Source organism: Cryptomeria japonica, chromosome 7 (genome assembly GCF_030272615.1).
Source record: "Cryptomeria japonica chromosome 7, Sugi_1.0, whole genome shotgun sequence".
Taxonomy (NCBI): domain Eukaryota; kingdom Viridiplantae; phylum Streptophyta; class Pinopsida; order Cupressales; family Cupressaceae; genus Cryptomeria; species Cryptomeria japonica.
Window position 1 is genome coordinate 844,580,268 of NC_081411.1, and position 144,179 is coordinate 844,724,446.

The following is a 144,179-nucleotide window of genomic DNA, read 5'->3' on the forward strand; positions in this document are numbered from 1 at the left end:
AATAGAGTATGCATTATTATGACTATGTATGCATGATATGTAGCTATTATGAATGTATGGATGGGTGGAATGCAACGAAATGCAATATATACAGATGAGATGAGATGACGATCCATAGTGCTCTATTTTCATCATTGAGCTTTAAAATGTTGGAAGAGAATACAAGCATATTGACATAATGATTCAAGATGACCTGAGTATTCCTTTCATGGATTTTATATAGCAAGTTAATACAAGCAACTTGATATAATGGATCAAGTTGACCTGAGTATTGCTTGCGGAATAGACAAGGATTATCACCGTTATGCATGACTTGGATCGTCCTCCTTGATCTTAGGCTAATCATATCCTGAGACAAGTGCATACCGTACTAAGAGATAAAAACCTTTATCCAGTTTGGATGAGGTAGGAGGAACCAAAGGAAGAGCATTGCACCTGCAAACAAACAATATATACATAAAGAATAAAGAATAAGGATCCTTGGTAATGGTTCATGCCCATATGGTCGAGGTATACGCTGTAGTCAGCAAGCCGTAGTGATCTAGGATTGCATTTGGCATAAGATCACGTAGCTTGGTGAACTTCCCACGTAGACACCATTAGTACATGCCCCAAAACTTCATCGGAACTAATGTGCAAACGATACAAAACAATGCTGAAAGGATCCCGATACAGATTAACAAATGATTGTACTCACAAATCAACCAAGTATTTGATAGCTTAACATAATTTTCTTGTCAAAGAAAATGTCATCTTGTCTTTGTTTTGGTAAGGAAGGATGCATCCTTGTTGAAGACAGTTTGATTGTTGATGTGGATTGTGTGGTCGTTTGGTAAGTGGTCATTTTGTGAGTATTTTATCAATGCTTGTTTTGGTATCTGCATGGATGAGTATGTACAATGTGTTGCCATGTTTTTGTGTGATTTTCGATGGGTTTTTCGATGTTTTTGGATTTTGTGTAATAGTTTTTGAATGTTTTTGGATTTTGTGAGTCATCTTTGAATGTTTTTGGTATTTTGTGAGTCATTTTTGAATGTTTTTGGATTTTTTCTGATGATTACCTGAATGAAGAGCGTAATGACATATAAGACAATGTAGAATCCACTTCCATCACTAGGGTAAGGGTATTGCCCCCAGTTTGTAGACCTGACTATGAAAAGGTGGGATGCTAGATGCATGGAGTACTTTCTTAATTATAGATCAAATAACAAGCCATGGTTGGGATGGATGGATGTATGTGTGCATGAATGTGATCACAACGAGCCTGAAAGATACTGGAGCCATTGCCTTTATGAGTAGCGCCTGTTTGCCAGGTTTTCACCATCGTACTTACCCAAGGTGCCACTGGAGTGTTTGTTCACCGTTTGGATGCATGATTTTTCTTTACTTTTTTGAATGTTTTTGTATTTTCTTCAGGACATTTTCTGAATGTTTTGGGTATTTTTCTGATATGTAGGGGAGCCTGATGCTCTGTATACCTTAGGTATAAAACCGTTTGAGGTGCATGCTATTGATTGGATCTACGAGCGGTTCTCCTTCTGATGTAGCCAACTCATATGCCCTGGACCCGAACACAGCAGTGACAACACATGGGCCGAGCCAATTTGATTCAAACTTGCCTTGATGTTCTCTGTTTGGTTGGTTGCGAGGATTCTCTCGTAGAACAAGATCACCTACCTCAAATGTACGAGATCTAACTTGGTGATTGTAGCTTCTACTCATGCGCTGCTGATAGGCTTTGAGATGATTGTATGCAGCTCGCCGCTTCTCATCAAGTAACTCCAAGTCCTGAAGACGGGATACTCTGTATGCATCATCATCGATGAGATTGTGCAATGAAACTCGTAATGATGGTATCTCAACCTCAATAGGCAAGATAGCTTCAGCACCATAGACCAATGAATAAGGAGTTGCACCTATAGGGGTTCGAATGCTAGTTCGATATGCCCATAATGATGGATTCAATTGAACATGCCAATCACGACCGACATCATTAACTATCTTCTTTAGGATTCTCAATATGTTTTTATTGGATGCTTCAGCCTGACCATTGCCTTGTGGGTAATAGGGGGTGGAAAAGCGATGTTGGATATGAAATTTCTCACAAAGCTCACGGACATCCTGATTTTTGAAAGGAAGACCGTTATCTGTGATGATGGACATAGGTACACCATACCGGCAGATGATGTAGTTGAGGATGAATGAGGCGATCTGCTTGCCAGTGACTTGGGTAAGTGGAACAGCTTCGATCCACTTGGTGAAATATTCAGTGGCGGTAATAATGAATTTGTGGCTATTGGATGAAGATGGGTGAATCTTACCCACAAGGTCAAGGCCCCATTGACAAAAAGGCCATGGTGTTGTGATTGGTTGCAGTTCCTGTGCTGGTGCATGTATCAGGTCGCCATGAACTTGACATTTCTTGCATTTCCTGACAAAGTAGTAGGAGTCCTTTTCCATAGATGGCCAATAGTATCCAGCTCGCATGATCTTCTTGGCTAGTGATGGACCACTTGAGCGAGTCCCGCAAATTCCTTCATGTACCTCTCCCAAAACCTTTGTTATCTCATCTTGTTCCAAACATCGAAGGAGAGTACCATCAAGACTGCGTCGGTATAGGGTTTCGGCAATAATGGTATATCGAGCAGTTTGGTGAATGAAGGTTTTTCGTTGGTTATTTGATTGGTTGGGAGGAAGGGTGTGATCGTGGAGATAGGTGTAGAACTCACCGTACCATGGGGATTCAGGACCGACAAGGTGACATATCATCTCAGATTCAGGGATATCATAAGCGGGGATCCAAAGCTGTTCGACCAAGAACTCATAACGTGTTGAATTCTGTGGAAGATCTAGGAGAGATGCGATGGTAGCCATAGCGTCAGTAGCTCGATTCTGATCTCTTGGTATCTGCTCAAAGGTGATAGTAGTAAATGATGTCTTTAGAGTGTCCACCATTTGCTTGTATGGCATGAGTTTATCATCTTTGGTCTGATATTCATTAGTTGCTTGTCGAATGACCAGTTGTGAGTCGCCATATACTTGTAGTTCTTGTAATTTCCACTGTACGGCTAACCTGAGTCCTGTGATCAAGGCTTCATACTCTGCTATGTTGTTTGTGCATGGAAATGTGAGCCTGTAAGACTTCGGGATGCTGTCACCTTGAGGTGTGATAAACAAAATGCCTGCCCCCGAGCCGTGCCTAGTGTATGAACCATCAAAATATAGTTTCCATGGCTGTGCTTCTGTGATCATGAATATCTCTTCATCTGGAAAATTGGAAATAAGAGGATGATCGCCTGTGAGGGGTGCATCGGCCAACTGATCTGCAATAACTTGACCTTTGATAGCTTTACGATCTACATACTCAATGTCAAATTCACTTAGAATCATCACCCATTTTGCCAAACGACCTGTCAATGCTGCTTTGCTAAGTAAGTACTTGAGTGGATCAATCTTTGCAATGAGTTGTACCTTGTGTGTTAATAGATAGTGCCACAATTTAGTGGCTGCCAGGATTACTGCTAGGCAAGCTCGCTCAATAGGTGTGTAATTGAGTTCATAGCCAACCAGTGTGCGAGAGATGTAGTATACAGCACACTTTTTACCTTCTGCATTATGTTGTGCCAGTAATACACCTAATGTTGTACTTGTTGCTGAGATATAAAGTAACAACGGTCTACTTGGATCTGGTGGCATCAACAATGGTGGATTCATGAGATAGTCTTTAAGCTCCTGAAATGCTTGTTGGCATCTGGCATCCCACTGAAAGTGGATGTTCTTGTGTAGCAAGTGTGTGAATGGGTGACACTTATCAGCCAATTGTGCAATGAATCTTCGGATGGATTGAAGTTGTCCTTGTAATGTCCTTAGCTGATTGATATTCTTTGGAGGTGGCATGTCCATGATTGCCTTAACCTTTGCTGGATCGACCTCAATGCCTTTGCTTGAGACAATGTATCCTAGAAGTTTCCCGGAGGTTACTCCAAAGACACATTTCTTTGGGTTGAGTCGAACATGATATTGTTCCAGTCTATCAAAGATTCTATCTAAGATGTGGAGATGTCCTTCTCTGGTTAGTGATTTTGCTAGTAAGTCATCCACATAATCTTCCATCATAGTATGCATCATGTCATGGAAGATGGTGGTCATTGCTCTTTGATAGGTCGCTCCTGCATTCTTTAGACCAAAAGGCATTACATTCCAGCAGTATGTGCCCCATGGACATGTGAAGGCTGTCTTATGTTGGTCCTCTGGTGCGATCTTTATTTGATTGTATCCTGAAAAGCCATCCATGAGTGAAAGCATGGCATGTCCTGCTGTCAAATCCACTATGATGTCGATATTTGGTAAGGGGAAGTCATCCTTAGGACATGCTTTATTCAGATCTCTGAAGTCTGTACAAATGCGGATGCCCCCTTTTGGTTTGCCGACTGGCACAATGTTGGAGATCCATTCTGCATAATCAATTGGTCTAATGAAACCAACATCCAGGAGTTTCTTGAGTTCTGTTTTGACTAGCACGACAATCTGAGGATGCATTTTACGAAGCTTCTGCTTGACAGGTTTGGCTCCTTCTGCTACGGTGAGATGATGCATGACTAAATCAGGATCAAGCCCAGGCATGTCTACATATGACCATGCAAAGTTGATATGACGCTTCTGGAAGAACTCTATGAATTGAGGTTGTTCCTCTGGAGTGAGAAGAGATGCCAGATGTATGATATGAGGGTTTTCAGGAGTCCCCACATTGTATTCTTTGGTTTCCTCGATGAGAATCGTTGATCGTTCCTGTTGTGTGCTTGCAGGGAGAATGTCAAACCCTTCATCCTCAGGCGCCTCAGAGAGGTTTTCACCGTTGGATACGCTCTTTCTTTTTACTGTTGTCGGATCAAATAGTGCCACAGTGTGGTTTTCACTAGAAGATCCATGTTTTATTCTTATATTTTTGCAGCTGAAAGGTTTGGCATCCGCCCCGAAGTATGCTGCGCTATTAAGTTCAATGGCGAATCCAGCTTTGTGATCCCCGCTTGGTAGATTATCCCTTAATTCCAAAAAGTCAATGATAGCCTCATCGTTCTGGAAGAGGTCAAGACATGGGGGATTTGATTGGTTCCATTCGATGAGTTCAGGGTGGATAATGGGCATTACTTCATCGATTAGATTAAGTTCGTTAGAGGTATCAGTGAGGGTTAAGATAGTGTGGTGAAGGTCGTTGATGGTACTCTCCCTGTCAGAATCAGGCGTAGGATGAGACGTAGGGTCTGTGGAAGATGTTTCTAGCTCAGGTACCCAAGTGGTCTTTATCTATGCTTCTCCGTAAACAGGGATGTCTTTGTGGGGCGGAGGTGGTGATGTGTCTTCCTCGTCTGAAGTGTTAAGCTGTACAAAATCAAATTCCCACTCATGTGAGTCGGTCTCTGAATCACTCTCCAGCATCCGATTGCTATACCATACTGGGATGTCTTTGGAGTTAAATACGGCAGGTGTGATTGGTTTATGTATCTTTGTAGTGATCGGTGCTGCAGGAATCATGATGGGGTTTAAAAGATCTGTCACTGGAAGTATCGGCAGTGTTGATTTAGTGACTTCTGTTGGAACTACTGGTGCCATAGATATAGTTGCTGCTGCTGCTAATGGTGCCGCTGATGGAATTACGAGTTCGTTTGATGGGATGAGTGACATTGGTGATGGTTGCGGTGGAGTTGTGAGCCTCGATGGGGCAGTGGGGATAGTGCTTGATGGTGCTTTGATTATGAAAGGTGTCCTCTTTGCAGTAGGTGGGCAAAATGGTTTGCTAGGTTTTCCTTTGAATCTGAGTTTAGGAAGGATCTCTTTTTCAAAGCCTAGGCCAGTATTACCTTTGGGCTTGAACTCTGGCAACAGCGGTTCATGTCGTCCTTGTTTGCAGGATCCGAAAGCACTCTGACCATCATACCCCATTCTTTGCATAATGAGGAGGCCTTTACCATACTGTTTCGTAGGAAGTGTAACTTGCGGTTTATCGGTGGTGATGGGATCTTTATAGATCCATTCCGCTAGGTCCTCATCTTGTGTTTCTTCCTCTTGACTCTTTCCAAGAACGAAAGGTGTCAAAGCACATGCTGGTATGTTTAGTGGTTGCTGGAGTAACTGCTATGGTTTACCATGTGTTCTAGGAGAAGTGGGCATTTGTCCCACACAAAAGAGCTGATTCAAGTTATATTCTCCAGGACCTTCCTCTGCTACTTTCATCTTAAGCTTTTCTTGCTTGGGTATAGGAGTGTTTGAACTGGCAAGAGAGGTGGGATTTACATATGATGTGGAGGAAATGGCTTCCCTATTATTAGGAACAGTAATTTCTGGTTGATGGCTGATATTATGGCAAAAAGCAAAGGGATTTGCATCGCCCAGGATTGTGATCTCCGTACCGTTATATGGGAACTTGATACATTGATGGTAGGTAGATGGAACAACTTGCATGGCATGTATCCAAGGTCTCCCTAATAATAGATTATATGGCAGAGGAAGGTCCAGAACCTGACAGATGATGTGCTTTACCACAGGGCCCACTCAGATTGGTAGTACCACAGCTCCTTTGGATGAACGCTCTGCATCATCATAGGCCTTGATGGTGATCTTCTTGCGAGGATCCACTGATTCTATTGCATATCCCAATGCTGTGACCAACTATAGTGTACAAATGCTTAGGCCTGCTCCATTATCGATCAAGACTCGCTTGATCCTGTGTTGGTTGACAAAGCCTTCAAAGTGTAGCGAAGCATTATGAGGTTGTTCGAAAGAAGAGTTGTCACTTTCGGAAAAAGTGAGACAAGGTGATGACTTTAGATTTCCAACCATGGCTTGAAATTGGTCCGTATTCAAGTTTGCAGGGACTGACGCCTCTTGGAGTGCTTGATCCAAGATAGTTTTATGAGATGGTGACAGGCGCAATAGCTCTAAAATGGATATAAGTGCAGGGGTTTTGTCTAATTGTTCCACAAGATTGTACTGCTTTGGGACGGAGGTGGTGCCTTGTGGAGCTGCCTTGATGGTAACTTTGTCGCGACGCGTAACAACATTGCAATTTGAGGTGGGATTTTTGAAGGTGATAGTTGCAATTTGTTCAGTGGCATCATACAGGTGATTGACAGTGTAATTATATGCAGCTTGCGTATAATCAGTGATATCAGGACCTCGTCTGGAAGTGGAAGGACCCCTTTGATCTTGCAATGGAAGTGGATTTTTGAACATCTGATGATCATTATTGGTTGTTTTTGGGTCATGCCCTTCAATTTCAATTTCTCCTCAATCAATAAGATCTTGAATGAGATCTTTCAATCGGTGACAATTACTTGTCTTGTGTCCTCTTCCTTGATGGAACTCACAATGTTCAGTATCTCTCCACCATGCCGGTTTGACTTGAGGCTCATAATTCAATAACTTAGGTAGAGTGACCAAATTTTGAGAGAGGAGTTGTCGCAACACTGTTTCAATGGGTTCCCCTAAGGGAGTGTATGTGCGTTTTTGTTTTTGCTGACGAGGTCTTGGTTCATCATGAGATGTGATGCGACCTTGATTAGGAGGAACATTTGTGTTATTTTGAGGTGGAGGATTTTGTCCTGCAAATCGAACCACAGGTTGTGCATTTTGGATAGTTCGAGCATCCACAACCCCATCGTTGACGATATTCTTATTCTTGTTCCAGAAGTTTGGTTTATCACTATTGAAGCGCGGGCGAGGACCATCTTTGGGTTCATTAAAGATTTCGATGAGTCCTTTTTTGATGAGTGCCCTTTCACATTTTATACCTTTGGTGATCATATCATTAAAAGAATCTGTGTCTTTGACATCCAAGTGAAATTCCATTTCTTCGTTTAAGTTGGAAATGAAAATTTCCACTAGTTCTCGTTTAGGTAACTGAAGAGAACGTCTGCTAGACATTTGGCGCCATCGTTGCAGGAATACTGAGAATAATTCACCTGGTTTTTGTTTGGTGTTGCATAGATCAGCCATGGTGATGTCGCATTCAATGTTATAAGAGTAATGAGATAGGAACTTCTGGATGAGTTCCTCAAATGTTCTAATGCCACCTGGTAGTCGGGAAAACCATGATGTGGTTGTTCCTCCCAAGCTTTGGGGAAAAAGGCGCATTAGGTATGTGTCCTCATAAGCCACTTCAAGACAAGCGGAATGAAATTCTCGGCCATGATCACAGGGATCTCCCTTTCCTCTATATTTTTCGAATTTTGGTGTTTCGAACCCGCGTGGAAAGGGTGGCATATAAAGATTCCTATCAAACGGATAGGGACAAATGTCGTTAAGTGAGAATTGATTGGTCTTAACACCACTATGAAGTTGTTGGGCGAGATTCTCGACTTGTTGCCGCAACATCTCCATTTCATTTGGAGGAGGAGGTGGTGGGTTACCTCGAGGAATGTTATATCTGATGTGATTTCTACCTCTTTCCTCCTCATGGCGACTTTGTCTTTCTGATGCTTGTCTTAATTGGGCAAGATCAAAGTCTGAGGGGAGTTTGGCTCCTTCTTGAGCGAGTTTTAAGAAGTGAGCATCCGCATTGCTCTTTAGTATTTCATCAAATAATCTGTTAAAATGAGGGTTATGCTGAACCCTTTCGATTGTTGAAGGAGTGGGAGTACTTGGGTTTTCGTCATTCACATTTCCTCCAAGTGCTTCTTGAAATTCATTGAGGTTGTCCTCTTCTTCCTCAATTTCTATTTCTCGTTGCCTTGATCGTGATCGGGTTTGAGCCATTTTGTTTGCAAGTTTGTTTTTGAAGTTGATTGAAGACGATGATGAGTTGTTTGATGAAGGATGGATGATTTAGTGGATTGGTGGTATGTAGGTCCCTAGCACTCTAAGGTAGATGTAACCAAAATTCCTTCTTTAAATTGCTTGCTGGTTTTGATAAGATTAGATGTGATAAGGTGCAGAGAAATCTGAGATGTGTTACAGATTTAACTACCTAGTAATGAGAGGGTTCACTCGTGAACTAGTTTTAACCTGCGTAGATGTGTTTCTTAGGATGAACTTATCCTAGATGTAGAAACAATCTAAAAAGTGATGTGATGCGTTTGATTTCAAGCAATATCTAAAAGAGAATTTGGGACAAGAACCTCTTAATGTTTTGAGAAATTTGGGATGGATTGATGATGAAGTGATGATGTATGAATAAGATGCTGGATTTTTTTCAACTTTCAATAAAAACTTTGTGTCACAAATGGAACAAACTCTTCTTCTTCCCTTTCAGGTGTTGGTGGCACTTCTCGAGCTATGTTGTAGGTGATACAAATGTTTGGGAAGAAATTGGGATTAATCTTTCCTCCTTGATTTTTGTGATAACTCAGAGCTCTATATTGCATAAAAGCTCTGCGGTTTAATGATTCAGAATCAAATTCATTTGTTTTACCTTGAAGGTATAGACGCATGCGATGTAGAAAGACTCTATGTGAGACAAAGATTTGTCTATTGAGATAGAGGAATTTCCTCCTTTTGATCAAAGCCTTTGAGCTTAACGGTCTTCTTTTCAAGGTAATATTCTCATGACACTTCTTCTTTTGCAAGATGTGAAGAATGGTCATAAAAGTTGTAACTCTGTGTTGTTTGCACTTTGTTTTTGGTATTTCTGGTTGTGTTGACAAATGTTGGATGAGTACTTTGTTTTTGAAAGTGATTTTCTGATTTTTTCCTTGACAAGAAAACAAAGCAAGCACACAAACACAAGATTGTAGCCTCAAAGGCACAAATGAGTATGGGTTTAGATCAACCCAATCCTTGGACTTGTTTTTGACCCTTCCTTTAGATGTATTTTAAGGTGTATTTCCAAAGCCTGAAGTCGGCTCAATTCGCACTAGGTCTGTAAAACGAACACACTTCAAACACTTTTCATCCCTATGGTCAAATGGCCAGTTGTGATAAATTTAGCCCACATCTTGATATTTCTTCGACTTTGGTACTACATACCTTATGAATCCCGCCGTGGCAGGTAAGGATGTGATATACTAAGTCTTGCACGAGCATAACAAATAGATGATCCCTATGATGGGGGAGTCACCACTTTTATCAAGCCACGAGTGACCTTTCAAAAAGCTATGTTTCTACTCAAGGAAATATGTATGGTGAGTATCTTGGGAGCAAAACCATCTATGCTCTTGCACTAAATTATACCTCAAATATCCTCAATCAATAGAATAGGTGGGCTACTACTTAAAGGTGTTTAGTCATGTTCGATGTTTTTGGACATAAGTTCATTCTGCAGTGACTCACTTAAGAGCCTTGTAACTGGTGGTGGGGCCCATTTGTCCTTTCGGCCAGTTACACTGTAGGAACAGCTATACCCAAGGCTATAGCTTTCGCTCTCACCTGATTTCTATAGCGGCTCGAAGGATTTACCGCTCGAGGTCGTTCCCAAGAGTATCGATCCCTTGGCAGGCCTCTCTTAAAAATATAAAATGTGAGTGTTACTAACACTTTTCTCTTGCACCTAGGACCACGAAAGCCAAGGGAGAGGATAGTGTGTGTTAGAGGTAGGACCACTCGACTGACTTTTGTGCATAAGCGTGCCAAACACCAAATTCACTTGTTCTTTTTAATCCAGCATTTTGCAAATGTGATCTAACTATTTTGGAGATGTTGCTCCAACAGCCATGGTGTTCTTTTTAACTTCAAAGGAAATGTGTTTTGTAATCTAGAATTCGAAAATCCTGGTCAACTTAACAAAAAACACGTTTTGCTTGAAGTAAAATTGCTTGCAAAATTGAGACAAGTTGATTGTGAATTTTATTTGCACCAAAATTTTGAAGTGTGGATTGTAAATTTTTAAGTTTGATGCAAGAAAGAAAATTTATTTTGTTGATTTTAAGCACCAAAACAAAATGTATCCCTAACTTGCAATGAAAGCAAAATTTGAATTTGTTGTTCTTTTTACTTTGCAATAAAAGAAAGATGAATGTTCTTTTTAAGCACCACAAACAAGTTTTAGGTTCATTTGATGCACCCCAAAGTAAGATGTGAGGTTGATTTTAACTTGTGCAAGAAGGGAAAATGAATTCTTTTTAACCAACTTTTTAAAGAAAGTAAAAAAAAAGATTTTATGGCATCTACTAACTCCTTCTCCTGCACACAAAAAAGATTAGAACTTGCATCTGGTCAATGGTCAAATGTTAGTGTGGGCTTACACAAGCCTAAATGCTGATTTTGGGGTTACAAAGCGAATTGGACAACCCTCTGTCACAATAGCGCTATTCTGCTTTTTATACAAAAGCGCTAATTGATACAATAGCGCTAGTCTGCGGTCGCAGAAACACTATTTTACACAGTAGCGCTAAAAAAAAAGGAAAATCCGAAAGGTCAAAAGCGCTATAACGGTTTCAATAGCGCTAGAACTGTGACAAAAGTGCTAGAAAGGAATCAGTAGCGCTAAAACTTTTTCATTAGCGCTATTATATTGACAATAGCGCTAAAAGAAAATATTGCAATAGCGCTAGAACGTGTTCAAAAGTGCCGAAGCGCGACCTGTGTGGCAGTTTCAACAAGCAAAATTGTTAATTTTCAAAAACAAGTATCAGAAGGTTGCGTGTTCGATTCACGTCGGGTTCACCAAATGATGCCCTCCTAAATGGCACAAGGTTAGTCTAAGATCAAATAACACAAAACACACAAAGCATTAGCGTTAGTCAATCGAAAACTAATCTAAAAAGGCATACCAAAAGGGAGACTAAAAGCATGCAAGCATATTTAACTATCAAAGCAAACATGATGAGGCATCTCCAAATACCTCCTAACATACTCCTAGTTCCTTCTCCCTTTTTCCTCTCCTCTCCAAGTTCCAAAATAGTGTAGCTCTCAGCAGCTTTTTGCACTATGGATGCTTATGGAGGATTGAGATTTGTAGTATAGCTCCAAATATGTGAAAAAAAGCTAATGCTATGCTAGAATGATATATTTTAACCAAAAAGACAAGATTTAGTTATGCTATGCTAAATGCTCTCTAAAATGTCTATAGTCTAAATACTTACAAGTTTTCAGGATCTAGATTATGAAGGAATGGGCTCTATTTATAGGAAAAATGGAGCAATGGATGGCCAGGATCGAAAGGTTTAATCAAGGGTCAAGCTTGAAAGTTGGGGATCCATGTGCACAATTTGCACCAATGAAATGGTGACAAGTGTCAACATAAGATTGGGTTGAGAGAAGAGGTTGGAGGCATTAAATGCCTGAGGAGACCTCATGGTTATCTAGAAGGTAAGGGTCAAGCCTAAATTAGGATTACCCACTGGATTAGGAGTTAATGCAAGGATAAACCTTTGTGCAAATGATTAAGAGATAATCATGGTCAAAGCATTAAAGGCTTGATGAGACCCTTGGGTTGGATAGAGGTTGAGTCAAAACAAATGTTTTAACCATGTGGGAGGGTTTGGGTTAACCATTAATGGTTATTGGAGACTTTGTGGATTAAGTGGTTGAAGGTTGGAAGCTTTCAAAGGTTATCCAAGACTTTGAGACATTTAGTGGTTGAAGGTTGAAAGCCTTTAATGGTTATCCAAGACTTTGAGGATTTTGAGAAGTGACTTCCCTTTGCTTAGGAATGTGACAATATTTAGGGGATGGATTAGGCTAATTAGGAAGGGGTTAGAAGAATCTAGAAGGGGATTAGATTTTGCAAGTGGATTTGGTGGGTGAGGGAAAATAGGATTTTATTTAAAATAAAAATTCATTTATTTCAAAATGTGTGCAAGTTGCATTTGTAGGAAAATGCAAGTGGGGTGGGGATAATGATTTAAATAAATATTTTATTTAATTTATTTAAAAGAGGAATAGGGGGATTTAATTAAATAAATTGATTTTATTTATTTAATTGAATGGAATTTGATTTAATGAATGAATTAAAATAAATTGAATAATTTATTTAATTAATAGAAGAATGTTTGGAGATGAATTAATTAAATATTAATTTAATTAACTGATGGCTAGTGGATTTTTAATCAAATAAATACCAAATATTCATTTAATTAAAATGGACAGATTTATGTGACTACAAATGGTTTCTCAGGATATAATCAAATCTTCATGTATCCTCGAGATCAATTCAAAACTACTTTCACTACTCCATGAGATATGTTTTGTTGGATTATGATGCCTTTTGGGTTGAAAAATGTTGGTGCTACTTATCAACGTGCTATGACTCTCATCTTTCATTATTATATGAATAAAATCTTATAAGATTGCATTGATGACATATTAGCTAAGTCTATATCTTGTCAAGATCATGTTAAGATCCTTCAAAATAATTCACAAATACAAGAACCCAATATAATTCAAAATAATTCACAAATACAAGAACCCCCAAAAATGTGTTTTTGGTGTGGATAGTGGAAAATTATTAATATTCATAGTCTCACGTCGTGGAATTGAGGTGGATACTGTTCAACCCAACAATAAGAATAATAAATCTAGTTGAAGTCTCAACCCAGAGTTTGGACATTCATTTGGTAAAGTCACTATTTCCATAGCTAGTGTTCATTTGATTGTCAGCCCAGGGACGTAATACTTGAAATGGGTATGCACTATATATGCACTAAGTTCATGTGACAACTATTATGCATTATTGCAACAACTAACATATGTGGAAAAGATAAGCAAGAATTGAAACTATAGAAAGGCTACAGGAAAACTTCTGCATAAATTCATAAAAGCAATACTGGGTAAATTCAATGGTGATAAACAAAAATTACTTTGTTTTGCTTTGGCTGCAGGAACAGTCAGTGGATCTGTTTCCAGTGGTTGCAAGAACAGTCAATGCAAGAACGTCTACTACAACTAAGGAAAGAAAACTAATCTTAACAAATGCACAGGAACACTCACCAAGTGGCCCCCCTTGGATGAGTGATACCAAGCTTCCCAAAAACAACTCTAAAAGCTCAAAATGACATATTTTTATTTATCGTTCTTTGGAAGTCATTACATGATTCAATATGAAAAGAAACTAAAAAATTACCTATGAAAAATCCTCTGCTCTGTTTTTCCTTCTCTTTCTATCTAACCTCTAAGAAGATAAAGAGCTTATTATTAAAAAGAAATCATCTACAACAAACAACACAAATCACGTCGAAAAGAAGAGGCGGATAATTGACCAAGAAAGGAGATAGCTGGAGTTATGCTACAGGAAATGCGGATCTAAACTGAACCACAATCATAACATACTGTGGTGACATTTTCAACTTCAATGTGGACCTAAGTTAGAGATCAGTAGTATCGCTTGATTGCTCCTCTTATGTCGTTCCTTACGCTTCTCAACTTTTTTGTTGTTTGATCTTTAGTCATCTTCTCGAGTATCATTTCCTTCAACTGGTGTGATAGACGAACATCCACCGCAACATTATTTATTCCCTGCACTACAAGAGAAATAACATACAATAACATACATACGCATTTTATTTAATCAAGACATCTATTAATTTCACATATGATATTGCCCTAAACAATCTGCATGGCAACATGAATAAATCACATGGCTGCAGGAATAAATGGCATGGTTGCAGGAATAAACTGGCAAAGATAAAACATGATTTAATAGGTTCAGGCTAACATATGTAATACATATAGTAAACTTCCAATACATTACTACTACTTATGCAAATCAAAAGATGACAAATGATCAAGAGTTTTGAGCATAGAAATACGACAACGTCTCAACTCATCAGATACGAAGAAAATAGATGAGATAGTTAATATGCCACCTCCTCGGAATATCTCATAACTATGAAGTTTACAAGGAAAGATTCAAGTTATTCCTAGGTTTGTCTTGCAACTTACGGATCGTACTCTCCCCTTTACTCAATTACTTAAGAAAAGCACTACCTTTCAATGGGATGCAGAGTGTCAGCAAGCCTTTAAGGATTTAAAAACTTATCTGGCTAATCCTCCTATCTTGCAACTTGCTATCATGACTAAACCCTTTCTTCTATACATTGTTGCTTCTCACGCTCTCACAACTTTATTGGCACAACATAATAGTGATGGTAAAGAATGTTCAGTTTATTATATAAGTCACACTTTACTCGATTATGAGTCCGATATACTGCGATAGAAAGACAATGTCTGGCTCTTGTTTTTGTGACACAAAAGTTGAGGCACTACCTATTGAATACTGAGATTCATGTTATCATTAAATTTGATCCTTTAAAACATCTTTTCTCCAAGACTAACCTTTTGGGACGTTTAACAAAAAGGGTTATGATGTTGATTGAGTTTGACCTTAAATTTATCGCTCAAAAAGCAATTAAAGGGCAAGATCTAACCGACCATTTAGCGGATGCACCTTCACCTCTTTTTCTACCTAATCAAGAATCCTTCCTTGATGAATTTGTCCTTCCTATTAAAGCTGACAAAACTTGGGAGTTATATTTTGATGGATCTAAGTTTCAGACAGGTTTGGGGGCAGGTGCTATTTTAATATCCCCCATTGGAAAACTTCTCCCCTTGTCTTATTTCTTATGTATAGAACACATTGTTGAGTATGAAGCGCTTATAGCTGGTCTAGAAGTGGCTTTGGCTTTTAATGTTAAACATATACACATTTATGGATATTCTCAATTGGTTATTAAACAAATTATTAGGGAGTATCAAGCTAAGCAAGATAAATTATCTCAATACCATAACTTGGCTATATCCTTGCTATAAAAAAATTATTCTTATTTTATGGAACCAATTCCTCAAAAGGGTAATCAACATGTTGATGTGATGGCATGTGTCGCTTTCCTTGTATCTTTAGAGGACCCTTCAATAGATCTCACCTTCATTATTTACAACATTTCTTCACCAACTATTTCTAGTAAATCTAGTGACATAGCTTGTTGTTAAGCTTTAGAATCTGATGAATGGTATTCTCATATCTTTCGATATTTGATTGATGCTACCTTTCTAAATTCTACTAGCAAGAATACTAGGGATAGGACTCGCAAGATGGCTACTAGATACATTATCCTTTCTAATGTCCTTTATAGAAGAGGTTATAATGATCTTCTTCTACATTGCCTTAACAAAACTGAAATCCCTATTGCCTTGGTGGAGGCACACTTTGGTGCTTAAGAGGGGCATTTTGGTGGAAAATCCTTGGTTCAAAGTTTACTTCAAATGGGGTACTATTGGCAAACCATGGAAAAAGACTCCTTTGAGTTTTTAAAAAAGTGTCATCAATGTCAACAACACAATAATTTGATTCATACCCCTGCGCAAGAACTTAGATCCCAAGTTGCCTCTTGGCCCTTCTCCTTATGGGGTTTATATCTCATTGGTAAAATTTCTACTCCTTCATCCCAAGGACATACTTTCATCGTCACAAATACAAATTATTTTACGAAGTGGGTAGAGGCAGTTCCTCTTTGATTTACTATTGCTGAAGTAATTTGTCAGTTCCTCTTGGAGAACAATATTTCTCAATTTGGTATACCGTCCACTTTGGTCTCTGACAACAGAACTTCATTCAAAAAAAAAAGATGTGAAGAGATTCCTCGAGTCATATCACATTCAACATTGCTTTTCAACACCCTATTATCCTCAGTCTAATGGTTAGGTTGAATCTTCTAATAGGATTATCGAGCAGATTCTTCGTAAGACTATGAACAAGCATGGTAAATATTGGCATACTTAGTTAACTTATGCCCTTTGGGCCTATTTAGCTAGTGTTCACATAGCCATGGGTACTACTCCTTATAATCTTGTCTATGGTGCTAACGTTATTATGCCTTTAGAGTTAGAAATTTGCTCGTTGAGAAATTCTCTTAAGGGGATAGTCGACGATGATTCTTATCGAGAACAACGTCTTCAACAACTTGAAATGCTTGATGAATAATGTATAAATACTCTTGATCATATTCAAGCATATCATAAGTCCTTGCAACAAAGCTACAATGACAAGGTTATTCAACGTTTTTCTCTGTGGGTGATTTAGTGCTCTATGAGAATCAATGTAACGTGAATGCCTTACCTAAAGAAAAATGAAAATCTAGTCCAAATTGACTTGGACCATATATCATCACTAAGATCTATGGGTCAAGTGCTTACAAAATAGCAGATATGGAAGGTGCGCCTCTCAAGGAACTCATAAATGTTATGCATCTCCATAGATACTATGCTTAAATTCCTTTCTTTTTTCTCTTTCTTAAAATTGTATGACATGTTAGCATGTCTTCATTAAAGCATGTAGTATTAAATAATTATTATTTGATCTATATTTCTTCATTCTTGCCAAACATTTTTTTAAAGTTTTGATTGTCTTGAATTTATTGTGTAAATTTTTAGGAATTTACATTTTCTTATGCTAGTTTATCATGCAATTTTCTTTATGTGTTTGAGTTAGGATGCATCATGTTGTGTTTAATTAAATCCTTAATCACATTAGTTATGTAGTTCTAACTTAAACACGTTCTTTTACATAATCAAATATTGTATTTAATTAAATACTTAGTTATTTAATTAGATCACACATGTTGCATTGAGAAATCAATCACATAAGAATTAAATTTGACATACATGTACATTTCCAAATTTGTTACTTTTAATCAAAGTAATATACATACATTGTTTTGCAATTGAAAGAACACATTTGAGACTAAAAGATCATCTCTCTCTCTCTCTCTCTCTCTCTCTCTCTCTCTCTCTCTCTCTCTCTCTCTCTCTCTCTCTCTCTCTCTCTCTCTCTCTCTCTCACACACACACACACACACACACACACACACACACACACACACACACACACACACACACACACACACACACACACACCACACACACACACACACATATATATTCAAAAAGAGTTTTAAGTACATCGTATATACATGACAGGCCACTAGATACAAAATGTGGCCTTTACTACATATATCTCCTCATTATCTGAGTCAGTCAACTCTTCCTCATATGTGGTAGGCCTAGGAACTGCTCCCTGTCTCACAACAGATCCAGAATGTCATATGAAGATTGACACGACTGATGGAATGCCCTGCTCTAAACCAAACTGTCACCTCACTCGATCAAAGTAGAATGGGATGACAATATAATTGTGGTGACCCTCTAGGTAGCAATTCCTCTACATAAGGTGAAGTTGTCTATCCAAGCCTGCCCATATGGCCATCCACCGGTATGGCCTCCATGTAATGTCATATGATCTCAACCTATCTATAGCGATCCTCCAATGCAATAGATCACCCACCTGCCATGGTCTGGTAAGTGGATAGGCATAAGACCTAGGCATGTGAATATCCAAATCTATTGGACATATGGGTGGCCTTGTACATGTGATATGCTCAAACATCCACATCTGAAGAAGTGTACATGTCATCAGGCTGTGACTCTCACCATAAGCATAGTCGCCCAGATCATGGTAGAGATGAGCTAACATGCTTCGTCCCCATGAGAACACTGTGCACTTCTCCTCCATTGCATGTATCACATATGTGAGACCACCGTGCATGTGCTTGCCTCGCCCATCAGGGCATATGGCTAGCCCCACAGTGGCTATCATCCATCTCCTAGTAAGAGGAATGCTGCCAGTAGGGTGAAGTAGCCAACAGATAAGAATTTGTCCCCTCGTATCTGACAACATGACTCTTACGATGTAGTATATATGCTCCCTCCTATGTGTATCTGTTGTCCAATCTGTCAGATATCTAACTCTCTATCCTCTAATCAAGAGTCTAAGTATGAGGTATACATCCTCCAATGTAACCATCATCTCTCCCACTGGCAGGACAAAGGTGGAGGTATTTGGGTCCCATCTTTCCATCAGTGTCATCAACATCACTAGATGGAACTTGACAGATGACATATTACATATCCACCATAAACCTACTGCCTATAACGTGTCTCTATCCTCCTGTGATAGACATGAGATTTGGCTCTGTAGATTCTGATAGGTCATCCTGGTAGTATGCTCTTGCATGTAGGGTAATCTTTGCATAAATCAACAAACAAGAATCAGTAATCTATTCACAAATCCAATCTGATCCTATGTTTGCCCTTGGTCACCCTATCTAGTGAACAAGGCGTCATGGAAAGACCATGGCGTCCTAGTGGGACCATGGCGCCCTAGGAGGATCAGGGCGCCCCAGTGGGACCATGGTGCCTGTTGGGGGCACATGTGCCATTAGGATGCAACATCATCCTAAATAGTCAACTCAGTCAAAACAAAAGTCAACTAAAAGTACAAGCCATGTTGAGTAGACTTACCTCGTCAAGCGTGCAATCCTGGATGACAGATTATCATAGGATCTCCATCTGTGTGGGCTTCTTCGGTCGTCTTCAAGGCATATCGGGTACTATGTGGTCTCCTCTCCTATGCTACAAGACAAAAAGGTGAAAATGACAAAATGAAATGTCATTGTCACTATTTAAGGTTTGACTTTTTCTAAACCCTAATTTTGCTTTTTCCACTTAATCCTTCATATCTCAAGATAGAGAACTCTGATTTCTGCACCGTTGATTGTGTTGAAATAGTGTTTTAGTTCTCTTTCTTTCCAAATATTCCATGATGCGCTTTGACATTAAATTGAGCCCCATTGTGAGTATTTGTCATCACTTTTTCTCATTGTTCGATGTGGTAAACATGATACCCTATTTCAACTCACTAATTAGCAAGCTGAAACAAGGGGGCATATAGCTACCCTTGAATTTCATTGTTTCCTTATTAAGCATTTAGGTGATTTTGTGATTTTATCTAACAATATGGTTTTGTATGATGTGGTTCCTAACAATGTACCATAGATACCATTGGGGGCTTCGTTCAACACCTTATGGATATATCCTTTTTCATTAAATGTTTACGTTTATGTACTTTAGCTTGCATATGCACATAGTGTCATATGACCACTAAAGTGGGGGCTAAATGTAGCGTCATAAATTGTACACCCTTAATTGAGTGGTACAATTCCACGGTTAGGTTTAACACCCGCCTTAGTGTGTTTTCATGTTGCAATTTAAATTCACTTTATGCATTTAATTAATTAATTAAATTAAATCTAAAGTCTTCTTTTACCCCTTCACACATCATAAAATTGGTCCCTTAATCCTATGTGTGCCCCTTTTTATTCTATTCTTTCAATTAAATTAATTCATCAAAAGCCCTAATTATGTCCTATTTTGATTTTCAAGGCTCGATTCCGCATATCAAAACATCTCATATTGTCGCATCCTCATGGGAAGCACTTTATAATCACAATATCTTGCATCCCTAAAAATTTAGGAAAAAGTTGGTAGGACTAATTCTAATCACATTGGTCCCTACTTTTTCTCCCCGAATTTCGGGATCATGTTTTGGTGGTATTATAATATTTAAAACTGACTTAGTGCGGAAAAATATCATTTATAGGTCAGCCTATGATTAAAAATAAATTCTAGGGTTTCATACATATAGCCTTTCCTTTCCTCATTTGAAGGATCCAACAACTAGCAATTGAAGGAGCCTTTTATGAAGTGAGAGTGCAGGTTTATGTGAAGTCTTCAATCAACAAATCAAGCATTTTATCAAGTATACATCAATCATTTTCATCATCAAGTGGAGCTTTGAGGATATTGAAGAGTAACAGGAGATCACTGACTGTTGATTGGCTTGTACCTTTCCCTTAGGTTTTGGTATGGTTTCATGCTATTCTCATATGTTTGTATGAGATTCATGACACTTATTTTTAGATTTAGATTTATGCTTTAGATCCATAATTGCATTTGAGATTTGAAGCATTTACATTTACACTTACATTCATTTTGAGTTTACTCTCTAAGCGTAGCATATAACTCTAGATTTACATTTAGGATCTTGCATACACACTTTTTCAACATTACATTGGCAATTTGTGGAGGTGGAATTCACCAAAGCAAGGGGTTTGACTAAGGCAAAAACCCTATATAGGCACCCTAGACACCATTTTCCCAGTTGAAGGCGTAGGTACAGGAATGTGACGAAGGCACGATCGTTGGAATCGGAAGAGCACACAGGTACAGACCTCGGACCAGAAGCAGGTCTTAGTTTTCCGAGACCAGGGCATGGCGCCCTAGTCCAGGACCAAGGCACGGTGCCCTGGTCCTCTACCTTTTTCAAAGTATTTTGGAAGTTCAACAGTGCAGAGTTTCAACTCTCGGATTCTAGAGTTACAACTCAATGTAGAAAATCATGGACCAAGGCGTGGTGCCCTGGTCCATCTCAATTAGGCCTAATTTCTGGTGACAGGTGCAAATCTAAGTTTTATTTCCTACCCTTTGTTTTGTGTTTCAGCTTCAGATCTATATCTTTCCACATTTTCAGTTTACATTTGCATATTTAGTTGTCTCCTTAGCTTAATTAGTCATATCATTACAAATTTGCATATTTCCTCTCATTGCAGCAAAGGAATAGAAACCCTAAAGATATTGCTCGACTCTCTTGCCCAAGAGGTAGTCAAAGTGAATCATCTCCTTAGGCTCTCTTGTATTCCAATGTGTGGATGAGAGTGGAATTAGGTCTTTTTCTACCCGATTCCATTTTTACCCTACACAATTGTGGATTGAGATAGCATTTGAAGGCTTTAGAATACTTTTGTTAGGACATTGGGATGCAAGTGAACATCTCTATGACTGATTTTCTCATTCAATGGAAAATATAAGAAGATTACCTTTCTTTTTAAGGTAACCCACTTAAAATAGTAGTTGAACACTATTGAATTTTGCAATAAAATCTTGCAAGATCAAACGATAAACCAAAAAACCTTCCACAAACAAGAGTTGTACAAATGAATGCTATATTACTCAAAATAAAAGAATATAGAATGAATTACAATTGTACAATGAGGTGCTTTTAAAGAAAGCAAAGAGCTAAATTTGGGAGAACCAAAGTGCAAGCATGAGGAGCTAAAAAAGCTCAACTAGAGATAAGCTAGATGCACAAAGGCTAAATTAGAAGAAAGTACTCCTAAGTGAACTTAAGCCAAAAAGCATAACTATTGGTAAAAAACAACTAATAGCTAAATATGCTCTAACACCCCACTCAAGTGAAACTTAGGGTGAGTAAAATAATACTCCATATGCATGAATGCAAAAATGGGTCCCAGAAACAAAAGGCTTGATTAGGAACCCATGTACAAAGCAATGAAGTCTCTCTAAGTGGAGAAAAAGGAGAAAAACCACATGGGAAGAAACCCGTCTCTAAAAACGAGAAATGCAATGCATGAAAACACATGAATTGCAAAAGGAATGAAGGACTAAGAAGCCTCCAAGAAAATGTCTAAAAAGAATAAGTTCATGAAGAACATCTTTGAAGCACAAGAAGCTACAAACAATTGTCGAACGATAACTGCTATAGTGTTGAATGAATAACCTCCTTTGAAACCAACTTGATGATCAGGATCAAGAAGACAATAATTTGCATGAGTGCACCCAACAACACTACTCAAACAATCAAATGGAAAACAAAGGCAAAACATCTATCAACCGAAGACACATATGGCACATAAATTTGCATGGGTGACCCCAACAACACTACACAACCATGCAAGAATAAACTACTATTCCAAAATACAGATGCCAATAGTTTGAAGAACACTAACCAACAAAAGATGGAAGGTCGCCTCCACAAAATTGGAAAGTGAAACCAAGGAAGCATTAGCACCAATAGAAGAAACCCCCCAATGATCCTAACAAGGGAAATACATGACAAATCCACTGAAACTATGTGTCACCATGAAGTGCATGAAGGAGAATCTGAATGTGCTCAAGAAGGTACCTGTAACTGAAAAGGGTATGCAACCAATGCACATACACATAGGACAAGAATCTTCGGGATTCAATGTTGTCGTGGAGGGACACTCATCAGAAAAAGGTGTGATGGCAAAATAAAAGGCACTACACAACCTCCCATGGCACTTTATAATACAATGCATGCACGAAATGTGAAAAATCTCCCAAAAACCACACACAAGAGTGGCACTTTATTTTAGTGTGTTTGCAAGCAAATAAGTGCTCAAAAATTATTCTCAAAATGCCCAAATAGGGAAAAGTGTTACAAATACATGCAGGAAAACCCAAGATAAGCCATCCAATGCAAACAAAAAGATTATAGGAGCCAAAATGACCAAGTAATCAACAATGAAATGAAAAACACAAAAGATTGAATAAAAGTTACCTAGGGAAAAATATGGAAAAGCTATTTGCATATCCAAATAGGTGACTCTGGGATCTTTTCAATGATATGAGGAAGTCAAAAAGTGGAGTTTGTTTGCCCAAGCTATAAGCAAAAAAATAACTATTGCTTTTTATAGTTTAAAAGACTTGAAGGGTTCCCAAAAATGGATTTTTTTTCAAAATAACAACTTTTTGAAAATAGAAAGTTTCCAAATATAGTAAGTTTCTAAAACCAAAACTTTTCAAAATAGAATTTGAAAATAGAAAATTTCCAAAAATAGAAACTTTTTGAAAACAAAAATTTGCCGAAAATGGAAACTTGTTGAAAAGGTGTTAGCTCAATTTTAAAACTTGAGAAATTTTTAAGTTTTGTGTTGAATCTTCTATTAAGAACCTCCTAGTCACCCTCTAATGTTGATCTTCTCACCATTACAAGTTCAACAAACAAAGTTTTATAGTCTTTGTGAGGTTATGGCTTTTGCACAAGCTATAATTTGAAGTTATGAATGTTGAAGGAAAAATAAATGATTCACCTTATGGATGATTTGTCCATGTACCCAAAGTTGTTGGTTATCCACAATCTCCAATATGAGTTCGGAAAAATATTAGTGAAAATTGATGATATAAATTTAGCATGCTTTCTCTATTGGTCATTTAACCATCAAGTTAAAGTTTTCATTATTCTAAATTCCTCCAACGAAGGAATGCAATATTTCTTCAAAGCAATATTCATAAGTAGAATAATATTATCGATGATTTTTGAAACTAGCTTAAAACACTAATGTCGAGTTAGTAAACTTGTTCAAAATGCCGACAAAAAGAATAATGAGTGAAAGAGTTTTCAAGTCAATACAAATCGGTGTTTTGCCCAAGATTCATAACTTACCTAAAGGGGCTCTTACAAAAGAGATATTCCAAAGAAATTTCAATGAGATTGTATCGATATTTTTGGCTTCACACTTTGTGTCTAAGGTTTTTTTAACTTGTATATTTTCAAGAGAATAATAAAGAATGCATTTGATTCATATGTCTTGAATGTTTCTTAGTTATTTTATCAATTCCTTGTATGTTACATTGGTAATCCCTTTGTGCGTTTGTGTAATCCATTTATCTTCAACTCAAACGATATATGTAAACGATGAAATACAATAATACACTGGTATCTTGGTTTGAATGTGATAAGATAACTCGTTTCCTCGTATGTTGAGATTCATTATCCTTCTTTTGTCATTGCATATCAAACATATTTTGTGCTAAAAACCCCTTTGTAATCTGTCGTTGCTTGTGAAATCTCAATTTGTATTCATATGTCTGTTATTGAGGTTTTTGTTATTCACCTTTCTTTAGTTTTTTTTCTCTCTCATTTTTGTACTTTAGGTAAAAAACCCCCATCATATGAGGGAGTTTCCCCTCTCAAATGCAAAGGAATATTGTGGTTTTGTTGCAATCTCTCAAACTATTGGTATGGTTATCATTGCTCATCAGGCAAACAGGGCCAGTTTCAAAGAAAAATTGCAGTGACAAATCTGTTTACTAACAAATTTTTTACGACTCTGCTAGGGATTCAAAATGTCAATGTGTTTTGTTCCGCAAAAAATTTAAGCTACCTTCTTTGGAATGAAGGTCAGTGACTCTGCTTAAAGCATTGAATTCAAAACAATGGTTTAGTATAAAGGAAATAAATTGGAAAGTGATAGTGAAAGTGATGATGAAGACCATTCATATCAAAAGAAACAAGTTCCCAAGGAGCCCATACAAGTTGAATTTTTGAAGAGATTTATGGTGGCATGCAATTTAATTATGATAGGATTCACCCTTACTTCTATCAATATTTGTAAAGCATTGAAGAAGAAGATGGAAAGAAAGTCATCTTCTTGATCGTGATTAGGAACCTTCATCAAGGAGAGGTCGTACATGCAAAGATAAAGAAAGTTTTGTTGAAATGCATCATTCTCCTGAATTGGTAACACATATCAATAGTGATGAGGAAAATGATCCTTTTATCATATTTGCTGCTCAAGAGAACCAGATGCTTGATGATCCTAAACAAGTCAACTTCTTGAAGAGTTTCTACGATGTAAATCAACTTGATCCTAATAAAATTCATCCTTATCTACTCTAAGCTTTGCAAATAATTGAAGAGAAGGATGGAAGAGAGAACTAGTTTCTTGCCTGTGATAATGAACCATTATAAAAAAACAGTCATGCATTTAAATATAAAGAAGGTTTTTTCAAGAAAATTTATAGTTCTAAATTGGTGACGGACAACAACATTGATGGATAAAAAGATCATTCTCTTGCACTTGTTGCTCAAATAAATCAGGTGCTTGATGATCCCAAACAAATTCAATTTTTGAAAAGCTTCTATGGCAATAGGCAAGTTGATCTTGGAAAAAGCACATCCTTCATTGATTCAAAAATTAAAAAAGGTTGAACAAAAAGATGAGAATGAGAATCATTTTCTTATTGACGAGATGCCTTGTGAGAGAAGTAATGAAATAAATCCATTAGGACATGCATGTGTTGAGGAAGATGAAGCTTTATCTACTCATAAAGATGCATGCCAATAAAAAGATGAAAAAGAAGTGAGAGAAATAGAAAAAGAAGATTGCATCAGAGCACAACATGAGCATTACAAATATTTCCATAGCAAAAAAGAAGTCTTCTAGCAACCTAAAAACAAGGAGGTTAAATAAGGAATATCAAATGTTTTCAAGACTTGTATGCAACCCGAAATTGAAAGTGATGGTGAAGAGAGAATGTTAGAAGATAAATTTCATGTAAATTTTATTCTCAGTTGGCATCTCAATGCTTATGATGATGACTTTTAATGTGGGGAAGATGTTCATACTTGTCCATCACTAATCAATGAAGAGGCGACCATAATTGAACCATTGGAGATATATTATTTTCATTTAGAAATGGAGACCTTTACTTTTGAAGACATCGATTAACTTCCAGTGAGTTATACAATTAATGAAAGATTTAAAGATCAACTCTGAGTGAAAGAAGGTGAATCATCAAGCAATTCTCTCCAACCTTTCATGCAACCAGAATATGAAGCTTTCACATTTCATGAAGAATATCATGGAGAAGAATATCGAACCAAGAGAATACAAATGACCATATGGATATTGATGAACATATTCAAGATGAAACTTATGAAGATATATCAACAAATTTTCATCTTGATGGAAGTGCTATATGTGCCTTCTAGTGCATTCAAAGTTTGGAGCAATCCTCTTTTTGATTCTTTAGATCGAGAAGACACCCCTATATCAGAGGATAGTTTTGGGAATTGTGCTAGCAATGAAACAAGTCCAATAAAGTAATATGTGATCTAATGGAGGAGTCCAATGAAGTTTAATCTCGTGATTCTTGTAGCTCAAACACGTGCTTGAAAGCTTTGAATGTTGATTTCCTTTATTAGAAAGTGTTTACTTAAATCCTTTGTTTTCAGATGAATGCATTTCTACAGTTGATATTTGAAAACTAGATTCAACATTTGCATTGGCACGAGTTTCTTCACATCACAAATTATATGAAGGTTATCCAATTCGTGGCTCGATTTCTTCCAATTTGAACTATTAGAAGGATCTTCATATAGAGAATATTGGTATACACAACATGATGTTAGAACAATAAAGTGGTACCAAGGCTTTTCAAGAGAACTCACAAATTTATGTTGAGAAATGGTTGTTTGACCCATTGTTCGAAAAATCTTTCTCATCTCATGTATATCAGTTTGGTTGACCTATTGAGCTTATAGTTGTTACATGGATACACATCACTTTTCTGCATAGGTGCCTATTTCTCTCAACCTATAAATGGCTATGTATGACTATCTCCAAGCAACCTGAGGTAGGGGTCTACCATGTACATATTTTAGGTAGGAGTTTATTTGTGTCAATCCCATTTTTGGCTTGTCTCCAGTTTATCTAGTTAGTACCTATCTTGTCTCCTATTTTTGTGACTCTATTTACCAATGCTTAGGGCAAAAATCCTTTGCAAACTTTTTGGGTTCATCCTATGTCCCTCACGATCCTTGTCCCGAATCAGAGCCAATTGTTAAGCCAATTTTTAAACTTGAGAAAATTTAAATTTTTGTGTTGAATCTTGTACTAAGAACCTCCTAGACATCCTCAAATGTTGAGCTTCTTGTCATTACAAGTTCAACAAACAAAGTTTTATAGAGTCTTTGTGAGACCTCCTAGGCATCCTCAAATGTTGAGCTTCTTGTCATTACAAGTTCAAAAAACAAAGTTTTACAGAGTCTTTGTGAGTTTCACCTTATGAATGATTTGTTCATGTACCCAAAGTTGTTGGTTCTCCACAATCTCCAATATGAGTTTGGAAAAAGTTTAGTAAAAGCCAATGATATAAAGTTAGCATGGTTTCTCTATTGGTCGTTTAACCATCAAGTTAAAGTTGTCATTCTTCTAAATTCCTCCAATGAATGAATGTGTTATTTACTCAAAGCAATATTCATAAGTAGAAGAATATTATCAGTGAATTTTGAAAATAGCTTAAAACAACGATGCTGAGTTGGTAGAGTTGTTCAAAATACTAACAAAAAGAATAATGAGTGACAAACTTTTCAAATCAATACAGATTGGTGTTTTGCCCAAGATTCATAACTTACCAAAAGGGACTCTTAATATAAATTTTTTTTTGGAGAAATTCTTCAATGAGATTATATAAAAAAAAATTGCTTCACACTTTCTATCTAAGGGTTTTTAAACATGTATATTTTCAAAAGGACAATAAAGAATGTATTTGATTCATATGTCTTAAATGTTTCTTAGTTATCATTATAGATTTCCTGTATGTTAAATTGGTAATCCCTTTGTGCATTTGTGTAATCCATTTGTCTTCAATTCAAATGATATATATATATATATATATATATATATATATATATATATATATATATATATATATATATATATATATATATATATATATATATATATATATATATATATATATCTCTGTGTGTGTGTGTGTGTGTGTGTGTGTGTGTGTGTGTGTGTGTGTGTGTGTGATGAAACACAATCATACCTTGATATCTTGGTTTGAATCTGACAAGATAACTTGTTTCCTCGCATGTTGAGATTCATTATCCTTCTTTTGTCATTGCACATCAGACATATTTTGTGCTAAATCCCCCTTTATAATCTGTCATCACTTAGGAAATCTTAGTTTGTATTCATATGTCTGCTATTGGGGTTTCTATTATTCACCTTTCTTTAGTTTATTTTTATCTCCTTTTTGTACTTTTAGGTAAAAAGTACACAAAAATCCTAAAAACCCCCATCATACGAGGGAGTTACCCCTCTCAAATGAAGATAAAGATTGTGGTTTTGCTGCAATCTCTCCAACTGGTGGTTTTTTTTTCACTTCTCTTTGAGTAAATAGGGTCAATTTCAAAGAAACAATTGCAGTGACAAATCTGTTTACCAACAAAACAAAAACTTTCTAATTTTTTTTGCAAATAATTCCTTGATCTTTTATGTTGCAAAATTGATAGGCGAATTTAGGGTTCTCAGGCCTTCAAAGCACAACAGAGACATCCATTTTGCCCTAAACTGATTAGATCTTTTTACCGACCTCCATAACTCACCTCGAAAAATGTGCCCTCATGACTCAGTTTTTCAATTGCTCCAATTTTCATGAAATGAAAGTCGATCTTAGGGTTATTTGACACTACATATGCAATGGTGATGCTCATTTTCCTCCAAAGTTGAAAAAAATTACCACCACCAAATCCACAATTTTTTTTATCACCCTACAACACTTTTGAGCAAGGAAAACCCTCGAAACTTGAGAATGGGCTTACTGAATCCATGCTCTAAAACCATGTCAAATTTTCAAAGCTCTGATACCATGTTGAATTTTGCAACACAAGCCTGCAAGATCAAATGACAAACAAAAACACCTTCCACAAATAAGATTTGCACAAATGAATGTTATGTTACTAAAAAGCAAACAATATAGAATTTAATTATAATTGTACAATGATGTGTTTACAAATAAATCGTAGAGCTAAATTAGGAGAACTAAAGTGAAAGCATGAGGAGATTTATAAAGCTCAACTAGAGCTAAGCTAGATGTGCAAAGGCTAAATTAGAAGCATGGACTCTAACTGAACTTAAGCAAAAAGTCATAATTAGTTTTAAAAAAACAATTAATACCTAAATATACTCTAACAAACACTACTAGATACTGAGTGTGGGGGTGAATTAGTCTAGACCTTAAATTTTTTTATTTATAATCCTTCAATCTTCAAACCACAATTAACATCTCTTTATTTATGAAACATGAAAGTGCAAAACACAACACAAACAAGAACACTAGATTTACGTGGAAAATCCAAGAGGGGAAAAAACCACAATCAGAATCACACTCACAATATGAAAAATGATTATATTGTTTTAGGCTTGAGACCAAGGAGAACACTACAACTGAATTGAATTGCAAAACTAAGGCACAAAGCCTTGGGGCAAGATATAAAGGACTTGCAATAATAAGATGCACAATCTTAGGACATGATATAAAGAGTTGCTTAGGCTTCCAAAGGAAACACTATCTTTTGAAAGATAGAGGGAATGATGAATTTTAATTAAAAAGATCTCTTGATCATGAACTATCCTTGAACCACTGTGTCAAGCAAACAATATCATGGCATACATCACTGGCTTCATTCAGCGTCTCGACACATTATTGCACTAAAGATATGATCATTGAGGTTCATCACAAACTAGAATTCACACTTTTGCTACTTGTGTATCATTCACATCTAATTCACAATAATCTACACACATTCTATACCTCACCTCATACATCCGCACATCTATTTATACAAGGTTATACACTGAAACCCTCAAATAGGTCAGCCACAAACATGGTATACATGAATTAGATAAAGTCAACCTATCAAACCAAAATACACATTGTGGTCCACTCTAGGAGATAAAGAGGACCCAAACACATCACAACACATTTTCTTAAGCTAGTTCCAACAAACCACACACACTAGAACATCCACCAAAGTCATTATCAACTATAACATGTAGAGCAACAATGAAACATGTTAAGTAGTCGACCCCAATGCATCACCCAATGCAAGATACATAATGTAGATCTATACACGCCATGTTGAGACCCATATCAACAATCTAACTCGATCTCCAAAGCATATCCAGACCAAAAATAAGATCTAAATAAGATACACCACCTAAATCAACCAAAGACCAACACAACTAACAACATAGAACACACAACAACATAACTTCACCGATCAAACGAACGCTAGAAAACTAAATTTGAACACTGCACGAACCATATAAATATGTTCTCCAAGTTGCATCACTCGAATCACCACATTGAAGCAATGTAGAAGATTCTTCGGACCTGTCCTTGTTGGTGTAAATTATGTCTCATAATTACACTTTACCTAAGTTGACTTAGGATAATGCATCTCATAGTAATTTTCATATTAGACACTTAGGGAAGTGTGCATCTAGGGGAGAAATTTCATCTTTCGTGGTCTTATCTCGTTGTTTGTATCTCATTGGGCCACATGTCATGATTGCGTGCTCACACACACACACACAGATATATATATATATATATATATATATATATATATATATATATATATATATATATATATATATATATATATATATATATATATATATATATATATATATATATATATATAGCCTTGCCTATATAAGTAGGCTCATCTTCATTGTATGGTTTATCCAATTGATCCTTTTGTTGTGTCTTGATGAGAATACAGTTTGTTCTTATCAATTATTGTCTCTCTTGTGTTGTGCTATCCATTTGGTTCTAAATCTTGGTTATTATTGGCAAATTCATACAGTCCTGGTAGATAACCTCATCGTCAACAAACTGCCATGATCAACTATGTCATCTGAGCAATTGAGAACCTGAAAACATGATAAGTGCAACATCCACAAAACATATACATTACATCTATAACCATAAGCCATGATCACCAGTAACCAGAGGAATGTAGGTCATTCTTCCAGAAAGACATTTAAATACTATTTCCTACATATTAAAATTTCCACTACACTAACCTTTCAAAAAACACCTCATACTTACTCAACATCACCACCAAACAACATAGCAACATATAAACACTCATTTAATCATATTCAAACCATCTACAACATCCACACCACACATAGTAACATCAATGAAAACACCAAACAAGATGACACTAATGACAACATAAGCAATACAACTCAAGTTTCCAACAATCTCCCCCTTTGTCATTGATGGCAAAACTTGTACCACCAATCAACAATAAACTCTTTCATAAAAATATCTCTCTCCCACACTTACTTATCTCTGTCACCCCCTTTGACATCAAGGACAAAGGGTGCTTGTAAACAATAACCATCTCTCTAACTATAAAAAAATTGTCTCTCCCTGTAATGTTCCCACTTTAGCAGTTGAACAAGTGTGTGTGCGTTAGCCTTTTTCTACATGGTCCCGAGGGCTAACGAAGGGTTTAAGGGGATCCTGGAGTGTTTTGGCCTAGTCATTTCTAGTTTGGGCCAAAACGAAGTTGATTTACTCAGTTTCAGGCATACTTACTATTTTTAGTAAGTCAGCAGGGCATAGTGGAGGCCAGTTTTGGTGTTTGGATTTGATACTCCTTGGTGAGAGCTTTCCGACGAGCTATCACTCGCATTATTCGGAGTCCGATTGCTAATACATTTTAATGCCTGAAGTTTTATTAAAGTAACATTTAATTTAATTGTGAAATATTAAAGTGTTACTCTAATATTTATTTTATGGGATCTATACCCAAGGGAGACATAAGTGAATATTTTAATATATGTTTTATATTGCTCATCTTTTATCCCACATTGCAGATGAGAGTTGAGTCGACCCTTGGAAAGAGAATAAAAGAAAGCGTTTGTGGCTTCATTAGATATGTTGGATATGAGAAGAAATTGATGCAATGAGTTGCAGACCCGTTCTTGGCATCAGAGGACGTCTATCCTCTCTTGTGACATTCTAGACGTCATTCCCCTAGGGTTTGGCCTTTGGAATCCATTGCTACCAGCTTCATTATCAGGCAGTTTGGGCATGTTTCTAGCTACAGGCAGATTGGATGTTTTGCTCATAACTTCTTCTCCATTTGTCCGATGCTTATGCCACTTTGAGGGGATGATATATGAAGACTTTGGACTGACTGAAGATAAAATATTACTGTAGCAGCCGCGTCACTGTAGCAGCTGTGCACTGTAGCAGCCGCATCACTGTAGCAACCGCGTACTGTAGCAACATACTGTAGCAACGTCACTGTAGCAGCTGCGTACTGTAGCATTTTGTTAGCAGCAGCCTAATGCTATGGCCCAGGCCATCACTCTCTGAAAACAATATGCATGCTATTCTATTGCTGGAGTATTTAGTGAGTTGTTTCATTGCCAATATCGCACTTAATCTGAAAATCATTATAAATACAGTGTGTTGGTTATTTCAGTTGTGTGTTTATGCTTTCATTTTCATATTCATGTTACATGCATAGATCCTTGTTAAAAGGGCACCAAAAAAACAATACAACAAACCATTCCAGAGTCATAAGGGTTGTAACACAAAACAGAGAAATTAGGGACTGCAAGCAAAGTGTTTGACGGAATTACTTTATAGCTGTGATTTCATTTAGAAGTGGATTTTGGGGTAACCATTACACTCCCCCTTTCAGGTAAATCTCGATGACTGCAAGACTCGCTACTCCCCTTGAGAGCAGCCACCACATCAATCTAGATCAATCTAGAGGACAAAAGATAATTTGTAATTCTCCCCTTGGAAAGATGCATCACTTCTACACATCTAGTTTGAAGGAGGGACAATAACTCCTAACTTATACCTAAGATACTCAAAGGTACCCTTTGCCAATGCCTTGGTAAAGATGCATGCAATCTTATCCTTCGTAGGCACATATTCCAATTTGACTTCCTTCTCTACAACCTTCTCTCTTAAAAAAATGATACCAATTTTTGAACACACAACAAGACTAAGAGTGGGCAGTGAATTAGCTCGGACCTCAAATCAACTTATTTATAATCCTTCAAACTTCAAACCACAATTAACATATCTCTGTAATTATGAAACATGAAAGCACAAGGCACAACACACACAAGAACACCTAGTTTGCATGAAAATCCAAGAAGGAAAAAAATGACAATGAGAATCACACTCATAGTATGAATAATTGATTATAGTGTTTCAAGCTCAAGGCTAAGGACCACACTACATTTGAATGGACTTTAAAAAACAAGGCATACAACCTTAGGGCAAGATACAAAGGACTCACGATATCGAGACTCGCAATCTCGGGGAAAGATACAAAGGATTGCACAAGCTTCGAAAGGAAACACTCCCTTTCGATAGGTATAGGGAATAATGAATTGTAATGAACAAGATCTCTTAATCATGAAACTATCCTTGAACCATTGTGTCAAGTGAACAATATCATGACAAACATCACCGACTTCATTCATTTTCTCAACACACTATCCCACTGAAGATGTGATCATAAAACTCATCCTGAATTGAATTTCGCACTTCTTCTGCTTGCATATCATTCAAATCTAATTCACAACAGTCCACACACATTCCATACACAATCTCACACATCCACACATCTATTTATACAAGGTTATACATTGAAACCTTCAACTAGGTTGACCACAAACAAAATATATGTGAATTACATAAAGTCAGCCACTAAAACCAAAAATACACATTGCGGTCCACTCCAGAAGACAAAGAGGACCCAAACACATTACAACACATCTTCCTAAGTTGATTCCAACAAACCAGACTTGCTAGAACATCAACCAAAGTGCATCAACCATAGCATGTAGAACAATAATAGAACACATCAAACAATCGACCCAAATGCATCACCCAATGCAAGATACACAATGCGGATCTAAACATGCCACAATGAGACTCATATCAACAATCTAACTTGCTTCCAAAGCATATAAAAACCCAATATATGATCCAAATAAGATACACCACCTAAATCAATCAGATACCAACACATCTGACAACATAGAACACATAACAATATAACTTCACTTGCTGATCAAATCAACACCAAAAAACTGAATTGGAACACTACATGAATCATATAAATATGCCCTTCAAGCCACAACACTCGAACCACTATAGCGAAGAAATGTAAAACATTCTCTAGACCAATCTTGATAGACAACCTCATTATAAACAAACAACCACAATCAACTGATCATTTGAGCAACTAAGAACCTAGAAATAAGATGATGCAACATCCATGTAACATAGATATTATATGTAGAACCATAGGACATGGCTGTCAAGAATTGGAGAAATGTAGAGCATTCTTCCAAAAAGACATTTAAATACTGTTTCCCACATATTGAAACTTCCACTACACTAGCCTTTCAGAAACACCTCATACTTACTCAACATCATCACCAAACAACATAGCAACATTTGAATACCCATTTACTCATTTACTCATTTTCAAACCATCTACAACATCCAAGCCACACATGGTGACATTAATGACAACACCAAACATGTTGATATCAATGGCAACATAAGCAACACAGCTCAAATTTCCAACAATAGTGAAGGAATACAAAAATCTCGTGATTGACTTCCAATATCAGCTCAGTTAGGAGATTGCAGAACAAAAAGGATACAAGGAGGTTGGAAAGCCTCTTTCTTACTCCAAAATAGGTGTAGAAAAGTCAAACTTAAGGATTGGAAAACTAAACAAACCCTTTTTGGTTTGCTAGTCACTACGATTGTCCTTTATGGCTATGAAGTGTGGGGAGGCAAAATGTCAACCGTAGTTGGATATAACTAGAAAGAATCCAGAAACATCTAATTACAAGCAATCTCAAAGTTAAAACCATAGTACTGTATGAATTTCTCTTGGTTGAAGTAGGAACTTTTCCATTAAAGGCGTCAATGACAACCCGATTGGTAAGTTATTTAAAGAAGGCTGAAAAAATGGATAACCATCATTGACCCAATATGGTTGTGGAGGGGGTTTTAGGTTGTAGAAATAAAATTTGGATGAAGTAGAACAACAAATGGATGAACAATTGGGGCATCAATTTGCAAGAAGTCCTAACACTAATGAAGGAATAAAAAGATATTTGATTGGAATATTTAGAACAACCATGTGACCAAATCAGATTGGGTAAAAAAAGGCATATTACATCAAATATTTTAACCCAAGTAAAGACCACGATGAAAAAACATATTTAGGGACAATTATTAAAGAGGAAGTGAGGCTGTTAGTTTCACACTTGAGGATGGGATCACACCATCTCAGGTGTGAGACCCATATGTGGAAGATACCCAAGTAAACTTGGGAAGAGAGAGCTTGCATATTATGCAATAAGGGGGTAGTGAAAATCAAATGAAACTTCATCATAAAATGCACAACTTATGAGGATATTCATAATACAAAAATAGCTCAAAGGTTGAAAACATGCGCCAATTATTTGAAGATGACAAGATTAACCAGCCGACCAACTTCCTAGTCAAAGTTAATAGCAAGAGATCTAACATTGAAAAGAGTTTGAAGATAAACTAAGGGGGTTCTCTTGGTTCCATAGGATGTTTAGTCTTGTTGATGTCATTAAAATCTATCATTCATTCAACAACCCAAATCACCATATAAGAAACTATTCCTATGTATGCTACCCCAAGTTTTTGTGACAGGGATGATAGGGGACAAGGGGATGCATTTCCAAGACAAGTTTAGACTATTTGGTCACATTGTGAAAGTGTCATTCATCCATGTTAAAAACTTTGCTTCAAAACATTCTTCATTGCAAAATACTTTTCAAGAAATTATTTTATTGGATTTTGCTCAATGCAATCATACCCTTGCCTTCATTATCCCAATCTACATAAGAAAACTATACCACAGTAGTGGATGTTATAAAAGCTCACTATAAAATATATTTTTTCCAAAACAAAGTCCCATTCTTCACAAATTCTTCTTAAACAAGTCTTCAGGGAAAATAAGTAATGCTTTCCTTTAAACAATAGTGAATTTCTTAAATGTGTTTCTCAGTTAGATTAGTATTGAGGTAAAGCTATTTGCATAGGTTATTTGACTATAAACTAAAAGTTTGGAGATATAGAGAGCTTGTTGATACTAAACAAAATTCCATTCGAGAGATGGTTGATTTCTATTCACACTCTTTGCAGATGTGAGAACCTTTAAATGCAATAAATGCTATTTGGATTTGTGTGGGAGAAAAAGTGACACTAAGCAAACATGCCCTAATCTCACTTTCAACCACACACTTGTGGAATACGAAAGAGCCTAGAGGTATCACACAATTGGCTACTTCTTCTTGTGGAAGAGAGAGCCACGGGCTACCTATTAGGATTTCTATTCCTTTGTTGTAATTGAAAGATGAAATGATGCAAGTTCAATCCCTAACCCCAAAGTGCAAGTATGAACTAATAACAAGATTACAGAATTGAACTTAAATGATGGAAAGCTGTAAACACAAGGACAAGAAAAGAATGCAAATGCGTACCCGGAGTTAAAATCTGACTGAAAATGTTAGGGATGGGGGCGCGGGTGCCACTGTCCTGATTCTGCCCTTGAAACTGCTCCGAAAACTGCTGTTTTGCACTCTGGAAAAGCTGTCAAAAATGCTGAAAATGCTGTCTATCAGGAGGACCAGGGCGCCCAGCGCCCCTGTCCCAGGGACCAGGGCGCCCCACGCCCTTGTCCTGGTCTTTTGCTCTGAAATTTGGTGGGAAGGTCGGTCTCAGTCTGCTTCTCCCGGATCTGCAACCGGTGGCGTCGTCCGAGTCTCGAAACCTGCACTTATATATGAAAAGGGTATGGGCGGCTATATAGGGTTTTGCCTTAGTCAAACCCCCGCTTCGGTGATTTCCACCTCCACGAATAGCCAAGTTGTATTGTAAAATGTATTGTGTGTGCAGACCTAGTGTGTGTGCAAGGTCCTTAAATGCAAGAAAGCAAACTAGAGCAACCTAGAAAGTAAACCCTAATTGCTTGTAAATGATAATGTAAATGCTCTAAATCAAGATGCAAAGTGATCTAAAGCATGAATAAAGGATATATTGAAGCTTATGCAAAGACATGAAAACAACATGAAATCATACCCAACCCCAAGGGAGGGGTACAAGCCAATCTTCAGTCGGTAATCTCCTATTGTTCTTCAATGTCTTCCAAGCCCTAAATGGATGAATTAAATTGATAAATTCTTGATGGATGGATGTTGATTGTTATTGAAGTCTTCAAAGATCTGCTCTTTCGCTGCATAGAAGGTCCTTGAAAACCAAAATCGGATCCCTTCAAATGAAGAAAGAGAGCTCTTATGTATGAAACCCTAGGTCTTAATTTCAACTTTAGGCCGACTTAGAGATTGAATATCCCACCAATTTCTTGGGGTTAAGCTTTATTTTATGATTGGATCGTGCTCCCAAAATTTCGGGAAAAATGTCCGAGACCATGTGCATCGGGCGCCACGGTCCCGACAACTTTTCACCAAATTTTCAAGGCCGTCGGATATGATGATTTTAGAGAGAATCCCGAAGTTACAGGTGATTTCGAGATGTTTTGACCCCTGAAATCAAGCCCCCAAGTTCAAAATAGGACCTAATTAGGGTTTTTGATTAAATGATGTATAGGAGGAATAAAATGAAAAGGGCACACTTTAATGAAAGGGCCCAACTTTATGATGTAGGAAATGATAAAATAGGACCTTAGACCTAATTAATTTAATTAATTAAGTGCTAAAGGGGAAATGCAATGCAAAATACAAAATGCGCCAAGGCGGGTGCTAAACTAGGTGTGAAATTGTACCACCCTAGCAAGTGCGTACAATTTACGACGCTACAGGATTATTGCAACTACCTTAATAGCCAAGGATGTTAATATCCTGCAAGTTTCAGAACAACGACAAACTCAATTCTAGAACTAGTGAGAATATATTGCCAATCCTCCAACAAGATTTTATCTCATAGATCTTGTTTTTTAAATTTTTATTTTTTTTGCTTTTTAAAAAGTTTCAAATGTCTAGCTATTCATGTACCTGACCGCTTCCTATAACAAATATGTAGTACTCAAAACATTTCCTAAAATGCTGAAAATCTAGGGAAGGTGTGGAGAGGTTTTCCCATAGTTGAAGAACTTGGGCTCGACAAAAACTCGACAAGGCCCAAAAATTCAACTCGACAAAAATTCAACAAAACACTCAACAACTTAAAAAATTGTTTAAATTTCATTAAAACCACATTGTTTTTACAAAATTCAATGAGGAGATGCATCCAACGAGTCCAGAAATGAGTACATAAAATAAACAATTTGAGTCTAGTTATCTTTGATTGATTTAAATGCAAATGACTACAAAATGGCATCTTCATGTGGAATGTTTATGGTTGATAGTTTGAAACGAAATGAAAATAGTAAATTGTATTTGTAAAACTAAAAGTAAATGCTACATCAAAACATTTTACATTTTCCTCTTCCCAGCTCTAGTGAAAACTAGGGGAGAGGTAGAACTAGAGAGCTTAGTCCTAGGAATTCGTTGTGGCTCCTCCACCTTGCTCAACATGAAAGGTTGTGGTTCGACCTCCATTTAAGACATGTTCATCACTTGTTCGAAAAAGGGTTTAGACAATTTAAAGATATCTAGGATTTTGATAAACTTGATTGGGTATCACAAGCTAACATCAACGATCATTATGGGCTGAAAAATAATTACAAACAGATCCTAATTTTCATTAAGTCATTAGTTCTTATTGATCTTGCTACGAAATTATGTACACCCAAGGAATGTTATCTCTTCAAGGATTGTAAATGGTCGTCCTTTAGCCATTTCAACTATTTTCCTTAAAGAAAGTTTACACCTAGATTCTTCCTAATTGGCCTCTTACTCCTTGTTTAAATCAGAAATGGAAATGTAGATTTAGCTAGTTTTGGTCCAAAATGAGTTTGGAAATATGGAAATCCAACGTTTATTTTGATACTCAAGTGCTATGTTGGAAGATATTACATTGCAAGCTACCTGTTGGGATAGATTGAAATGTATTATTGTCCAACCAACTTGTTGTCCTCTTTGCCACAACAGGGAAACTTTGAAACATATATTTTGGGATTGCTTTCTTGTTAAAAAGCAATGAGTTTGTTGTTCTTAGAGACTTCCCTACTATTTTTAACCATGAATTTAATTGGAAAGAAGCTATTTTTAGTTTTGGTTTGCAAAATGATGTGATTTCTAATTCAATTCGGCAAGTTATTTTAAAGAATATTTGGAAAAATAGATGTGCTGCTATGTTTTCTAACAACTTTCATTAGGTAACTAGTAGTCTAAGGCTTTACTTTGACATATTCCTTTAGGTGTTTTTTCTTTTTTCATAGAGTCAAGCTTTATGCAAGAAGAACGTGAGGTTATGCTCCAACTGTAGCAAATCAAATAACAAATTGTGAAGTTTCAGTTCGATAACAAGTTAACTCATGGTAAGAGTTTTATTTAGCCTATGTAATTTCTAGTTTTATCTTGTAGCCTTGTGACTGAAATTTGTTTGGTCAGATTGTTCCAGTCATTATAAAGGTTTAAACTTATGTAACTTTTGGTTCTATCTTGTAGCCTTGTGATTGATGTTTGGATAGATATTTTTAGCTATCTTGATAGGTTTCCTTATTGTATTATTAAATTAATTACTTTACTCAATATTAAAAAAAAAAAATTCTATCATAATTCTAATTGATAGAACTTCAAATATTTTTAACATAAATTTTTTAATCTCATTCTCTCTCACACTCATATATATATATATATAACATAAATTTTAATCTTATTATCTCTCACTCTTATATATATTCTTATCTCACTTTCTCTCACACTTATATATATATATATATATAAAATTAAGGACATGAACACAACATTTTTATATATCCATAATATATAGAAACTTAATTTTAATTTTATATTTTAATTATATCTAAATTTGTCCCATCAACATTAACTAAAGGGGTCCACATTACCAAGCAATTTAAGTCGCATAGTCATTCCAAGGAGCTTGGATTGCATCTCCACCGTCCTATACACCGATTGCTTTAAAGTCTATCCCATTCCATATGAGACAAAACAGCATCATCACTTAAAGCAATTGGTACATAAGTAGTTGCTTGATTAAATGCACATAAACAAACCACATGTTTTCACATATAGATTACGTATGCTAGGTAATTGAGTTTAAGTTTTGATTTAATTCGTTCTATATATCCATAGGTTTCCTCCATCTTATAAAGGACAAAGGCATCTTCAAAATGAAATTTTTTAGTCTTTCCCTAAGATTTAAGATTCGACAGAAAAAGTCCAATTAACACAGTCATACATATATTAACAAAATAAAAAGAAATTCTATTTCTTACAGAACTGAGGTCGTCAAATTTAGAAATGAGAAAGGTATTTTCCTTAAGGAGGAGGAGAATTTTTCAATTTTATGTTGAAGTTGTGAAATGAGGATGAGAGTATGATTTTTGACAAAATTTGAAATTTAGAAACCAAAATGAACAACTTTTTAATTTTTCAGAACTGAGGTCGACAAATTTAGAAACTAAAGAGGGTATTTTCCTTTCAAGAAAGGGAGATTTTTTATTTATTTTAAGTTGGACAAGAAAATCTGAGTAGATGGTCTCTGGAGAACACAAGACAAGCCCAACAGATGTACTTTATCAACCTCGCTACCTAATTACATTGGAAATTCCAGATGTTGAAAGGATTACCAAAAAAGGCTTATATAAATAGTAAAGTCTAATGAGTTCTTGACCAAAGCTCAGTTATGTGAGAGCTACCACGTAACTGGATTCTCGAATTTTATATTAGTAGTATACTTATCATGTCTCCTCAACTGGGAATTGCAGTTCTCACTTCCAACTCTTCAGCTTACAGTACGTACAATATAATCTACCCCTATGCGAGCACACGGCAGAAGATCTCTCCTGCCAAAAATTGCAATGCATATAGCTCTTTAGTCAGGAGATTTAGTGGGAATTCCACAAATTTTAGTGGGTCACAACTAAAGAGTAGACATAGACTATTCAGTCTTGTTATGGGGGCCTCTCAAGTGGGTTGCTCTCAAAGCGGAGGAGGGGAAATATGCTCTGCAAAACCTGAGGATTTCATTAATTTTGCTGGATTGTCCATTTCCATGTTCTCCACACAGGACCAGAATGTTCATGATATAATAGTTTCAGTTCTTACAGCTTTTGTAGCTCTGGGTTGCCTCAGGTTCTGGGATGAAATGGCCAAACGAAATGTTTTTGAACAGGTATTGATGCGGATCCCTCTGAAATAATTGTAGTTTTGGCTGTCTCTGTTTTTGTTTTTGTTTTTGTGGGTTCATGGGAATCACATCTGTCACTTTCTATTAGAGAAGTCCATCCTGTGAGCTCTACACCGGTCAGATCTGAATACCGTTTAAAACAGAATGGCAATGGGGATTGTCTTTTTACCATTTTACTGAGCAAAAGAAGGAATACCAATTTGGATGTCTACAGGGGATATCGTGTAAAAGTCTAATTTCATTTTTCTATGGGCGAGCACTGTTATTAAGTTTTTAATTTATTCTTCACATCGTACAATGAAAGACATAAAACGAACTGTCCTTCAAATACGAGCCCTTCTTTACTTATGTTGAAAGGAAGCATAGGCTGTCATGCTATGCTTGAAGGTACTCTTAAACTCAAGTCTTTTGTTGGTAGTAGAACTCGGGGTATGTCATAAAGCCCATTTGTTTCAACCACTTAAGCCACCATGGTTACAACTTCTCCATTAGGTGAAATTTGGTCCCATTTTGTTGAAGGACCTTACCCAAAATCTACATGAAAGAGAAGATGAAGTGAACTATGAATTTACACCAGGTTCTCTGCTTTCTTTAACCCTAATCGATTCCTCTTTAGTGAATGAATAAAATCGTAAGTACTCGATTTCTCTTACAAGATGAAGAGCTCGCTACTTGTGAGAGCGATCTTATTACAAATGATTGCAATTCAAGACTTTCACCTCCATGGTTCCACCACTACTCTATAGGGTCTTTCTTTGCTTGAATATCATATAAAACTTCCATGGAAGAAAAATCACCATGGCCACCTGAAAACTTATTCCATCGACTCCTCATAATTAAAGCATCCTCACCTTGGCCATAAATCTTTTTCATTGCATTCCAAAATCCTTTCATTACCTCTCTATCCTCATGTGGAGCCCTCTTATTGGTTTCTTGTATATTATACCATTTAAGATTAAAGGCATAGACAAAACAATGAAGGGGTGTGTTAAGTTTGTTCCATTTTTCATGTAACTTTTCTTCTATCAAAGGATATAGAGAAAGATCTTTTGCATTTGCTATTTTCTTGACTCTTTCACAGATGGAATCTAGTTCTTCATAAAATTCTCCTTAACATGGCTAGTTTGGATCTACAAATTTGGTCACCTCACATATGGGCCTAATAAAGGCCACAACAAATTTAACATCAGCCCAAAAAGGTCAAGGAACATACCTCTCACCTCAATCGTAGTATTTGATGTAGATTGTGTACAAGCTGCCCATGCATCATTGACTACTGTGGAATTCAAAACTCCTTTGACTTCACAAAGATGGTCAAGAAGAATAAAATAAGATGCAAACTGTGTATCAATAGGTTTGAGAAGTTCCACCTCAGCAAATTTTCTATAAATGGCTTGTGTGTGGTGATGGTTAGATATGAAGATTTGTATTTTTTTGCCATTTTCTATGAGATTTGAAATCCATTGGAACTTGTCAATATTTTTGAGTGCATTATTCAACGAATGCACACAATATGTTGTCCAAAATATATGTTTGTATTTTTTTTTGCACCAACATGCCTATTGCTTTACAAATAGGGGCAGCATCAGTAACACCTTGGAATACATGTGATGTTCCCTGTAATAACCCTTGCTGCAATTTTATATCAGATTTAGAAAATTCCAATAGCCCAACTCAGATTTACAATTTGCAACCAAACAATGAAATTAGGTATGCCGAAAATTGCACCAATGAGCTTATAAACACTTAAAACCCTCATAAAAAACACAAGACGAAGATTCTATAGAAATTTCGGCATTATAACAGCATGCAAAAATATGATTATAACAATCTACAAATCTGCCATGAAGCATTATAGAATAAACTCCAGAATTGGAGTTCAAAGCTTAACAAATCTATTATAAATCCAAAATATTCTCCAAACTCCTCACACTTTCCCCACAATAGCAAGATGCATGAAATAAATGTTTAACAACAGCCAAGAACAACAATATATGCTGTTATTTCTAGCAATACAAATCTGAAATGAACTAAGAAACTACAACACACCAACTATTACAATCCCTGCCAAACAAAACACATAAAAATCTCTTTGAAGCACAACTGCAACCCCTGAATGTGATTGCCATTGGAGACCTGTAAACACACTGCCTGCAAGCTTCTATCTGCTTGGTTTATCAGCCTTGGAGATTTTACCTTCTTTGTTTTACCAGCCTCTGAAGGAAAATAGCAAAGAAGGTAAAATAGCTTTCACCTGTTCAAAATGACAAGATAGAATGAATGGAAAAGCAAGCCAAAAACCTGATAAATGAAACCCACATTCAAAATACATCTTGGGCGACAAAACCCATGCCAAGGAAGAGGGAATATTACCATTAAAGATTTGAAACCTCTTTTCTAAATTTGCACCTCCACTTCTTCCAGCCGAATAGGAATTGCCAATTAATTCCATCTTTTTGACTAGATTCGAAGAAGACCCAAAATTGCCAATTTGAGCCCCACTAATATCCACACCCTTTTTGGCATTTGATTTTATTTCAAAATTACTTAATATTTGTTGCCAAATCAGATCTTTCTCAATCAAATTGGAAGATAAACTTTCCCAATTACTCCAATAGTCCCGACTTTCTATATTTAGATAGTCAGACTTACTAAAAATAGTAAATGCTATTTTTAGAAAGGGTACATGACAATATTCACCATTAATCTGATTTGAATATTTCACCTTCAAGTACAATATTTCGTGTTTTATCCCCAGGGCCGGTCTTCCTATTTTTGGACAATTGGCCCTAATAAAAAATAGAAACTGCTATTTTCAGAAAGAAGCAATTTTTAGAAAAAGGGGACATGACACTCCCACCTCCTCAATGCTGTCATATAGCTGGTTATGAAGAAACTTTGCATTTTTTTCTTGCCCTGAACAATATATTGCCTTCAAAAAATAAGGCCTTTTGCTGCATGTTACCATGATATTAAGTAGTAGATGATTTCTAGCACTATCCACCCATCTATCACAATATTGCATCCTTCTGTAGCTGACACTGTTTTCATTGGTGTAGTTTGTTGTTCTAATTGAATCTTTTCTTTATCAATTAGAATAGTGTGAAGTTTTTCACGCCTTGGTGGTTTATACCCAACTGATCCATTATTGATAGCTTGGACCATCTCTTCATAGAAAGGTGAGTGATCAACATTAAATGTTATTCCATTTGCATAAAAGAAGTGTGCAATCACTGCATCAACTGCTTCTCGACCTTGCACATCAAATAGTCTTCCAATGGGGTTTGAGCTACTAATGAGTGGTCTCTATTGAGAATATTCTGTTGGTACATCTCTAGAAGACACATCTACCTTTGACTCTCTACTTTGATTTTGAGTTGTAGTAATTGCCCTTGTGATTGAAGCACGAGAGCTCAAATTAGAAACTTTCCCATCAGTCCTTTCTTGATCTCTCCCAACATCATATTGTTGTACCTCATTTGGACAAGGGTCAACACCTTTTTCAAGTATGTGAAGGAAGTGAGCCCTCACCCTCGTGTAAGTACCTTGCCACAACATTTGACAAAGCTTACATGTGATTGTGGCCGCTCCACCTATACCCTTTGGCCCTAGAACATGATCACAATTCTTCCACAATTTTACAAGCCCTTGTTTTCCCCCACCTGACATTCTACACGAAAAAATAAAAAAATATTAGCAGCATAGACCCAGGTACAGAATCTATTCATTACGGTTAGCTCCCCAATTATAGGCTTTTTCCAGTAGAAGGAATACCCGACGAGGGAGAGGTATCCCACTCAAATACAAGATTATTTCATTGAATTTGTAAAATCCTTGGATAAATTTTTGCCGAAGTTTGAGCTTCTTTTCTTATGTCATGAAGGATTATTTGAATTTCATTTGCCCACAATGCATAATCATTTTTTGGTGTAATAACTATGTAGTTATATGTGATATTTGTTTGGTGGTTTGTTGTAGTTCAATTCCTTTACAATATTGAATATCAAATAGATAGTGAGTAGATATAAATCCTCTAGAATATCAAAGTCTGAAATTTAAATACATTATTGAAAGCTACAAGTCTGCAACATGGGCAGCTTATAAAGAAGTATCTATATAATTTTGAAATTTTTTGACCTGAAACTTATTGCAATTTGTCCACAAAGGCCACGTCCTAGGTTTCCTCTCTTCTCTTTCCTTCGCGACAACATAGAGGAAAGATTTCTAGCACAGTAGATGATTCAAACCTTATGTTATTATTCTAATAAGGGCTCACTCCTTGGCGCAACTAAGAATGCTCCAACGAAGCTCCTGAAACCCTCACCTCTCCTAGTATATACTTGGCGCTTAACAAAATGGGTGCAAGTTGCCCCAAATCTGCTCAATCAACCCTCTGAATCCAGTCGACCTGCAATTAAAGAGTTCCCACGCCTATTCAAGGAGACTTAATCATCCATGTGATGGCAAGAAGGTAACAACAATGGTGACAATCCTTATCGACCTCTTTTTTCCTTGCCTCAATAAAATCTTCAGAAAAATAACATGGCGTCCAGGGTTTGAAATTGGTTTTCGTATCGACCTCCTTTAAACATTTTCCTTAGTGACCTCCTTTTTAGTTTTTCCTTTCCATGTTTTAATTCTTTGACTTAGGTTTTAAACTTTTTTCACTGTTTTCTAGTGAGAGATGTCTCTTTTTCCATGGGAGATGTGGGGAGACGTTGGGAGATGTTTGTGGACGTCCCCTACAAACACGTCCTTGTTATTGGAGACCCATCTCGGTCTCTAAGACACGTCCCAGGGGTTTAGAGATGTTCCTCCCAATAACACCGATTATTTCTAATTGGTTGGTCTTGTTAGCTTATTTTTACTAGTTTTGTAACTACTTGAAATCAGAAAATAACTAATATGCCTAACTTAAGATAACATTACTACCTAAGTTTAAACAACATGGTGAGTAAATGACCACACCGACAACTACCTTATTTGATTTGGTTTATAATTGAAGTACATCGTCTAAGCTGAATGGTCTTGTGTTATTAAGGGATGTTGTAACAACTCTACAGGTTTTGAAGCTACGAATTGATGAAACCGTCAGTTATTGAGGGGACTTCCTTCATTTGTTCAATTTGATTTGAGATTTGAGTGCATTGATGAAGCTTGATTGGTCTATGTTAGGAATGGGTATTTTAGGAACTCTTTAGGTTTTAAGCTGTGGTAAATAGGTATATTAATTATCAAGTAATGAACCTCTTTTCAATGGTTAAATATGATCCTGTATTGATCTAGGAGCACTTGGGTGGTGTTAATTTGTCCCATCCAACTATCCATTTTGAATTCTAAGGATGTGGTGACCTTTGATATTCTGTGCAAGTGTATAAACATTTTAATTGGAAGATAATAAAGCAGTTTTGCAGACGTATACATCTCTTTTAGTTTTATGAGTTTGGTGAACTTATTTTGCATAAAATTCTTCACAATACTGCAGGTTTCTCAGTAGGTATTGTCCTTCAAATTCCTTAATTTGGATCAAATATTCCTTAGCTGGAAAGCTAAATAAATATTCCAGTTTTGAACCAGGATCATTGTGATGATAGTTTCTCTGCCTCACCATTAGATCACAGATCGATGGATATCAGCCATATGTTTGCTGAATCTATTTAAAACGCTATATCAGATAAAAACTCTGCCTTCATCGATTTATACAATGGTAGGTCATCGGTAGCCTGCATGCTGATTGTTCATTCTTTTAGAGGTTGGGAATGGGGTAAAGGTTTAAAAAGAATATCATGTACGAAACCTTACTATTTCAGCTTACACCCATAGATTCTACACTAATAGCTTTTACAGATGTCTTCTTCAGAAATTCTAATAGTACAATGAACTTAATGATCATCACCTGCCTGCTGCTTGCTACCTCACATGTAACTCAAATAAAAGGTAGCTCCTTGTCATCACTCATATTTTCTTCCGCAAGAGCTTTTTACTTCCTCTCTTGGAGATATTGTAAATTTAACAAGTGTGACATCATAGCTGCTTCATTTATGCTCCTGGAAAATTATACCAACTTCACACCTAGACCTCAACAAAACTCAATTATAATGTTTTTTTTTTGCAACTTCAGTTCCAACTCATTTTCATTTACAGTCATATTTGACTAATTTGCAACTACTTTTGAGTTTCTAGTACAATTGGTAACCATCAAAGAGCTTAAATGGAATTAAATTTGAAAAATCTAGAATTTGTATTTTGTGACAGGTATACTGAACTAATCTGCAACTTAGTCTGGGATTTTAATGAACTTGGTAACTAGAAAGAGTCTAGTTGGAGTCAAACTTGTAAAATCTATAATGTGTAATATTAGTCTGGATAAATTGCTTTATAAAGGTCTTTGAGATATTGTATTAGAGTTTAGCATGGAAAGATAAGATTTTGGAGTTTTAAATTTTCACTTCATGTTTGTAGCTTGTATAAGAAACTCTGCCCATGGAAAATCAATTTATGATCAAAGTTTTATTTATTTGAGGTGTGAATTGTAAAGTGCAATTGAATTTAAATATATTTTTTTCATTGGTGTGATGCTAGTTAGGTTTCGTTCTTACAAATATTCACCTCTGCTCGCTTGCAATGGTTGCAGTAATAGTTTAATGCACAAGACCTACAATTATTGGAAAGTGTTCTTTGTTGGAATTATGGAAGAACTCACAAATACAACAATCTATCAACAAAGCCAAAAATCCTTCTATGAGAGTGAGATGCAAAGAAGAATTGCTATATTGCTACAAAACAAATGAATACAATACATTACAATATAATGAGACGACCTTACTATGTAGGCAAGAATGAAACCCTCAGACATACTAAGATCATGCCATGTGTTTAAATCCTATGGAATGAGACAAATAAAAAAGACCCAAGTAAGCTTAAGAAACAAGGTGTGAATAGGTTCTCAAGTGTAACATGCTGGGTAAAGCACCTCTTTCACACCAAACCACTCCCCCCCCCTTAAGTGCAACTTAGGGAGGTACACAAAAATGCATTAAAAATAAAGACTAGTCTCGAGTCAACTAGTTCTGATGAGGTACCTGTTGATGTGTTTTTTATGCACATGCAAACACAGAATAAAATACCGAAGTAACTTATCCTCTCTTGAACAAAGTTCCCGACTGCTGAAGATCTTGCTGAAGGATCAGTCGGAGTAACTCCAAGGTTCTGTTATGTAGGATCTCTACGTGTGGATAAGCTCTTTGTGGTATGATGTGATTTTGCTGGAATCACAAGGGGACTTACACTTGACGACCTAAACGTCTGATTTGCTGGAATCACAGGGCCTATTAACTAACTGGAAGACAAACAAATGACAAAAGATGCAGGGTTCAGGACGTCTACTCTACTACCTAGAATGCGAGAAGATGGATGAACGACTAGGTGGAGTCCTACTGGGCTGGGTCTCACCATCAAGTTGAACAATTCAACACCAACTCAGTGCGATCTTCTGGGGGATGCTTCAAATATATTCAAATCGGACACCATCAGATACTGATCATTATTCAAGTTAATGCATGAACAATAGACGTGTGACGACTTGAGATTAAGCTCATTTTATGCCAGTTGACCACGCAGGGCGCACTTACAATCAGTAAGAGGCTAGTGATATGGATTAGATGGATTCCACACAGGTGCATTCAATGACTTCTTTCATTCAATTTAATTATCTATCATCTAAAATGAAGATTCAACAAGAGACCATGCATATTGCAACGAATCGACATATTTCACCACATCTTCAATGAAAAAGAAGCCTTTACAATTAAGGCAACAATGTCTTGTCTTCTCTTCCTAGTCTACTCTAATTGCTAGTCTATCTACTATTCTACGACTATCAACTATTTTCTCCCTATTGTCTATTAGCTAACAATTCGCCTTTACAAATGAGGAGCCAGGGCTTATATAGTGCCCTCAATACAATTCAATGGCTCATATCAACTTGAGATCAATGGCCGAGATTTTACAATGAAAACCCTAATTAGGGTTTGTTATAACAACTCAATTCTAGCCAATGAAATAATTGCATTATTTGGACACATGTCTTCTCTAGAATATTCGACCAATGGATAACCGGGGTAGGTACATCGAAGTTAGTGCCATCTTTGATGAGTCAGGTACATTGAATCTGGATACGCTGAGGTGGACCAATCCGACTGGAGGAGTGATGACTGGGATGCCACCTTGTCTGACACTTGCAACTTGGTAGATATTCAATTTGATGATGCTGAGAAGCTAACTTTAGTTAACTCTTCTGAAACTGTCTGCTTCTCCAACGGATCCTTGCTCTGACCTCCTTTGTCTTTGATGTGCAGGATGGATGGTGTACCTTTCCTTGGAATGCTGGACTGGAAGATGTCATCCCTGATGATGCTAGACTGGAGAAGGTCGTCCTTGTTGATGCTGGACTGGAGAAGGTCGTCCTTGTCTTGGTCTGGTCTTGTGGAGGTCGTCCTTGATCTGGCCTGGTCTTCTTTCATCTGCAAGACAAACCATAAGATGATTAAGGACACATAATATATTTACTCTAACATACCATTTTATACCTTAAATCATCAACAAGAAGACATCAAAATGAAGTTTGTTCAAGATTCTTTCCAGGGACAGGCCCTATAAGAATTTCGCCCTGGACCCTCTGGAAGGGTCAGGAGCGAAATTTGCATTCCTAGCTCAAATTGTTCTCACTTTGCAACCGTACTTGCTTAGATACATGCCCAAGGACGCCCTCATTCTCAACCAACACCAATCTTGATGCAAATTTGGGGCAAAAGAGAGGTTTTTAAGAATTTCGCTCTGGACCCTTTGGAAGGGTTAGGAGCGAAATTCACTTTTTAGGACAAAATCTATCATGTTTCCTCTCCAAAATACCTTCCAAGGCAAGCACACACTAGTTTTCCTTCCTCCAGAGCCCAGGGATCCACGCCTTGACCTCTATCATGAGCAATTTGAGTGAAATTGGGAATTTCGCTTTGGACCCTCTGGAATGGTCAGGAGCGAAATTCACCTTTTAGGTCACAACTCTTCATTTTCTTCACTTCAATTCATCTTGCAGGGCAAAGTAACATCATTTCAACCTCAACTACGCCTTAGGACTCCTAGTCTTGACTTGACACAAGGAGGAAATAGGTAGATGAAAATTTTTGCTCTGGACCCTTTGGAAGGGTCAGGAGCAAAATTCACCTTTTAGCTCAAAATTCACACTTTTGAAGGTCAAACATCTTTCCAAGGCATTCCAAATAGCTTTTCTCACCCTAGTCTAGGCCTGACTTAGCACAAAATTTGGAGGATAAGATGGTTTTTAGGATTTTCGCTCTGGACCCTTTGGAAGGGTCAGGAGCGAAAATCTTATTTTAGGCTTATTTCCTCATCTTTTCAACTCCAATCCACCTCCAAGATCAAGGACACATCGCCTCACTCCTATCTAGGCCATAAAAACCAAAAACTTGACTTGATTTGCAAGTTAAAAAAGGTGATCCTAGGAATTTCGCTCTAGACCCTTTGGAAGGGTCAGGAGCGAAATTCTCATTTTGGCTTCAAAATTTGCATTCTTGGTGACTAAAATCCACTCTAAGGCAATCCAAATGACTTCTCTCACCCTTGTCTAGGTTTGACTTTGCTCAAATTTTGGAAGAAAAGATGGTTTTTAAGATTTTCGCTTTGGACCCTTTGGACCCTTTGGAAGGGTCAGGAGCGAAAATCACTTTTTAGGCTCAATTCCTTCACATTTGATAATCATTGAGAAGTCAAAGTTATTTCTGAGGACCTCTCCCATCAAAACTTACCTTAGTCAGCACTAGGCTTGGCACAAAATTGGGAAAAAAGGTGATTTTGAGAAAATTCGCTCTGGACCCTTTGGAAGAGTCAGGAGCGAAATTCTCATTTTGAGCTCATTTCTTCAACTTCAATGATTTCTAGCAACTTGAAGTCACTCTTAGGGACATCTCCTTCTTGATTTTACCTTAGCCCACACTTGATCTAGCACAAAGCTAATAGCAAAGAGAGGTTTTGAGAAAATTCACTTTGGACCCTTTGGAAGGGTCAGGAGCGAATTTCTTGTTATGAGCTCATTTCTTCGTTCTTTCAACCTCAATCAACTTCAAAAGGCAAGGACACACCTTCTCACTCCCCACATCCAAGTTATAGAAACCCAAGTTTGAGTTGATTTTGCTAAGAAAATAAGGGTTTTTAGGAATTTCGCTCTGGATCCTTTGGAAGGGTTAGGAGCGAAATTCACTTTTTAGACCAAAATCATCATTCTTTCAAACCCAATCTTCATTGCAAGGTAAAATCTCATCTCTCTTCGCCCTAGGAACAAGGTTTTAAGCTCAAGCAAGGTAAAAAATATAGGCTTGTAAGGAATTTCGCTCTGGACCCTTTGGAAGGGTCAGGAGCGAAATTTCTTTCCTTGGCTAAAACACTCATTCCTCAACTCTTTCAAACGTCAATATGCCCATTCTCTCTTTCAACATACCTTGGACATCAAAATTTGGCCAAATAAGGAAAGAAATGAGGTCTAGGAGGATTTTCGCTCTGGACCCTTTGGAAGGGTCAGGAGCGAAAATCTCATTCTTGACTCAAAGGGTCAGGAGTGAAAATCTCATTCTTGACTTGATCCTTCATCTTTTCAACTCCAATCTTCTCTGGAAGGTAACAAGACATCATTCTTCACCCAAGAAACAAGGTTTGTGGTCCAAGCAAGGTCAAAAAATAGGCTTGCAAGGAATTTTGCTCTGGACCCTTTGGAAGGGTCAGGAGCGAAATTCACCTTCTTGGCTAGAATCCTTCATTTTTTCAAAGCTTTCAAACATTTCCAACGTCCAAACATGTCCACTCTTCCCTTCAAGATGCCTTACAAATCCAAAATTTGGTCAAATAAGGCAAGAAATGAGTCTTAGGTTGATTTTCGCTTTGGACCCTTTGGAAGGGAGGAGCGAAAATCACCATTTGGGCTTGATTGTTCATTTTTCAAACTTCAATTTTCTCCTGGAGGCAAATATATATCATTTTCCATCTAAGGAGCAAGGTTTCAAGCTAAAACAAGGGAGCAAATGAAGTTTATAGGGAATTTCGCTCTAGACCCTTTGGAAGGGTCAGGAGCGAAATTCTCCTTTTGAGCTAAAATCTTGATTCTTCAAAGCTTCTAACTCCCTCTCAAGGCAAAAACATACCCATTTAACCTCCATCAAGCCAACGCCTAGCCAAAATAAGGAAAAAAAAACAAGGGTTATAAGGATTTTCACTCTGGACCCTTTGGAAGGGTCAGGAGCGAAAATCATGTTTTGACCTTGATTCTTGATTTTTCAAACTCTAATCTTCCTTGGGAGGCAAACATAGATACTTCCTCATGCATCTCCATCTTGATCCTGACTTTGGCTAAGGGAGAAATTAGTGTTTTCAAGAATTTCGCTCTGGACCCTTTGGAAGGGTCAGGAGTGAAATTCGCTTTGGAACCTTTGGAAGGGTCAGGAGCGAAATTTGACATTTTGGACTCTCCGTCAGGATCATTTTATGGAATATAATCTTTCTTATACTTTAAGTTATATTCCATATATACTGTCAGGATGTTTGAGAGTGGTTTCAGACCTCCAGGAGTTATATTGCAAAATCTATTTTTTGGAGGATTCTTCAGTTTTCCAGACTTAGTCAAATTTCAGGATCAGGACATTCCAGACTTAGCCAAATTTTAAGATCAGGACATTCCAGACTTAGCCAAATTTCAGGATCAGGACATTCCAGACTTAGCCAAATTTCAGGGCATTTGAAGATCAGGATGACATTCCAGACTTCACCACTCACTAACTTGACCTAGCTTGGACCTTCAAGAATGATATTCACTCACCAAGCAAGACACAATTAGCAACAAGATCAAAACCAGGCCCTAAGGAAGACTATCAAAGAAACCCTAATTCTGGGGCCCCAAAGACTCAACCTAGCTCAAGCAGAGCCTGCTATCTAGCGATCCCCTTGACAACACTCATCACGCAAAGGCTAACAGACAAAACCCTAAAACCTAGAAAGCAAAACCCCACAAAGCGAAAAAAGTAGGGGTCCCCATTTGCAATGGGGCGATGTGTGAATACATCACAATAGTATGCCAAACACCCTGCTGAACTCACTTGCCGTGAAAGAAACAGTTATCCGCTGGTGCTGATAGTCAAATACAGACTGATGGCGGTGTCTATCATAGCTGCCAATCATGGCCAGCAAAACCACCTCAAAATCTTTTATGCAGAAAATTGGCATTTGGACAACCCAATGTACCTGTGCCTAGCGAAGATTTTTCTTTATTGGGTCGTTGTGAGGTGTCTTCGCCCACCAATTCCTGTAGTCTATTCCTTTAAGACCCTCAAACACAATATTGTCTGTTGTTACCTCTTCCTTGTCCTTTGTCGACTGGGTTTTTGGACGATGCTTCCTGCTTTTCTGAGTGCTGCTCATCTCGAGGCTGCCTGCAATACGCACACCAGATGGCAGAACTCGCTTGCCTGTGTCTGCACTTGATTCTGAAGTTCTTTGCCCTCCTTGTAACTTGTCTTCTAACGGCTGTAACCGTTTTCTCCAATCCGCCTTATTCCTGTTTGTGTCCATTGATTCCCGATTAATTCCCTTAATCTGCTTTTATAGCTTTTTAACCTTCTTGAACGTGCCACTTCCTTCCTTCCAAATGTCAGCGCATGGTGTACGACTGTGGGTGTTCGGTGTACAGTGTACGGGCCTGCTGTTCTGGTCTCCTTCCTTCCTTCCTTCCTTCCTTTCCTCGGTCTGCACGCCATACGGTTTTGCGGGGTATGTGGTCCTTAAGCGCCGCCTGGTATATATGGTTTGTGTGGGTCACCTGCCTCACCGCACGATGGGCACGCGGTGTCACTGCACGGTGTATGCGTGGCCCCAGAAGTTTAGACATTACTTACTAGCTACACCGTTCACATTCTATGTGGACCACCAGGCGTTAATTTACTTGGTGAATAAGCCAATCATTCAGGGGCGAATCAGTCGATGGCTACTGCTGCTGCAGGAGTTTACATTCAACATTATTGTACGACCTGGGAAAAGCCATGTGATAGCCGACCAGCTATCTAGAATCTAGTCAGGGGAACCGGCGGAAGGAGTAAATGAAGACTTCACGGACACCCACTTATTCCGCATTGCCGTTCTTCTTGCTTGGTACACAAGCATCGGGGAATATCTGTGGACATGACAATTCCCTAAAGAGATGCCACCAGGGGAGCGAAGGAAGCTTGTACTAAGGAGTAAGACGTTTCAACTCATTAATGGCCTTTTGTATAAAATGGGACCTGACCAAGTCCTACGACGATGTGTCCTGGAGGAAGAAATTCAAGGTGTTTTACGGGAAGCACATGAAGGCCCGACAGGAGGGCACATGGGGCCCGACACCACGGCTAGGAAAGTTCTATTGGTAGGGCTATGATGGCCGACACTGCACAATGATGCCCGGGAGTGGGTGACGAGTTGTGACACGTGCCAACGGACGGGGAGGCCGTTGAAGAGGGATTTTATGCCCCTCAACCCGTCCAATGCCCAGGAACTGTTTGAACGATGGGGGCTGGATTTCATCGGACCTTTGAAGGCAAGTCAAGCCCGACGGTGCAGATACATCGTGGTGGCCACATAATACTTGACCAAGTGGGTCGAGGGACGGGCTCTGCCAGACAATACGACCGTCAGTACGACAAGGCTTATCTACGAGCAAATCATTACACGGTACGGGGTTCCAATCCAATTGACGAGTGACCGCGGAGGACATTTTGTCAATCATATAATCCGTTGCTCACGACGGAGTTCAAGATATTCCACTCCTTATCAAGCCCCTACTATCCTTGGGCAAACGGGCAAGCCGAGGCGACAAACAAAATAATCGTCTTTGTGATTTACAAGTCTTGCGGAGTGGAGAAGGAAGATTGGGAGGAATGCTTACCGTCGGTATTGTGGGCGTATCGGATGACGTAAAAGGTCACCATAGGACAAATCCCCTTCCAGTTAATGTTTGGGCAGGAAGCGGTGGTGCCAGTGGAATTCATGGTGCCGAGTCTTCGGATCGCCATTGACAACAGACTCGGGGATATGGAGAGCCTGAGGGCAAGATTGTATGCCTTGAGCAAGCTGGACAAAAAAAAGAATGATGGCACAATGGGCCACAGAGGCAGCCCAACAAAGACGGAAGGTCTGGCACGACAAGCACCTTAGGCAAATGAAGTTTACCTCGGGACAATTAGTGTTGAAATTCAATGGGAGGAACGAAATCAAACCCGGAAAATTTAAAGTACGTTGGCTAGGCCCCTTCAAGGTATGCGAGGTCAATGCCAATGGGGCGATTAAGTTGTGGACACTCGACGGGAAAAAGATGCAAGACGCTGTCAATGGGTCGAAATTAAAACAGTACCACGAACAGAGACCGACCGACCGATCGACCCCGAATCCTCCTCCCGAAGAAATAATCATTAAAAAAAAAAAATAAAATCCGTACGGTCGTACGAAATTGTTTTAAAAAAATTTAAAAAAAGAAGAAAAAAAAAGAAAAAAAGAAAAAAGAGGTGCACTGTATGGTGGAGAGACCGTGCGGTGGCACCGCGTGCTCGCCGTGCAGTGGCACCGTGGGGCCACCATGCGGTGGCACCGCGTGCCCACCGTGCGGTGAGGCAGGTGACCCGCACAAACCATATATACCTTGTGACGCTTAAGGACCACATACCCCGCAAAACCGTACGACGTGCATACCTAGGAAAGGAAGGAAGGAAGGAGGAGACTAGAACAGCAGGCCTGTACACTGTACACCGTACACCCACAACCGTACATCGTGCGCTGACATTTGGAAGGAAGGAAGTGGCACGTGCAAGAAGGTTAAAAAGCTATAAAAGGAGATTAAGGGAATTAATCAAGAATCAATGGACACAAACAAGAATAAGGCGGATTGGAGAAAACGGTTATAGTTGTTAGAAGACAAGTTACAGGGAGGGCGAAGAACTTCAGAATCAAGTGTAGACACAGGCAAGCGAGTTTTGCCATCTGGTGTGCGTATTGCAGGCAGTCTCAGGATGAGCAACACTCAGAAAAGCAGGAAGCATCGTCCAAAAACCCAGTCGACAAAGGACAAGGAAGAGGTAACAGCAGACAATATTGTGTTTGAGGGTCTTAATGGAATAGACTGCAGGAATTGGTGGGCGAAGACACCTCACGACGACCCAATAAAGAAAAATCTTCGCTAGGCACAGGTGCATTGGGCTGTCCAAATGCCAGTTTTCTGCATAAAAGATTTTGAGGTGGTTTTGCGTGCCATGATTGGCAGCTATGATAGACACCGCCACAAGTCTGTATTTGACTATCAGCACCAGCGGATAACTGTTTTTTTCATGGCAAGCGAGTTCAGCAGGGTGTTTGGCATACTTGGGTTGAAAGGAAAGAAGATCGATACTTCGCAAAAAATCACTCCCGAAAACCGTGCCACCTTGCTACAGTTGATGTTGCGGGATAACCTCACGCAGGTAGAAAAAGATAGCTTCAAAAGTGTCGGAAAGAGTAGGGGGGTCAAGAAAACATTTTTGGCTAAGTGAGTATGGCGATGACTGTTGTTCGTAGTAAAAAGTCACCTTATAGGTGCCAACAGTGCGTCTGACATAGCTATCGCACAGATAGTGTTGATGAATGGGCTGCACAACGAAGTGGTGTATGATTGGGCATTGCTGTTGGCGGATACGATGGATGAGTTCATGACTCTCCAGTACAAGAAATTTTACATGCCACATCATGCCATTGGGTTATTTCTCGATGCAGTTCGCACGTAGATCACCCCAGGCTCACAGCCATTGGAGCCACAAGGTCATGTTGCACCGGACCAGCCGCCTATATTCTACTGGTCGCACTTGGATGTCTTGGCACATGGCGCGGAGGGATGTCTGGGCACTAAAAGGAAGAAGCCTGCCATGTCAGAAACAGAGTCCGACACAGAAGAGTCTGACGCAGAGGAGGATGCTGATAGCGGCAGGGAGGAATACGCCAACACCTCCCAGGTGAGCGGAGGGAGTTTTCGATTGGAAGGTAGAGGGGGTGACCAGTTGCCTGAAGAGGAGGTAGTGGAATCGACACGCACAAAAGGGTCCGCACTAGCCATTCTAGCATTGCACTAGGCTCGGGTCCAGTTTACACCAGCATGCTTAACAGAGACTTGTCAGTTGGCGGTGCCACGGTCATTCAGGACAGTCAGCGTAGTCACCACGGTGCCAGTACCTAGCCTTGGGCAGCCTCGGATGACGATAGCTATGACACCACCGAGGGTCGAGACCACAACAGGAATCGACTCTGGGGTGACCTCAGTTCAACAGGATGGGCTGGGTATCTTGGCAAGTGCAGGAGCTTCCATGGAGCAGGATGTGCCGGGTGTGCCAGGTTATATGTAGGAGGTAACGATGGAAGGAGGCGCTCTCCAGGATGACCTCAGTGCCTGGTTGAGTCGTTACTAGCTCACACCCATGGCCTCTGTAGGGGAGGCCACTCTACCTCCAGGCAGGGAGGTGCATTCCCTGGGTATCATTGATCTCGAGGAGGGGAGTTCTCCCAGTAGTAGGGTGCTTTAGGAGGGCTGCTTCACCCCCGACGGAGGTAGTAACCAGTCCTTTATAGAGAGGAGGGGGTGCCTGTGGGAGTACAACAGGGTGCAGGAGAGTTTGAGCAGTTCATTGCCGAGATGACTCTAGGAGCACAGTGGCTTGTGACATCTATGAGACTCCAGGAGGATGCCGCCATGGTCGAGCAGATGGAGAGGTTGCTGACTTTTGCCCGCACAGGTTGCAGAGAAGAGTTTGGGAGGTGTTTTGAGTCTGCCGAGTGGCCTGAGATGGAGAACCTGGGGATGCTGGAGGCTTGGTGCCTCAATGAGGGGGTTGGCGAGACCTGGATGCAGTCCTTGTTGAGAGAGGTGGAGTAGGCCTTCCGTGAAGGCTATCTTGAGTTCTGGAGGACACAGCACATGGCATCCACAACCGAGGCCTTGCGCGTAGCAGCAGTGACGGCTCGGGAGGAGCTAACAGCCAGGTTTCGGGAGGTTGAGGCTACCATTGCACAGACTTGGATAACAATGGACATTCTGGTAGCAGATAAGTCTGCCTTGGTTATGCAGCCGGAAGAGGAAAGGGCATCTAGAGCTTGGTTAGAGACTCAATTGGTCAGTGCACTGGAGAGCGTGGACAAGAAGGATAAGGAGGTGTTGGAGGCAGCCTATATGGTTAAGACTGTAATGGAGAGGCAGATGGTGGCAGAACGGGATCTGAAGAGGAGGACAGAGCAAGTGTACGAGCTGCGTGGGTGGTTGGCGTCCACAACTACACCACCACCGACGCCTTCTTCTTCAAGGATGCCTTCTTGCCCTCCCCAGTGATTTGTTGTTTTGGGTTTCAGTTTTGCTTGTACATCATTCCCATTTTGGTTGTCTGTCGTCCGGAGACGACATTTCTTTTTGGGGGGGATGATGTTGTCGGGTAATTAAGCATTAAGGTAAATTGTGTTAGCATCGGCAGTTAACTTGTCGGTTGTTGGCAGTTGGCACCGGGTAACTAACCAGACTCCTTTATATTGTATCTATTTCTAGTCTTTGGACATGCTATTGTAATGGATTATATTGCAATCATTGTATGTACTGCCTTATTATGAATCAATAGAACACTTGTGAGTTCCATATATTCTATGTACTTCTGTCATTTATGCAATGTCTTAACCTGACACCCTACGCGGAAAACACTAATGTTTGTGAGTGAGTACAATGAGAATTTGAAGGATCACTAGCCCAAGGTGTAGTTTCATCAAGAGTAGAACGGGCACATTGGAGCTAAGTTCATGTAATTGGAGGTAATGGATCTGGAATGAAGGGATCCTCAAAAGATGGAGGAGTAGGTAATGAGGGTGAGGTTGGTGATGGAGAATCCATTAGAGGAATGCTCTCATCAAACTAGACATCCCATCCGAATAGGAGATTTGTGGAAATAGAATCAAATAATATGTAAGCCTTAACATCCTCATAGTAGTCAACATATATGTGTGGTTGGCTTTTCCTCTCTATGGCTTTTTTGTAATGTCCCCTTTGTAAGCATGAAAAATTGTGGAGACCCTTAGCCTATTTAATTCCCATAGGCTAATTGGGATGTGGCAAGGGAATAATTAATTAATTAAATTAAGTTGTCTAAAATCATTTCTTTTAGGGAAACCTATATGTAATTAATTATTTCATTAAAGTTGGACAGTTCATTAAATAGTGACTTATTTGGAAGTCCAAAAGTGAAGTTAATTTGAAAGAAATTTTAAAAGTCACTTTGAGAGGGAAAATGGAATACAATATTTCAATTACTCAAAAAGGGGTATTAAAAGGAGAGTTTGAGAAGAAAAAATTATTCTTGGCATTTTATTTTCAAACCCAAGCTTAAGCTTGAGCAATTGTTCTTCTATTCTGCCTTATGATGAAAACCCTTTGGTAAAGATTGGTTTTGAGGATGGAAACCTTCCTAGCCAATTTGTGAGTGGATTCATCTAGGAATCATAGGGGTGCTGAAAGTTAGAAATTTTGTGGATATTTGTTTTGAACAATTGAAATATCATTTCCAGATTTGTGTTTTGGTTTCTAATGGAGCTGTACATTGCAGATTTATTGAAGAATATATGTAGAGCAAATCCTTTCAATCTTTAAGGAATAATTGCTAGTTTATTTTGGTGGCTAAGTGAGCCCTAAACAGGCTGTGCCATATTTTCTACATAAGGGGACTGCTGTACTAGTGTTAGGAGGGTGGAGATTTTAGAAGTAAATATTTGGCTTGGAAAGGAAACACATTAATTTTTGAAGAGATTTGGAGCTTCCAAATACCCAGCCACACCCTATCTTGGGGGGTTATTTACTCTTATCTGCTGGTCACAACCATTTATCGATCAATAACAGTATAGTACAGCAAGGGTCTGAGTTACTGTATTTTTCAAATAAAATTTTTGTTAGCATCATTTTCTATGGGTTTCTCCAACAGCTTTCTCATATCAGCAAATAGAGGTTAGCAATATATGCTCATTACAGCTGTGGCATCCAACATTGCATGTTTTTAAAAATCTGACTTTAATAATAGTGATTCGTGTATGACAGATCTGAATGTATTATCATGCTGAAATAACATCATATTTATCCTTTCAAGTACATTATATTGTGCATTTATTTCTAGTACATTTTGTCAAACATTCATCAAAATAAAAAAAGTCGTTCATGACATGTCATTTTTGCTGACTATTTGGAATAAATGCCGAAGCCTCACTACCAAATACTTTGAATGAAGATACATCTTGCTTAACATGGGACCAAGCCTCCTTAGGAATCATATTTCACACTACCTTAGGTGGCATGTGATTCTAAATTTAAATGGAACAATTGACTGCTTCAGCCCATAAATTGGATTCCATATTCCATGATTGAATCATACAATTTGCCACCCCTCAAGTTCTATTCTTCATTTTAACTATACCATTATGTTGAGGGGTGTAGGGAATTGTAAGCTGATGCTGAATTCCATGCTCACTCCAATTTTTTTTGAAAGCTTGATTGACATATTCCCCCCATTATTATGTGTATCCTCCTAAGAGAATGAATAGACCTCTTCTCCACAAATGCTTTGTAGGTCTTGAAAGTCCTAAATACATCTCTCTTGTACTTAAAAGTTAAAAACATACACCCATGTACGTTTGGAGAATTCATCAATAAAATTGGGCATATACACGGCCTTTGAAAAAAGAGTCGGAAATGACATGAGATCACTATGTGCTAATTCGCAGACGTGCCTTCACATTTGTTGCCTTGCCTTCGAGAAATGAATCATGGTGATGTTTGCCAAGTGCAAAACCTCAACAAACTCCCTCAGTGCATGAAACCTAAGGTAGACTTGTCACCAATTCTTGTTTGCTCATTTGTTGTAGATATATGTAATTGACATGATCAAAGCCTTCATGCCAAAGCTTGTTCAAGGAATTTGGAAGTGCTACGAGAGATGATCTTGATGAACTCCCAAAACCATCAAACCCGTATAAGCAAGATACATGATCAACACTCCTTGAATCCAAAACAGTCTTTGGATCAAGAAGCTCTCAAATAACCACATCATGAGGTGAACCCAATTGTCCTTGCTAGTGCCAGAATGACAAATTTGATACATAGAAAGGAGGTTGGTTGAAATATTAGGAACAAAAGTACATCTTAAATACAACCATCCTCTAGTTAAACAATACTTGATCCCAAAACCGAAAGTTTTGTAGAATCCCCCATTGCAATCTATCAAGTACTACAATTTGAAAGTGATGTGACAATGTCCTAGGAATGTGTCATATGATGAGAAGCTCTCTAGTCAAGTATCAGTTGAATTTATGGTGCTCGATTGTCCACGGGCAATGACTCAATCATTGTTGCCCTCCCAACCATAGATGATAAATGCTTATCATCTCCTCTGAGCACTGCTTATTCTTCATAAATCAGATCGTGTGTGTTCTATCTATTTCTCTTTATATCTTTTATGATGCCCCTTCACCAAGGGACGCCACTCTTCCAAGTGGCACCAGTTATTATATTAATAATATAATATAATAATTATTATATTATCACATAATATAATAATTATACAATATAATTATTATATCACATAATAATATAATTATATTTATCTCACAATAATAAGAGACATAAGGGATATGGATGTGGGAGAAAAGTGGAGTGGGAGGTATAAGGGGGGTGCTGCGGTAGATAGTAAAAAGGGTAAAGGGGAGGTATGGGTGACGTTGGGAGTTATAAAGGGTAGGAAAAAGGTAATTAGGAATAAAGGTGGGAAATGGGAATAATTAGGTAGGTAGGGAGGTAAGGATAGGGATAGGATAGGGGTAGGCTAAGGGGTATAGAGGTAAGAGGGTTGAAGATGTAGGTGTGGGCAAAGGTAGATATAGGTGAAAGTGGAGGTATGTGTAGGTCATAGTATAGGTAGGTGTAAATATAGGTGAAGGGTAGTGGATGAGTATACTAGGATGGGAAGAGAGTTAGATAAATGAAGGCATAGGTGAAGATATGGTAAATGGAAGTGAAGCGTGGTAGGGGAGGCGGAAATGGAAGGAAATGGTGATGGTAATGATGAGAAATGGAAATGGGAGTGATCGGGTTTGGGAACCCACTGACAGGACTGGGAGAAGTGGAAGGAATTATGTTTTGGCTGGGCAAAAGGTTAATAGCAAAGACTCGACAACAACTAACAACTAAGCCAAGACGACTAACCTAGAAAGCGAAAAAGTGGGGGTCCCCATTTGCGATGGGGCGATGTGTGAATACCTCACAACAGGATGGAGTTTCATGATACTCGGTGAGCTTGGAGTGATGCAAACTCCAACCTTGCATTTCATGATAGGTCAAAACATGTGAAGATCAAGTATCACTATGTTAGAGATATGGTGGAGAATGAAGCCCTAGTTCAGATAGAGTCTTAGCATCATTGATCTACTATATTGTACCTTAATGCATTTCTCTTTGAGAGAGATTTGAGGAGAAAGCCCTTGTTTCCACCCTCTGGGATGAGCCATAGTGGATGTCATGTGTGTGACGCCATGACAACATCATGTGAGAGAGTCCGTGATGATTTTCTTGTACTTTGTGTGTTTACCCTCTAGATGAGCCATGGTGAATATCATTGTGAGGTGATGATCTCACAATGATGAACACTTGTGCATCTTACCATCATTGTGAGGTGACGATCTCACAATAATGGTTGATATCTCGTGAGGTGATATCTATGGATAAGCCATAATGGTGGATATTACGTGAGGAGATATCTATGGATAAACCATGATGGTGGATATCACGTGTGGTGATATCTATGGATAGGCCATGATGGTTGATATCACAATGAGGTGATATCTTTTCTTTCACACATGGGTGTAGCTTTCACAATGAGGTGATATGACTTGTAAATATCGAGAAGGATTCCTCCCTAGCTAAGAGGGAGTGTTGATGGTGTTATAGCTAAGGTCGGATCCTTCAAAGGGCATCTCCAGCTACAGGTAGATTGTGATGTCCCTGATGTAATTAAATAATAAATCTAATTACTTTGTTGTAAGGCCCGAATTTAATAACAAATCTTTCGGGCCCTTTTATTTAATTAGTTTAGGCGAGTTTTGATTGGTCGTGTCGGCCCGTTTGTAACCCTTCGGAAGTTTCCCGGAGCCCATATATATGGCCATGCTAGTCATTGTTGTAGGTCCGCGATTTGGTTTTTTCTCTTGTTTGTGCGAATTCCAGTTGGAGTTCTGTTACCCACCATTTCGGAGGTGAAAGACCCTCCCTACTTGGTATCCGCAGTTTCGGTGGGATTCACCCCTCACCCTACTCTGCTCTGTGTACTTGTTCTGGATCTTTTGGAAACTCATCATTGTTGAATCAAATAGCTTCATTTCTGGTATACATGCATATTAAAGGATTCTTATCATTTGGAGGTCAATACTTGATATGCGCGCAGAAGATCAACCCTTGAACCACCGAAGGTAGTCCATTGAACCACCGTACCACACGACAAACCCCTCCCTCCAAGTCCATAGTACGACTTCACCGTACGACCACTCCCTCTGCACATCACCGTACGACCTCTTCCCGTACGGTCACTGCATCCCCACACCACTGTACGACCCCTTCACCGTACGATCACTCCATCCCCATACCACCGTACACCCCCTTCATCGTACGACCTGCCTTCTTCCCACCATACGACCTGTTTGGCTCCACCACACGACCTACCACACACCACCATACGGTTTGTTTCGCCCACTGCACGGACCCTCACTCCACCGTACGATCTTCACACTGTATGGCCCCCTCTTCTTACCACCGTACGGTCTATCCACTGTGCGACCGTTCTTTGCCAATTCATCAGTTTTTGCCAGTTCACTGTACCGTCAGGGAACATTACAGTGGTATCAGAGCTTGTGATCTTGCCAGGCTGTCGTTTCGTGGATGCAAGTGTACACCAGAAGGAGGTACTTTTCAGCCGATCGAATGGGGGAACCACAGGACCCTACCAGAGAAGTCATGGCACTATTAAGGGAGCTAACCAAAAGCCAAGCTTAGCTCAACGACACCCTAACTAGAGGAGAGCAACGACAACAAATCATGGAGGAAACCTTATGACAATTAGCCTTGGGAAAAACGAATGGAGAACAGAATGGACAGGGCGATGATTTGGTCACGGGAAGGTCAAACGTCCTGTTGGCATATGGACACTCCAATGAGACATTGTATGTGATTGAAGGTTTTGTCATTGATGGCAACCTTGCAATCTTATGGCATCGGCAAGACATCATACCGACAAAGCATTACATAGGCAAGACAGTGCACCGGCATCAACAAGATCACTCTACACCGGCACCGGCACTGGCACAGAAGAAAAGATGTATACCAGCATAGAGGCCGACAGGATTTTTGATATGTAATATTCTGTTTATTATTGTAAGCCGACTTGGCAAATTGTAAAATGACTCTTGTATATAAAGGAGATCATTGTAGACATTTAAGAGGTAATGTAGCGAGCAAAAAGAAAATTATTAGGCAGACCTAATGTGCGAATTATAGGTCAAGGGTATATGTAAAGAACAGAGCAAGAACCGGTACTGAATCTGGCATTGGAGATGCTATTGTAAAGCAGTACAAGTCATTGGATTAGTATAATCCTTATTGTAAGTCAGTGTGACTTCTCATTGAGCAGTTAGCTCTAGGCAGTTGGCCTTCCTGCATGTGTAGGCCCCTATTGTAAGTAATATTCTCTTATTGGCCAGTGAGTGAATATTATGGGTCACAAATCCCATCGAGGTTTTTCCCACACCGGGTTTCTTCGTTAAACATCTTGTGTTATGGTGTTCTTTTCATGTGGATGTTTCTGATTCTGTTTATTGCATTAATTCTTGCATACCGGTATACTGTTATTTTATGTTCTGCATGTTTTAACTTAGAAAATTCTTATCACCGGTTAGATACTGATTCACCCCCCCCTCTCAGTATCTGTGGGAATCCTAACACATCCAACGCTCACATTCACGGCCACTGATGCCGACTTTTCCTCAAAAATCGGAAGCACCACGGGGGGAGCAAGAACGCACCTTCCAGGAGATACAAGCACAGTTGAGTCAAGATTGGAGGGATGCAAATCTCGAGGGGGACATATCCTTCAAGGATTATGTGGAGCTCCAGATGAAATACTCGGGTGGCAGAAGTCAGGGCCATTATGGACACTATAATAATGACATCAAGCGGAAGGTCGGTAAGATCAACCTGTCATCCTTTGATGGGGCCGGAGCGACCTCGACACTTGCTTGGGTTCAAAAAGCAGATACTTACTTCCAACTCAACCCGATGCCTGAAGATGAAGCTATCAAGTTTTCAGCACTCCACCTGGAAGGGGTCACGCATGAATGGTGGCATCATGGAATGGTCACTCTTGGCCATGACCAGATAACTTCCTATGTTGAATTCACTGAGAAGCTCATAGATCGATTTGATAGGAAGGACCCCGAACTCAATTTCAAGGAGTTGGCACAACTATAGCAGTTGGGATCTGTGGACAGTTACATCACAGAATTCCAGAGACTATCCGTGTTGGTGACCGACATCTCAGAGTGGAGATTGGTGGTCTTGTTCATAGACGGATTGATGGAACAACTGAAAGGTTGGGTGAAAGGGTTCAACCCCAGCACGCTCACGGAAGCAATAAAAAAGGCCCGTAACATGGCACCATCTTCCTTTTCCAGAAGTTTTGCACATACCAAACCACCTTTCGTTCCGAGGGAGAAGGATAATAAACCCTATCCGAAGGGGTCATCGCTCGATGAAGCCACAAGACAGGAACTTAGAAGGAAGAAGTTGTGTTTCACCTGCAAAGAACCATGGGAACCAGGACACCGATGTTTGGGCAAAGGAAAGATTCACTATATTGAAGTGATGTCTGATGGAGAAGAGGAGCATGAAGAAAGCGAAACCCCAAGGGAAGAATCGGCCGAAGAAACCAGCCTGGCAGAGAGAATCTCCACATTGGTACGGGGGGGGGCATCATTGCCACACTGGCAGGTACCCCAAGGTGCAGTGTATTTAGAGTACGTGGTACACTCCAAGGGCAACAAGTTCTTGTTATGATTGACAGCGGAGCCTCGCTCAACTTCATAAACTCGTCACTCGTCAACCGTAGGGGCTTGTGTACGAAGGAACATGAAGGATTCGATGTCAAGGTGGTAAGAGGCAATCTCCTATCATGCACTCACTTGGTTCCGCAACTGAGTATCACCATGGGAAATTATACGGTGACCGATGATTTCTTTGTTGTGGATTTGGATGACACAGATGTCATATTGGGCATTCAATGGAAGGAGACCCTCAACCAGTACACACAGAGCTTCAAAAAGATGGAGTTCTCATTCGAGGTGGAAGGCAGGAAGGTAGTTCTCAGGAGAATGTCGAATGGCGGCCCGAGGGAGATTTCCGCCAAAAGGATGGAAGCCATCTTCAGACATGATGAAGTAGTTTGGGCAACACATTGTTTGATCTCAACAAAACCTGTGAAAGGACAATTGACGTACTATCAGGATGGGGAACTTCAGTCGGTTCTGGATGGGCATAGTTTGGTCTTCGTTGATATTCCACCTGGTATATCCCCACACCGAGGGTTTGAGCACACCATTGAGTTGGAGGAGGGAGCAAAACCCGTTATCACCACACCCTATCGCCACCCGAAGAAGTTCAAAGATGAGATAGAGAAAATGATCCAGGAACTCCTCGATAAGGGATGCATCCGGCCCAGTTCTAGCCCCTTTGCGTCCTCGGTTGTACTGGTGAAGGAGGAGGACGGGACAAAATTCGCCCTAAAGTCCTTCTAAGGTACACATCTTCAAATTCGCTCTAAGGTCTCTATGAGGTATATACTTGGCAAAAATTTGCTCAAGGACCTTGGCAAGGTACATGGCAATTTCACTCTAGATCCTTCGGAAGGTACGGGAGTCTATGTCCTTAGCAAGGTATGGGGTCAAGGTACTTAGGCAAATTTTGCTCCAAAGAGGGAGCAAGGTACGCATCCTTAGGAAAGACTCTTGACTTAGTCCTTTCCCCTGACTTTGCTCAGTTTGTTCAATCCTCAAGTCTTTCACCCATAAATCATTCTTGCTACCTTGATGACTTACTTCACTCCACTCAAGAGACCAACCTGACATGATGACCTTCTAGATACTTGAGAAACTCTATTCCTTCAATGCAAAGACTCTAAGACAACCTAGAAAGCAAAAAGTGGGTGTCCCCATTTGCAATGGGGCGATGTGTGAATACCTCACAACACCACCCTAGGTGGAACACTAGAAAACTGCTTTATAGCAACCTGCTTGTTTATTTTAATTAAACATACTATGTTTTCTCTTTCTTTTTTGTGTTCTTTCAGAGCTAGACAAAAGTTGCAGGATAGTTTGTTGTGTTTACAGAGTCTGAATGATATATAAGAGCATGAAATTGATGTTGCTATTAAATAGTAAATCTGAAACTTAACAAGATGATTTGCCTTCTAAAATCAGAGTTTTCAGATTAGTCTACAAGTCTGAAATACATAAACTGAAGTATAAAATGTAGTCTAGATTACTATGCAAAATTACAATATATGTAATGCCCCCTATTAGGAGGCTGTCGATTCCCAAAGAGCAACATATATTACTACCTATTATATTACATTAATCCTGATTAAATAGTTAAAGTTGCTCATAATACAACTTAATATTGTCATTTTCCCTAGTCCTAATCCTAAACCCTTCTAATTCTCACTCCTAGAAGAGGGCATTGGCTTGTCTACGGTGCTTGACACCACCTCCCTAATACAGCCTGGATGTCAGGAACATCAGTCCATTCACCCTTGGGGCTCTTTCCTTGGAGTGGATTTACTCTGTCCTTCCCTAACAGCACCCATCTCCCTTGGGGAGTAGAAGGATTAGAATAGATTTATGACTTAGGACAAAGTTATGGAAATATCACTTTGTTCTATGGATGTATATTATGGCTGTCATACATATTGCAGTCTGTATTAATATTACTGTTAATTCTGCATAAGAACATTATTAGGCTTCATTTATTAAACATGCATATTAAGCACATCCCTATGCATACCACCAAGAACAAGGATGTTACTGCCTGTAACTTAATAACAATTCTGATCTGATCTGATCGATGGTGGTGTCACTGGATGCTTTAGATTCCTTTCCTTTACATCTCTCAATGTGAGGGAGAGGTCACACCTCTTCATCATATATGCCTTTTGGCAAGAGGCACACCCTTTCACCATTAGCACCCTTTGAAAGAGTGCAACTCTTCATTATTTCTGCCCTTTGAAAGGGACACAACCTTTAACAATCCGATCTGCACTTCTGATTATCAATTATCCCTCCTCCAAATGAATTCTCTTCTCCCTTTTATACCTCATATTTGGGGGAGTCGCAACTTATCATTTCATGTCCTTTGACCATTCATTAACTTTGATCAAATTTTAATTATATTCTTTTATATTTTAATGTAATTTTTATTTTTACTCTTTTGTATTTTAATTTTTTTATTATTATTTATTATTAAATTATATTTCAAAGTGGGGACATTACAATACAGTTCAAGGCATACCCATGAACTGCCCTTGAAACCCTTGTTGGAAAATGGATTAGAAAGGCTGTTTGCAAGTCTGATATAGGAGAAGGCAGCCACATAAGTTACTCGGCAAGCTTTTTTGCACCAGCAACTAATCATCTTCTTCCACTCCAAGGTGGTTCTCACAGCTAGGTAATGTTTAGCCCTTGATTTTGATGATGATTGCAACTGAAATCTTCTTTGTATAGCCTTCCAAAGGTTCCAACAGCTTCCAAACACCCAAGAATGGTGCACCCTAACCAGCAAGCTGCACAATCAGAAAATCCTTTTCAAAATACTCTAGAATTACTCCAAAACTGATCTAAAACTATCCCAATCTGATAGTATTGATAAATGCTTGTAAAACCAACTCTTGAAATGGAAAATGATGCCTTTCTTCACCCCACACAAGCCATAAAGGGGGTTGACATAACACACAAGCTGCTCACTCAGAAAATGATTCATAGATTGCTCCAACTTCCCAAACTGATATAAATCTTGAACCAATCTGCTGGAAATGAAGAAACTTGATGACCCAAATACTGAAATGCAAGAATATGTCTCTTCTTCACTTCAAACAAGCCAAGAAAGGGTTTGGCCTCTCAAGCAAGCACCTCTTTCAAATTTCAACCAGCAAATTAACCTCTAAACTAATTTCTTTGAAGCCTAAATGAAATTCCTGCAAATGGAATTCCCTTGCACACTCTCGGTTGGTCTTTCACAACTGCAAGTGTGATTACTTGTGAAGGTTTTCGTCAACACAAGCTCCTCAAACCTGGTCCAGAAAGCTCCTCTAAGGACTTTTGGTTCCCAAGTTGCCCTTTTAACATCCTCCAAATCCTATGCCCTAATTAGGGTTCACATCATGTGCCCACTTTATTTTTATTTTTGAGTTTATGAAATATTTAATTAACTCACTAATGTAACTTTATTTCCACATGCTTTTTCCTCTCTCCTCCAAGGGACATCCACTTAAACATGTCTTGAATTTGCCTTTTCATTAATATTCACAAATACCCCCTTAAACCTTGAAATTATTTAATTCTTGTAATATCTCACTCAATTGCTCTTTTAAAAAAAACATTTTTTTCATAATTAACTTTCTCTCTCCTCAAGGGCATCTAGCAAGGAGGCACCTCACTCTCTCTCTAGACTAAAGTCACTTTTATGAGGTGTTTTGCTTGATTTTAATGTAGTTTTAAACTGGCAACTTTGGTGATAGTATAACTATTAAATGATTCCACCAAGTTTACTCTAAAGTGCCATCCGAAACATGAGAATAATCACCAAATCCAGAGTCCTCTATCCCTCCTATCAGTCTACAAGGACTCATTAATAGACTGATCCCGAATACTGATATTGACTAGGAAGATGGGACATGTCAGGTTGAAGGAAGATCGGAACAAGGATCTCAAGGAGAGAATTTCAGCACCAAGGTCAAGATACAAGGAAGACCTCTTCAAGAAGCTCCATCAGCATCAAGAACACCTCAAGTGCATGAAGAAGACTTAAAGTGCTAAGCACCTACAAGCAGTAGAGCGGAATATCTTCAAGGTTCTCATTCTATCACATCGACATGGAGAGATCATAAGATGGCAAAGGGGAGATCATACAACCATCATGAGGCAAGACATACAAGAAAGGATTAAAGGAATGACTTGACCATGACAAATACTTCCTATCATCACCATACAAGATCAAGAGGAAACTTCATCAGCAAACACTAGAGCATGAAGGAAAGATAAGCCACATGATGGAAGAATGTTTGACAATCTTGAATTCCCTTCGGGAATCCAAGAATCAAAGTTAGTACATAGAAGAGCTACATTCAACCAAGTGCATCATTCACTTAAAGTACATCATGAGCAAGAGAAAGTCAACTAAAGTTATCACAAGATCCACATCGAACATGATTGAAGAAGTAGATAGCTTCATAAGAGTTAATCAAAGTTTGCTTCTCATCATCATCATCATCACTTTAAGCAAATTGGATAATGTTGACTATCAAGAGATATCTCTCAACATCCTTTCATGATGAGGAATCAAATCAAGTCTACAAAGTGGAAGATTGAGGTGGTGTCCCAATCACCATTCCTCTAGTCAATGAAGTCCACATCGACGTGTCCAAGTTCAATGAACCAAGCTCATATATGAAGGCACAAACTCCAATGTAACTACCCTCAATATCTATTGGTCCACATTCTCTGAATGTAATTTTTTCATTGGCTAAGGAGAGTTTGTTATAATAAACCCTAATTAGGGTTTCATTGTAAAATCTTGGCCGTTGATAGAGATTTGATCCTAGCCGTCAATTGTAATGAGCTCTCTCTCTATAAAGCTCAAGCTCTTCATTTGTAAAGGTTAATAGCGAATAGTTAGCTAATAGTGCTAGAATAGCAATTAGAATAGAAGTTAGATTAGGTGGAGAAGGCATAAATTGTTGCCTAAGTTGTAAATGAACTCCATTTTCATTGAAGTTATTGTGAAGTGTGTTGTTTCTTTACAATGTGCATGGTTTCTTGTTGGATCTTCATCTTAGATGATAAATAATTAGATTGAATAGAGGAAATTGTTGAATGTGTTCACGAGGAATCCATCTAATCCATACCACTAGCCTGTTGATGTGTATTTTGTACACAATCAAACACAAAATAAAATACCCTAGGGTACCTTATCCTCTCTTGAATAAAGCCTCTGATTGCTGAAGATGTCGCAAAAAGGGATCAATCAGGGTGACTCCAAGGTTCTTTGATGTAGGGTCTCTACGTGTAGATAAGCACCAGTGGTCGTTGTGAATGCTGTTTCATCAAGGGGTCTTATGTTTCCAAATTGTAGGAACAAAATTTCCTAAAACTAACAGGTTCTCAAAAGGATCAAAAGGTAAGGTTTGCAAGAGATGAATTCTAATCTAGTCCTAGGAATGACTCAATGTAGGCTAGACTTGGTAAGATTCTACCAATTTCAGTATTGCCAAGGAATAACAATTCTACTGAAATTGATGCGATCTTCTAAGGTGACTAATGATTTTTCAATTCATCAAGAATCATAGACACTACTATGAAGGTACATATCAATAGTTCAATAATGATTGAAGGTTTAAGCAATCCAAATATCTCCAGTTGACCACACAAGGCGTCCTTACAATCAGCAAGAAGCTAGTGGTTTGGAACGTGAATCTCACCAAAGATCAAGCTCAACACTTAGTCCTTCAAATTTAAATACTACTTCAACCAAGAATGATTCAAGAAAGTAAGCAACCATGAAAGTAGCCACAAGAATTGCAATAAAACACCATAACTTCAATATTTTATAGATCTCAAAGCCAAAATAGACAACAATTGCTTGAAATTCTCTCTTCAATGCTCAATCTTGCTACAAAATAACTTCTAACTATCTGACTCTAATATCTATTTCTCCTCTTAATCTCTAATTACAAAATGAAAATGAGTGAGGGTATATATAGCATCCTCAATTACAATGAACGGCCCAGATCAAAAGAAGATCAACGACTGAGATTCTGACACCTAAACCCTAATTAGGGTTTATTACAAAAAGTTCCCCTTTTATTGAACAATATTAAATGCATAGCCAAATATTTAATTGGCACAAAAATCTAAGAAACATAGACCAATGATAATTAAGGTGCCACATCATCTACAACAACCTCTCTTCTAGAACCTTGTTCCCTTTCCAATGCTCTTTCTTAGTATATGCAATGAATCTGGACACAATTCCTTCAATCTCAGCAATAGGAATCTCGGGAAGATTCCTCATCCGTTCCTCCAAGTGGATAACTTGATCGAAGGCCTTGAAAAGAGCTGCATCCCATCCAGGTTCGAGTTCCTTGATTTTCTCAATCAGGAGCATAGTAGTGAACATTTGATCCCTTTGCTCATCTGTGATAACATTCTCATCTTTGCAAAAGATGACCTTGACCTTTTCTTCCAACTCTTGAAGATCCACATCTGTCTCATCTTCAACCCTCTTGCCAAGAATAGAACATAACACCCCAAACACCTTCTCCTGAATTGGATGGATGACCTCTTCAACTTGATTGCATTTGGTGTTGATGTCTTCGAAAAGAACTTCCTTCATCTGGAGTAGAGTTGACCACTGGAGTAAATTATGAGCTCCTCCATCCATTATCTTTTCTTGTGCTAGGATCTTCCTTGGTGTTTGCTTGATTACTTGTAGAACAGGAATGATAACATCTCTAGTGTGGGCAAAGGCGGCTACTGTTATCATTAGGTTGTGGATGATCTCAAGGACCTGGATAGCTCGATGGATGGTCTGCATCATTCTTGTTGTGAATTCAACGACAACTGTGTGGGACTTGTCAATCCAAGAGCTCATAAGCTGAACCAAGCTCTTGACTCTTTCTGCCTCGCCAACTGATTCAAGGGGAAGTGCTTGCACGGGAGACACTGCTGGATCCTGACATCCCAAAGGCTGATTGAGATGGCTAAAATAGCCTCTCCAAGCACCGACCTCTCGCTCAAGCTTTCTATTCTTTTCCATTTCTTCTTTAAGCTTGTCTTTAAGTGCCTCAAATGAATCAGTTGCCTCATCCAGTGTCTGCTCAGCGGTGAGTGGACCAAGTTCAAAGGTTTCTACATCATACTCTTCTGCAAGGATTTCACCTTCATACTTGTCCACTGCTAGTGTAGCTATCTGCAACTTCCTGGACCCTGTCTCATCTCTGATCATCTTGGACATCTTGGTGGCCTTCCTCTTTTCTGTCACTCCCTGAGAATTTCCTACAAGGCTCTCTAAGTCAATTACATTATCTTCATCTTCGATCACAATCACCCTTGTTAGCCTCTCCTTCAACCAATCTGGAATGGCGGATCTTGTCTCTCTAACTTGTATCTCTTTAGGCAATGGTTCTTCTTCGCGGAGAGGAGATGTCACTTCATCATTATTCTTGTCTTCATGTAGCTCATTAACTTGAGGAGATTGACTTGATGAACGTTGAGATGCCTGTCCTTCTTCGTTTTTATCATTCTGTACCATCGATTCCATAGATTCCTCAACTTCAGGTACCCTCTTCTCTTGTCCTACAACTTGACTTGTCCTTTTTTCATGTCGAGAAGATGTACCAGATGAGCGATCTCGATTGGCCTCCTGCTTCCTCTTGGAGGGTTCCCTTTTCTTAGGTCTTTCTTTCCTCTTCGCGCCTCTAGGATGAGGATTGCCTTCACTTGCACTTCTGGGATGAGGATTGCCTTCACTTGTACTTGCTCCTCCCTCTCCTGGCTTTTCCTCCAAAGTAAAAGTTATCGGTACGTTCTGATCTCTCAACTTTTGATGTTGTATATCTACCCATTTGCGAGTATATGACAAAACTGGAGCCATCAAAGCTTTTAAGTCCAAAACCTCAGGCTCGTTCCAATCTATCTTCACTGCTTTGTCTTCTCGGTCATAAGATGATTGGAGATGTCTGCCACTGTCCTGAGCTTGATCGGCCACTCCGTAAACTTTGCATTTCCTGATGAAATCTAAAGGCAATCTGGAATGCATCTTTCTTTTTACTTCTAGATCACTTGAGAGATTCATCCAGAAGTCTTCTACTTGACATTCATGCCTGTACTTCCTACCAACTGTCTCCTCTATATACCCATAAGGATCAAAATTCTCCCTCAAGGCAAAGAATGAAAATAAATATAAGGCTAACTCCCTTTCCGCATCATCCAAGGCTAGAGCATTAAGACATACCTCAACTGAATTCCCTAGTATGATAGGCACAGGAATTCCATTTCCATGCCTGTGTCTGAATGCCTTCGCATAAGCCGCCAACTGCCTAGTCACCTCAAGTAGCACTATCCTGTCTGTTGGATATCTTGGCAACGTATAGGGAGGTGAAGGACACCCATGAACTCTAATATATGTAAACTTTTGGAATTGGATGAACCAAGCACCATACCTCTTTACAAGCTCTTGTGCATCTTGAGATAACCGATTGTGAATCCCGCCTTGCAATATCCTGGTGATGTTCATCGTGAAGGTATCATTGACTATCTTGTAGTCACTTCTTGGTGGATGATGCAAATGAACATAAGATTCACAAACTCTGACTTCTCCGGGTCCTCTTCCGATCACTCCTCTGTGAGGTAGTCCTGCATATTCGAAACTCCTGATCAAGGCATATATGATGTATGAACTCATGTGGAAGGACTTGGTAGCCTTTAGTCTTCTCAACTGTACGTCCAAGCAATGGCTAATAATTCTAGCCCAATGAATTGTTCCTTTTCCTTGAACTATCACTTGGATGAAGTAGAACATCCACTTCTCAAAATAGAAGGCTTGAGGAGCCCCTGTAACTCGATTGAGCAAAGTTATCAAATCTCTGTACTCCTCCTGGAAGTCGATCCTATGTGGTGTGTTGGGAATCTTGCTCAGGGGAGGACGACTTTTGAGTAACCAATTCTTATTGATGATGCTCAAGCAAGTGTCTGGATCATCTTCATACATGGACTTGGCTCCTTCTAAGCTTTTGTAAATCATATCTTTATGTTCTGGAAGATGGAGAGCCTCACTTATAGCCTCTTCCGAAAGGTAAGCCAAAGTGTTCCCTTCCTTGGACACGATTGATCTTGATTGTGGGTCATAATGGCGGGCACACTCGATCATCAGCTCATGGCACTGGACCGCTGGAGGGAAACCGGCCGCCTTGATGATGCCACTTTCAATTATTCTCTTTGCGACAGGTGATGGTTTTCCAATGTAAGGGATCTCCCGAAACTTCTTCACACTGAAGTTTCCCAAGTTGGTATCTCCAATGTTGCTCCACTTTGACACGATCTTGGTCTCCAATTCTTCATTCCTCTGATCTTCCTTCATGAGAGCTGGACGACTAGTGGATGCTCCTGCCTTTGGGGTCGCCATCCTGACACCTACACAACATTTCAGAATGAGCAATATATTTTGCAATGTAGGAATATAGATTAGAAAGGAAGATTTAAACTTTTAATTAGGAAACTTCATGATAAATCTTTGAGTTATCATTTCCTAATTAACTATGCAATTTCAAAAAAAGCTTGAAGTTCAAAATTCAAAATTTCGACATTGGGACAAAGATGATCACGCCATACCTCCACTTTGACAATTAATTCTAAGAAATGATGCAAAAATAAGGTGAATTTGCTAGGCAAAATGTAGATCAAGACTCCCTTTAGCAAAATGCGCCTCCTCTAGTCTTCACAAGCATCAATTCCACCACCACTAGCCTCCAACAAAGTTCGCTCCAATTTGGACCAGATTTCGCACTTCTTCCTTGTTTCTCCAAATCGCACTTTGATACAATGAATGAATGATTGATTAAAATCACTCAACACACCCCTATTATATAGGCGCTCACCACTTCATTTTCCCATAGGCCGACTTGGTGAAAATAGGCCAAAATAAACAAAAATTAATAAAAGGAGAAGGCCGACTTAATTAAGCAATAAAAATGATACCTCAAGCGCTCTTCTTTTAAATTTTAAATTAATAATAATTAATTTCGAAATGCCTCAATTAATTAAAAAAACGATTTTCCAAGGCTTAAAATTAATTATTAAATGCTATGCGCTTTTCATTAAATGCCAATTTAATTAAAATTTTTAAAAATATTTCGAAGTTTTTTTGGCGAACTTGGCATCTAGTGCGATTTGCTAAAATAAGGCAAAAAATAATGAATGTTGATAACTTCACTCTGGTCCCTTGGTGAGGGACAGGAGCGCGTTTTATTTTAAGCCTTGCATCTTTTGTTTCCACGTTCAAAACTTCATTCTAGGTGTTCAAAATGGCATTTTTTATAGGAGTCTCGAGTTTAATTCACTTGGCTTTTAGAAGGAACATGCCTTAGGATAGTTTCGCCCTGGTCCCTTGGTGAAGGACAGGAGCGATTTTTGACTTTTGTCCTTGATCTTTATCTTTTAAATCGCCAATTCAAGTTGGGAGGTAAGCAATAATCTCCATTGTTCATTCTATGCATGCTTAACTTGTTTCCTTAAGGCAAAATGGGCTCTCCCAAGATTTTCGCCCTGGTCCTCCAGTGAAGGACAGGAGCGATTTTTGCATTTGAGCCTAGGATTGTCAATTTTTTGAAGCAATTCCTTGTTCACCATTTTTAAAAAAGGTATATCTCATCTTGCACCACCTTGCCTTGGCGTGATTCTGGAGGAAAACTTGTTGATTTTATAAGAATCGCCTTGGTCCCTTGGAGACGGACAGGAGCGCCTTTTAGTTCATTGTGCAACCTCTCGATCACATCAACCTCCAATTGCCTTCAAAGCATAAAACATCATTCCCCACTCGCTCTTGAGTCTTGAAAACAAAAAATAGCATTTCAAAATGTTAGGCAAATAGGCATATGTGGGGTTTTCGCCCTGGTCCCTTGGTGAGGGACAGGAGCGCCTTAGCCAATTGTCATCGAAGTTTGTGGTCCTTGCAACTCCATTTCACCCCGAAGCTCTTCAAGTGTCATTCCAAACTTGTGCCTTGGCCTAGGTTCGTCCCAATTTGGAGAGAAGAGATAGCCTTTTAGGTTTTTCGCTCTGGTCCCCTGGAGAGAGACAGGAGCGATTTTGCAATTATGAACTTATCTGTGCTTTGCTATCCCTCGAAGTTATCTTCAATGGACCAATTACGCCCTCTTTCATTCATTTCAAATACGAAACTTGCCTTACCATTTCAAGAGATTTGCCTCGTCAGAAAATCGCTCTGGTTCTTTGGTGAGGTACAGGAGCGATTGTTGCCTTTTGGGTTGATTCCCTCCTTTGTGGCCCACTCAAGTTATATTCAACAGACAGAACACACTTCCCTTGGCCTCCTCAAATCGTAAAATCACTTTGATCTTGCAAGGATAATGTAAATTTGAAACTCAAGCTCCGGTCCTTCAGTGAGGGACAGGGGCGAATTTTGCCCTCTAGGCCAAATCTTTTCGCTTTTCATCTCGAAATCTCTTTGCTCGGGAAGATATCATCCTGTTACAAGCTATGAACAAGAGTTCAAGTCCGAAAAAGGTCCAAAAGGTATGTGTAAAGAAAATCGCCCTGGTTCTTCAGGGAAGGACAGGGGCGAATTTTTCCTAAACCTTCAAATTTCATCATTTTTAAACCTTCAAAATCCTTAAAATCGTCAAGTCACGTCCACTTAGCTCCCCTGGAGACCCTGCACAAGACAAATTAAAAAAGTCAGAGACCAAAATGCACTAAAAAACATTTTCGCCTTGGTCCCTGGGAGAGGGACAGGAGCGATTTCACCTTTCTAAGCTAAAATATCCACAATTTAGATCTTCAACCATTTCACAAGGCATAATTAGGTCATCTTTAAGGCCGGGAACAAGTTAGCAAGCCTTCGCAAACAAGAAATTGCACTTAGAATGAAATTTGCCTTGAGCCTCCAGTGAAGGACAGGAGCGATTTCTCTGTTTCAGGCATCATTCTGCCTCCAAAATTTGATCAAAACTTACCTAGGCAAGAATATACAATTCCATCTTCAAAATGCTAACACTTAGACAAAATTTGAATTTTGCCTCAAAAATCCCTGACTAGACCTAACCTGAGACATATCTGACTTCCTGACAGGCTTACCCTACTTCAAAAACCTCAATCTTCGGGAGGATGCGTAATAACTTTCAAAATTTGACCGGACTCGGCTTGAAAATATCCAAAAGAAACCCCTAAGGCTTAGCCCTAGCCCAGACAACTCACTCACTCACTCAAAACCCTAAAAGCAGAGAGAAGAACAAGCAAAACAAAAGCCAAAAAAAGAGGGGGTCCCCATTTAAATGGGGCGATGTGTGAAATGGTCACAACAAAACCCTAATTAGGGTTTCATTGTAAAATCTTGGCCGTTGATAGAGATTTGATCCTAGCCGTCAATTGTAATGAGCTCTCTCTCTATAAAGCTCAAGCTCTTCATTTGTAAAGGTTAATAGCGAATAGTTAGCTAATAGTGCTAGAATAGCAATTAGAATAGAAGTTAGATTAGGTGGAGAAGGCATAAATTGTTGCCTAAGTTGTAAATGAACTCCATTTTCATTGAAGTTATTGTGAAGTGTGTTGTTTCTTTACAATGTGCATGGTTTCTTGTTGGATCTTCATCTTAGATGATAAATAATTAGATTGAATAGAGGAAATTGTTGAATGTGTTCACGAGGAATCCATCTAATCCATACCACTAGCCTCTTACTGATTGTAAGCTAGCCTTGTGTGGTCAACTGGAATGATATGAGCTTAACTTCAAATCATTCTACACTCATTGCTTATGCATTAACTTGAATGGTGATCAATGTTTAATGGTAATGTTTCAAACATCTTTGAAATGTCCTTAGAAGATTGGACTGAGCTTGTGTCAAATTGTTCAGTTTGATGGTGAGACCTCACTTGGTAGTATTCCATCTAATCATTCATCCATCTTCTCACATTCTAGGCTTTAGAATAGACTCTCTTAACCCTTCATCTTTTGCCATTTTTTCAAACTCAAGCTACTTTAGGATCGAAGAGCATCGCCAGATTGAGATGTTAGATGATCAAGTTCCAGCAAATCAAGCATTTAGGCATTCTAATGTAAGTCCCCTTGTGATTCCAGCATAATCATATCAACCAACAAAGTTTATCCACACGTAGTGACCCTACATTCATGAACCTTGGAGTCTTCTCAAGTGATCCTTAAGCTATTCTTTAGCATTTGAGAGATTTTGGTCAAGAGAGGATAAGATACTTTTGTGTATTTTATTCTGTGTTCGTATGTGCATGAAAAACACATCAACAGGTGGGACATTACACAAAACTCCCAAAAAACTAGCTCTAGGTCTGTCCCACTTGTCCCTTTTGTTGCTATCTTCAATGATGCTCAGAAATATGAAGACACATTGCTGTAGATTATTCAAATCTAAACTTGGAGCTCTAAATCTCACCTCCAAATTGATCTTCAAGCCTGATAGAGAATTGCAGCTCTGAAAATGATGTGCTAGGGCATCACAGACCAAAGCCCTTCCATTGAAACACACTCTTTTGACTAAGGGGAGCGCATATGTCTCTCCGAAACCAGGGATACTCAAGGGTTTCAGACCTTAAGCCAAAGATTGTAGCAGCAATATATAAAAAACAGATAACATAATGAACTCCAAAAGAACCCTAGAATGTTACACAATGAATCCCAAAAATATGATTAATCTCAGCTTTTGATCCTCTACCAACTGAATCCAATGCTCCACTAAAAACCCTAAAAATGAGCCAATAGGCTCTTTGAAATCCCATCATTTGTGCCTGCAAATCCTTCAATAAAATCATTTGGGAACTTGGTTATGCATACCTTTTGAAATAAGCCATTTTCTTGTACCTTTGGCTCTTCTTCAACTTTATGCAATTCTGATTTTTCTTTATACTCTCTCATCACAATGGCTTTCTAGGAACGAGCTTGACATAGTTAAAGAAGAATGCAGATATAACTCCAATATCATTCGGTTATTGGTTCTCCAGCCGTAGAACAAGTTCTTTTAGTGTCAAATTCCTCACCTGATTCTCCTGATTCAACCACATTTTTTAACTTCCTCTGTGCCTTCATGACTGCTTCTTTGTCAAATGTCACGAGTTCAGTAAAAGCAGACTTCAATGACATTTTCACATGATCAGCACTTTGGTCCCTCAATTCTAGATTCTCGAGTTCTATTGTTCTCGATTCTCCAAGAATATTCTCAATCTTAGGCACAGTTTGTAGGACATTCTTAAGCTCCTCAGGGTGGTAGGATGCATAGCTGTAACACCACTATAATAATCCCATTTGTTGCTTGTGTATATGACTTCTCTTTTTTCCTTAAAGGAATGATGAAGACTCATCATTTAAATAAAGTTTCAACAAATTGGGGTGCGTTAACAATTGTTAGAGCATCCCGAGTTGTTGAAGCCTTATTTATCAGTTGAAAAGAAAGATGAAGATTCATTGTTTAAGGAAAAGGAGAAGTCAAAGAAAATCAAATTGTTAGAGCATCTCGAGTTGTTGAAGCCTTATTTATCAATTGAAAAGAAAGATGAAGATTCATTATTTAAGGAAAAGGAGAAGTCAGAACAAATCATTGAGCAGAAACCAGCAACTCGGGATGCTCTAACAATTGTTAGAGCATCTTGAGTTGTTGAAACCTTATTTAGCAGTTGAAAAGAAAGATGAATAGTCATCGTTTAGAACCGATCATTGAGCAAAAACCAATATTAGTTAATTCTCATGTTGCATTTGTGGTAGTTAATGAACCACCTTCATACTATTTCTCCTCGGAGATTTGGTGATGGGAATGACAGGGGAATGATGGGATGTGTTTTTGGTATTGTTGACGTGTATTTTGTACACAATCATACACAGAATAAAATACCCAAGGGTACCTTATCCTCTCTTGAATAAAGTCTCTGATTGCTGAAGATATCGCAAAAAAGGATCAATCAGGGTGACTTCAATGTTCTTTTATGTAGGGTCTCTACGTGTGGATAAGCTCCAGTGGTATGATGTGATTTGCTGGAATCACAAGGGGACTTACATTTGATGATTGAACTTCTGATCTGCTTTGCTGGAACACAGGGTCTTACTAGCTTAGATTTGAAAAAATGGAAAAAGGATGAGGGCGAAGAGAGGATCTAATCCTAATACTAAGAGTGTAGGAGCAATGATTGATCTTTGATGAAACTCTAACTAGGTCTTGTTTTGACATCGCAGGACCATCTCCACAAGGCTAGTGCGATCTTCGAAGGGAAGCTTTATGATGTTCAAATCATCACTGCAGGCATAGACACCATCAGGTTGATGCATATCAATGAAGAAGCGACAATTGAAGTTAAGCTTAAGCTGAATGATTCCAGTTGACTACACAAGGCAAGTCTGCAATCAACAAACTGCTAGTAGTATGGATATGCGAATTTCACCCTCAATCAAGCATATTTCTTCCACTCATCTAATAACATGAAATCAAATATGAGAAGTATAAAGACCATGCAAATTGTCGAATCGACCCATAAATTTCACCATTTCTTCAATGAAGTTACAAGTCTTTTACAACAACATCTTGGCAACAATCTTTGCCTTCTCTCTCTACTCTACTCTAATTGCTATTCTATCAACTATATTCTAACTCTTCCAACTAACCTATTCTCTCTAATTCCTAATGCCTTTACAAAATGAAATGCCAGGGCTTATATAGTGCCCTCAATACAATTCGATGGCTTAGATCAATTCGAGATCAATGGCCAAGATTTTACAATGAAAACCCTAATTAGGGTTTGTTACAACCATTACATAACATTTAATGCTTGACCAATGATAAAATTGTATTGCTTGGACACACATGTCCTCTCTAGAAAATTCGACCAATGAATAGCCGGGGTAGGTACATAGAAGTTTGTGCCACCTTCCATGAGTTAGGTACATTGAATCTGGAAATGCTGAGGTGGACCACATCGACTGGATGAGCGATGACTGGGATGCCACCTTGTCAGACACTTGTAACTTGGTAGATATTCAACTTAATGTTGTTGAGAAGCTAGCTTTAATTAATTCATCTGGAACTATTTGCTTCTTCAACGAACCCTTTGCTCTGACTTCTTGTGTCCTTGATTTGCAGGATGATGATGTACCTCGCCTTGAAACGCTGGATTGGAGGAGGCCGCCCTTGTCCTTGCTTGATCGTCCTTGAGGAGACCGTCCTTGATCTGGCTTGATTTTCCTTGAGGAGAACCTTCCGACTTGCAGATCCTTCGAGCTTGGAGTCGCCATCTTGATACCTACACAACATTTCAAAATTAGTAATATATTTTGCAACGTGGAAATATAGACTAGAAAGAGGATTTAAGCTTTAAATTAGGAAACCTCATGATAAATCTTTGAATTATCATTTCCTAAATTTACTAAGCCACTTGAGATTGAAAATTGAAAATTCAAAATTGAGACTAGGAGAATCTCGCCATACCTCCACTTGGGAATTAACTCTAAGAAAAGATGCAAAATTAAGCAAGTTTGCTAGGCAAAATGTGGATCAAAGTCTTCAAAATGTGCTTCTTCTATCAACTTCACCACTTCTAGCCTTCAATGTCTTGAGGAAAATTCGCTCCACCTCTAGCCTTCAACTCGTACTCCTTCTTGGACCAGATTTCGCACTCCTTTATTGCTCCTTCAAAATCGCACTTGGACAAATGATTGAAAGATGGATTAACATGCTCAACACACCCCTCTTATATAGGCGCTCATCTTGATAATTGCCCCTAGGCTGACTTGGAAAATAGGCCCAAAAAACAAATAAAATTTAATAAAAGAGGGGGCCAACCTTGCAAAATAATACCCCCAGCGCTCCCTTTTTTTTTTATAAAAAATTTAATTTAATAATAATTAATTAAATGCCTTTGTAATTAAAAACTTCGATTTTTTAAAGGCTTTAAATTAATTATTGAATGTCCATGCGCTATTTTTAAATACCAATTTAATTAAATCTTTCACATTTTTATCGAATTTGGCATTTTAATGTGTCATAGATGATATTGGCGCCTAGGCATGGCAAGATAATGGACATCAACAAGATCGCTCTGGTCCCTGGGAGAGGGACAGGAGCGCCCTAGTCATGTCTTAGATGTCCAAAATAGCATTTTAATTGGGAATCTTGAGCTTAATTCGTCCCTTTTGTGGAAGGAGTGCGCTTTAAAGTACTTTCGCCCTAGTCCCTTGGTGAGGGACAGGAGCGAACTTGCCCTTTTCCTTGGGTCTTTGTCTCTTTAATCACCAATTTATATCGCAAGGCAGGTAACAATGTTATCTATTCATTCCATGCATACTTTACTCGTCCTTTACAATGTAAATTTGATATTTGAGTGAATATCGCCCTGGTCCCTTGGTGAGGGACAGGAGCGAACCTTTGTTCCTTGTGCTCATCCTAGTTTCCATCAATTTGCAATCGCCTTCACAATGTAAAACGGTGTCATTTGATCCCTCCTAAACGTACGAAATGTGATTAACATTCAAAATTTAAGCCTCCATGGAGATTTCGCTCTGGTCCCTGATTGAGGGACAGGAGTGAATTTGGGCATTTGGTGCAAATCGTTCATCATATTAACTTGTAAATGTCTTCAAAGTGCAAAACGATGTTCTTTACTCCCTTTCAAACATTTAGAATGTGAATGGCAACTTAAATTTGGCCTCATTTGGACATTTCGCTCTGGTCCCTGACTGAGGGACAAGAGCGAACTTAAGCATATAGTGCAATTCCTTCATCTTTGGCGGTCCTTGCAACTTTGTTCTTCGTCAATACGCCTCAAAATGTCCTTGCCAGCTTGTATCCTGACTTAGAGTGGTTTAAACTTGGGAGGAAGGCAAGATAAATAACCTTTCGCCCTGGTCCTTGGCTGAGGGACAAGAGCGAATTTGATGTTCTAGGCTCCATCACACTTTGCTAACTTCCAAAATTATCTTCAATGGACTCGATGTGGACCCTTTCACCTATTCTTGGCATGAAATTCGTTCTAACTTGGTGAAAAATTGACCTAAGGCAAAAATCGCTCTGGTCCCTGACTGAGGGACAGGAGCGCCTAGGCCAATATAGAGTTCATCAGGCGTCTTGCAATCTTCAATTTGTCTTCAATAAGTTCGTTACACCTTCTTTGTTTGCCTCAAACCCAAAACCTACTTGATCTTTGCCTAAAACATGCCTCATGAGGAAATTCGCTCTGGTCCCTGGGAGAGGGACGAGAGCTATCACTTAAATTCGCCCTGGTCCCTGGCAGAGGGACAAGAGCGATTTTGCTTCTAGGGTCAATTTTCCTCATGATTGCGCTTTCAAGTTATATTCAATTGATAAAATGTATCTCCTTTGATCTTCTCAATTCGCGAAATCGTTCAAATCTTTCAAGGGCAAGGCAATTTTGGATTTCAAGCTCCGGTCCTTCAGTGAGGGACAGGAGCGATTTTTGTCCTCCAGGCCCAAATGCTTCACTTTTCACCATGAAATGTCTTTGCTAGGGAAGATATCATCCTGCTTCATGCTATGAATAAAAGTTAATGTCCAAAAAAGGTCTAAAATTGTGCATATAAAGAAAATCGCTCTGGTCCTTTAGTGAGGGACAGGAGCGAATTTGACCTTCTAGGCAAAAACTTCATCATTTCATTGTTTTTGATCAAGTCTGGATGCTCTATCACGTTCATTTTGTCCTCCATCATGCCTTTGATGTCTCAATTTGTCCAAACAAGGTCAGGAATGACTCCACTAAGCCTTTTCGCTCTGATCCCTTGGTGAGGGATAGGAGCGCTTCGCCTTGGTCCTCCTGGGAGGGACAGGAGCGAAATTCGCTCTGGATCCTCAGTGAAGGACAGGAGCGAAATTTGACTTTTCGAACTCTCTATCAGGACAATTTTAATGGAATATAACATTTAAGTATAAGTGATACTTTAAGTTATATTCCATATATACTTTCAGGATGTTTGAGAGTGGTTTCGGACCTCCAGGAGTTATATTGCAAAATCTAGTTTTTTGAGGTCTTTCAGTTTCCAGACTTAGTCAAATTCAGGATCAGGGCATTCTAGACTTAGCCAAATTTTCAAGACATTCCAGACTTAGCCAAATTTCAGGATCAAGACATCACTCAAGCCGGACTTGCTTATCCATGATCTTCCCGACAGCACTCAAAATGCAAAGGCTAACTAACAAAACCCTAAAAAACCTAAAGAACAAACCCTAAAAAGCAAAAAAGCAAGGGTCCCCATTTGCAATGGGGCAATGTGTGAAAACGTCACAACATGTATGGGGGTACTTTTGGGCCATTTTTTAGGAGATGCTAGGGGACGACTCTTAAAAAATAGGGACATTTAAAAAAATATAGAGAAATTTCAAATATTCATATCATAACATTAATAAAGAATTCATCATAGACATTGTAGAAACTTAATACATAGCATTAGACTTGAATTGAGATTTCATATGAGAATCAACAAACAAATTAACAAAATTCAAATGCTTTCATCGTCAATGTGCATACATATTATATAAAAATTATTACAAAAATGCCCAAAGGCTTCAAGTTCCAACTATGAAATGACATAAACATAGAACCAAGAAAATATATGGCTGCCCCTCATCAGTAGCAGGTCTAAATCAAGATTAGAGCTCGAGTCTGAGTCATTGCTAGTATAAGAGGCTGCTTCAGTGTCAGCCAATGGAACCCCAACCGATCCCTTTGGTGTCTCTTCCTCATCAATCTACATAGCATCTTCGGGATTAACATCCCAACATAAGGCTGGAGTTTGATGACACTCAGGAGTTTGGTGATCCTATAGTTGCAAAGCACTGTGTATAATGACCAACTTCTTCGATTGTCTAGAGGTAAGGTTGTTCCTCTTGATTGATTGGATGAAGCCATATGTGGACCAATTCCTCTTTGTAGCAAAGGAATTGGCATCCTGTGAAAGAAGACAAACAAGAAGTAATCTCAACTTTGGTGCATCTTTTTCATGCCATCTCCACCATCCAATAGGGTCTATTTGAGCTAATGTAGCCCTATTTGACCTTGCCTTTGTTTTGCTGAAGGTTGGACCACGAAGATTGGCAAATGCAAGCCATTGTGTGCAAAGTAAAGTAGATTCCTCTTCACTATACATTTTCGCAAGGGCCCTCATGAAGCCTTCTTTCACCTCTTCATGATTAGATGGAGGCGCTCTCCTAGGTCTTGGTGCATACTTTTTGGGATTGAGAGCATAGGCTTGTTGGAAGTGGAGACACTCTGAGAGGGGTGGGGGTGAATCAGAGTGTAATAATTTTAGCAAGAACTTCTTATAAACTTGACAAATTTGATTCACAATAAGCTCAGATGAATGAAAGTTGAAAAAACTGAACAAATGAGACTTAACACCTTGATATAATACTTTTAACAAAGCATGAATTATACAATAGAACCAACTGAAAAAACTTGATTCATGCTTTTCAGAAAATAAAATGTTATTGAGTCTTTTACAAAAACATGAAACATCTAAACGAGTATTTCAAAGGTTGCATCACATAAATTCAACACAACAGAGTATGAAATGAAAAGAGCTAAAGACATGAAGTATCAGAGCATAAACCAGTAAGACAAACTGAGACAAGACAATGCACATAACACCATAGTTTCCATGAGTGGAAAACCCTCCTGGGGTAGAAAAACCACTCGGTAAGATCCCTTAAATTATTTCAAAGAGCACCAACTCAGTACACAAGATTTAGAAACCACAAGGCTTCAAGGAGCACCAACCCCTCTTTCTTATCCAATGAAAACATTCCAACTCAAGCTACAGTCACTGGTAATTTTATGAATGCACTTAATTCTACAGTCACAAAACCATCAGTGGTTGGAGCGAGTATATTTTATCAGTCTGTACAAATGATTCTCTCTAAAAGAATTTTGCAACAATATTCTTCAAGGCTTTTGAATCATAGACATAAAATAATAACATTCTTTTAAAGGAATCAAACACTATCAGAGAGAAAAACTTAATCTCTGAACAAAATAATTTCAACCATTATAGTCTCATGTACTCTGCAACAAAAACAGAGTAAAACTCTCAAACCCTCTACTATCTAAAAATCTCTGATAGTCTTTTGTTATACACAACACTTTTCTTTTCTTTTTCAAACAAATTCTTTGTCTTTCCCTTATGTACACTCCTCACTCCATTTCAGTATCTACTGTTCTGTATTTAAACTGTTTTATTCCCCAAACTCAAAACGTCTTCCAGAATAACCCTCGTATAGGGTTACCAAAATCTTACGGGAATTTGCAAACTGAAAACAAATAACCGTTTAACTGTGCAACGGAAGAGAAGCTGAGAGATAAACTAAAGATGCTTAAATTTCTTGAATAAAAACCAAAAATAAAGCAAAGTCTGTTTCCTTATTTCCATTTTTCATGACTGGAAAAAACAGATTCGAAATACCTGAATCTTTCTAAACATATGAACAAGAATAATACCTGTGAAACGCAACCTCATTGATAACTGAAAACAAAATAACCGGAAATCCATTAAGCTCACTGTTAAGTCCACTTTTGCATCATTCTTTTCAACTGAACAAACTAACTCGAGCTCCTTAGCTACAGCGGCGGCTGCATCTCTCATGGCGTCTAGGGTTTGAGACGGACTTCAAACTTGTTAAAAAACAAAATGAAACACAAAAACGATGCTTCCAAAAAACTTTTAATCTGTCGGTCACAAAGTGTATTCCGAAGAATATGCTATTAGTCCGTAGACAAATTAAACATAATATAAACCAAAGATGCCGTTCAATAAATGCCAAGTCAGTGTTATTCACTGTATCCGTGTCACCAGCCTGGCTCAAGAGAAAGGTGTTTTAAACATATAACACGTCAGCAAATTTCAATGTATCCGTGTCACTAGTCTGGCCCGTGAGAAAGGCTTTTTAAGTATATAACCACATGCTTAATACACTTGCCTCAAAATATGAAACTTAAACAACACAACTTCCCCTTTTTTTATTTTCTTGTCATCGAGGACAAAAGTATCAAAGAACAACAAACTCCCCCTTTGTCCTTGATGGCAAAAAAAAATTAAAAAAGAAAAAAAACTCAAACCATCGTTGCCATGAAATATGTTGTCAACTGAAAGGACCAAAATCAATGTAAGGAATTCCACTGTCAACAAATACAACATATACAATCAACACTGAACCTTGTCATATGCAAACCTGTAAGAAAAACAACATCCTCTGAACCTGTAATATGCAATTCTGTAAAAAGAATGAATACTGTCAGAATAATGAACTCCCAATCTGATCTGTATCAAACAAGAATACCAAACTGTAATACAAAAATAAAAATGCCAATGCCACTGTAATGAAATACCAATGCCTGAAATGCCAATGCCACTGTAATGAAATACCAATGCCTGAAATGCCAATGTCACTGTAATATCACTGTAATACCAATGTCACTGTAATATCAAAATGAAATGCCAAGTCTGAAATGCCAAAATGAAATACCAATGCCTGAAATGCCAAAAATGCCAATGCCACTGTAATATCACTGTAATATCAACTGAAACCACTGTAATATCATTGTAATATCAACTGAAATACCAAAAATGCCAATGCCAATGAAATGCCAAGTCTGAAATGCCAAAAAGAAATACCAATGTCACTGTGAAATGCCAATGTCACTGTTTACTGTGAAATGCCAATATGAAATACCAATGTCACTGTAATACCAATTTCTCCCCCTTTTTTTTTTTTTTTTTTTTTTAAACACAAGGACAAAAAGAAAGTAAATCAACAGAGCAACACTCCCCCTCAAATCATGCATTAGGTGGAGACAAGAGCAGATTGAGAAAACACTCCCAATCTATCCCTTAACCGTTCAAAGACTTCTTTAGACAAAGCTTTTGTAAAAATATCCGCTACTTGTGCCTGAGAAGGTACATATAAAACTTGAAATTCATTAGCCAACACTTGTTCTCGTAGAAATAGCAATTTAATAGCAACATGTTTAGTGCGAGAATGCATCACAGGATTCTTTGAAAGACTGATGGCACTAGTATTATCACAGAAGATGGAGATGGGTTTGTCAACTATAATACCCATATCAGCAAGTTGATGAGACATCCAGATTAATTGCGTACAACAAGTTGTTGCTGCAATATATTCAGATTCTGCAGTTGATAAAGTGACACATTCTTGCTTTTTGCTGTGCCAGGCAACAAGACGATCTCCTAAGAAGAAAGCTGCACCACTGGTGCTTTTTCTATCATCTATACAACCAGCCCAGTCAGCATCCGTAAAACCAACAAGAGTAAAATCATTATTTCGTGAATACCACAAGCCAAAGTCTAAAGTACCTTGAATATACTTGAATATCCTTTTTATAGCAATCAAATGAGATTGTTTGGGGGCAGACTGAAAACGTGAAACCAAACAAACTGCATGCATCAAATCAGGCCTAGATGCAGTTAAATACAGTAGGCTGCCAACCATTGATCTATACTCAGATTGATTTACCTCAGGTGAGTCATCTGACTTGGTCAATTTACAACCAGTCTCCATTGGAGTACTAACAGGTTTGCAATCTGTCATATTGAACTTTTTAAGCATCTCTTTAGCATATTTGGTTTGTGAGAGAAAAATGCCTTGTTCACGCTGCATTACTTGAAGCCCAAGAAAGAAGGTTAATTCACCTAACATGGACATTTCAAATTCAGATTCCATGAGTTTTGAAAACTTTTTGGATACGGCATCATTATGACAGCCAAATATAATATCATCCACATAAACTTCAACAACCAAAGTATCATTACCTTCAATTTTGACATACAGGTTACTGTCAACACCATCTCTAGTATATCCATTTGTTGTAAGATGGGCATCTAACCTGGAGTACCAAGCTCTTGGAGCTTGTTTAAGGCCATAAAAAGCCTTTTTCAACTTGTATACATAATTAGGTTTATCTGCAGAGATAAACCCTTCTGGTTGTTCCATATATACCTCTTCATCAAGATAACCATTAAGGAATGCTGTTTTAACATCCATTTGATACACTTTAAAGTTTTTATAACATGAATATGCCAGAAATAATCGTATTGACTCTAGCCTAGCAACAGGTGCAAATGTTTCACCAAAATCTACACCTTCTTGCTGTGCATAGCCTTTACACACAAAGCGTGCTTTATTCCTAACAACTTTACCAGATTCATCAAGTTTATTTCTAAAAATCCATTTACCCCCTATAACATTTTTATCATCTGGTCTAGGCACAAGTTCCCAGGTTTTATTCTTTTCTATTTGACTGATTTCATCTTGCATAGCATGCAGCCAACAATCATCAACAAGAGCTTCAGAAACAGACTTAGGTTCAGAATCAGTTACCAGACAGTAATGCGCAGCCATTTGAGCTTGTTCACCAGTTTTTGCTCTTCTCCTAGTCAAGATTCCAGCATCCATTTCACCAATAATCTGACTTTGAGGATGTCTTTTAGTAATGATTCTAGAGGGTGTATGTAAAGGAATTTCAGTTTTAGGACTTGGTGGAGGACTCTTTTCATTTGAAATTTCTGCTTCAGCGGATTTAGGAACTTGTTCCAGTCTTATTGAAATATCCTCTTCAACATCCTGCATACCATCACTTAGAAGAAATTGCTCATCGAATCTTACATTAATAGTTTCAACAATCTTGTTCAATCTATTATTGAAACATCTATAAGCTTTGCTATGAGTAGAGTATCCAAGAAAGATACCCTCATCAGTCTTAGCATCAAAACTACCTAGATTTTCTTCATCTCTTTTTATATAACATTTGCAACCAAAAATTTTGAAGTATTTAATTGATGCAGCTTTACCATACCAAAGTTCATAAGGAGTAAAAGTGGATTTTACCCTGATTTGCACACGATTCAAAATGTAAACTGCTGTGTGAACAGCTTCTTTCCAATATTTGTCAGGCAGATTTGCTTCATTCAGCATTGTGCGAGCCATCTCTTTAATTGTTCTATTTTTTCTTTCAACCACCCTGTTCTGTTGAGGTGTTCGGGTAGCAGCATATTGTCTTTTAATGCCATGTTTCTCACAATAATTTATAAACTCTTGTGATGTAAACTCACCACCTTTGTCTGATCTTAAACATTTGAGCTTTAAATCAGTTTCACGCTCAACCATTTTCCTGAAAATTTTAAATCTGACAAATGCTTCAGATTTATGTTTGAGAAAAGTAACCCATATCATTCTTGTATAATCATCCACAAAAAGCATGAAGTATTTTTCACCGTTGATGGATTGTGTCCTGGTTGGACCACATAAATCTGTGTGAACAAGTTGTAATAGTCTAGTAGAAGAGTGTTCTTTAGATTTAAAAGTTGTTTTTGTTTGTTTACCTTTAAGACACTCTTTGCACACAGAGTTTTCTGGTTTACTCAAGATAGGTAAGCCTCTAACATTCTGATTCTTGCTGATTTGAACCAGATTATCAAAGTTCACATGTCCCAAACGTTTGTGCCACAACCAATTTTCCTCAACTTGACCCATAAGACACATGCCTTCATTGATTTCATAGTTTGTGGAGTCAAGCAGGTTGTAAACATTGCCAATTGTTCTCAACCCAGCAGCTACAATTTTACTAGACTTAGTTTTTATAGTACAACCATGAGAAGTGAAGGACACATTATAACCACTATCACAAATCTGACTAACACTAAGAAGGTTGTGTTTCAATCCTTCAACAAAATACACATCATGTATTGGAGTATCATCATTCAGTAATAATGTACCCTTACCTTTGACGAAAGCTCCTGAATTATCACCAAATCTTACAAAACCTCCATCAAAGTCTTCAAAATGAATAAATCTATTTTTGTCTCCTGTCATATGATGTGAACAGCCACTGTCCAACACCCACAGTGACTTCTTACTTGAAAAGAATGCAGATTGCACTATCATAGACTGTTCAATACTAGGGACAAACTTTGGTTTCCATACCTTATGAATATTTGCCTTTGATTTGCATTGAGAAGAAGTATGTCCAAAGGTGTTACACTTAATGCACTTCACGGTGTTTGGAAAGCCATAGGTTTGATTGTATCCAATCATAGAAGTTCTATGTTGTAAAAATCTGCAAGTGTTAACCTTATGGCCAAACTTGTTGCAGTAAAAACAGTAACCATGAAAGAATCCAAACCTAAAAGGTGTCATTCTGTTATAAGCTTGAAATTGGTTTCTATTTGTAGGTTTAGTAATCTGTTTTGCTGATTTAGCACTCTCAAAGCCTACACCTGTCATATTCTTGCATAGTTTTTGTTTGTTTAAAATTTCATTTAAATGCAAGGTACTTTCATACTGCTCAATCTGCTTATGCAAAGAATTAGTTTGCTGTTCCAAAGTATTAACTTTCAATTCACTATCAGCAAGTAAAACTTTTAAATCTTCAACTGTTTGCTTTGAATCTTTCAATTCAATTTGCAAAATTTGAATTTCACTTTCATGAGAAACTACAAGCTTCTTTAGTCTTTTGATTTCCTTAAGAGCACAAAGCAATTCTCCTTCAAGATCAATTTCACCTTGATCTAAGTCATCAGATTTATCTTCTGATATGTTCATTATATCTTTCTTTGAAGAAGTTTCTATTTCAGCCATAAACAAAGTTTCATCACCTTCACAAGGTGAGTCATCTGAATCATTTTCAGAATCTTCTTTTATAAAAAGACACTTCTTTTTCTGAAATGGATTGAATTTCTTTTTAGGGTTCCATTTTTTCTTTCTAAAAACTTTTTCTGATTTTTCTTCTTCACTGTTTTGATCACTCAAGGGACATTTAGCAGCAAAGTGTCCGGCTTTACTGCAATTAAAGCATTTGAAGGGTAGTTTTCCCTTATATTTCTTTTTTAACTTTCTTACTAGCAGGGCTTCTATAGCATCTGAAAGTTCAGACTCACTATCTGGTTCCTCTTTCTTTTCTACCTTAAAAGCAGTTTCTTTAGAATTAGATGAATTACTACCAATTCTCATTTCATAGGCTGTAAGAATGCTTTGAAGGCTGTCAAGAGACATAGTAGAAAAACTTTTCTTTTCTTCTAAAGTGGACACCTTAGTTTCATATTTAGGAAGTAATGTTCTAATAACTTTTCTGACAACATCTTTTTCATCAACATTTTCACCAAGACCCCTTCTTGAATTCACAACTTCATCAATTCTAAGAAAATAATTTGCAATAGTCTCATCTTCTTTCATTCTCAATGACTCAAACTGATTTTTGAGTGTGAGAATTTTAGATTCCTTGACCTTTGCATCACCTTGATAAATGGTTTCTAGCTTACTCCATATTTCATTAGCAGATGCACAATGCATAACTTTAACAAACACATCCTTGGTGAGACCACATAACAGAGCATGCTTAGCTCTAGCATTTAACTCATATTGAGTTTTAGCATCAGGATCTGAAGGAATAGACGTAGGAACAACATATTTTGTAGTAACAATGTTCCACACATTTACATCAACTGAGATCAAGTATGTTTCCATTCTGATCTTCCAGAACACATAATCTGTGCCATCAAAAAGAGGAGCTCTTGATAAAGATGCACCTTCTTGAGAATGAGCCATAAAAAAAAACTTCCAAATGACCAGGAACAATCCCTAGGACAGACCTATATGAGGGACCCTATGCTCTGATACCACTTGTTGGAAGTGGAGACACTCTGAGAGGGGGGGGGGGGGGGTGAATCAGAGTGTAATAATTTTAGCAAGAACTTCTTATAAACTTGACAAATTTGATTCACAATAAGCTCAGATGAATGAAAGTTGAAAAAACTGAACAAATGAGACTTAACACCTTGATATAATACTTTTAACAAAGCATGAATTATACAATAGAACCAACTGAAAAAACTTGATTCATGCTTTTCAGAAAATAAAATGTTATTGAGTCTTTTACAAAAACATGAAACATCTAAACGAGTATTTCAAAGGTTGCATCACATAAATTCAACACAACAGAGTATGAAATGAAAAGAGCTAAAGACATGAAGTATCAGAGCATAAACCAGTAAGACAAACTTAGACAAGACAATGCACATAACACCATAGTTTCCATGAGTGGAAAACCCTCCTGGGGTAGAAAAACCACTCGGTAAGATCCCTTAAATTATTTCAAAGAGCACCAACTCAGTACACAAGATTTAGAAACCACAAGGCTTCAAGGAGCACCAACCCCTCTTTCTTATCCAATGAAAACATTCCAACTCAAGCTACAGTCACTGGTAATTTTATGAATGCACTTAATTCTGCAGTCACAAAACCATCAGTGGTTGGAGCGAGTATATTTTATCAGTCTGTACAAATGATTCTCTCTAAAAGAATTTTGCAACAATATTCTTCAAGGCTTTTGAATCATAGACATAAAATAATAACATTCTTTTAAAGGAATCAAACACTATCAGAGAGAAAAACTTAATCTCTGAACAAAATAATTTCAACCATTATAGTCTCATGTACTCTGCAACAAAAACAGAGTAAAACTCTCAAACCCTCTACTATCTAAAAATCTCTGATAGTCTTTTGTTATACACAGCACTTTTCTTTTCTTTTTCAAACAAATTCTTTGTCTTTCCCTTATGTACACTCCTCACTCCATTTCAGTATCTACTGTTCTGTATTTAAACTGTTTTATTCCCCAAACTCAAAACGTCTTCCAGAATAACCCTCGTATAGGGTTACCAAAATCTTATGGGAATTTGCAAACTGAAAACAAATAACCGTTTAACTGTGCAACGGAAAGAGAAGCTGAGAGATAAACTAAAGATGCTTAAATTTCTTGAATAAAAACCAAAAATAAAGCAAAGTCTGTTTCCTTATTTCCATTTTTCATGACTGGAAAAAACAGATTCGAAATACCTGAATCTTTCTAAACATATGAACAAGAATAATACCTGTGAAACGCAACCTCATTGATAACTGAAAACAAACTAACCGGAAATCCATTAAGCTCACTGTTAAGTCCACTTTTGCATCATTCTTTTCAACTGAACAAACTAACTCGAGCTCCTTAGCTACAGCGGCGGCTGCATCTCTCATGGCGTCTAGGGTTTGAGATGGACTTCAAACTTGTTCAAAAACAAAATGAAACACAAAAACGATGCTTCCAAAAAACTTTTAATCTGTCGGTCACAAAGTGTATTCCGAAGAATATGCTACTAGTCCGTAGACAAATTAAACATAATATAAACCAAAGATGCCGTTCAATAAATGCCAAGTCAGTGTTATTCACTGTATCCGTGTCACCAGCCTGGCTCGAGAGAAAGGTGTTTTAAACATATAACACGTCAGCAAATTTCAATGTATCCGTGTCACTAGTCTGGCCCGTGAGAAAGGCTTTTTAAGTATATAACCACATGCTTAATACACTTGCCTCAAAATATGAAACTTAAACAACACAACTTCCCCTTTTTTTATTTTCTTGTCATCGAGGACAAAAGTATCAAAGAGCAACAAGGCTACCATATGAAGTGGGGTGTTCATAATGTTCCACCATCTCATCACAATGGGCCTAAGATGCTCCTCATAATATTCCAAGGTAGGGTCCTTGCTATGAATTACTTTCTTGATCTGTCCAAGCATGCTATCAAAGGTCTCATAAATCTCTCCAAGGCTAGGAGAGTTGGTATAAGCTTATCTAATCATTTGCACAATAGGCTTAATGAAGGAGCAAACATATTTGCAAGTGCAAACAAGTTACAAAAAATAAAACCATAAAAATTAATGGACATGTTTCACAAGTTACAAACATATTTTAAATTATTAAATTAACATTTTAAAAATTAAATAATAAAATCAGCAATGCCAACTTCTTACCTCATTGTGGACCACTAGTTATCGTCAAGGATTTTTTGTTTCACACTTCTCTCTGATGTGCTTGCCTCATGCCATATACCCCACTCTACATTGACCACCATTGATTGTAGAACCTTTTGGACCTCAAGCATCCTCTCTAATAAAATGAAGTTGCTGGCATATCTAGTATCCATAGGTTTGAGGAATTCCTTCCTCAAAAATGTCCTAAACAAAGCAAGTGAAGTGTGATGATTGCAAATGAACATCTGCACATCTCTAGCCTGTGATACAACTGCCTTCACCCAATCTATCTTCCCAATGTCCTTCAAGGTATTGTTCAATGCATGCACACTACATGGGGTCCAAACAATGTGTTTATAAGCACCCTCCACCATCAATCCAGCTAACTTACACATATGGGTTGAATTGGTCACTACATGCACGACCTTGAAGGCTCCAAATTCCTCTATGGCATCTCTCAAAATCTTAAATTAGAAGGCTGCATCCTTTCTTTTCCTTGTACAATCTATAGCTCTAAGAAAATAAGAGCCTGCTGAACTAGGGACAATAAAATTGATGAGTGGCCGATGTTTGATATTGGTCCACCCATCCATTATGGAACATCCATCCCTTATCCATGTTTGTCTCATATCTTCAATCAAAACACTCACCTTGGAGTACTTTCGATCAAGAAGGGTGGTGGGTAGCTTAGTTTTTTTTAGCTGGAACCAACGAGGGACTAACAGCTTGAACATCTTTGAAAATTTGTTTAAAATATGGTGAGTAAAAGACATGAAATGGTATGGCATGAGAATAAAAAAATTCACGAGTAGAGGATTCAGCCAGATCTCGTGATTGTATGTTAAACAAATCTACAACATTAGTACTTCTCTTGTTTCCCCCAGAAGAAGTAGAACCCTCTCAAAAGCAACATCCATGGACCTTGTAGGCATTGACACACTAGGCTGCAAACTCTCCATTGGCATCCCTTTACTTAATACCTCCCCCTCCATATTCAATCTAGTTGCCTCAATTTTTTCAGCTTGACTTATTTTTTTACAACCTTTCACCCCTTGACCACCTATCCACAAAAGATGGCAATAAACTCTCGTATAGCTGCCCCTATATTATTTGTGGCACAAATGGTACTCCCATACTCTACTACCCCCTAAAGTTTTTTTTATCTTTATCAACTCTTGAAGCAAATTGTAATAGAGGTTTTTTGGGGTTAAATGGGCCTTTTGCATAGGTTTTGAGGAGTTGGGAAGGACATTCAAATGGATTTGAAGTTGCTGGCCCTGCTACACTCCCACTCCTTGAAGACCCCTCAATGGCTGCCATATTTCTAGGTCTACTTCTTTCTTGCATTTGAACTTCAAAATCCTCACTATCAATATTCCCACTATTGCTCATGATTTTTTTATAAGAATTTCAAAGGGAGTTGCAAGTTCAAATAAATAAAAAAATTCACAATGCCCTCCCTATGTGTTGAAAAACTTGAAAAAATCCAAAACCAATTGCAAGAACAAATGTAGAATGAATAACTTACCTCTAGTGTAGTGGATTTGATGCCCTAGCCTCCTCTTTGAACTATTGTTCTCTCCTTGATCACCTGTTGCTCTTGTCCCTCTTTGCAAATGTTAAAATAAATTTGTTTTTTTTCTTTTTTGTTATTTTGATGGATAGATTAGGTTTAAGTATTGTTGAAAGAGGTGGGGGTTCCTTGTGGGCCCAACCACCCCTTTTTTTTCATTAAATTAATGTGTGTTAATTTTGAATGGGTGTCCAAAATAGAGCTGGGCTGTAGGGGATGGCTAGCCATCCTTGGGACGGTTGGAGGATGCCTAGGCATCCCTTGGACATTCTGGGGACGACTAGCCATCTCCTACGTCCCCTGTCAAATTTTTCCAAGCGTCATGGACGTTTCCTGGCCATCCCTATGTCCCCTAAACGTTCCAGGCATGTGGATGTGGGTACGTACCAAGCCAAGGGATGCATCCTTGTGGAGCATAGCCTTCATATACACAAGCAACAAATGGCGATATTATAAAAACTCTTGACTTGTACAATGGTGACACTGATGGGGGACAACATAGAGGGTATGCATTTTGATGTAGATTCTTTGTGCAACAATGGCATAAACACCTTATGGCTCTGTATGGCTGTACGAATTCAAATCTAAAAAAACCCCAAAAATATCCTCAAAACTTTCAACACCAAACCATATCATGTTATATATGGATGTATAGGTTTTTGGGCCTTACAAGTGCAACAGCGAGATTTGTTTTGCTCTAGGAGCTCCCTAGTAAAAGTTCTTAGCAAAAACCCTAGAAAAACAAGAAGCGGTTTGTTGATTTGGGGCTTTGATACCATGTTGGAGTTGTGGAAGAACTCACATGTACAACAATCTATCAACAAAGCCAAAAAACCTTTTACAAGGGAGAGATGCAAAGAAGAGTTGCTATATTGCTACAAAACAAATTAATATAGTATATTACGATACAATGGGATGACCTTGCTACATAGGTAAGGATAAAACCTGAAGACATACTGAGATCACACAATGTGTCAAAATCCTTTGAAATGAAACAAAAAGCAAAATGACCGAAGTAAAGCTTAATAAAGAAGGTATGAATAGGTCCTCAAAAGTAACTAGCTAGGTAAAGTACCTTATTCACACCAACATTCTGTAACATTTTGAATCATTATTACCAAACTTAAGTCGCTGGATGGATTCAATATCATTTCAAATTAGCTTGTGGAAATTGTAGAGGTTGGCATACGTGGTTAATTTAGAAAATGGTAGATACAATACTTTTTCCTTCAACCTAACATTTGGTTTACTATTTAAGACCTTCCTTGTGACTTGCCTAGTTGCATCTATGTTGTGGGTGCACATATTACATGAAACTAGTTTTGTAGTCTTCAAAGGTCAATTAAAGCTAGCAAGTTCCATGTTTGATAACTGGGAAGGTCACCTACTGGCTTTCACAATTAGAATTCATCCTTGTTCTATTTGGTTCAAGGCCCATTGCCTCCATCTTTGGTAATTTCCATGTTTGATAAAAGGTAAGGTCACTCATTGGCTTTCATGTTTAGAATGCACCCTTGTTATATTTGGTTTGAGGGCAGTCTCCATCTTTGGTAAGTTTATGTTGGATAAAAGGTTAGGTAACCCATGGCTTTCATGTTTAGAATGCACCCTTGTTCTATTTTGTTCGAGGGTGGTCACTGCCATCTTTGATTCCACTCTTTTTTGACATTTGTCATCTAAATTTTTTATTGATGTGATAAGTTCATCAATTACTATTAAATGATTATTCTCTAATTCAGGTCATAGTTCTAAGTTTCTAACTTTCTCATTGTCTAATAATTTTCTTTCTCTAGCGTTTCTGGAATTAGAAGTAGACTATTTTGCACCTGTCCATGCTAATATGACTCCTTTGTGAACACTAAATTGCCAAAGCTAGTTTAAAAGAGCTTCGTATTGTCTCTCTTAATCTACCTTTCTTGTGGCTAAATTGTGCCTTAGAACCATTTTCGTTGCAAAATGCCTATTTGTCTAATCTTTAGGTTTGAGCTATTTTTCATTTTCATTTAATTTGTCTTATTTTATGGTAATTCATTATGAGTCATAACAAGATGTTTGAATCGTGTGGGGCATAATTTGTTTATTTTGCTTGTAAACTTGGGTTAGGCACCCAAAGGCTGCAAAACAAGGCATCAAAGTGCAGGATCCTTATAACAGTCAGTCCACCAAATAAAAAAAAATCAACTTAACATCCAGCTATCATTATTCAAAATGAACCATTTGTTTACTTACTACTAACGGTTCACAATCTACACATATCTGGATCAGAATACCAGTTTCAAGGACAAGGGCAAATTACATTAGCCCCTCCCAAAAGTTAGATAACAATTAATATCAGACAAAGAGGGGGTGGGGCAAATTATGCCAGCCCCATTGTAGCCACATCAGTCTTCTAACATTTCATACATTTTGTCTTTGGTCACGGTTGGCACTTCTACTGGTTCTTCACATCAAACAAAATTATCGATGCATTCATTCAGAGAGAGATTGACATGTACCTTGGCAATTTATTTGATCCCATGATCGCTTGTGGCCTGGCTCTGTTTGATAATGTGAAAGTGCTCCAGATGATAGTTGAAAAATGTCTGTGTGATCAACTACTCCATCTATATCCTCATGTAACAAGTACATCCCCAAGGCAAGGGAGAGTATTCAATAACAGGTTAAAGACTAGGTGATGTCGAAGACATTCTTTGTTCCTCTAGATTGGCTAGGGTCCAAAAGGAGTTGAGTCATGGCTTCATGTATACCAACAAACAACATACCATCCATCTCCTTAGCATGCTCCTAGTTTCTCATCATCCAAATATGCAGTGCTGTGTTGGAGATCTCTTTATCCAGAAAAGCTGTGAAATCCCTTGCGACGTTGGTTGTATCAATTCTTGTGCCATCTTTAGGACCGTTGGCTTTGATGATTGAAAACCCACACTCTTGTCACATCCTCTTGCCTTTTCTAAAGCTAGATGTCAACATCATAGAAGATTGTCTATGCTCTTTGTGAGCACCATTCAAATGAAGCAGCACCAAGAGTCCCACCACACAAACTGCCGAAGAGACTAGACATTCCTTATTCAAGTGAATAACTTTTTTCCTATGCGCAGGCACATGCAAAGATTCATTACAAATGCAACTATGCACATATACAACTATCATGTATGTACATGCCAGTCACCTTGACTAAATCCCACACTTCATAATCATAAATGCAAAGGCTTTACACTCTACGACCAAGGTTACCACATGGCATACTCATCATTAAAATTTAATCCTCTTTCTTTTGGTGTAATTAAGTGTTGTACCTAGTCATGTCTTCACCTAGGTCCTTATTACACATCACTTAAGTTTACTTAGTGATCACTTTAGGAACATTCCCACTATAAGTGGAAGTTTCAGTTTTGGTGGACTTATCTCACTATTACTTTTCCACCTTTATGTGGGTGATAGGCTATAAGTTGCATAGGACTAAGACACTTGTCAGCATCTTGTCTAATCCTCCATATTCACTTTGCCTTTATATGCAAGGGTTATCATGTACATTCTCATGTCCATTAGCAATAACATCAATCTTGCATTGTGAAGCAATCTTTCTTGCTATTCTCTTGTGGAAGTTATTTTGGTTTTTCAGAGGTCCTGGGGGTGTTGTAGAGTCACCTAATACACACTTTCAATACACAAATCAGAAAAAGCTAATGTAAATCCAATTAATGCTTTCTTCCCTTGTCAGTTTCATGCCCTTTATCAGGTTGGGGTGTAATTTTTACTTGACTCTTATTAAAACTTGGGTAATTCCTGGTATGTTTGGATTTCAAATCCATATGGCATCCTTTAGTGACAGTATACTAAATATTTATGACATCTGCAACACAGGCTTGGTGGTTGTTAAGGGATGGTTCATTCTCACATGTCTCACAAAGCACAAGAACAAGAGTGATTATAACTTATAAGATTGTCATAAATAGACATCTATTGAAGCATTAGGGTATGTAGAGGTTTGGAGATTTCTTTACTAATTTCAAATCGCAGAAATGTCCGTATGGAACAAGTTATATATCCAATCAAACTTCCTGTCTTCTTTTCTTTAATCATCAACGCCACGTGGTCTCCGTTGTCCTCATTTTTGTTTTAAAAAATGAAGGACCATTACATAAAAGTTTGGTGAAAAAAATGAAAATTTTACTCTATGGCATGCTTCCCGAGGCAGAATTTTGCTTTGCCCTTGGACTGGCTTAATCCTTAATCCATCCTCGAACCACCTTTCAAATTTCATCGCATTTTGGGTTCGTTTGCTATGTTTTTCCTTCAATTTCGGGTTTTTTTCTCCTTAATTGCAGGTGGGAAATTTTCCTTAAGTTGCAAGTTTTAATGTTTTCCTTTGTTTTAGTCTTTGTAGGGAAATTTTTAGCTAGTTACAAGTGCACTTTATGAAAAAAGAACTTGTAACTTACTTTTTATTTCCCCCTTGATGGTTTTTGGCTTTTAAAGTTATAATAGGGATTTTTTCGATAAGTTACAAGTTAATTTTAAATTGAAAATTTAAAAAGTCACTTGTAATTCTTTTATAAAGTTCCTATTTTAGTGTTTTTACTTGTAATGGGGATTTTATTCCCCTATTACATGTGTTAAGTTATTAAAACTTGTTGAGGGGATATTATTTTCCCTTTCAAGTTATTATAACTTGTATTTCTCTCTCAAAAACCTGATTTTGCCTAGAATGGATAAAGCGACATTTTAAACTTGCAATTGAGTCTCAAAAACCCGATTTGCTCAATGAGTGGAAATAAAGGCATTTTTGAACTTGCGTATGGTCTTAAAAACCCGATTTTGCCTTGTGCAAGATAAAGTGACATTTTAAACATGTAATATGAAGTCAAAAACCCAATTTTCATTGTTACATGCAAATTAAAACTTGTTCTTCACTTCCAAGAACCCGACCAGTCAAGGGAGGCGAATTTGTTGAGAGTTTTACCTTTTTTTGTGGAGATTTTTTAGGAAGAAGAGGCGTTTTGGATTCTCATGCTATTTTCATGCATATTCAAACTCTTTCCATGCCATTTGGTATATTCATTTGCTGGTTTGAAGGCGAGTTTACAGCAAACACGTGATTCCTCCAAGCCATGTTTTGGTTGATTCAAGTGCCACGAATCTCTTCTCTCCTAAATCTTTTTTGCTTTCTTCACCTAGGCGTGGGGTTTAGATAGAGATTCGACCCATTTTCTTGCATCTTGAAACACGTTTTTGCTGTTATTCTCCAAATCTGAGTTTGGAAAAACGTGGCAAGGGTTTTGGAATCTTTTTCTATTTAAAGGATTGTCTTCTTCATTCAAAGATTGTTTCATCTTTTGAAGAGGCATTTTGGATTGAAGCAAGGTATGTTTTCTTTTCTTCTTGTTCCATTTTCTTGTCTTCTTGTTTTTCCATTCTAGTTGTAAATTTGTATATATGTTGGTTTTGCCCTAAAATCGGTTTTGTGAGAGAGATTTTGTACTTTGCAAAGCAATTTGTGAATTGCATTGTTCTTCCCCATTTTCCCTCTTTACTTGTTTTCGGGATTTTAAATCTCGATTACAAGTTGGATGAAAATAATTGATCTTCCCTTATGGTTATAGACTTTAACCATCTTTTGTTGAAATTCCAAGTTGCAAAGATGAAAAACACCCATTCTTCCAAAATCGGGTTTTTAGAACCGGATTGCATGTTGAAAGTTCTTCCCCATTTCTTGAAAATGACATTCCCAAAATCTTCCCATTTTTATCCATACTCATTGCCTACATCCGCACATTTCGTTCACGTTATTTCCAACATGTCCAAATCTTATTTTTCACTCATTTCCCCATTTTCCGTTTTACAAGTCTACTGGGCTAAGTTGTACCGTTGTGACTTCAAGTGGGAAATTGGAGACATCATTACTCTCATCAGCAGGATGATGGGTCTTGAGCACTCTAATGTGTTTGAGCCTTGGATGTATCAGTTTACCATGTTCATAAGGCAGTCCCATCATATATCATGGGGAGAGATTATCAGTGATGCTTTGTGCGAACAACTTGCAGCAGTCCCTACTACCATGACTTTCTACATGAATTTATACTTAGTGTATTTGGTAGCATCACTCAGACATTTCCCTGGTCTTTCTACCAAGGGTGATCGCTCGCTTATACTTGCGTGGGGATATTATGATCAGCTGTCCTTAAGACCTAGCAAATTACATTTCAGAAGGGTTCAAGATGCATTCTTTGGTTACTTCATGTGCCAGTTTGACAAGACTCTAAGGAACATAAGGGTGTCAGATGAAGCATGGGAAAGAGTGAACGAGTATGGGTGCTTGTTTCTTCAATTCCCGACTTTCACTTATGTAAGAGTCGGATGCTACAGTGGGCAGCCGTACATGCTTCCTAGATACTCGACCGATAAGATCATTCTTATGGAGTTGGGAAGACAGATCATGGCTGTGCACGCTCATCAATCTGTCAAACATAAGGTTGGAATGGGGATTTCTACAACTAACACATTGAAGATTGGACGGTATTCTCTTGTCACATCCGTCAAAGCCAAAGCTATGGAGATTGAGATGCAAGAGATTAAACTTAAAAGGTTTAAGTTGAGGGCAGATTTTGACTACTGGGGTATGAAGGAAAAGATCAAAAAGTCCTTCGTACATGTGCATCGTATTGAGGATATCTGGGTAGATCTCCGTACAGAAATGGAGGTTTTCAAGATGGACTACTGCAGGCTTACTGTTGAGCAGGTTATTGATCTGAACTTGGTGGACATTCTGCAAGGAATGATTGATGACGGTAATGTGCTTGATCCAGAGTTTGTCTCACGAAGGGTTGAGGAAGCCCCACTTCTTTCAATCAAATGGTCACATAAAGAATGCACTTCCATTCTTGAAAGATTTTAGCCTATCTTAGCTAACACCAACACTTGGCTCAAAGATAATGGTGTTAGACTCATCAAGATCAAGGTTGGAAAAGAAGATGACTCTACAGGGCCTCTCAGACGTAAGTCTGAGATTCAGGTTGACAACAAGGAAGGTGCATCATCTTCAGGCACTAGGATCAAATTGCGGGTTAGTCAGGCAATAGTGCTTCCTCCCAAGGAGGTGACAGTTTGTGGAAAAGAAAAATCCCAGATACACATTCATGTGATTGATCCTGATAATTCGGAGTAAGGACAACTATCCGATGATGCTCCTAAGTCACTGGCTTCGGAGTCAACTCATGAGATTCCCTCCTCAGTTTCCATGGAGCTGCCTCTATCTCCTCCTGACATAATAGTGGAGGAGTCTCCTCAGAATGCCGTTCCTATTTCAGTAGTTGAGCCACATCTTGATCATCAACAAGAGAGTTTGCTGGAAATCCCCGAGGATACTCCTGCATGCATCCATTTGTCAGAGATTGATACCTCTACTTCTGGCTTTGAAGAATTTATGAGGCAATCTTCATGCCCTTTGGTTACCGAGCAAACCATGGTTGCCATCCAAACAGATACTCCTCCTAGGGTGACCATGGCTGTTCAAACAGAAATTGCTTCTCCTTCGTCTTCGGTAGCTAGTAGAGAACTAGTCGTTTTACCTCCATGGCTTAGTTCTTTTACCCCAAAGAGGAAGAAGCAAGAAATCTCTCCTGATGTCTTTGATTATCGGCAACTCAGGCAGTCTAGGCCCAAGGTTGCTAAAAAAGCCAAGACAATCTCAAGAGTAACTGTTGACAGCAACAAGATGAAAGTAGCAGAAATTGTTGAGCCCCTTGTTGATAAGCCACGTGAGGAAATGCAAGCTGCTGATTACAGGGTTACAAGGATAGAATTGGGTAAACAAACGCATGAAGTGGTCAAGCATGATGCCCCAACAATTCGTAGCTTCACTTGTACAACGGTATGATGAACTTCTAGCAAAGAAAGACAAGCTAAAAGAGGAGAATAGGTAACTTGTTGCAGTTGTTCGTAAAATTACAAAACCTGCTGGTGAAGGGAGTAATCCTACAAGTTCTTTCGGTTCACAAGAATCAATTCGGGGAGTTGAAAGAGCTGCTCAGAAAGTACAAGCGTTGGATTCTTGGGTAGATCAACTTCATGATCTGTGTGCACAAGTGCTGAAAGACATTTTCCAAATGATGTCTAAGTTGGAAACCATTGAAGAAAAATTGAATCATACCTCTGAGACTTTCAAACAAAATTTAGAAAGGATTGAAGGTAGCTTGACAATTTGGCGCACAATGCCTCGACAACAGTTGAGTGTTCTTTAGGAGCATGCCATTATTTCTACCAGGGTCATGTATTTGGAATTTGAGGAACTTCTAGAGAACAAAGCCCTTGTTCTCAAATTCCTCATTGAGGAGATTGATGATGCAATGAGATTGCGAGTTGAAGTGTTCCAAGGTGTTGTTTCCCACTGTGAGAAGGCCTCTTGCAATATCATGGGTTAGAATGGAGAGTTGATACCAGAAGAAGAAGTGCTCGCAGATTTACAGATGAAGATTCATAATGAGTGGAGGAGCGAACAATTTTCAGCTGCCTCAATTCAGGTTTTGATGAAACATCAAATCTTTTTGCACAAAATCCAGTCCACTTTGGAGAAGAACGACTCTATGCTTCTTCAATGCCATGACACCATCGTGAAGACCATGGTTGTTGCCAAGAACACCCACGAACCGAATCTTGCTGAGCTACGAATTATCATCCAGAAGTTCGAAGGATTCATGTCTTCACATGTTGCAACTTAAGTGTTTTTCAACACTTAGTTGCGATTTTTCTAGAATTGTAATCTCTTAGCTGTAGTTTTTCTTTTGACAAGTTACATGTAAAAACATTTTGTAAATTGCAAGTCAAGTTTTTATTTGCACTTTTGTAATTACATGTAAAGCAACTAAAAGTTGTGTTCAGTTAGGACTGTAGTTGGAATAAGTCATAGTTAGTTATTTAATAAGTCTTGGTAGTTGAGAGAATCTCCCAAGTTAGTTAGGATCCTCCCACCTTTTTCTCAAGATTCATCTTCTATAAATATTTGAGGGGTCTATTGTAATTTTTATCTTTTAGAAAAACAAGCAAAAACTCTGCCGAATTTATAGCAAAGAAGTCTTTGAGCTTTCATGCGTGAATTCAAGAATTGAAAGAAATAGAAGAAAATTGCTCAAGCTTTGAGTCTTTGTGCTACATTCTTGAGTTTGTGTTCCATATTATCTTTCTTGCAAGTGTTTCTTTAAGAGCTTAATCGAATTTGATTTGCAGTCTTTGTGCTGCAAGTATTGGAGGTTAATATAAATTAGAGTAAATATTCTTTTGAGAGGAGATGTAAGATTTTGTGCTTGCACTTGTTCTTAAGAGAGTTTAGAAGCAGATTTTGTAAGAAATAGCTGCGAGTCTTTGAGCTTGTACTACTTCTTACTGTTGTACGTAGAAGAGAATAATGTATTTCAGTCTTTGTGTTGATATAATTTGTTCTGAATATCATTAATATAGAAAAAGGGTAGATAGGACTTCACATAATCAAGACTTTGAGCTTGACAATGCTGTCCCGTCCCGAAGGAAGTGATGGAAGTCTTTGAGCTTTCAGGAAATTTCATTTCCTTTCTCTCATTTCATTTCAAAAGTTGTTACTGCTGTTTTATGTTAAATTGCTATCACTTTTCTGTGAAGAGAAAAGGATATTGACTTTCTTGAAAAAAGAAGAAAGACTGCTGTTCCATCCTATTTTAGTTTTAAGTTGTAGATAGATGGGGGACCCTTCCCTTAATTAGGAGAGTTTTACTCACACACTGTGGTTGAAACCACAATTTTGTATATTTCCCCAAGTGTACAAATTTTCAACTAACAGTCTCAAGGGCCATTGCCTTTACAAGCTAGTCCATATGGTGATAACTTTTCACATATCCAAGTGGCAGCTCAACACTGAATCCTTCTTTGCACAGCTGACCCCTACCATGTCTTCTTCTATGTTGTGCCATAGCCCTGTCACACCATGACAGATGCTTGTCACTTTTGAATGAAACAATTGTTTGGTTGCTCGTTGGATTCTCGAAGCAAGTTATCTTTTCTTCTCTTAGAGGACTAATCCTAAGGCATAAAGGGATTCTTGTAGCATTAATTTTTTTGCTACATTACAATGTCTAAGTATTTAAGTTGTATCCAGCTTTTCCCCCGAGACTCTTCTTATGGTAGGGCAGAGTTGACTTTCAGCCTGCTGCTTGGTGCTATATCCTTTGTGTATGCAGCTCACTTTTGTGTAGAGGGAGTCCATGCACATCCCTTGAGGTACCCCGGTACACCTATGTATTGGAAATTTGGAATACAGGGCACCCATGCACATCCCTTGGTGCCCTTAGACTTCTATGTTACATATTGACTCAATGCACATCTCAGGCATCAAACAATATTTACATGAAACTGTAATATAGTGTACTCATCCCATAGAAACTATATGTATATATTAATACACTCATAATTACACTTATTCCAATTGTCCTATGATACACATTCACATATACATCCTTGATTCATTGAGCTGCCATTTTTTCGCTCACCTTTCTACTCCAATTGTTACTATGTTTTGCTTCCAATTATTACACATCAAATTATCATTAATTTGGAGTTCTGTCCTCTTATTAACTCCTGAAATCCAAATCATTCACATATAACTCCACCACTTTGCCATTCAAGATTTGGTATAAGAGGTATTTTAGAGAGTCTCTACTTGGTGGTTCATCACTCTATCATCTAGGTCCACAATTCTGCAGATACATTATTTGGCAGTCATGGGAATTATTTGGCTGTTAAATACACATATCAACAATTTTCACCTCTGACTAACATCAATACTGAAGTCAGTGATAATATATCTTTGCCTGTCTGACCTTTATCATCAGACTAGTCAGCAGTGGGATAGATCTCTCCGCATCCTCGAACACAGCTATAATAGGGCTTCATACACTCCATGGATCACCTTTTAAGGTCTGTTAAATGGTTTAAACACCTTATTCCATATGAATTTTTGGTTGCCCTTTATACCATATAAGCAGAAGGGGCAGGATGAAGTTACTGCTTTTGTAGAGCTCTTGGTACAGGTTAATACCAAAGCCGAGGATATTGCAGTTCAGACTTGGGCAAAAATTACACGACATTCATGGAGTCCAATCTTGCTTCTAGCTTGCTATGCTTACTAAAGCCTATTAGTTATACTTATGAGTTGACCCATTCAAAGGCCTACTGGCCATTTGTCCAAACAAATTGCGCTTAAAACTTCTAGCTTGATTTGGCAATCATTTTACGGTAAACACCAACAACTTCAAACTATACAAACCACTTCTATTAGAAGAAGTACTGATGGTCCATCCTTAAATACACTTCTGAATGTCCAACTTCCCCTTTTAGAAGACACCAAGTTGATACCAATACTAGGGCCATATGTGACGCAGTCTGCAACATAAATGTAGCAGAAAAAGTAGCTTTATTTTGCAAGCTAAATGGATCTCTCAAGACATCTTTGGGAATTAATTTCTACATCTACAGCAATAAGCGCACACAATTCCTTCTAAGCAGAGAGGAAATGATGAGCAAATTAGTGTTCTTTTGTTCTCATCATGCGTTGTAGATTATGTAGTACTTCTAGTGCCTAGGTAATATTTAACTGCCTCTTTGGGTAACACTATCACTTTTGTCAATCCTTTATCAGATCCCTTTCAATTATGAAAGAGAGAAGATAAATAGAAGAGGACATAGCACTATAAAGAAGCTCAGCTCTTATCTCGTATGATATCTTCAGTACTAGTAAATACAAAGCACAGTTTTTTCAAGCACACCCTGTGTTTCCTTTTTGAATTCTGTACATAGTGATAGGATCACCTACTGTACTTTACTTGAACTCTAAGTAGATATTTTGTGCTGGATAGTTTCATTTCGTAATTATTTTGCCTGGATGTTGCATCTTACAATTTTTTATTTCAACATTTCATGTTATAGTTTGGTGTAAACAGAATTGTATTTTCATTCCACCTTATTTACACAGAAAAATGTATGATTAAATCATATAACAGGTCGATAACAATAATAACTCTTGAACATATGTTTTAGCAGGAAGACATATCCATTGCTTCTTAGAATAAGCTTCTATGCAGGGTTATCCAGAAGATCTTGGGCAAACCATAACTCTCCGTTTTGTCTCCTTAGGCCACAAGACTCTTTAGTCAGTATTGCTATCAGTGTTTAAGATTTATCAGTTTCCCTTTTTATTCTCAACATTTTAGGATTAAAATTTAAATCGAATAATGTTTTTTTAGTGAAAACAACAGTTCTCCTTTTCCCCTTTTTATACCACAAAAAATGTCACTCCATGTTTCTGCCATAGTATTTATACTAATATTGAATAAAGAATGTTGCTGTACCATAAATTACTAATTAGTTGATGGAAAAATGACAGACATTAACAAATAAAGAATGGGGTGAAACTAGAGTTTGTAATTTATATGATCAAAATCTCTCACCAGAATCTCCCATCTAAGATCACAATTTAGAGATTATCCCTTTTAATGAGTGATTCTTCTGTGGTGGCGCTTACATCAGGTTGATTAGTGTTGGCAATTTGTTATCTTGTTGACTGCACTCTTTTCTATAAATTATGAAAACAAAAATAGATTTAATTCATTTCAGTTGTTTCTGCTTCCTATAATTTCTTGAGGACACACATACATTCAATTCAGAAACACATTTTCATATTGATTTTCGTTGTGTGAAAACCATTTTAGCTTTTTGAAGCCAATAACATTTGAGTTTCCTAACCTGTTCTTTCTCTTTATAGAAACTAAACCGCAAGTTTGTCCATATAAGCATAGGACTTGTGTTCATGCTCTTTTGGCCTCTTTTCAGGTACGCCATTATCTCTTATTGAATTTAACATTATCACATGCGTAAGAGTGTGTGTTTCTCCAATACAGTTACTTTAATATGGAGCTACTATTACTCTAGTTGTGATATCTTTTTTTGTATTAAAGAAACGACTATTTCTTCTTCTTGTAGATTGTTTAAATAAAATTTAATTACTGTTTTTCAGTACTGGTCCTCAGGCACCGTACTTGGCAGCATTAGCTCCTGGAGTTAATATATTTCGGATGATTGGATTGGGATCTGGCATAATGAAAAATGAAGCTATGGTTAAATCCATGAGCAGAAATGGAGATGCCAGGTTAGATTCATGAAATCATGAAAACATTTGTATAGTGAGCTTTATCAGCTGCTGATTAATGTAACAAAAGAAACACTGTAGTAATCTTTCTATATTGACGCTCAACTAGTGGCACTATTATTAGATTTGCATAGAGCAGCATAAATTTGTTGGGTGCAGTATACAAGGTTAAAGTTGGCAGGTTTACTTTCTCAACAGTTAAATTGGTTCATCTCCCAGGGAGCTTTTAAAAGGACCACTGTACTATGCATGCACACTAACATTCATTACTATCCTATTCTGGCGGACATCTCCGATTGCACCTGCAGCAATAGCCAACTTATGTGCCGGAGATGGTATAAATTATATCTGTTGTAGTTTTCTCTTCTTTTTACATGTTTGAGAACATAGGCCGAGGTGGTCATCATCTTTCAGAGGATTGAGTTGCTTTGCACACAGGCTTTGCAGATATAGCTGGAAGAAGACTAGGCACCACAAAACTTCCTTACAATAAGAACAAATCATTTGCTGGTAGCCTTGCAATGCTTATTATGGGATTTACTGTTTCTGTAGGGTGGGTATTTATTTGGCAAGTAATTTATATAGAAAATTTCACATTCATTCATTATTTTTTATATTATTTTATTGCTTAAAATCTCATGGTAGTTGTGCCTTTCGTGCAGGTATATGTTTTACTTCTCGTCTTTTGGATATTATGAAGTTAACCTAAAGATGGTCTTTTCAGCTCTCTTTGTCTCCACCGCAGCAACATTCATAGAGTCTTTACCCATCAGTACTGACATCGACGATAATCTTACTGTTTCATTATGTTCGGCCTTAGTTGGTTTCCTGATTTTTTAATCATGTTGATTCAAAACAGTAAAAAAATAGAAGTGGTGGCCGGTGAAAGGTTGAAGCATGCACCATGTTGCAATAGATTTATGTATGCCCAGGACAAAAGCTCAAAACACTTTAGTTGACCTAGTGTCACATGCCATATACAGTTGTGGATTTGAGAATCCAAAACTTAAAAACGCTTGGCTGGCCCCTTACAACATAAGCCTGTAGCTTGAATGGCTATTTGTGTACACGTTGGTTATCTTTCATTTCATTCTGATAAATTTTCACAGCCATTGAATGTAAACCATAGCTTAATAGTTATAAAGGCTAATAAGTGACCTATAAAAAATGTCAAACTACAAGCCTCTCAAGGGCAACAAAAGCTTTCAACTACATTAACAAGCTTCTGCAAAAGATGGCTAGAGCAAAACTTTCACCAAGAAATTTAGAAACAAACCAAAAGTTGTAATAACAAACCCAAACAAACTAGGAACCGCCGCATAGAAATTATATTCCTAACAAACCATTGAGCAAAGCAAAACCAATTAATGGGGTTAATAAACCTAGTATTCTTTAAAGCTTGTGGTTTGCTCTATCTCAAAGCTTCTATTAAGTGTTGGACAACCTTCGCAATTTTAACAATCAAGGAACATTTGAACTTCCCTTTAGAATTGTTAGGATCAGTAATAGTCGACCACTGGACACATTTATTGTCAATATAGTATTAGGTCGTCAATTATCAAATATGTGCAACCTTGTAGGATTTTGGAATTAACTCTTAAACCTCTATGCAAGACCTTTGACAAACAAACTAATTAACCTCCAGAATTTATCTATTTGGAAGCAAAATTGACAACACAACCAAATTGAAAGTGGCATTTTTGCGACCTTCTCATTTCTTTAGTATTCAAAAGAAAATACATTTACTTATAGCCTCTTGGATAGAGTAGTCGTAGTAAGAAAGTGTTCAAGCTTAGTTGAATTAATTTCATAGAAGCAAACAATTAATTCAACGTACAAGTAGTAGTAGCATATGATAAGATAGAGGTGATACCTAATTGTCTTTTATTAATTAATGATGTGGCAAAGGTGACCCTTGAATGTCTTCAATGAAGGAAGCACACATGTTTACAGCGATTTAGGAATTATAAATATTTATTTAAAGTAAATTTAATAAAAATTGTGCAATAAATTTGTTATATTAACACTTTTCTTAATTTGCAACTTATGAATGAAAAATAATGGGTCTTGACATGTACTGCCATGTTAGGTAACCATGTACAAAATGTAGCTCCACCAAAAGAATTAAATACACCTCACAAATTGTCGCGTTGTAGAACATAAATAATGTCAAACAAATAGATCTATAACAAATTTCTAAGATCCCCCCTATCAAATAATGCATTTCCTTTTAAAAAATAACCCCAAGGTTGTATATCTATTGAATTTAGAGTGCAAAGAAGAACAAAGGGTGACTAAATAAAGATCCTCTCGAAGTGTTCATATGTCCCCATGCTTATGCTTAAATATGATTGGATCTTCTTCTAGATTATTCACTATTGTTAGATATTAATAAAATTTAAAATTGCAAGGAACATAACATGTTAATTTATTTGTTGTGTCTTCTAAACATTTAATCTTATACTTCCTCATTACATCCCATTGCCATATGAGAAGTATGGGGCAAGTTAATTAAAAACAGTAGTATATAAATAATTAGCATGCTAACCTGCTAATTATTTTGATTATTTTGATCCATTGAATTTCACTATTTGTTTAATGATAATTGAGATTGTCTATTTTTTAATTTGTTTAACAATAATTGAGATTGCCTATCTTTTTAATAATTTATAAACATTTTGTTTCCCTCTTTTATAAAGATTTTTTTGACATATTGTTTTGAATTGTTTATTATATCTTGATTGAGTGTCCTTTGATTTTGATTTTATTTATGTTTTTATGTTCACTTGCACGTGTTTTAAGTGGAGCTTAGTTGAACTAGTCTCAACTATAATCATTAATTGTCGCTTGCTTATGGTGTTCTAGTGGAAGTAGGATGGTTTAACTTTAGCTACGATCTTTTCATTTTCATTTTTACCAAATCGGTTGTATGTTGAAAGGAAAGTTAATTGATTATTTGGTTTTGGTTCATTGCCTTTTTTTGGTAGCCTTATCTCCTTTTAACCTTATGTATCCTCGTCAACACTTTTCTTTACATTAATTTTATTTTAAAATTTCTGCTTCAAGATGAGTGTTGTTTTCAAGCATAAATATTTTTTTGGCATGTCTAGTTAGATTTCATTCTTAAAGCTCTCAAAAATCTTTTGTTTGTTTGGTTTTCTTTTTCGAACAAAACCTTTTAAATATTTTCGCAATAATTCAAGATTTTACATGGAAATATTAAAAAATATACTTTTTAAAGAATTTTTTTATACGTATAATTCATATTGTGATTTTGGTGAAGAAATCATACTTATTAGTCTTATTGGAGAATATTTGATTCACTTGGTGATTGTATGTTGTTAAACCCAGAATTGTAGAAGAGTAGTTGCCTTTATAACATTGTGTTTTAGTAATGATTAGTTTTCATATGAATATAATTATTGTTGCGATCACATACGACCCCATATATAATATTAGTGCTTGTATGTGTCTTGTGCTTGTCAAATGGAGCATTTGACTACCAAGTTAGGAAATTCCTTTTATAAAGAAGACATATCTAGTGCAGGAAACACTTGCATAGTAAAGTAGAATCAAAGTATTTCAATGGAAAGTCTTGTATTTACAGTGACATACTTACAAGATAATAAAGGATATTTTCTTGCTACTAGTAAGATCTTCAACTCACTTCTTGGAATAATTTTAGTATTATTTGTCTATTTGAAAGCGACATCATATTTCACCCTAGCCCAAGCACTCTATATATAAATCTAGGGATCAACAAGAAGACTTAGTAGGTTCTCTAATTAATGCATCGAAGTGACATTTCCAAGGTACTTCATATTGACCATAGATCTTGAAGCGATCCCTTGTTTTTTTATTCTTAGGTTAATGTGTCTTAATGCGACCCCCCATATACATCGAACGCATTTTCTAATGTCACATATACCAAATTCTTAGGAAAATATTCTGCTACTCAAAGCATGGCATCCCACCCTACGATGGATCACAACTTTTACAATATATATTTAACATTTTATGTACACCTTTGCCAACAACTTGCCACTTGTATACATCACACGATAATAGACAAAAAAATTAGCTACAAAGTGGAGACATCTTCATAGTAGTGTTGCACCATATGAAATTCTTTGTGCTTAGTAGCCTTGTTAGAGAAATTGACAAAACTATTCGAAGTGTTCACTTTCTTGTCTTAGATCTAAACTAAATTGATATGATGTCTTTATATAGGGTTCCTTAGGTAAATTACCGACTAGGCCAACCTCTAATGGTCAAGTGTATCTATGGGGACCAAATTCCATTGGTGAGGGAAAGAGCCTGCCCCATTTCAAATTAGGGCCCGTTTAAGGGTGACCAAGGTGTTTTGGGGTGCCCTAGTCCAGGACCAAGGTGCTCCATGCCCCAGTCCTCCAAAAATAGCACCAGTAGATGAGAATTAAGAGATGATAACCTCCAAGATGGGGCCCACCTAGTGGTGTCTGTTGGTATTTGATTGAAGATTGCATTGATGAACTATTGTGTTGTCATTGATGTCAATTGTAACCAACAATGATGTTGTTATGATGTTTTTTTGCAACAGGTAGGTGAGCAAGTCAAGGAAACCATATTACTTTAGAAGCAGTGAGATCAATCGGTAACCCTACCTGTTGATGTGCCAAACCCTAACCAATGGAGCTTGGTGAATCAGTTATATTGATTTATGATCAAATGATGATCGGTAATGATGATGCCACGTATGCATGTTGCATGTGATGAATTTCAAGTGGTTTTTGGCACGTAGAGATAATAGTTTTATCTTGGGAATGAGCGAATACATTGCTTGTAGAGAAAATTGCGTGATGAGTTACAGGAATCGATGAGCGGTGATCAAGGAGCAGTCGAGGTTATCTTGAACAATATGCTGATGATTGCTATGTAATCTAACGGTCATACTTGAACCGATTTGTAATTTCTATGAGATCTTAAGTTTGTGATGTGTTACCGACCTTTTGTTTTTCTTATAAGGTCTATGAGTTGTTTTGTTGTAGTGTTGACAATTTTTGTTAAGTGTCAGTGTGATTGATTTCCGAACCAGAAGGAGTATCTGTAGTATGTGTGAAGGCAGATAGGAGCATGAAAAGGATCTGATCAAGCAGAGTAGTGCTATTTATGAGATCAACAAACCCTTGTTGTTCTCTAACAATTACAATAGTTAAATCCCTTAATCAAGTAAGCTTTAACAGGCTTAGTGCTATCTAAATCCTCTAACCAGGTGATCCATTAGCTTGGATTTAAAATCCTCTATCGAGGTTACTCCTAATAGGGTATTGCTTCTAACAGGGCATTATAGTCAATCCCTTAACTGGGTGGTCCCTAACAAGATCTGTTCCTAACATGACATTTTGTAAAGCTTTAACAAGCTTGGCTCCTAACATGACGAACTTCAGAAGAGTTCAGAATAATTGTGGGTATTCATCCCCACCGTGGTTTTTCCCATTTGGGTTTACACGTCAAAATCATTGTGTCAAGTGGTGAATGGTTTTTGTGGTTATGTTTGATATGGTTAATTTGCTTAACTGTTAAATCCACTTAGATATGTTAAAATGACTGACAGTAATTTGAATTGCGCTTTTACTATTGTTAGTAAAGTATTTTGATGTTTTAGTTAAATGGTTTGGGAGTTTCAAAGCTGTTATACTGTTATTTTGATATGCCAGTCAAACTGGTAAATTGTCAGTGCTATTGCAGTTTGTAGTTCAGTGTTTGAACTAGTTAGTTCAGAGATTGACTTGAGAGATTCGTTTTTGAGTTTGGTGAAAGTTTAGTCAGTTTTCTATCTACTGACTCACCTACCCTCGTAGTAGTTGTCCGGATCCTTATTGATTCATCAAATCATCAATTGGTATCAGAGCATTTCAGGTCCTCTAGTGTCTAAGACTAACAACTTGAGGTAAAGATCTAGAAGAACATGATGAATAAAGAAGGTTCGAAGTTTAATAGGGAAACCTATAGAATATGGAGTGATAGGATGAAAATCTATATCATGAGTCTAAGAAGTCAATACTGGGAACATGTTACACAATATACTGCACCTAGTGGGACTCTATTTGATGATCAAAAGAAAGAGCAACAAGAGAATAATCAAGCATTGGAGGCTTTTATCAGTTCTTTATCTGATTCAAAATATGTCGATGTCCATGGTCTGGAGACTGCTTATGATGTGTGGAAGAAACTTGAGGATATCTATAGCGGTGATGAGCACGTGAAGATTGCCAAACAAGAGAGTCTGAGAGGTAAATTTGATGACATGCGGATGGCTGAAGTTGAGAATATTCAACAATATGGTCAGAGGATCAAGGAGATAGTTGGTGAGATCAAAAGTGTTGGTGGTAAAGTGGAGGATTCCACAGTGGTTAGTAAGGTGTTGAGAACCCTTCTACCGGTCTACGCTATCCGGATTGCAGCCATTCAAGAGCTAAAGTCTATTGATAAAACAAAGGTAACTCTTGACTCCATCATTAGTAAACTTACCTCATTTGAGTTAAATGGTTATGATGGTAGTGCTCAGAAATCCGCATCTGCATTTAGAGCTTCAGTTTCTAACCCACTTGTGAGGAAAAGAAAAGATGTTAGTCACAATTATGAGTCTAGATCCAATAGAGAAGTTGATGATGAAGACAATCTGATCAAGCTTGAAGCATTGTTGGCCAAGCGGTTACCCAGAGGTACCGGTAAGTACAGAGGTAAATTACCTTTGAAGTATTTTGCACGTAACAAGATTGGCCATATTGCAGCTAACTGTCCTAATGGTGACAATGAGCATAAGCATGAGAAGTACAAGAAGTACAAAGGCAGAGGCAAAAGATATTGCCTCATTGCAGTTGATGGTGGAATCATTGATGAGGAATTTGAGGGAGATGCTAATGAAGACATTGTCTTTGTTGCCATTAAAGAGGAGACATCTGATTAGAAGGCATTAGTTTCTCACATGGATAGTTCTGATGATTGGATCATAGATACACTAGTACATTTGGGGCTGATTTTCGACGACCTATTGTCGAAATATTGACTATTTTTTGTCGGATTGCCGATGAACGAAGCCGTCAAAAACTCGTCATTGGTCATTCCGACGTTGCCATCTAACGTCGAAATTCCGACGACATCTTGAACTCTTCCGATGACGGCCATGATCGCTCATCTGACGAGATAATGTCGTCGGGCGTAAAGCATCCTCGTTGGATGGACGTCGGAATGCTGACACCTACTAGGAACTTGCACTGACGAGGATTACGATGAGCACCTGACAATAGATTACCGTTGGACATACAACATCCTCATCGGATGTTTCGTCGATTGGCGTCAGAATTCTGCCTCCTGCCATGAACTATGCATCGACAAGGATGCTGTTTATCCGATGGTTTGGTCGTCGGTGCAATGTTGGGAGGATGTCAGAATTCCGACGGTGATTTATTTTTATTAAAAAACAATAATACACATACTAATTCTAATGGTTCTTGTTGGTTCTAGTACATCGAGATAGATAACCCGATCTAGTAATGCCAATATTGAAGGAGGTAATCAAAATAGCTATATCGAACGCCAATATTGAGAAGCTTGTCGAAATAACTAACAAGGGTGGAATAGCAACATTTCGCAATAGCGATGAGGTGAAGTTTTCCCGACGAAGAAAGTATAAGCATAAGTGTCATTTGAGATTATTAGGATAACCTGTGAAGTCAGAATAACATATTAGAGATATTCCGACAAGTGAGAAGTATCTCGATGACATTTAAACAAGGTGGTATCGGGGAAACTATCTCGACTATACACCTGCGGGATGGATATCAGTGGAATCTATGGCGATACAGAGAATGATACCCTTATCGACGAAGCTGATAAAAATTGAAGTAATAGAATCATCAAAAGGCCGATAGAACATCCTATCCCAATAATGAATATATCTAATAACATCGTAATAAGACACTCCGATAATACATCCTCTTCTAAGTACCTATATCGGTAGAACTTGTAAAGACGAGATAGCATCTTTTTGCTTCACCAATGGTAAAGGTAATTCCGATAAAGCACTACTTAAGAGGTATTCGGGATAACTTACATAAGTGGAATAGCACATAAAAGTCACTTCGATCAATGAAGTTATCCTGATGCTTTACAAATGAAACAAGGTTGGGAAAGTTATCCCGATTTGACATTCACAAAACAAACAACCTGATAGCAGACGGGAGAAGGATAAAACCCTTATCAGGATAACTTGTAGTGTCGGGAAAATGAGCTTTGGGTATGCCGTTAGCTAAAACAATGCCAATGGACACCGACCGAGACATTATAGGTGCAGACAGATAAAAAATAAAACAAATTGAAGATTACTTGTCGGGATAACTCAAGCCAAAATGACACAAGAGGCAAACAATTACTAATATAACCATATTTATCTATGGCGACTAATTTGTCAGAATAGCACCAAATTTGGAGCAATGACGAAAGGAGTTAAGCCAATGTCCTACATCATCAGAAAATTCAAATTTCAAAAAGATGGCACATTGATTCCCAGAGTTAAGGCACATTTATTGTTGCACGAAAGACACTTTCTAAGAAGCATATTCAGGAGAACGCTGCATTCAAAATTACAGAGACTTTGAGATGATATTGAGGTAGGTTGAAGGCACATTGGACAACAGTGAGTAAGTGCTTTGATCGATTCCCCTGTTATTGTTTCGAATAGTCTGTTAAATTGCCTGTGAAATAGAACATCCTAGTCGTGCTGAAAAGAGACAAAGCGGAGAAACAAGAAAGGGTAAGGGAAAGAAACAAAAAACAGGTGAGACAAGTCCTAAAACTAAGGATGAAGATAGAAAACTAAATCAGGACTTGCTAGATCAACTGCCAGGTTCCACCCCAAAGCCTAAGAGATCTGTAGAGTGGAAATTAGAGGATAATTATACTGATGTGGGAGATGTGTACACAACCATCAGGGGATATGAATTGTTTTTGTTTCACTATCACAGACAAGAGAAACCAGAACCCATCTGCAATCCATGGCAGTTAGGTCTGGGAAAACTTGTAGTCCCAAATGTCTTTGTTAATATTGATCTCCTAGAATTGTTAGCACTGAATTTTAATCCAAACAAAAGAGAAATCTGTGACCGAGATGGAAATCCTTGTTTCTTCATGTCACGAGAAGCAGTTTATAAGGTTTTTGATTTGCCTAGAGTTTATGACCGTCCCATCATTCTTAAAAATTTGCTAGAGGAATACAGAAGATTGGATACCACTTATGCTGGGTGGAGATTACCATTTCATTTGCTGAATCCTGAGGTCCCGTTGGAAACAAAGGAATGTCTTACATTTCATGTAAATCTATTCAAGGACTACTTCAAATACATATATTATTTAGTAGGACAAGTACTGGGGATAAATACTCCAGATTTCATGAGAATTGAATTTGTGGTCATTGCAGCAGACATTCAATCATAGAAAGCCAGAGATATTGACTATGCAACATTTGTGGCAGAACAACTTGTCCGTGGACTCACATCCATCTAGAGGGACTCTGTAAAAATTTACTTCTCGCACTATTCCTTATGCATATGGTGCTATTCTATGGGCATGAGATGTGTCTATGGCTCGAAGAGATGAAGATGAGAAGACATGATGGTAACAACCATTCTCTACCAGTCCAATTATGGACTTCAATATGGGATTGCAGATTTGTCAGATCTAATTATATTCATTTTGAAGAATATTTTGTTAAAACACTTTACAGGTTTTATATTTATCCTTACCACTCTGCACTTTTAGAAGTTGTAAAGAGATTCTTGAGGTCTGTAGACTTTGGGGGACTAGAAACTGTCAAACACAATTGGGGAGATTGGTAGTTCTTCTCCGATGTAACCATGATAAGGGATTATGGCTTCGAAGATGCCCCACTATTGTTGCCTAAAACAGTTCCCAACAAGATAGCTTATCTGGAGATCATAAGGCAAATGGGGGAATCAACTTCTATGCATCTGGCTTCACATGATAAGCAATCATTTCAGCCTAAGAATCTATGCATAGGAGAATTTGTTGTAAATGGAAGAGAAGGGCAAGAGCTCGCATGGAACAAATTGTTCCATTATAACATGAAATTGGGAGCACCAAGAAAAGGTTTTGACCCAAAGGGGTATATTCATTTAGTGAGAAAAAGGCAGAAACTAGGTGCCTATGAACACATCCCGTATTTAAGAGATGACTTGATAAGAAATCTGGATGAAAAGGATGCTAAAGTGGCTATAGATAATCACAATAGAGATGTTGAACAAAAGGCTAAGGAGAAGAAGACTTTAAACATATCATCTTTACAGGATAAGGAATCATCAGAGGAGGATGAGCTCTCATTGGAACAATTCTCTAAAATACTGATTGAGGAACACATGCAGCCTGTAAGAGATCCTAATGAAGGAGCCCTGGTGGAAGATGATCCAAGGTAATTGGCATGTGACACTTTGATATCTGATGATTTCATAGCATCTCCTGAGTTCATGTCATTTTTATATAGGATAAAAGGGAAAGCAACCAGAGAAAATGTCGACGAGGTCAATACCTCCAATGAAAGGCAATTACCGGTCACCTTAAAAAATGAAGTAGCATAAGAAATGGCTATGATGACTCCTGAAAAGGGGAGGAAGCTTCTAAAGGATGCCGATGTTTTGATTTTTCCTGGGTGGGATATGAATTTAGCCCTGATCTTTGACAATTTTCTCCATGATGTTGGTGCCAAGCATAAATTATTTCCTGAGGGTGTGACCCAAGTGTATATGGGATCAGTATACAACCCTGACAAGCATGCCATGCAAATATGGTCACTATATCCTCGGAGAAAAAAGCCTATGGTTATTGATACTCAGAAGGCCTTCAGGCACATTATGACCTTACAGGTTGGAGAGGCAGACCCCATGATGACAACAGGTTTAGGGGTAAACATAGCCAAACTGAACAAATCACAGATTCAATTCTTGGTGAAAGAAAACCAATCAAATAAGCTTGAAATTGTAAAAAATAGAACATAGATTGATCGACTTAGAGAAATGATGAAACATGGGGAGCCCCAAAGATTGTTAATACATGGTGAATCTTCCCAACCCCTAACCAAGGCTGACCAATTGAAGGAAGAAAACTATCAACTGCAGGCCTAGTTGAAGACAACAAAAAGTGAAACCATGTCAGCGTTGATTTAGAAAAGATTCACTAATATGATGACATGGATGGATAAATACTAGGATACATACAACAAGAACCACACTGTGATAGAAGAACATGAGCGGTTGGATAAGCGGCTACATGAGAAAATCCTAGAACTGCAAAATAGGGATGAGAGACAACCTAGTGATATATAGAATTGTGAATATTTGATAAAGGCTCACAAAGAATACCTAGAGGAGTTGAGAGAAAAAGGAGCAACCTTCCTCGATGGAAAAACAGACAATATTCCTTCATTGCTCAATAATAATGGAGAACAAAAAGAAAAGGTGGGTTGGACTTGTGACTGCCAACATATACTTCGGAGTGCACTGAAAGCAACAGAAGACCAGGATGTTGAGAAGGTGGCAGACTTCGTAGAGAGAATGGTTTTGATGGAAGTAGAAGCTCGAGACACCATCCATGATAGTGATACAAGATACAACAAGAAGTATCTAGCACATCTAAGTAGTGTGCATTTGTGTTCAACTAAGTGATTAGTTGTTAGTTCTCTTTTGTTTTCAAAAGACTTGGATCAAAAGGAATGAACTTTTGATATGTTATATAATATTCGATGTAATCATTTGATAGGGGAGGTTTTTGGTAGGAGAAAATAGATAAAAAAAAAGTGAAGAACAATACATTATTTTCAGATTAATACAAAGCCAGTTCCTTTATTTGCAAATGGTGTTATGGATTCTTTCATTGTCAAAACTAGTTCTCTGTTATAATCATCTATAATTGATGATTTCTACTCTAGATCTCTATGCAAAAAGGTTGTGTGTTATACTATTTTGGTGGTGGAAAAATAGTGATTCATTTGCAAAGTTGCATGCACTTTCAAGGATGCAAGCAGTAGCAAAATACGTTAGAGGATGTGAGTTATGATGCACTTGCAAATACAAGATGCATAAAAAAAGTATATAGAACTAAAGAAAAAGACAATAAGTTCTTGAATGAATAGTTCAAAACATGAAGCAAAAAAGAACAAATGAATAGTTTAAACCATGAAGCAAAAAAGAAAGATAAAAAGCAGTAGTAATATTATATCACTTGGTACCAATTTGAATATTTGGTTCCTCCCCCTATTACTTAAAAGATAATACTATGCTCTATATGTCAAAGGAAATTCGGTCATGTACATTGACCGCTACAATTTGGAATGCAAAAGAGGGAATGTACCTGAAAGTCTGCTACAATTTTAAGAACAAAGAGATTCTATGACACCGAGAGGTTGCAATCATAGCCTATGATGGCCATAATCCCTATTGCAATAATAACGAGATGCAAGGTAACAATTATAAAATTTGGATGAACTCAAAGAGACATTTACAAATACAACCTACCTTTTATAACACCTAATTGAAAAAATGGATGCAATGCAAGTCCTTGTATCGATAATTTCTGGCAGATAGTAAAAAACTAGAACAATAAATTCCATATAAAAGTGGTTAGACTTAAAATGATAAGGAAAATTTAAAAATGCTAAAGAAAATGTCAACTAATAAAAAAACTTACAAGGATGAGGCATATTCATAACTTTTGCAGTCCCGCCATGGATATCAACACTAGAAGCAACTCATACTGTTAGTGTACATATAAGACAATATGGAAGTTCATTATACCCAACAACTTGTGGTGTTGTTGTTCGTGTTAGCTTTGTTGGACCCTGCAATTAAGATTCAATATACATTGTTCAATAAGATTAACTATGCAACATAATGAAATATTGAAAAGTGTGTTATCTTATTGAGCTTTGCTTGGTTTCGAGAATAGTTTAATATTCTCTACTTAATAGGGCCAACCACGTGAATGTGCAACCCCCCCCCCCAGCATCACTCTAAATTCCCCGTTAACATCTAACATTCATTCATTCATTCATTAATATAACATAACGTTCATTAACACATAACATTGATTAACATTAATTAACATGCAGCATTCACCAATACTAATTAACACATATCATTCATAACCATTCATTAGCACATAATTACATTCATTAACACATCAAAATCAATCATTATCAAATAAGGTAGATTACAATCATTTCTTTTTTTGTTTTTTCTTTGAAGATATGTAAAGAATAAGTGGTGCATCGTGTTCTTCATCATTTCCCCCCTCTTCAGTTGTTCTTCCCTTTGCTCGTGATCTCGATGTATGCTTAGTCCTATACCGAGGACGAGGATATTGAAGTGAAGGGGGGTCCTCGACAATAACAAAGAAATGGGTTAAATTTAAAATATTTTTTATTATTGTTACAAGTATTTCATTAATTTAAAGAACATAACCGTGGGGCTCTTTACCTGATAGGGCCACATCATTTTGTCTAGCCTCAACCTCAACATGTTGAACACCCTCTAGATCCTCTGGAGTTGAAATACTAAAGGTTACATTAATGCTGAACACCAATTGCAATTAAATTTGTTTAAAGGAATAATAATGGTCCTCTTTACCTGATTGGAGAACATCACGTTCTTGATGTTGTGTACCTGGATCATGCTCCACTTGGTCACCACCAACTACATGCTCTAAAATATTAACAAAAAAGGTTACATTAATTACTACACTAATTACAATTTAAGATGTTTAATTGTATTAATAATTACATAAATAAATTTGAATAGAAAATGAATACCTCCACTACTGGGATGCACATCTGGACCTTCATGTGCAAGTCGTGTTTCACGATCAACAGGCTGCATTCCAATGTCATGCGCATTGTTATCATTGCTTGCTTATTTAAAACAGATATAGTCACTTTATGTTGGAACTCAACATCAATTAGATTATTGGTATAGTATTCAATTTGAAATAATTTTGAATTAGCTTATTTACCTGTGTGACAGATGCACCAGAATCTTGTGTTTGCCCACTCAATTCTCGTAGCCATTCAGCCACAACTATATAGCCTTGCTGGTAGGCAATTCTCTTGTCATCTTCTTTGCGCACTCTATTGAATTCAGAGCCCTGCATTTTTGCTTGGTATCCTGAATTTTGCTTGCATTGATTGATAAAAAAAAAATAGTTTGCAATTTATAAATATTTTGATGTGATATTTCATTTACTAATACTTACAATTCGTGCGACAAGTTTCATATAACCACTAGAGTCGAGTTTGTGTTGCCCGTGCTTTTCTTGTCTTGCCTTGGTTGCCTTTGACGTGTCATTCAGTCTATGAAAAGTTTGAAATATGTTAGATTATATAAATATAAAGAGTAATTAATTAGTAAACAATTACATTCTTAATAGTATCCCATACCTTCTTTTGGCGTTTGCTAGTGTATTTCCCTTTTCCTTTCAATTGTCTCCTTGGCATCCAAAATCAGGTCCTTCCACTCCCTCTCTGGAATCATGGGGGATGCTCGTACTTTACGTTCTTTTCTAAATGGGTCCTGTATTGGTCCCTCACATACTTTAGATATGTGCCATCTTTTTCAAGGAGCTTGGTTTTGTCGAATGTGTCATTTCCAAACAACTCAACCATACGGTTTGTCAATTCATCTTTTAACCTTTTTTCTTGGTCATTCCACTTTTTAAAGCAAAAACAAACCTGTTAGACTCAGAAATGAACTGAAGGTACCTTTATTATAGTTCAAGAAATGGATCAAAGAAAAACTACTCTAGTAATGATATGAAATCAAAATAGTGGATTAGGGTTAGTTTACATATGATTTTCCACCTTTTACGTATGGTGGGCCCAAATATCTGCAATGCAATGTCATTAAGATTTTTATAAAAAATATCATTTCCTGCAAAAAATTCATGGGATCATTAGTCCAAAACGAGTGATCAATAAGTAAATTACAATTAGACTATATATAATAATAATTTTACAGTACCTGAAACCTTCTATATCTTTAAGGGAATCAATTCTTCGTCGCTCACTACCAATGTGGCCTACAACATTCCCGTACTAGCAATACAAGAAGATCCAAGAAATGATGGTATGTTATTAGTAGTAGTTGCCTTTGGCGCATCCTCATGTGCATCTCCTACTACAGAAAATGAATCCACTATGAAATACCCCCAAGAAAGAACGCTTGAAGGGAAATAAAAACATAACAAAAGATAGAGAAAAAGAGGGATCTACCAAGAGTGGGCGGACCAACATGACATGCAGTAGAGGATATCTGCATGCTGTGTGTTTCCGACATTGCAGTCGGCAATACAGGCGGGGCTAACCTCCGAGGAGGTGACATTTGCACAGAAACATTGACAACACCTGAAGAATAATACATTAAATATATAAAACATTAAATATATGAAAACTACAAAAATTGTAAACAAGGATGAACCTTTATTATGAATATTGACAATATCAAGTATGATGTGTTTTGGGTACTCAATGTGATAAGCCAAGAAAATTGTCAAGACCTGAACTACCTGCAATACCCTGATCATGGCCGCTAGGTTGATGAAGATACATAAAATCCTTTAAAAACAACACGTACATATTTTAGTTAATGACATAAAAGAGAATAAAATATAAACCATTATTGAACTTTTGTTATAATTAAAGCTTTCATTACTACTTACTTGCAAGTTTTGTGTTGTCCACATCAAATGTTGCACCCTCTCTTTTATTTCATCGGTTTGATGGCTCAAAGCAAGAATATCTCTATTAAATTTGTAACAGACTTTTTCATCATTTCTATAGGGTTTGTGGTTGATGTCATGTCATCATCGCATAATACTATTGGGTCTACAACCCTATAGAGGTGTTGATGTACTGTAGGTCCCTTTCCCTTTCCCCGAACATCCGTCTGTGACAAGAATATTATTAACACTATCAAAATTACTCCAAAACACTCAAGAAAAGAGCATAATAATGTAACAATTTGCTTCTATCTAATTTGTACAATTACAATGAGGTTTACCTGCTCGGTAGAAGTGTCGCAAACTACATCCTTGTCTGTGCTATGTGATGGATCCATGTCGCCTTGTGACAAAGAAAAAATATAAAAATGTTAGCGAAATGAAACCAATAGACTTAGCCAAAAAACTTAATAATAAAATGGTATATTGGAGTCATTAATTGGAGGTTGGTTAATTTAAATGGTATATGGTACGTACCACCCCCATGATAGTAACTTTCTTTGTATCTATACGATTTAAATTGTAATCAATTAGCAGCTCTTCTCCTGCACTTATTGATTTTATCACACATACGAATACATGATCTCCCTCATGCGCCTCAAATATGCAATTGGGTTGCTTATTAGTTGACCCAGGTCGCATACTATTTATAAAACCTGCAATATTCCCTGTTGCTTTTGGCCTTCCATCAATGTATACATTCACTCGTTTACTTTGATCATTATCTTTTTGTTGTATATAATTTGCTGACAATGCATACCTATGCATATATTTTTTATATTGAACAATCTGCATCCAACTTTTGTAATTGTAACAAGGTCCAACATACTCCATCAATTCAGCAACTTTGTTGTAATAGACCTTTATGCCGTCCATGGAAAATAGGCCCAAACCATGTAACGACGAAGGTGCTATGCGATATATCCTCTCGTTAACACAAAAAATTGATGTTTATTGGAGGAAGTTCATTGGGTACCCATTGTTTCTTTAGATGTTTGTACCTCAAGGGCACCTCAATGTCGCCTTTGTTCTCATCACCATAAGAACATGACCCCCCTTGAGCAAGGAAAAATTCCATGCGTTTATTGAATTTTCTTCTAATCTTTTGACCTCTAGTTGATCTCCCTATTTTAGACGTACTACATGTCTCATTTTTGTCGACTATTCCTATATTTCCCTCACTTGAGGAAGACACATCTGACAAATACCTATTTGGTGGTACCTATACTCCATCAAATGAGAGAGTTAGTTGGTAATGAGAGAGATATTTTGCAAATGAGGGTAATGTTGATGAAGAAGTCGGTCCTAAAGTTGACTTTGAGATTAAAAATTGAATAAGTCCAACTAGGGCCTCAAGTGTTGATAACTGTATTAGATTTGCTGCTAATGTCGAGGTTTGAAGAACTGAGGAAGTTTGTTATCCTAGTAATTTTTTTAAAATAAACTATTTCTATAGGGTGTATTGACTTATACTTGTCAATCCATGAGACTGTGCAGGATCCTCGTCAAAGGGATTCAGGTTCCTGTACATGTAATTCAATTATCTTATATTAGCTAAAATATACATGATACGTTCACGATCTGGGATTGTAAGATTAAGATGGTTCTTCCAAACCTACTCATCCCTTCGATTTTCGGCCTGGGAACTCCAGTGAATCAAACCAATCCAATAGCGGGGGTGATTTGGGACGCACCAGCAGCTGGGTGGTGCAAGGTAAACTTTGATGGTGCCTCTGTAGGAAATTCAGGCCAAAGTGGCATTGGTTGCATTTTGAGGGACTCTAAGGGTCTCTGTATAAAAGAAATCTCTGAAAAGATTGGAGTGGCTACTAATAACGAAGCAGAATTCAGAGCGGCATTAAGAGATCTATAGTTAGGGAAGGAGCTTGGGGTGCAGAAAATTCATTTGGAGGGTGACTCATTAAATGTCATTAATGCGATCCACTGCAATAGCACCCCTTGTTGGCACCTCAACCAGTGGCTTCAATCGATCCTAGCATTGCTAGCTACCTTTGATGAATTTTGGGTTAGCCATATCTATAGAGAAGGCAATGTTGAAGCCGATAGACTTTCCAAATTGGCTATAACCGCTAGTGACCCCCTTGAAGATCCACTGATCCTTTGAAATATGGCTCATGCTGGTGGGTCTCCTGATAAGCTGCGCGCTATTTGTTTCTCTTTGCCTCTTCCTGTTGTGGAGAAAACCGGTGCTTTGCATACCGGTGTCTTGTTTTCGGTAGAAAGATCGACCAGGTACCTTGTTAACCGGTTAAGGTCTCTTCTCATCATCGTGACGTGACGCATTGCCGACACTATTGATTAGTGCTAGCTTTTGGCTCATGGATATTAAATTCAAGTGGACTTAAGTATCCAGTTACGACTGTATCCTTTCAAGATTTGGTTATGATCACTTGATGCTCAAAGTCGATCGACAACAAGTTGAGGAGTTTGGAGCAGATGGTTAGCCAGATACTGGCAGCTCACGCATGTGTGCATTTATTGGAGTTGTAGTTGTAGGGTTCCGTATTCTTTGGTTCGACGCCTTGCTATTTAATAACAGACTTCCCCTTCTTTCCACCATAATTTGCTTTCCTCCCTTGGAAACTTGGTATGGATACTCCAATCCTCCTTGAAGCTACTTGTCGACAGATGGCTTTCCTGGGCGAAATCACAGATAGGCATCTACAAGAGGTCCTTTTCTCTCGACATCCTCTCATTCTTCACAACTTAAAGAGGATTCTGGGAAAGGAATTTCTTATGGCTTACCACGTAAAGAGCTAATGATGATATTCCAGCCTTTTTTCTTGCAATATTAATCTACATGGGGACTAGCAAACAACAAGCAAAATTGCTAACCCAGATGATGTTCAAGCACTGCCTGTTGGAGGAAATAGATGCTGTATTGGACAATATTGATGCCAATCTCAGAATTTCGCTTCCCCAAAATTTCTATATGTCACTTAGCAACGGAGCGAAGGTGAAGAAGTTTGTGATTGTTAATTCTCTAGATTTTAAATCCTTCCAAGCTACTTGGCCTGTCATCTCCAGGAACACTGAATTCCTTTTGAAAGCGGCTGGTATACAAAGCGGTTTCACATCAAATTGGAGGGCAATATTTCTCTATGGTGAAGATCTAGTGGTGACTGATGACCTTAGGATCCTTGAGAATGGTGATTTGGTGGATGGAAACGACTGGAGATTTGGGCTGGGTGAAGAATGGTATCCAAATGACTACCGACTCCCTAAGGAGAAGGCAGAATCGACAACTCACTTGAATTGTGGCCCTGAAAAACCCATTGTCCTAGATGCGGCTCGTGCTCCTGTGGATGATGACTCTGAAGATTCCCATTGATTCCAGTTGTCACCTCTCTCCGGTTTTTTTTTTTTTCTGGTTATTGGTTTTTTTTGTTTAAAGGCCTCTGCTATCTACTTCCAACGGTTGTTTAAAGGCCTCTGCTATCTACTTCCAACGGTTGTTTAAAGGCCTTGTTTATCTACTTAAAGGCCTCTGTTTTGTACTTGTCTAGCCTCCATTGCTGGTTTTTTTTGTATAGGAATAGAGCTATGGTAATGGGTTTTCTTCTTGGTTCTTTCCCCCTACCGCTCTCACTGAACTAGGCCTTGTATTCTCCTATTTTTAATTAATACAAGGGTGCTGCCCCTCTGCAGCTATTTACTTATTAAATTTTTTTTTTACATGATACGTATACTAAAAATTACATAGTACACAACATGAACAACATGAACTTTGTAGACAGGAAGAGTATTAAAAAAAAATGTTGTCATCAAAATCATTGTAAGTTTTTTAATTCCTTACCTTTACTTTATGTAGACTATGCAAGATCCTCAACTAAAGGGTTGACGATGTCTGTAGTCAATTACTTGTTTCCACCAAGGGTGATAACAACACACAAAACCTATACATGAAATCAACACCATCAATTGAGCATCATAAGCATCATAAGCATCACATATGTATCATCATATATGTAATTGAGCATCATAAGAATCACATATGTGTCATCATAAACATGTAATACATCACATATGCATCATAAATCACCATCCATCACATAGGTAATAAACAATCCACATTCTTGAAATAAACACAAAGTTCAAAAAATGTCACATGTATCATCATAAACATGTAATCCATCACATATGTATTTTAAATCAACATCCATCACATAGCTAATAAACAGTCCAAATTCCATAAATAAACACAAAGTTTAAAAAATGTCACATAAATAGTCACTCTCCCTATCTCCATCTCCTCGGGGTGGCATAGTTCTACTATTAGGACCTGCTAGAGGTGGAACATGAATTAAAAACATTAAAAGGTGCATCAATATTAAATAGATAATATACTAATCACATACCTCATACATTTCATTCATGTCATTGATCTTCTTCTTCATCTTACTCATCATCATGACCATCATCATCATCATCATCATCACCATCATCATCATCATCATCATCATCATGATGTCTAACAACAAATGACGTCTAACAACAAATGACCAACCCAATTTATGTGGAACCTCTGAGTAAAATACCTGCTCACATTGGCTTGGAAGAACATAGGGCTCATCCCCAACTGGTTCAAACGACCTTGTATTAACCATTGTAAACCCATTATCATGTTCAATAACAGTTCTATCAGGATCATTTTTATTCAGTCGTAGCCTATACTATTTGACGATGAACAAAACTATTTTGAAGGAGTTAAAGTCACGCTCAATTATATCATCCAAAATGCCATGGTATCGATTTTGAGACTCTTGAGGATGCATGTTGTTTCTCAATGAAAAATTTGTCACCTCAAAGACTGCAGTTATCCCAAAATCACAAGTTTTCTTTGTGTCATCCAACTTTTTGATGCAAAATTTATGACCATTGCAGCACATAGCATTGTGGTGTTTGACCTGCAATATGTCAAACATGTAAAAATTATTGCGTTGTGAGTTGATAGACATATGGGTGATTAATAAATTTATACGTACTTGTTTATCTCTTAAACCATAAGCTAAATCAATTTCCCTTTGCGTAACATTGGAATCTCCATTACGATGAGCTTCTTTAACCAATGAAGCCACACCTTCCCATGTTAATGTGCGACCATAATGTTGACAACGTTCAATCCATACCATCATCCAATCAAGATTGTTTGCAATATATAAATGTAGTGCATCCCACTCTCGACCAACTGTACACAAATAAATAGATGTCTTACAACCGATTTATTTTGAAGATTAAGAATTAATTAACTACAATAACATCTTATAATTACCTCTCACTTTTCTCAGTCTACCTTTCCCCATCAAGTACTCCCCTTCGAATTTGTTAATGGGGTTGGGATTCCAAATGCGATCCACGTGGATCAAGAAGATATTCAGAAATGTACACCATAGTCTGGTATACCATATATCCTTCCACCATAGAACCCTCAGGATGCGCTCTTTGTCGAACCAAAGCCTTCAAAAATTTCAAGTGCCTCTCAACCATCCACATTGACCTAGTGTGTACAGGTCCACACAATTCAATCTCCTCAACTTGGTGTATGAGGTAGTGTTCTTGTGCATTGAAAAAAGTTGAAGGTAGACACTTTTTCATTTCACACATTAGATGAGGAATTTTTCTCTTCCAATATTTTATATCTTCATTATGGATTTCTTTACATGACAACCACCAACAAGATATTCAAGATGCAAAAACATATATTACATAACAAGTAAAACAAATCGCAAATATAATATCTATACAACGAATTGAAAAAATATCACTACTTACCTCATGTATTTTCCAAGATCATATATGACTTGCTTGACATTATTGTCGAAGTGGTCTGGGAGAGATAGAGGTAGAACGTACTGCAACAATTATAAAATTATCTTTTCATTTTTTTCTAACATAATACAATGAAAAGTACATGCACAGTATACAAATATATAGTAAATATACAAGAACATGAATTACCTTAATGAAGGTTTGCCAATCATGCATTTTCATCCCTGACCCAAATTCACTTTTCTTTGATATGAGATTGTTTATGTTCACAGCAAATCCTATGGGAAATCAAATTTTTCGTATGACTTCTTTTATAGCATTGCTTTGCTAGTCCGTTAATAACCAAGGAAGGTCACTTATATTAATATGGTCTCCATGGCTATTTGATTGAATGACATTTTTCATTGCATGATTGGATTCCTGAATGCCAGTACAAATTTTGACAATTTTTTCTTTGTCATACCTTCCATCCAATATTTTCCATAGTCTTTGTTATATTCTTTCCAATATGCATATTATCAAACAAATGCACAATTTGTAACTGCTCATAGTAGGGCAACCTACTAAATTGTTGGGGATAACTTTTTAGTCCCTTAGGAAGGTGGTCATTAATACCTTGACGACCTTCACGATCATCAATCACATCATCAATAAACAAAATATGATAGGAAAGATATTTTATGACATAAACCATTAGATCGAATGACATTACTTGATGATTAATTCTATTCTATTCCAACTTCCACAGGTGAGGTGTCATTATTCGTGGCTTTGATGTATTCTCTTCTTTCCCATTGAAAAAATGTTTTTCAGTATTTCGATACTTATGATTTTTATGGAGAAAGTGCTTATACTCATCAAACACATGCTTTCCTAAACTTTTTGAATGACGAGATTTCATCTTTGGACCACAAACTGGATATGCAAATTTTTCCTTTGTTTGAAGACCTACAAGATAATGTATAATTGGAATAAATATGTTATTTTTTTAATTATAATTATCATGCAAAACTTGAACACTATAACATACCACAAAAATGTGTTAGCATTGGGGCATCGTGTATTGTCCATACAAGCATCACATGGAATTGAAATTGTCTTTGTCCTATTGTTCTAGAGACGTCATACATAGTGACACCATTCCATAACTCTAACAACTAGTCGATAAGAGGCTCAATATATACATTCATATCTTTAACTTGGTACTTACCTAATCAAATGAACAAAAAAATTACATAATTATTATGACTATTTTACTGCAATATTTATAATTAAATGTAGATGACTATTAAATGATAAAATACTTGGAACAATCATTGCCCACATTATGTGCTCCCTCTTTATTGACATCCATAGAGGAATGTTATTGTTGATAACAAAAATAGGCCATACGGAGTAAACAGATCTCAACTCTCCAAATGGATTGACACCGTCCGCTGCCAATGAAAGCCTGAGATTACGAGGTTCTTCTTTAAAGTGTGGACACTTTTCCTCTATGTCCATAAATGTTGAACCATCCGCAGGAATTTGAATAATGTCATCTCGACTTCTATTGTGTGCATGGTAATCCATAAATTGTGCCAAGCTAATACACTTTAATAATCGTTGCATACGAGGAATAATGGGAATATAATGAAGAACCTTGCGAGGCACCTTTTTTGTTATTTGATATGTTTGATATCTACCGCTATGGCATTTAGGACATTCAGTTCGAAATTCATGTTGTTTGTGATATATAATATGATCATTGGGACAAGCATCTATTGCTTGATACTCCATTCCAATACCTTTCATAATGGCATATAATTCTCGGTATGAACAAGGTAGAATATTTGATGGTGGTAACAAAAAATCATCTCTCAATCTACAACAAAAAAAATATAATTTGTTAATATAAAGAATATTAATGGTACATGATTAACCATTTATTAACTATAATGACATATATGACATACCTTAACATACGTGAGATTGTTATGTTGGACAAACCATTCATAACCTTCAAGTTCACCAACAACAATACAACGGAGAGAAGAGTTGTCTGGGAACCTTCGTAAAGGGCCTCATATGCCTTCTCAAGTAGTGGTAAATCATGAACAACATCAAGGTCATCTTCATCATCATGATCAGTTGTGCTAGTACTAAATGTGTCATGGATCAATGTATTTGTACCATCATCTTCAATTGTGTTTTGTGGCTCATGATCATCATCTTCCATGGGATCATTATCTTCAGCTTCGATATTCACACCTCCATGTTCCTCCACTTTGAAAACCATATTCTCTGAGTTGTGTTGATCCATATCATGTGCTCTGGGGTGCTCGACCTATATAAAAATGATCAACATAAATAAACCATGATCATGATCTCATCATCAAGTTATTTCTTATGTATATAAATTATTAAAACAATATAATGAAAAACTTACCAATGGATGATAATCATGTCCCCCTTCAATGTGTCCATGCAACCTACAATGTTTCTTAGTTGTTTTGATTAGAAGTCTTCTAGTCTTTAACCCCTTACAAATTTTGCAGGGACAATAACATTTTCCATCACCTTTTCTTTTCAAGTTAGACCACAATCTAACAATTGTCTCCTTATTTTGTTGTTCGCTGATATTGTCTGACATGGTCTTTCTTCATAGGCAAAAATATCAGGCTATAGAACTAGTTATATAGAAGTAATACCAATTAAATTACTTGAATATAGAAATAATGCAAATTGAACCAAAACCATTTAACTCTTCTTTTTCATCTCAAAACATATCTAATAGCTTTGTGGTGATTTAGAGCAGGTGATATGCTAATGGCTTTGTGGTATGCAATCCTTGTATCATATCTTAAGTTGACTAATGTCTAATTGGGGTAATCCATGAGTGTCTAATGTGAATTCATTATCAATGTTGTGAGCTCATCGAGAGTATGGTGATAGTCATCCTTATAGGATCCTCTCAATATTGTCCAAATCAGTGACAAGTAAGACAAAATTTTCAGTCACACCTTGGGTCCAAGCGAATGATATTACATATACTTTTGGGATGAACACCATTGAGAGTCATAGACCCAAGTTAGTCTAAAAGGAAAGTAACTATCCACTCCCATGCTCATGCATACTTACATGACTAATGCTGCCCTTGTGTATCCTAAACATTGGAGAGACCTTATTTGACTTGCCTAGTCAATGTGGTTGCTATCCTAATATGAAATACTAAGTTCTACCCTTGCCTCTGCATCAAACTTCTCACATTGTGTTTCTTCAACAAAACACACTATTCGCAATCTTCCTCAATACCCTCAATGGAGGGGCATGTATAATGGTTTCAACATACAAAGTCAATGATCATACACTCAATTCTTCTAGACATCCTTGGATACATTACTTGGCTTCTAGGCTTGGGAAAACTAATATGAATTGAGCCAACATCATGAGGATAGGGTCAAGTATCATGGCAAATGATCATAATACATGAAGATATGGTTCACACCTAAGTGTTGGCTCTCAACAATGCCACACTTCCAAAATTGTCAGTCTCAATACTTCTCCTATTGGGTCAACACTCATTGATGGCCACATGGCTAAATCAATGTATTTAGGCTACAAAATCCTTACTCTAGGCTTGGAGGACCCTACACAAGGTCTATGAACACTCGGTATTACAATAGAAAGAGCCTTCCTCTAGAACTTTGTTTGCAACACACACATCGTTGGTAATCATTGTTATGATGGATGGTCTATTAGGACAGTAAATAAAATGCTTATTCTTTTTCTACCCTTTGAAACTACAACAAGGTATTTGACTTGGCAGGGTCCCCACACATCACTTCAACACCAAATATTAGGCAATTCAACCTTTTGCCTTCTCAATGTAGTTTTTTTTGTCTTTCACTGGTCTTCTCAGTCTGATACATAGGGATATTAGACCTTTCATGGCATCATCAAACACACAAACTTCCCCACACGTCCCTGTAAGTCTAAGATATTAAATACATTTCACCTAACACTATCTAGTAAAAATTCTTGTGTCTTATCCATATAGGATGTTTGCACACCACACTACCATCCTTGACTCATGTGTATGATGCAGAGGTAGGGGCATGTATAATGGTTTAAACATACAAAGTCAATGATCATACACTCCATTCTTATAGACACCCTTGGATACATTACTTGGCTTCTAGGCTTGGGAAAACTAATATGAATTGAGCCAACACCATGAGGATAGGGTCAAGTATCGTGACAACTAATCATAATTTTTGAAGATAGGGTTCACACCTAAGTGTTGGCTCTCAACAATGCCACACTTCCAAAATTGTCATCAGATTTTGTGTTGATAACAGATTTACATCAGTGAAAATAGAGGGGGACTCACAAATTATAACGAATGCCACCAAGAACAACTCGACACCCAATTGGAAGCTTCGTCGCTATTTGGTTGATATTGCAATGCACCTTAACCAATTTTAAAAGTATAGAATTTCCCACACTTTTCATGAAGCAAACAAAGCAGTTGATTATCTAGCTAATGTTGGTGTCTCACTGGAATCATACACTGAGAAAATCTCAACTTTTGACTGACAGAATGAGCTGAAACAGATTGTAAAGGATGATTTGGCTGAATTGGTCTGCAAAGTCAAGTCAAGGATCAGATAAGAAGAAGGAAGGTGCCTGGGCCATCATGGAAACTTTCGATGGGTAATTCTATGGCCCAAGGTGTAGACATAACCAATGCGGATCTCAAGCTCTCTTATGATTGCGCATTAGATGTCGGTGAATGTGGATCGAGAATGGGAGCTTCATTTTAGCTAGAGGTAGGCCATACCTTAGTGGAAGGATAAACTAGAGACCTCTATTTTTTCATGCGCTTTGGTATATTGGTATCAGGTCGATTAGATAAAGTACGTATGACCAGTGGCCTAACAAGTTCTTAGAATAGTAAAGATATGCTGATCGGATGAAGCTTGATTGGAAGTCAGGCCTGTTCTGGTCTCTAGAATTCTCTAGAAAGTCTGAAAATTTATATAAGGAATGGTTTAGATTGTAGTATTAAGCATGGAAGTATCGATCTCAACTGATGGTGCATCATTTTGGTCTTAGTTGCATTTGTAGAGAGGAATCGATCCAGGCCCAATGCAACCAACTATTTCAAGCAAACGATGTGGTCTGGAATGTTGTATGGCGGGTGGCTAATGGTATATTGGGCGGTAATCGACACTAGTGTGATGGGTTTGTTTACGAGGCTGTCATTTTCCCTATGGTTTACATATTCGATTCAAAGGAAGTAAGCATACAGAGGATCGACGACTTTGTCTGCCCGTTTGATGGACAAGCCCTGGAAAATGCCATTCTAGAGTTGGATTCTGATTGTTGGGTAAGCACCCTCGACATCTATTTTAACCACACCAACAACATCTCCTCTAAATCGGAGGAGTCAGACATTGAAGATGAGGAAATTTCCCAAAAAGGGGCAGCACAGGAGAGGAGGAAGAACTTCATCTAGGAGACATGGGAGGTGTTTAGGGTAGGGATCAGGAATGGGAATCTGGATCCCTTTCGCAGACTACTCAACTCTAATGATAACTGGCTCTCGACATCAACTATTGTCAAACTAATGGAGATTGGAGAGAACTTGGTTGTCATACTCCAACACATTGGGAATTAGTTTTGCTCTTTATCTACAATTTCTTGTTCTGCATATTTCACTTGAAACTACACTTCTATGACCCTATTGTAGACAATAGGAATAATTTTGTAAAAATAGCAGTAGCACTATCTTTTCACCCAACTATAGTGAAAGTCCCAAATCATCTTTAGTGGTTCCTTAGTGAGAATACAAATGTGTCTCATGTAGCATATGAGCTCATTTTCTATGTGAAAATCAAGAACCTACCACCTAACTGTGAATTTTTGGTATATGTCAAAGAATTCAAGATTTCTAATGTTAAGTTAAGGTCATTCTAATGTTTCATGCTTGCAAGAACCAAGTGTTGTTATCAAAGCTGCAGATGAAAGATAAGTCAAGTAGTCAACAACCTTATCAATACTCCTGTTCTTGTGTCAAATGTTCAATTGAAAAAAAAACGTTGTAGGTACATGGAGCACCTTTGATGATGGAAATTTTAAAACTCACCTCAAGTCTACATGAATTGCAGAGGCTTGTAATAAGTATGCATGACTATCTCCTTACCCAAAATGTAATCCTTCCATTGCATGCAAAATTAAATGATAGCATATATCTCTTTGTTATATTTTAGGTACTTACCCACTATGTTATAAAACATCTTGTTATCATAAATAGAAAAAGTCTCAGGTGAGACTATGTTAGAAATGGCTCACCATTGTAGGTATATGGAGCACCTTTGATGGCCATTTTGCAACTCACATTGAGTCTACATGAGCTGCAGAAGCTTGCGATAAGTATGGATGATTGTCTCCTTCCAATATGTAGTCCTTTCATTGTATGCTGACCTAAACAATAACATAAATCTCTGTCATATTTTAGGGCCTTTCTTACCTTTGGGGTTGAGTTTATCTTCAACCAATATTTTGACGTTTAGAGATGTCATTTTCATTTGGATGTACTGATGACGGATGCTAGACATTACAATTTGTAAAGAACCAATGCTTCTTAAAGTTATTGATGCCAAATTTTGAATACAATGTGTGTTAAGTATTGATGTAGTCAAATACAAATTTTCTCTCACAGTTGCCACAAAATTTACTTTTGTTCATTTGTATCTTTTGGAAAATTCTTCGTTGATGACCTCCATGAAACCACCCAAACTGAAATTCACCTCCATCATTAAATCAAGTGGAGTTCCTTCAACTCCTCCTTGGCTAGCAAGCTAGCAATCCAACATTGTTGAACTGGAATTCTAATTTAAGTAGGGCAGACATAATTCTCTCTAATATAAGAAATTACAAAGAAATACATCTCCAATTTAGAAATATAATCATCAACAACATCTACATCAATTTTCCTATCAAACTTAGGGATTTCACAACTTACCTAGGCTCTAAAGGGAGTCGAATTGCCAAATGACCTTTCCAGTGGGGCCCACTACTTATTTTGGTTACTTCAGAGCATCAACACAAATCGGTTCATCATCCTTGATCTTTGTTTTCCTCAAGCCACCTAGATAAACAACTTGAAGGAATTTGAGGATTTATTAGCTAGTTCTTCAATATCATTAAATCTCGTCTTTAATTCAAATATCCAATATTTGACTACATTTGATGGTACATTAATATAACCTAGATATTTTTTGAGGTTCTGGTTAAATATTTAAGTCCAAACTTTAAATAGCCAAAATATTTTCATAAGATTTTGTGGTTATGTTTTCCAGTTTATCAGTCAAAGATGCTTTGGTGGTTATGTTTTTCTATTTGGGGGGTCAGTTTACAGACTTCTGAACAAACCAAGAAATACCAAAGGCTACTAGAGAGGGAGTAGATATTGCACAATTTACTTGGTCTTGCACAAAATTCAACACATGTGGGATACCCTAGAAGATGTGTCTTATTTTGCATAATTGGATCGTACCTCTCTGATGAAGGATGCATTGTTCTTGTGAGCAGACTCAAACCATTACAGGCAAAATAAAAAATAACATAAAAGATGCTCTAGAGGTTTCAAGCCAATTTCCATCACCTATAATGATGAATGCTCACAAATAGAATAGAGAAAATTTGTCTTGTCACACATTTTATTTTCCTTCGTTATTCCAACTAATGTTAACAATAAAGGGAGTAGGAAGCTTCCCATCTAGAGTCATTTGGGTAATGAATGTAGCAGTCAAAAGGCATCAAATGTGTTAAAAGGTTATTGTAGTAGTAAAACAACATTTAACAAGTGGATGATCAAAATATTACAAGTGCTCTTATTAGATATATATGTAAATTGTGGAAGCTTAGACATGGCAAGAGATGGTAGTTGTTTCACAAAATGTCTCAACAAGTAGGCAATCTCTCTAAGCACAGAGAGAATACTATTATGAGATTTTGCAGTTTAAGTATTTGAATTTCAATATCATCTATGACAGTTTTAATTTGGAATTAATGTAAATGTTTACTGTATATCCATGTGGCTATTGTGGAGCTAAAGTGATGCATTTAAATTTGTAGTTTAGAAAAGAAAGAAGGATGAACAAGGCTAACAATAGTAGTGACTATGATTTTGTCCAATGAATAATGGTGAATAGAAGATCGTATTTTAGTGTCCATTGAATAATGGTGAATTGTGGAGCCACTCAAGGAAGGACTTATTCTCCAAAAATATTCATTGGCATCATAGTGATATTCCTATAACGACATGGTAGAATTGGATTAATGAACCTGTCACATCTCTACTGCTAATCTAGTTTTGGCAATAGGCACATGCTAGTAAAATTTATAAGAAGTGGTACCATTTATTTTAAAGTTCATTTTAATATTTAAACTCATTAATAAGTTAAAATGTTTGTATTTACGAGAAGGTGGGAAGCTAAAAGATATAATTTTGTAATTAATTTTCAAGAAGTACTTACCAGAAGTTGAAATAGCTCATTGCTAATTTCTTAATAGGTAATAAGATAATGGTGGAGGGTTCTATATTTATAATCCTTATTATGCTTTACATTATGAGTTATAACCGATTAGAAGGAGGGTATTTTAATTCAGTTTTGGAGGGAGAGATAGAAGTATATTTTCTTTGCCTTTATATGCTTTGATTTTGTCAAGGAAATGAAGGAGATTTTAGGAATCTTTGTGTTCATTTGTATTTACTTTTAATTGTCATTTTCCTTTCTGATTTGCAATCCTTTCTTGATGTTTTTACCTGTTATATCAGATTGTGTGTTCTTTAAATGATTTATGAGTCTTAAATTGTTCATATCATCTAAAAGGAATTGTTTCTTATGATCTTTGTGTCATTTATCTATATTTTCCTTTGATTCTAAATTCACAATTGCATCTGTGTCATGGCTATGTATAGGTGTTAGTTTTGTGTTTTCTACTTTCTAGTTAAAAGCATACCCCTAAAAAAGTTAAATTGCATCAAACAAGGGAATTGTACCTCTAAAATTTAGAGGAAATCACTTATTTAATAGTGATTTCTCTAGCTATTAGTGACATTTGTCTTTATTGGTTGGGTAATTCAAGTCATTTGAATTATTATTTAAAAAAAATAAATTTTTTTTTTAATAGGGAATGGTTTAATGAATGTAAACAATGCAAGAATACTCAATCTTTTAATAGTTACTGTTATACATGCAACAAGTTTGGTCATAAGGCAGCTAACTACATATCCAATACAAGAAGTGAAAATGATCCGCAAGAAATTACATGTTATAACTGATAGTTCTGATACTTAATATAAGTACAGATCCAATAGCCAACAAGATGAGAGGTGGGGGGGTGAATCATACAAACTTAATCTTCCATAAAAACATCATATTCAACCTCGGTAACATATATTTCAGTAATATAACCAAAACTGTTAAACATGCAAACTCAAAAGCATATGAACATCATAAACCTCATAACACCAGATTTAATGTGGAAACCCAAATAGGGAAAAACCACTGTGGGATTTCGGACCCACTAAGAAATATACTCTTCTAGAGTATACTCAGTTAAAAGAAAATCTTGTTAAAGTTACAAACACATTGCTAGATGTGACCCGGTTAAGGGATTTCCCTCAGATATGTTAGGATCTTCACCTTGTTAGAAGTGACCTTGTTAAAGGATTTCAAACACTCAATCAGAATGTCACCTTGCTAGAGGGTTTTACAAATAAGACTGTTAAGTCCACTCGGTTAAGAGATTTTTTGTCACTTTCACAAAATAACAGTAATAAAATCTATCTGCAACTTCACATCTAAAATGCTAAAGCATATTCTTATTTGTTCAATACAATCTAGACATAGAACTAATCTTGTCTATCTGCTGGGCTTCTATACTCTATTATTCAAATAGGTCTTCAAGCTTCTAGGCTCAGTAATCACTATGTAGCATCCCTGTGCATACACTTGCCCGCATACATTGTTTATCAACAATTTTCTATTTATAAACAATTAGGTAACCACTTAAATCTCCTTGATCACATTTCCCATGATCAATCATAGCCATAAGATCTTCAATCTTGTCCAGGTTCAATGCATCTTTTGATCTGAAAATGTTTTACCCCACCTTGGAACTTGCATATTAGTCTTGGAACTTGTGCCAGGGTATTGTGGTTCAATCTGAGCTGTAGATCTTCATGCCAACTTTTCATTGCCTTAGATTCGTTAACAAACTTCATTCACGACTCACCAATCATTGATCAGTTCCAGCTCATCAGCTTCCTTCATTAAATAACACATGTAAACATTTAATGCATTTTGTTATAGCTCGGTTAGGACTAGGTAACAACTCGGTGAATACTAAACTTCACTCGATAGACATTCCGCCTTCATTAACCGATAGCAATAACCTTAGGGTTACCGACTAGGTTCCTTGCTTGATATCATAGTATAGTATTAACCTTTACATTTTACAACATATGTATGATGTTAAAACAATCTAAACATCATGATCTCATCATTGTCTGACTCAGTACTAGCTGCCCATTGAATACTTTATTCATCCCCTTATTCATCATATTCTTTCCTATGTCTTTTACCGACATCTTTATAATCTTCATATCATACTTCTCAAGATATGGCAACATCATACTGAATTAGAAAATCAATTTCTTGACATCAATGACAAAATAATAATATCAAGACAGTAAACATCTTTAATCAGTTATATCCATAATCATCAACAACCTTCTCAATATCCTTATGAAATGCCAACAATCTTTCATTGTCTGTTATAATGCAATATTGCCAACAATCTCCCCCTTTGGCATTGATGGAAAAACCAATTGATTTGACCTTAAAAGATTTAGATTGCTGTGATTCTGAAATGCTGAAATGCTGTCCCCCATACATTAGACTTCTCCTGTTTTCAGTCGTCTTTCCAATCTGTAGTCTGCTCAGTTTTCTTTTAGTCTTCTCCCTTGATAGGTCTTCTTCCTCTTTATAGTAGTCTTCTCCGCCTTTGACAATAATGCCAAAAAGTAAAGAACTAAAACATAATTACTTTCTGTAAGAAGTTATTTCCTGCTGTTGTGTATCAACTGAGTCTCGGTCAGAGCATTTGTCCTCAATTCTCGTTCCCTGTAATATTTCCTGTATTATTTCCTGTACACCTTTAGAAAACATCCTAAAGTGTATAA

At 37.6% G+C, this 144,179-nt stretch overlaps 1 protein-coding gene across 1 annotated transcript; it reads left to right on the forward strand.

Moving 5' to 3' along the window:
• Positions 1-40,628: 40,628 nt before the first annotated feature.
• LOC131032359 (probable phytol kinase 2, chloroplastic) lies at positions 40,629-112,401 on the forward strand. Its single transcript, XM_057963305.2, has 6 exons — positions 40,629-41,529; positions 110,951-111,018; positions 111,203-111,334; positions 111,554-111,669; positions 111,773-111,887; positions 111,997-112,401. The coding sequence occupies exons 1-6, from the start codon at positions 41,098-41,100 to the stop codon at positions 112,172-112,174; spliced, it is 1,041 nt and encodes a 346-aa protein (XP_057819288.1). The 5' UTR covers positions 40,629-41,097; the 3' UTR covers positions 112,175-112,401.
• The last annotated feature ends 31,778 nt before the right edge of the window (positions 112,402-144,179 follow it).

What these genes read in the sequence shown, in the direction of transcription:
- LOC131032359 (XM_057963305.2), top strand. Translation starts at nt 41,098, where the DNA reads ATGTCTCCTCAACTGGGAATTGCAGTTCTCACTTCCAACTCTTCAGCT. An exon ending in AACGAAATGTTTTTGAACAG is followed by an intron (nt 41,530 to 110,950) that starts GTATTGATGCGG and finishes TTCTCTTTATAG; the next exon opens with AAACTAAACCGCAAGTTTGT. An exon ending in AGCAGAAATGGAGATGCCAG is followed by an intron (nt 111,335 to 111,553) that starts GTTAGATTCATG and finishes TTCATCTCCCAG; the next exon opens with GGAGCTTTTAAAAGGACCAC.